The 130,729-nt window shown below is 43.5% G+C and overlaps 1 protein-coding gene across 1 annotated transcript; it reads right to left on the reverse strand.

Annotated features, from left to right (window-relative positions):
• Positions 1 to 57,245: 57,245 nt before the first annotated feature.
• Positions 57,246 to 116,063, reverse strand: LOC137370984 (ras-related protein Rab-38-like). Its single transcript, XM_068032886.1, has 3 exons — positions 115,862 to 116,063; positions 71,261 to 71,541; positions 57,246 to 57,779 (listed from the first exon to the last, which is right to left on the reverse strand). The coding sequence occupies exons 1-3, from the start codon at positions 116,061 to 116,063 to the stop codon at positions 57,624 to 57,626; spliced, it is 639 nt and encodes a 212-aa protein (XP_067888987.1). The 3' UTR covers positions 57,246 to 57,623.
• Between the last annotated feature and the right edge of the window lie 14,666 nt (positions 116,064 to 130,729).

The raw sequence follows: 130,729 nt of genomic DNA on the forward strand, positions 1-130,729 counted from the left end.
GTCTTAGTCTTAGTCTTAGTCTTAGTCTTAGTCTTAGTCTTAGTCTTAGTCTTAGTCTTAGTCTTAGTCTTAGTCTTAGTCTTAGTCTTAGTCTTAGTCTTAGTCTTAGTCTTAGTCTTAGTCTTAGTCTTAGTCTTAGTCTTAGTCTTAGTCTTAGTCTTAGTCTTAGTCTTAGTCTTAGTCTTAGTCTTAGTCTTAGTCTTAGTCTTAGTCTTAGTCTTAGTCTTAGTCTTAGTCTTAGTCTTAGTCTTAGTCTTAGTCTTAGTCTTAGTCTTAGTCTTAGTCTTAGTCTTAGTCTTAGTCTTAGTCTTAGTCTTAGTCTTAGTCTTAGTCTTAGTCTTAGTCTTAGTCTTAGTCTTAGTCTTAGTCTTAGTCTTAGTCTTAGTCTTAGTCTTAGTCTTAGTCTTAGTCTTAGTCTTAGTCTTAGTCTTAGTCTTAGTCTTAGTCTTAGTCTTAGTCTTAGTCTTAGTCTTAGTCTTAGTCTTAGTCTTAGTCTTAGTCTTAGTCTTAGTCTTAGTCTTAGTCTTAGTCTTAGTCTTAGTCTTAGTCTTAGTCTTAGTCTTAGTCTTAGTCTTAGTCTTAGTCTTAGTCTTAGTCTTAGTCTTAGTCTTAGTCTTAGTCTTAGTCTTAGTCTTAGTCTTAGTCTTAGTCTTAGTCTTAGTCTTAGTCTTAGTCTTAGTCTTAGTCTTAGTCTTAGTCTTAGTCTTAGTCTTAGTCTTAGTCTTAGTCTTAGTCTTAGTCTTAGTCTTAGTCTTAGTCTTAGTCTTAGTCTTAGTCTTAGTCTTAGTCTTAGTCTTAGTCTTAGTCTTAGTCTTAGTCTTAGTCTTAGTCTTAGTCTTAGTCTTAGTCTTAGTCTTAGTCTTAGTCTTAGTCTTAGTCTTAGTCTTAGTCTTAGTCTTAGTCTTAGTCTTAGTCTTAGTCTTAGTCTTAGTCTTAGTCTTAGTCTTAGTCTTAGTCTTAGTCTTAGTCTTAGTCTTAGTCTTAGTCTTAGTCTTAGTCTTAGTCTTAGTCTTAGTCTTAGTCTTAGTCTTAGTCTTAGTCTTAGTCTTAGTCTTAGTCTTAGTCTTAGTCTTAGTCTTAGTCTTAGTCTTAGTCTTAGTCTTAGTCTTAGTCTTAGTCTTAGTCTTAGTCTTAGTCTTAGTCTTAGTCTTAGTCTTAGTCTTAGTCTTAGTCTTAGTCTTAGTCTTAGTCTTAGTCTTAGTCTTAGTCTTAGTCTTAGTCTTAGTCTTAGTCTTAGTCTTAGTCTTAGTCTTAGTCTTAGTCTTAGTCTTAGTCTTAGTCTTAGTCTTAGTCTTAGTCTTAGTCTTAGTCTTAGTCTTAGTCTTAGTCTTAGTCTTAGTCTTAGTCTTAGTCTTAGTCTTAGTCTTAGTCTTAGTCTTAGTCTTAGTCTTAGTCTTAGTCTTAGTCTTAGTCTTAGTCTTAGTCTTAGTCTTAGTCTTAGTCTTAGTCTTAGTCTTAGTCTTAGTCTTAGTCTTAGTCTTAGTCTTAGTCTTAGTCTTAGTCTTAGTCTTAGTCTTAGTCTTAGTCTTAGTCTTAGTCTTAGTCTTAGTCTTAGTCTTAGTCTTAGTCTTAGTCTTAGTCTTAGTCTTAGTCTTAGTCTTAGTCTTAGTCTTAGTCTTAGTCTTAGTCTTAGTCTTAGTCTTAGTCTTAGTCTTAGTCTTAGTCTTAGTCTTAGTCTTAGTCTTAGTCTTAGTCTTAGTCTTAGTCTTAGTCTTAGTCTTAGTCTTAGTCTTAGTCTTAGTCTTAGTCTTAGTCTTAGTCTTAGTCTTAGTCTTAGTCTTAGTCTTAGTCTTAGTCTTAGTCTTAGTCTTAGTCTTAGTCTTAGTCTTAGTCTTAGTCTTAGTCTTAGTCTTAGTCTTAGTCTTAGTCTTAGTCTTAGTCTTAGTCTTAGTCTTAGTCTTAGTCTTAGTCTTAGTCTTAGTCTTAGTCTTAGTCTTAGTCTTAGTCTTAGTCTTAGTCTTAGTCTTAGTCTTAGTCTTAGTCTTAGTCTTAGTCTTAGTCTTAGTCTTAGTCTTAGTCTTAGTCTTAGTCTTAGTCTTAGTCTTAGTCTTAGTCTTAGTCTTAGTCTTAGTCTTAGTCTTAGTCTTAGTCTTAGTCTTAGTCTTAGTCTTAGTCTTAGTCTTAGTCTTAGTCTTAGTCTTAGTCTTAGTCTTAGTCTTAGTCTTAGTCTTAGTCTTAGTCTTAGTCTTAGTCTTAGTCTTAGTCTTAGTCTTAGTCTTAGTCTTAGTCTTAGTCTTAGTCTTAGTCTTAGTCTTAGTCTTAGTCTTAGTCTTAGTCTTAGTCTTAGTCTTAGTCTTAGTCTTAGTCTTAGTCTTAGTCTTAGTCTTAGTCTTAGTCTTAGTCTTAGTCTTAGTCTTAGTCTTAGTCTTAGTCTTAGTCTTAGTCTTAGTCTTAGTCTTAGTCTTAGTCTTAGTCTTAGTCTTAGTCTTAGTCTTAGTCTTAGTCTTAGTCTTAGTCTTAGTCTTAGTCTTAGTCTTAGTCTTAGTCTTAGTCTTAGTCTTAGTCTTAGTCTTAGTCTTAGTCTTAGTCTTAGTCTTAGTCTTAGTCTTAGTCTTAGTCTTAGTCTTAGTCTTAGTCTTAGTCTTAGTCTTAGTCTTAGTCTTAGTCTTAGTCTTAGTCTTAGTCTTAGTCTTAGTCTTAGTCTTAGTCTTAGTCTTAGTCTTAGTCTTAGTCTTAGTCTTAGTCTTAGTCTTAGTCTTAGTCTTAGTCTTAGTCTTAGTCTTAGTCTTAGTCTTAGTCTTAGTCTTAGTCTTAGTCTTAGTCTTAGTCTTAGTCTTAGTCTTAGTCTTAGTCTTAGTCTTAGTCTTAGTCTTAGTCTTAGTCTTAGTCTTAGTCTTAGTCTTAGTCTTAGTCTTAGTCTTAGTCTTAGTCTTAGTCTTAGTCTTAGTCTTAGTCTTAGTCTTAGTCTTAGTCTTAGTCTTAGTCTTAGTCTTAGTCTTAGTCTTAGTCTTAGTCTTAGTCTTAGTCTTAGTCTTAGTCTTAGTCTTAGTCTTAGTCTTAGTCTTAGTCTTAGTCTTAGTCTTAGTCTTAGTCTTAGTCTTAGTCTTAGTCTTAGTCTTAGTCTTAGTCTTAGTCTTAGTCTTAGTCTTAGTCTTAGTCTTAGTCTTAGTCTTAGTCTTAGTCTTAGTCTTAGTCTTAGTCTTAGTCTTAGTCTTAGTCTTAGTCTTAGTCTTAGTCTTAGTCTTAGTCTTAGTCTTAGTCTTAGTCTTAGTCTTAGTCTTAGTCTTAGTCTTAGTCTTAGTCTTAGTCTTAGTCTTAGTCTTAGTCTTAGTCTTAGTCTTAGTCTTAGTCTTAGTCTTAGTCTTAGTCTTAGTCTTAGTCTTAGTCTTAGTCTTAGTCTTAGTCTTAGTCTTAGTCTTAGTCTTAGTCTTAGTCTTAGTCTTAGTCTTAGTCTTAGTCTTAGTCTTAGTCTTAGTCTTAGTCTTAGTCTTAGTCTTAGTCTTAGTCTTAGTCTTAGTCTTAGTCTTAGTCTTAGTCTTAGTCTTAGTCTTAGTCTTAGTCTTAGTCTTAGTCTTAGTCTTAGTCTTAGTCTTAGTCTTAGTCTTAGTCTTAGTCTTAGTCTTAGTCTTAGTCTTAGTCTTAGTCTTAGTCTTAGTCTTAGTCTTAGTCTTAGTCTTAGTCTTAGTCTTAGTCTTAGTCTTAGTCTTAGTCTTAGTCTTAGTCTTAGTCTTAGTCTTAGTCTTAGTCTTAGTCTTAGTCTTAGTCTTAGTCTTAGTCTTAGTCTTAGTCTTAGTCTTAGTCTTAGTCTTAGTCTTAGTCTTAGTCTTAGTCTTAGTCTTAGTCTTAGTCTTAGTCTTAGTCTTAGTCTTAGTCTTAGTCTTAGTCTTAGTCTTAGTCTTAGTCTTAGTCTTAGTCTTAGTCTTAGTCTTAGTCTTAGTCTTAGTCTTAGTCTTAGTCTTAGTCTTAGTCTTAGTCTTAGTCTTAGTCTTAGTCTTAGTCTTAGTCTTAGTCTTAGTCTTAGTCTTAGTCTTAGTCTTAGTCTTAGTCTTAGTCTTAGTCTTAGTCTTAGTCTTAGTCTTAGTCTTAGTCTTAGTCTTAGTCTTAGTCTTAGTCTTAGTCTTAGTCTTAGTCTTAGTCTTAGTCTTAGTCTTAGTCTTAGTCTTAGTCTTAGTCTTAGTCTTAGTCTTAGTCTTAGTCTTAGTCTTAGTCTTAGTCTTAGTCTTAGTCTTAGTCTTAGTCTTAGTCTTAGTCTTAGTCTTAGTCTTAGTCTTAGTCTTAGTCTTAGTCTTAGTCTTAGTCTTAGTCTTAGTCTTAGTCTTAGTCTTAGTCTTAGTCTTAGTCTTAGTCTTAGTCTTAGTCTTAGTCTTAGTCTTAGTCTTAGTCTTAGTCTTAGTCTTAGTCTTAGTCTTAGTCTTAGTCTTAGTCTTAGTCTTAGTCTTAGTCTTAGTCTTAGTCTTAGTCTTAGTCTTAGTCTTAGTCTTAGTCTTAGTCTTAGTCTTAGTCTTAGTCTTAGTCTTAGTCTTAGTCTTAGTCTTAGTCTTAGTCTTAGTCTTAGTCTTAGTCTTAGTCTTAGTCTTAGTCTTAGTCTTAGTCTTAGTCTTAGTCTTAGTCTTAGTCTTAGTCTTAGTCTTAGTCTTAGTCTTAGTCTTAGTCTTAGTCTTAGTCTTAGTCTTAGTCTTAGTCTTAGTCTTAGTCTTAGTCTTAGTCTTAGTCTTAGTCTTAGTCTTAGTCTTAGTCTTAGTCTTAGTCTTAGTCTTAGTCTTAGTCTTAGTCTTAGTCTTAGTCTTAGTCTTAGTCTTAGTCTTAGTCTTAGTCTTAGTCTTAGTCTTAGTCTTAGTCTTAGTCTTAGTCTTAGTCTTAGTCTTAGTCTTAGTCTTAGTCTTAGTCTTAGTCTTAGTCTTAGTCTTAGTCTTAGTCTTAGTCTTAGTCTTAGTCTTAGTCTTAGTCTTAGTCTTAGTCTTAGTCTTAGTCTTAGTCTTAGTCTTAGTCTTAGTCTTAGTCTTAGTCTTAGTCTTAGTCTTAGTCTTAGTCTTAGTCTTAGTCTTAGTCTTAGTCTTAGTCTTAGTCTTAGTCTTAGTCTTAGTCTTAGTCTTAGTCTTAGTCTTAGTCTTAGTCTTAGTCTTAGTCTTAGTCTTAGTCTTAGTCTTAGTCTTAGTCTTAGTCTTAGTCTTAGTCTTAGTCTTAGTCTTAGTCTTAGTCTTAGTCTTAGTCTTAGTCTTAGTCTTAGTCTTAGTCTTAGTCTTAGTCTTAGTCTTAGTCTTAGTCTTAGTCTTAGTCTTAGTCTTAGTCTTAGTCTTAGTCTTAGTCTTAGTCTTAGTCTTAGTCTTAGTCTTAGTCTTAGTCTTAGTCTTAGTCTTAGTCTTAGTCTTAGTCTTAGTCTTAGTCTTAGTCTTAGTCTTAGTCTTAGTCTTAGTCTTAGTCTTAGTCTTAGTCTTAGTCTTAGTCTTAGTCTTAGTCTTAGTCTTAGTCTTAGTCTTAGTCTTAGTCTTAGTCTTAGTCTTAGTCTTAGTCTTAGTCTTAGTCTTAGTCTTAGTCTTAGTCTTAGTCTTAGTCTTAGTCTTAGTCTTAGTCTTAGTCTTAGTCTTAGTCTTAGTCTTAGTCTTAGTCTTAGTCTTAGTCTTAGTCTTAGTCTTAGTCTTAGTCTTAGTCTTAGTCTTAGTCTTAGTCTTAGTCTTAGTCTTAGTCTTAGTCTTAGTCTTAGTCTTAGTCTTAGTCTTAGTCTTAGTCTTAGTCTTAGTCTTAGTCTTAGTCTTAGTCTTAGTCTTAGTCTTAGTCTTAGTCTTAGTCTTAGTCTTAGTCTTAGTCTTAGTCTTAGTCTTAGTCTTAGTCTTAGTCTTAGTCTTAGTCTTAGTCTTAGTCTTAGTCTTAGTCTTAGTCTTAGTCTTAGTCTTAGTCTTAGTCTTAGTCTTAGTCTTAGTCTTAGTCTTAGTCTTAGTCTTAGTGGCCTTATTTACTAGTTCCCACTCATTTATTTCACTTGCTGTCCTACTGCTCTGGTTCCCACCCGCCAGCCTCACTAGTTTAAACACTCCCCAGTGACACTAGCAACCCTAGCAGCCAGGATATTTGTGCCCTCCAGTTTAGATGCAACCCGTCCTTGTACAGGTCCCATCTAACCCTGAAGAGATCCTAATGGTCCAAATATCTGAAACCCTCCCTTCTACACCAGCTGTTCAGCCACATGTTTAGCTGCACTATCTTCCTATTTCTAGCCTCACTGGCATGTGGCACAGGGAGCAATCCCAAGATTACAACCCTAGAGGTCCTGTCTTAACTTTCTACCCAACTCCCTAAACTCCCTCTGCAGGACCTCATCACTCTTCCTGCCTATGTCATTGGTACCAATATGTACCACAACCTCTGGCTGTTCACCCTCCCCCTTCAGAATGCCCCCTGTCCGTTCAGAGACATCCTTGACCCTGGCACCAGGGAGGCAACATATAGAGTCCCCTATAACTATTGCTCTTCTGCGCTTTGTCACTCCCTGCTGAACAACAGTGCCAGCTGTGGTGCCACTGCTCTGGCTGCTGCTGTTTTCCCCTGATAGGCCATCCCCCCCAACAGTATCCAAAACAGTATACTTGTTAGAGGGGGATAGCCACAGGGGATTCCTGCACTGACTGCCTGCCCCTTCTAGCAGTCACCCATCTATCTGCCTGCACCTTGGGTGTAACCACTTCTCTAAAACTCTTGTCTGTGACACTTTCTGCCACCTGCATGCTCCTAAGTGCATCCAGTTGCCACTCCAACCGATCCATGTGGTCTGTGAGGAGCTGCAACTGGGTACACTTCCTGCAGACATAGTCGTCCGGAACGCTGGAAGCGTCACAGACCTCTCACATCTCACAGGTGAAGCACTTCACCCCTCTAACTGACATTTCTACCACTAATTAGTTAATTAATATAAAATAAATACTTATTAAATCCTTACTAAATTGTTATAATTAACTATATGGTCCCTCATGCTAGATTCCTACTATAAATATTAAATGCTAACTAAATACAGTAATCTCCTCCCACTGGTTTAGTTACTCTACTTATTAATTAGTTAATTAGAGTTTTAATCAATTTTTATCAATGTTTTATTTTCAAATTCAGTAAAAGATTCTCTACCAGCCAATCAGGTCACAGCTTTCCTGTGACATCACTTTGTTTTTTTACCAGAGATAAGTTTTTTTATACTTATCAGTCCAGAACTCCGCCCTCCAAGTCTTCTCCCAGTCAGCTGTACTCTTTGGAAGAGCTCAGCTCCCCTCACTCTGAGGACAGGTAAGAAATGAAAGGAGCTCCTCACTGAATTTCCTCAGTTAGCAAACTCCCATTATAGCACTCAAATGCAACCCAAGGCAGCATTGTAAGATGGCTCACTTTTATACTGACTGACTCTAGCCCCCTGAAAACTGGTTTAAGCCAATTCTCTAATTAACAAGGTGCAGCTGCAAGCAGAGCCTGAGTGAACCCTGTTTAAAACTCACCTTATCCAACCCTAACAGCAACTGTTAAGTTAATCTGCTAAATAAGACAGATTAGAATTAAGATAAAATTAACCCTTAATTATCCTCAGTTACCAAACTTCCGCTATAGCATTCTAATGCAACACAAGTCAGCACTCCAGTGCTTCCTCCATTGAGAGGTTGGCAACCTGGCTTCCTCCATTGCGTCTGGCTTCCTCCATCGAGAGGTTGGCAACTATCGTAGAGAGCCAGATCCTACAGATCCGTGCTGACCTGCACACCGTCCCTTTGGCTTTGAGCTTGATGCAGCAGTGGCAAGATGTGAGAAGGAATAGGAGCCCAGATGATTCTGCAGCTCCTGGTTCTTCTCTGGTGAACAGGGAGGCTCAAGAGAAGAGGAGAGACTGACAGCCACATCTGGGGGCTCCCCTGAGGGCGCTCTGAGTGTGACACCCGACTCCTCAGCTCCTCCGCCAGTGAGCCCAGTTCCATCAGCCGTGATACCTGAGGAGAGTCCTGCACCAGTCTAGGGCCTTCCAGGCTTCAGGCAGCCAGCAGACACCTGCAGAAAGTCATCACAGGTCGGTTGCAAGATGCTAACACGCTTAGAGGAGCGAGGCCTAAAGCTCAAGAAAGAGAATTGCAAATTTATGTTCTTACTTCTTAGGGCACAGGATAGATGCACAAGGGGTACACAAGTCAGAAGAGAAGGTGCAGCAGGCTGAAAACATGCCTCGACCTACAGATGTGTTGCAGTTGAGGTCCTACCTGGTCATGCTTAATTATTATCATGAATATTTACTGAATCTAACACATAAAATTGCACCATTGACCACACAGCTGGAAAAGACTTGGAAATACGAGTGGTCACAAGAAACAGAGAATGCATTTGTGCGATCGAAGCAGTTACTTAGAGAGTTTTTGATGTATTTTCACCCAGAACTGCCGATAACAATTGCTACTGATGCAAGTCCTATTGGGGGAGGAGTGGTTCTTTCACATGTCTTTCCCAATAACAGATGAAAGGCCGATACAATTTGTGTCAAGAGCATTATCAAAGACTGAGCGGAAATACCCTCAGATAGAACTTGAAGCTTTAGCTGTCATGTTTGCACTGAAAAAGTTTTACAGGCATGTATATGGACGCAAATTCATGCTAATTACGGATAATAAACCGTTAACTGCTTTGCTGGGCCCACACAAAGAGTTACCAGTACTTGCAGCAGAGAGAATGCAAAGATGGACAATGTATCTAGCAGGATTTGATTATGACATTAAATACCACAGCTCAATGGAAAACGCCTATATGGATTGCTTGTCAAGGTTGCCTGATACTAATGCAGACCAGGTGATGCGCAAATCAGATGTGTCAGTATGCTATATTGATGTGCTGCCATACACTAGTGAAGTAATTCACAATCAAATGTGCAAGGACATCATCCTTTTCCAAGTTATGAGGTATACCTTAGATGGATGGCCGAATAAGCTCTCGGAAGAAGGGAATATGAAACCCTTTCACAATCGTAAGCCAGAGATCATGGGCTGAATCTTAATGGTCCCTTGACACCATGAGTCATAGCGTAGGGCTGGTAAAATTCTGCGGGGAGAGGCCCGCCTTGACCACGATGTTGAGAAGGACCCACCGCATATTACCAGCGCGGGAGGACTTCGGTGCAGCCCCTGCATCACCACCCCGCACCCCCCCCCACCACCCCGCTGTCCGGCAGTGGGCCCTGCCCTTTATCTCCATATTTAGATTGCCCATAAATGTATGCAAAATAACTTATCTGCCATTCCACACCGATTTTACGGCCTCCATTCAGCTTTTGCGTGCCTTCAGAACTCTGCATGGCGAGAACCTAGCGGGGAGGGGGAGGAATAAAATTTTCAGGGTGGGACAGCTGGGTTAGCGGGGAAATCAATTTCTATTGGATGTGGGGATGATAGGAAGGGATTGAAGGGCAAAAGATTGAAGGTTGGGGAGAAAGTTCAGGCATTTGAAAAATCAATTGATGGTCATTTCAGGCAACGAAAAGACCATTGGGGGGGAGGGGGTTGGGGAAGGGCCTCCATCACTTATTTTTGTATTTAATAAAAATCAATTATATTTTCCCTTTAAAAATTATAATTATTTGTAAGGGCTTAAAGCCCTTTAAAAATGGTACCAGCGTCAGTGCAGTGGCACCGGACGCCGTTGCTGGGGACGTGGCGGCTGCCCCCACATGTCATCGGGGGTGGGCGCTCTGCCCCCAAGATTTAAATGAGCCCCTGCGCGAAATATCACAGGGGCTCCTCAGCGGCCGCTGAATGCGGGCAGCCCGCTGAGTTTTAAGGGCACCGCCGCACAGCACTGCGCCCGAATATAATTCAGCTCCATGACTGAGCATGGACTTCTCATGGGGGGAAATGAGAATTATTATTTCACCAAGCTGCACAGTGCTGTGCTAACTGAGCTGCATGAAGGTCACCTGGGAGTTGTGACGATAGAATGCATCACACGAAGTTAGATTAGATTTTTTAGATTAGATTAGATTAGAGATACAGCACTGAAACAGGCCCTTCGGCCCACCGAGTCTGTGCCGACCATCAACCACCCATTTATACTAATCCTACACTAATCCCATATTCCTACCAAACATCCCCACCTGTCCCTATATTTCCCTACCACCTACCTATACTAGTGACAATTTATAATGGCCAATTTACCTACCAACCTGCAAGTCTTTTGGCTTGTGGGAGGAAACCGGAGCACCCGGAGAAAACCCACGCAGACACAGGGAGAACTTGCAAACTCCACACAGGCAGTACCCAGAATCGAACCCGTATGGTGGTCCCAGATTGATGACCAGATTGAACTTTGTACGAAAGTATGTGGATCATGTCAAGTAATACAGAACAATCCTACCTAGGAATCCTTGCCCCTTTGGATCCCTGCTTCCAAACCTTGGGAAAGCATCCATGTTGATTTTGCAGGCCCATGGTACAACTGGATTTTTATCGAAGTGGCCTGAAGTAATTATCATGCAGAGCTTGACATCAGAAAGTACCATTGCTACGATGCGTAGTCTGTTCAGTTGATATGGATTACCTCAGTTTTTAGTTTCTGACAATGGTAGTCAATTCATGTCGGAAGAATTTCAACAGTTCATGCACATGACTGGTATAAAGTACAAGTTCAGCGAGCCATTCCATCCAAGCACAAATGCACAAGCAGGGCGTTTTGTTCAGATATTGAAGCAGGCAATATGAGCAGCTAGTCAGGATAGAGGACCAATCCAGACCAGGCTTGCCAAGATTTTGTTAGCGTACAGAGACGTTACTCATTCTGTCACAGGGGAGTCTCAATCCACCTTGTCAGTGGGCAGATCCTTGCGCATATGTCTAGACAACATCCACCCAAACATTGATGTTCAATATGAAGAGAAATTGTGCAAACAGACATGCATTTGAGATAAACATAGCAGGGTTGGCAAACTGAGAGAGTTCTCAGAAGGAGAATTGGTTCATGTTAGAAATTACTTAGGCAAACAGAAGTAGATCCCAGGAAACATAGTAGGCAGAGAAGGTCCACTCAATTATAAAGCTAAAGTGTAAACAGGAATCTGGAAACTCCACGTAGAACAAATATGATACCTGAAATGTCAGAAAAGTCAAACCAACTAGTGAACCTGAAGTTTCACTTTCGCAGACTAATGATACCAATAGTGGGATGTTTGGTAGTGTAAGAGATACCCTGATTATTCCACACACACTTCCATTCCTCCTAAGAGTCTAGATGCTGATACTAGCGATTTAACTCAAGTGCCAGCCGAGGCAGAGTTGTTAGGAAATCCAGAGGAAGAGGATAGGTCAGAGATGAGACAGTGTTTACCCATCACTGGGTCTCCTAGGAGGGTCATAGAGTCATAGAGTTATACAGCAGAAACAGGCCCTTCAGCCCATCATGCCCGTGCCAGCCATCAAGCACCTATCTATTCTAATCCCATTTCCAGCACTTGGCCCATAGCCTTGTATGCTATGGTGTTTCAGGTGCTCATCTAAATACTTCTTAAATGTTGTGAGGGTTCCTGCCTCTGCCACCCCTTCAGGCAGTGTGTTCCAGATTCCAACCACCCTCTGGGTGAAAAAATGTTTCCTTAAATCCCCTCTAAACCTCGTGCCCCTTACCTTAAATCTATGCCCCCAGGTTTTGACACCTCTGCTAAGGGAAAAAAATTATTCCTATCTATGCCCCTCACAATTTTGTATAACTCGATTAGGTCCCCCCTCAGCCTTCTCTGCTCCAAGGAAAACAACCCTAGCCTATCCAGTCTCCCTTCATAGCTGAAATGCTCCAGCCCAGACAACATCCTGGTGAATCTCCTCTGCACCCTCTCCAGTGCAATCGCATCCTTCCTATAGTGTGGCAACCAGAACTGTACACAGTACTCCAGCTGTGGCCTAACCAGCGTTTTATACAGTTCCATCATAACCTCCCTGCTCTTATATTCTATGTCTCGGCTAATAAAGCTAAGTATCCCATATGCCGTCCTAATCACCTTATCTAGCTGTGCTGCTGCCTTCAGTGATCTATGGTCAAGTACACCAAGGTCCCTCTGACCCTCTGTACTTCCTAGGGTCCTACCATCCATTGTATATTCCCTTGCCTTGTTAGTCCTTCCAAAATGCATCACCTCACACTTTTCAGGATTAAATTCCATTTGCCACTGCTCTGCCCATCTTACCAGTCCATCTATATCATCCTGTAATCTAAGGCTTTCCTCCTCACTATTTACGACACCATCAATTTTCGTGTCATCTGCAAACTTATTGATCATACCTCCTATAATCACGTCTAAATCATTAATGTACACAACAAAAAGCAAGGGTCCCAGCACCGATCCCTGCGGTACATCACTGGCTTCCAATCGCAAAAACAACCCTCGACCATCACCCTCTGCCTCCTGCCACTAAGCCAATTTTGGATCCAATTTGCTAAATTGCCCTGGATCCCATGGGCTCTTACCTTCTTGACCAATCTCCCATGCAGGACCTTATCAAAAGCTTACTGAAGTTCATGTAGACTACATCAACTGCTTTACCCTCATCTACACATTTAGTCATCTCCTCGAAAAATTCAATCAAGTTTGTTCGACACCATCTCCCCTGACAAGATCTAACAGGAAAAGAAAACCTCCTGATAGACTTCCTTTGTAAACTATGGATGAGAGGCATAGACTGTTTTGTCATATAATTATATGTACAACTTCAACCTCATTGACGGAGATTGGTAGAATTGTTTCTATCTTTTTTTTGAAAGTTTTGAGTAATAGTGATTTTAAGGCAACCTATGTAATAAAGCAGAAAGGTATTTTCGTTAACTATAGTGATATACAAAACATAAAACAAAGTTATTTCAAGACTATACATCCTGTACTTTAAACTGATACAAAGTTAAAGGTTTTAAAGTAAACATATATTATCACAGAATCACAGATTCACAGAATTGTTACAGACGATGCGTCTGCATCGGCTCTCAGTGAGAAATTCACTTAGTGCCATTCCCCTGCCTTCTCCCCATAACCCTACACATTTTTTATTTTCAGATGACCATCTAATTCCCTTTTGAATGCCTCGATTGAACCTGCCTCCACCACGCTCTCTGGCAGTGCATTCCAGATCCTAACCACTTGCTGCGTCAAAAAGGCTTTACTCATATCACCATTGCTTCTTCTGCCAATTACCTTAAATCTGTGCCCTCTCGTTCCCATATACAGCCAGATTTAATGTAAAAATAATTTTAGATTTGGTAGGGGAGATATCACTTTAAGAATCTATGTCATATCGTTAAAAGTTCCCTAATTTGCAACAATGTATTTAATGGCCAGTTATGTTTTTAATTTTATGGCTCTCACAGTAAACTGCCCTGGAAGCTACCTACAACCAGTGTCCTGTGTCATTCATGATACGAACCCAACAACTGTGCTACTGGATCTGTGGGAAGCGCAAGAAAATGGTAATGAGAACCGGTCCGAATCAACAAGTGCCTGAGCACAACCATCCCTCACATGACAGCACTCTAAGATCCATAGCTCAAAATGGGCAGGGGTTTCCTCCATGCCCTTCACCTCAAGAAAGAGCTACGTAATGGCCCTGTTGCTCATGACCTCTCATCTCCCCATCCCCCACCAAATGCCATGATGGCAACCTGGCGATTTCCAGCACCGGCTCCTCCACAGCTGGGCCATTCCACCTCCTGTTCTGGCCATCTCCTGTGTATTACAGGTTCTCTTCTCCTGCGGGATAAGAGGAGAATGATTCATGAGTAGGCTGCCCTCGCTCATCTCTTCCAGCATGACACACACGTGGGCTGATGTTCCCCTCAGTGATGTCCCCATCTGAATGTCGCCCGATATGTGAGGGTGGCTGCGTCTCAATGTAGCAAGTGTTCACTTACTCTGACAATGTGAGGGAAAATTATGAACATTTTGTGAGGTCAGCTCGCGTGCATTTTGGTACTTAGAGAGTTGGTGCCCAATGAACTGGGTGTCACTGGCCACTCACCTTACCAGACTGCAAGAGGTATTTGAACCTTTTTCTGCACTGGATCCAGGTCCTTCTCATGAGTCTCAGCTGCTGACCTCCGTGGAGACCTCCATCCATGCCCTCCTGATCTTGCTAGGCAGATGTCTCCTTCCTGATGCTGGGAAGAAAAGCTCTCTCCTCTCGGATGCTGCATCAATAAGGACCTCCGGGGAGACATCAGATAAACAAGGTGCCACCCGGGGACATATGCCCATGCCCATAGAGGCCCTTTGATCTCCCTTTTTATGCATCACTGAAGGCAACGACAAGCCCAGTCATGGCTGCCGCTTACCTATTAAGGTTGCCCTCAGTGACCTATTCCCACCTCCAGGATGCTTCAGGCGCCTCCAATAGGCACCAGACTCAGTCTCAGACCTTATTTCCATTTAAAAATAGCATTGCGTCAGTGGGGTGGTGATGCGGAAATGTTCCAGGTGTTCAGGTTCCCGACCCCATTATAAAAATCCAGTCCAGCGTGTTCCTCAGACCTGCCAATTGAAAATTTGAGAATACTTCTCTGAGGCCTGTTGAGGAGCTCATTAATGAGCTCAACGAGCAATTAATTGGAGGCATGTGGGTTTCAGAACCCCCCCACCCTCTCTTTGAAGATCACATTGTGTTCTGAAGACAGCGGGATCCAGTGCTGCTCTCCGGGAACGGTATGTTCAAATTACACCCACACCCACTCTCACCCCCACTGGCATTTGAAAATCCAGCCCGTGTTGTCTCAGTCACAAAGATCACAGAGATAAGTACAGATGAGGAAAGACAATCAGTCCATCTAACTCATCATTCCAACAACTTGAATTTATATCATGATTTTCACATGCAGGAAGACATTCTCAAAATACTTAGCAATAGAGGAAAAAGATTTGTGGGCGTGGCAGTGTCGTGGTTATGTTACTGAACCAGTAATGCAGAGACCTAGACAAATAACGTGCAGTTCTGGTCACCGCATTATAGGAAGGATGTGGAAGCTTTGGAAAGGGTGCAGAGGAGATTTACTAGGATGTTGCCTGGTATGGAGGGAAGGTCTTACGAGGAAAGGCTGAGGGACTTGAGGTTGTTTTCGTTGGAGAGAAGGAGGAGGAGAGGTGACTTAATAGACACATATAAGATAATCAGAGGGTTAGATAGGGTGGATAGTGAGAGTCTTTTTCCTCGGATGGTGATGGCAAACACGAGGGGACATAGCTTTAAGTTGAGGGGTGATAGATATAGGACAGATGTTAGAGGTAGTTTCTTTACTCAGAGGCGTGGAACGCCCTGCCTGCAACAGTAGTAGACTCGCCAACTTTAAGGGCATTTAAGTGGTCATTGGATAGACATATGGATGAAAATGGAATAGTGTAGGTCAGATGGTTTCACAGGTCGGCGCAACATCGAGGGCCGAAGGGCCTGTACTGCGCTGTAATGTTCTAATTCTAATTCTAATACACAAATTCATTGTAATGCCAAACTCATTATGGTACCTTGAAAATTTGAATTCAGTTTCAAGAAACTGGAAATAAAATGCTGGTATTGGTGACCACAAATCTGTCACGTTCGCATAAAAAACCCAACTGGTTCATTAATGTTCTTTTGGGAAGAAAACCTGCTGTTCTTACCTCGTGTAGCCCATATGTGACTGCAGTGTTGCTGACTCTTAGCTGCCCTCTGAATTGGCCGTGCCAGCCACTGAGTTCAATCAAACTGTGAGAAAGTAGGCCTACTATCATTTTCTCAGGATAACGCTGGTGTTTGGTTGGCAAACATGGCAATAGGCTTGCTCACAGCAAAGTCCTACAAACAGCAAATATACAAAATGACTAATGAATCTGTTTTGGTAGTGGGATGAATGCTAGCCAGGACATCAGGAGAATTTTATGCACAAGCTTCCTGTGGAGGTGTGACAGGCACTGGCTGTTTGTGCATAATATTCTCAGTCGGGGTCCAAATTTTTAGTCCAATGACTGTTAAAATAGTCCACAGAGAAATTTCCATCCTTGGGAACTGTGCACTGTAATTTATTGCAAAGAGAAATATTTGTGTTAAGAACATACTCTCCTTTTGATTCCACAGAGTAACTGTCAAGTATATCTGCTTCATTCTTATATTAAAGTAGCTAATGTAATTTTGGCACAGGTGTATCTATAGTGATTGAATGATGCTGAGTAAAAATTCTCGTTAAGAAGTTCACTGACCTATTGTACATAAAAATGCACAGTCCATCGGTTCAAGCAAATAAATTCCTCTTTTCATAGAATACCTACATGGTTTTCAACAGTAGAATTTTGTGTAAATGTCATTCTAAAGGATAATGACAAATAAATGTGTTATTTTGCTGAACCTTTTGGGGAAAACATTCAAACAATCTGGAGAAGACAACTATTGCATCACAAAAAATATTGTCTTGTTTTGCTTTATATACACTAAAGGAAACTTCTCAGTGCAACATTTTGAGTCAAAATTATGAGGGATAATTTGAAGGTGGAACAGTACATTAGAAAATAGTTTTAGCAAATAGTTATTGGACTAACAACAGTTGAACTTGAATCCAAAACAGACAACTGGATTTTAGAGAACTTGTACTCACTTTTTCTTTGTAATAAATGTTGAGACAAATGAACTTTTGCATCCTAATCCATGGAACATCTTCACTGTGATTTTGCAATCACATTCTGAGACCACAAAGTTTAGGCCAGTGCTGAGGCTACGAGGAGAAGGCGCCTCAATGGCTGAGGCACCCTCGAAGAGCGGTGAGTGGAGTTAGGGGTAGCCAGGGCCTGGCAGGCAGGCCTTGTTGATTGGGGTGGGGGGGGGGGGGGGGGTAGGTGGTGGTCACTGAGTACAGGTGGCGCCGTTGCCTCGGGTCAGCATTGGTCATGGAGAGCTACCCCCCTACCCCCTCCCCTCCCCTCCCCACCGAAGCCTGCTGAGAGGCTGCCAGGTTTCACTAGGTGATCTCCCCACTCTCCCGTGGATGCAGGAAGAGCTCCATAATTGGCCACTTAAGTGACTCAATGCCAGCCTGACTGTCTCCTAACCCATTTCCAAAGGCCTGGTAAAATTCTGGCCAAAGTTTCAGGTCTGTGACCTTTCATCGAGCTAAACCATTAACTCTGTTTTTCTCTGTCCACCGATGCTGCCTGACCTGTTGAACATTTCCAGTATTTTCTGTTTTCATTTCAAATTTCCAGCATCCACAGTATTTTGCATTTGTTAAGGTGGTAAGGATACTGGGAGATGAAGTGTTGGAACAATGTGGACTGAAATCCATTTCAAGTGAGCTGCACTAAAACCTGATGTATGAATGCTAAACGCAGATAAGTTTTCTATTTATATGTACTAGCAACATTTGTCTCATTTTGTTGTCTATATTTAAAAAGATGTACTTGGTGAATAGGGCTATTATCATAAATTCTTTTAATCTCAATTCTGTGATTTGTTATGATATGTGAATATAATCACAGAAAATTGTAAAAAGGTACAGAACACTTTGAAATTTTGTACACTACGTATGATGGTTAATAATCTTCTCTATCATTTAACGTTACACATTTTTATCTTTGATTGAACACTTGCTTGGAAAAGTAAAATGAAAGGTTGAATCTGCACTTCAAAGTCTGAACAAAGCACAGTCTCCTGGGAAATAGAGGAAATCCTGCATGAGTATATATGATTAGTTTTGAATGGTTCTATGAGTAGACAGAAAAGGACGGAAATTAGTTTCAAATGGATTCTTACATATTCCTAATACAATTTAACTGCTAAATTCACAGAGCTTCATTTGTACATGAAAAGTTTTGTCTTTGAAAAGAATTAATCAGATTTTAATGATATAAAAGTTCAGCCTACGTAAAGTACTCTTGCATATTGACTACATATTTATTTTAAAATGTTACAGGAAACAACTAACTTTCAACATTGCAGCCTCTCTGTCCCCTATTAATCACTTGAATACCAAATATCCTTGCAGGATGTTGGATAACATATTGCAATCTGAGAATTTCATGTAAAAATGTGATCTGCACTATCTTTACTGTGCTGAATTCCAGTTGGTTTAAAGAACATTTTTCTCCCTTCCACTTCTGAAGGTAGGAGTGCCAGAAACAAAATAACGTTCATGGGGAAAACTTCCCCACAACAGAATGTTTCACTGCTTTGCCAGTAGTTACCAAGCAAGCCAAAGGCACATGTGGGTGCAACTGTTCAAATACCATTATTGGGAGGGAAAATGTCATATCTGCCCTAATGCTCCTAGTAATTTTGTGCTAAGGTATGTCTCTACGGACACTGGCAACCTTGTGGTGACTTGCCATTCTTTAGGCTTGACAGTGAGTTTGGGCAGGTTATTCAAAGATTGTGGGGGTGGGGGGTGGTGGTGGTGGCAGGGTGAGGGCCGGGGTTCAACATCAGTGCTGAGCCTTATTCTTTCCTTCCCAATGCCTGCCTACTGACACTTTCTAGCAAGAATCACTGGTTTATTATCAGAAACAATATATATAAGTTTTTAATAAGTCTTTAGTTACTTCTGTTAGGATTAGTTAGTCTAATAAATAGAGGCATGGCAGGGCATCTCAGTCTCGTGGAATGTACATCCTGTTCCATGTGGGAACTCCAAGATGCTTTTTGTGACCTGGACAACCACATTTGCAGGAAGTGTCGGCAGCTGGAGAAGCTTGAGCTCCAGGTTTTGGAGCTTGAGCAGCATCTGGCATCACTATGGTGCACCCCTAGGCTGAGAGTTTCATGGATAGCACATTTCTGGAAGTGGTCAGCCTGCAGCTTAAGGGTGTGCAGGCAGAGAGAAAATGGATGACTGCCAGGCAGTTTAAGGCGGACTGCGCAGGTATTGCAGGAGTCCACTGAATGCATCTCACTCTCCAACTGGTACTTGTGAGTGTGATGGTTTATCTGGTGAGTGTAGCCAGAGGCAAATCCATGGTACCTTGGGTAGATCAGCTGTGCAGGGTGTTATGATCTCTGTAGAGACCAATAACTTTAAGACAAGAGATATGAACTCCCCAGACCAATTAAAGAATTACATGACAAGATTTCACGTTTTAAGACTTTTACAGTAACAACTAAACTAAAAATCAACATTAACTAAACAGTACTTAGTAGGTGCCTAATACACTAAATTACAGAAAAATATATTTCCCATTAACTTATTAACATACTCCAAAACAACACACCACATTTATACATTACACAGTGTCCTCACTGAAACAGTACCCTGCAGTTAAGAGTTTCCAAAGCACCTTGTTGCTGTCGGTTATAAGCTGACAATTTGAGCTGCTTCACTCACAAATTACACATGACCTCTTGAAATACCTTTGACATGAAATTTGACCCCTGGTCTGACGGAACTTCTTGTGACAACACATATCGAGTGAAAAACTGAATCAACCCCTCACCACAACTTTCGCTGTGATCCTTTTCAAGAGTATTTTTAATATTGCTATGAATGCTTTGTAGTAAAAACTGTGATCTATAATGCAGTGTAAAATGGACATTAAAAGGAAACATGTAATCTCATACAAAATCTGCCCAGAGACAAGCTGGGGTCTTGGTTACCATGAGATTAGGGAACCCAGATTGAAGAACCTTTTGAAAGCAGGGTGCAAGGTTGTGACACTTAAAGGACAATGTGTTTCACTCTCCCAGACCAAAATACAGATTTGAGTTGCAATTTTTAACACAAAAGAAGACCCAGATGCCTTTGCTATGGTCAGACTTATGGTCTCTGAGAATTGTCAAAAGAAAAATGACAATTGATTTTTGTTCTGGATAAATTTGACAGATTTCCCTAGGTCTGGGAACTGAAAGGAAGAAATAAAGACCAGCAGTCAGTTGCACAGCCTAAAGAGAGAGTGAAAGAGACCAGTGGGCTGTTTCTGAGGGAACAGAACATTACAGCGCAGTACAGGCCCTTCAGCCCTCGATGATACAGCTTCTCTCAGATCACTGATACAGTAAAATGCTGCTAATAATGAGCCCAGTTCAAGGTAGAAAAGACCAATAGGGGCACCTTATTAACGGAAGTCCAGTCAAATGTGCTCAGAAGAAGTGTGTGAAGAGGACGTTGGCTTTGAAAAGGACACTGGAAGATTCAACCAATTGCAACTGGGAGTGCTTCCGTTGCCTTGACCGGTCAGGTGGTGCTCTCCAGTACGAGCCAGCCAGAGTGTCTCATGTTGTGGTCATCTGCTGCATCCTGTACAACATAACAATACAAAGAGGCCTGGAGATGGATGAGAAGGAGAACCTGGAATGCCACTCCAACTTGGAGGAGGCCTGGGAGGAGCAAGAAGAGGAGGAGGAAGGGATCACTCCAGAGGTGGCCAGCACCCAATGCATTGCAGGAGGTCTGCCGATGCTGTCCCAGACCTCAGGGTGAACAGCAGGCTGGCATGGCCACAAGGTCCATGCTGATTCAACAGCTTTTCATCTGATCGCCTCTCACTTTCCAGCAGAGAGAGCTATCATTCCACAAAGACCCATTGCAGCTATGACCATGGAGAATGAGGTTTCCACCACCCAACATTCTCCAATATCACAGAGCATGAAAATACAGCAATCCCAGGCCCCACCAGACCCACATCCCCATCCACTCAACGAAACTCCATCCCCCTTTTGACATGAAACGTCAGTAACATGCATATCAGTTTGAGCACATAATTGAGATTGAAATGAAAACAAAAGAGCAGACAAATATGGACAACAGCACCCAGGTGACTCATTGGGCTGAATTTTTTCAGCTTGCCACCGATCTCGGTGTCGAGCTTCAAAAACGGAGGTGCGCAGGCACGAGAAGTACCTCGCAGTGCTACTGCAATATTTAGTATGGCAGCTTAGTTACATGGACAGGGCGAAACCTCATAACGTGGAGGGGGTGGGCGCTCCATCTCTGGCAACGGCGCCCCGTGCCACTGCGCAGGCACTGGCAGAATTTTTAAAGGGCTTCAAGCTCTTAATTTAATTTACATTTTTTAGGGAGCAGCCATTAAAAATTTAATTAGAAAAATTTAATAAATGATTTAAGCCCCTCTCCCACCTCCCCCCCACCCATGACTAAACACTTTATTGATTGCCCTCTCCTCCGCAAAAAAACTGATCTTGCAATCCCGACCTTTCCCCCACCGAACTTTATTAACTTTCACCTTCAACCCCTTCCCACCAGCCCCTCCACCAATCGCAACAGTTTTCCCCACCCTGAAAACTTACCTCCTCCCCCTTCCCCACCAATGTCCCAAATAGGAACTCCGGTCAGAGATCCGAAGGCACGGGAGTCCTGGCAACCGACCGGAACATGGCAGCTGATTGGCCGACAGGAGCAGGGAGGTAATTAATTCATTAATTAACATATTTAAATCCTGCTTCCTTCGCTGAGCAATGGTGGGGACCGCCATGAGGCCTCGCCACAGCCAGTAATATGAGGTGGGGCCTTGCCAGCGTCGAGGTCCATGGGGGGCCTCTCCCGGAAGCATTTTCTGGGCCACCCCGCCACGATGTGGAATCTGTATGGGTAGAGCTGAGAAACACTAAGGGGCAAAAAACATTAGTGGGGGCTGTATATAGACCCCCAAACTGTAGTGGTGATGTTGGGAATGGCATTAAACAGGAAATTAGATAAAGGAACATCTGTAATTATGGGCGACTTTAATCTGCATATAGATTGGACAAATCAAATTAGTCACAATACTGTAGAGGAGGAATTCTTGGAGTGTATACGGGATGGTTTTCTGGACAAATACGTTGAGGAACCAACTAGAGAACAGGCCACAAACAAAAACAAGAAATGCCGGATTCACTCAGCAGGTCTGGCAGCATCTGTGGAAAGAGAAGCAGAGTTAACGTTTCGGGTCAGTGACCCTTCTTCGGAACAGGCCATCCTAGACTGGGTATTGTGTAATGAGAAAGGAATAATTGACAATCTAGTGGTGCGAGACCCTTTGGGGACGAGCGACCATAATATGATAGAATTCTTCATCAAGATGGAGAGTGAAGTAGTTGATTCTGAGACAAGGGTCCTGAATCTTAGTAAAGGAAACTACGAAGGTATGAGGCGCGAGTTGGCTATGAGGGATTGGGAAACATTACTTAAAGGGATGACGGTGGATAGGCAATGGCAAACATTTAAAGAGCACATGGATGAACTGCAACAATTGTTTATCCCTGTCTGGCGCAAAAGTAAAATGGGAAAGGTAGCCAAACCATGGCTTACAAGGGAAATTAGAGATAGCATTAGATCCAAGGAAGAGGCATATAAATTTGCCAGAAAAAACAACAGACCTGAGGATTGGGAGCAGTTTAGAATTCAGCAAAGGAGGACCAAGAGATTGATTAAGAAGTGGAAAATAGAGAACGAGAGCAAGCTCACGGGGTTTCTATAGGTACGTGAAGAGAAACATATGGGTGAAGACAAATGACAAATGTCCCCTTACAGTCAGAAACAGGGGAATTTATTATGGGGAATAAAGAAATTGCTGACCAACTAAATGCATACTTTGGTTCTGTCTTCACAAAGGAGGACACAAATATCATACCAGAAATGTTGGGGAACACAGGGCTTAGTGAAAGAGAGGAACTGAAAGAAATCAATATTAGTAGAGAAATGGTGTTGGGGAAATTGATGGGATTGAAGGCTGATAAATCCCCAGGGCCTGATGGTCTGCATCCTAGAGTACTTAAGGAAATGGCCCTAGAAATAGTGGATGCATTGGTGGTCATCTTCCAAGATTCTATAGACTCTGGAACAGTTCCTACAGATTGGAGGGTAGCTAATGTAACCCCACTATTTAAAAAGGGAGGTAGAGAGAAGGCAGGGAATTATAGACCAGTCAGCCTGACATCAGTAGTGGGGAAAATTCTAGAGTCCGTTATCAAAGATTTTATAGCAGAGCACTTGGAGAACAGTGGTAGAATCGGCAAGAGTCAGCATGGATTTACGAAAGGGAAATCATGCTTGACAAATCTACTAGAATTCTTCGAGGATGTAACTAGTGGAGTTGATGAGGGGGAGTCAATGGATGTGGTTTATTTGGACTTTCAGAAGGCTTTCGACAAAGTCCCACATAAGAGATTAGCATGTAAAATTAAAGCGCATGGGATTGGGGGTAGTGTATTGCGATGGATAGAAAATTGGTTTGCGGACAGGAAACAATGAGTAGGGATAAATGGATCTTTTTCCGAATGGCAGGCAGTGACTAGTGGGGTACCGCAGGGATCGGTGCTAGGACCCCAGCTATTCACAATATACATTAATGATTTATATGCGGGAACTACATGTAATATCTCCAAATTTGCAGATGACACAAAACTGGGTGGGAGGGTGAGTAGTGAGGAGGATGCAGAGAGGCTTCAGGATGATTTGGACAAGTTGAGTGAGTGGGCTAATACATGGCAGATGCAGTATAATGTGGATAAATGTGAGGTTATCCACTTTGGTAGCAAAAACAGGAAGGCAGATTATTATCTGAATGGTTATAAACTGAGAGAGGGGAATATGCAGCGAGACATGGGTGTTCTCCTACACCAGTCGCTGAAGGTAAGCATGCAGGTGCAACAGGTGGTAAAAAAGGCAAATGATATGTTGGCCTTCATAGCGAGAGGATTCGAGTACAGGAGCAGGGATTTCTTGCTGCAATTATACAGAGCCGTGGTGAGGCTACACCTGGAATATTTGGTCTCCTTATCTGAGGAAGGATGTTCTTGCTATAGAGGGAGTGCAGCGAAGGTTTACAAGACTGATTCCTGGGATGGCGGGACTGACGTATGAGGAGAGATTGAGTTGGTTAGGATTATATTCGCTGGAGTTCAGAAGAGTGAGGGGGATCTCATAGAAACTATAAAATTCTAAACAGACTTGACAGGATAGATGCAGGAAGGATGTTCCCGATGGTGGGGGAGTCCAGAACCAGGGGTCATAGCCTAAGGATACAGGGTAAACCTTTCAGGACTGAGATGAGGAGAAATCTCTTCACCCAGAGAGTGGTGAGCCTGTGGAATTCCCTACCACAGAAAGCAGCTGAGGCTAAAACATTGAATGTTTTCAAAAAGGAGTTAGATATAGCTCTTGGGTCTAAAGGGATCAAAGGGTATGGGGCGAAAGCCGGAACAGGCTACTGAGTTGGATGATCAGCCATGGTCATAACGAATGGCGGAGCAGGCTCGAAGGGCCAAATGGCCTACTCTTGCTCCTATTTTCTATGTTTCTATGACTCCCGACGTCGGGAGACTGGTAAAATCTAGCCCATTAAGTGAAATGAACAATGTGGTGCTTTTCCTTTCCGACTACTTCTACAGGGTGCTCTTCCTGTGGCAGAGAATGAGGTGGAAGCAACCTGCTCCCTACTCTCTGCCTCTTACTGAGATGTCCATGGCTTCTGTCCTCATCTTGCAGGTGCCCGTAGGGCCTCCCTGCAGTCTGCCTTGCCTGCATCATTGCAGGGGCAGCCTCTGTCACAAGGCCTTGCGACACAGAAGGGTCCTGAGTCAGAGGGGATGAGGGGCTGTAGAGTGATGCCGGTGCCCCCAAGGTATGGCCCCTTTATCTGCTTCTTCGACTGCCTCAGCCCTTTCCTGGTGCCCTTGGATGCTGGATACGACCACCAACTGGGATGCAGCTGGCATCCACTCTGAGCATCTCAGCGCCATCAGCGACACTGAGCAGTCAATACTACACAATGTCTCACTCTTTCTTTGCATATAAGCAGCCTGCATATGACTCTCCAGCAATTGCCCAATCTCTCAATGGAGTCATGATGGATCACATGCACTGCATGGACCCCTCCATTGCCTGCCCATGACCCCTCAAGACCTGAGGGACCTCCGATAAACAGGAACATACCTGCGTCTGGTTCTCAAGGAAGACCGCTCTTGTTTGTGACATCTGAGGTCCAGCATCTTTGCCTAGCGGAACATCACTGTGTCAGTCCTCTGTCCTCCAAGGGGTCTGCCCAAGCTACCTCTGCCTCAAGCTTGTCCTCCTGCTCATACGTGATGTGTGATTCACTCAGTACTCCCTGTTCTACTCTACTTTGGGGCCCAACCAAGGTGAGTGTGTCTGCTCTGGTGGAAGGCACGGAGGTTGGTATGACACCACTGGCTTCGTTAAGTATCTCCTACTGAGGAGGGTGGTGATGATTGTGCTTGTGTACTCTCCTGCCCCTCAGCAACTGGCCATGTGGGAAACACAAAAAGGTAGTGATGAGAACTCGGCTCACTCAACAAGTCCCCCAGCACAACCAACCCATTAGAAGGCAGAAATCAAAGATCCACAGCTTGCATTGGGCATGAGTCTCCTCCATGACCTTCCCCTCAGGATTGGGCTATCAAATGACCCTGCTGTTCATGGCCTCCCATCTCGCCATCGCCCACAGACTGACATGTTGGAACCTGGTGAACTCCAACATCACCTCCTCCATTGGGTAAGAGTTTGGAGCTCAGCCACATTGCTACCCTTTTGAGTCATTTCTCATGCGTTGTGGGCTCTCTTCTCCTACAAGTTAGGGAGAGAATGATTCATGAGTAGGCTGCCCTCCCTTACCTCTTCCAGCATGACATTCACATCAATTGCTGTGCCCCTTCTGAATAGTGCCCCATATGTGAGGGTGGCTGTCACCCTCAGTGATGCAACCGGACACTTGATCTGATGATGTTGGGGAGAACTATGGACATTTTGTGAGGACAGCTGATTCGCATGTTACTGTATATACATATACAGAATTGGTTTCCTGTCATCCGGGTACCGCTTGCCACTCACATTTCCAGAACTTATCAGGTCATTGAATCTGAGAATGGTTCCAGAAATGAGGAACTTCAATTAAGTAAATAGCTTGGAGAAGTTGGGACAGTTTTACTTGAAGGAGAGAAGGTTGAGAGGAGATTTGATGGAGGTATTCAAAATCATGAGGGATCGTGAGAGTAGATAGAGAGAAACTGTACCCATTGGTGGAAGGATCAAGATCCAGAGGGCACAGATTTAAGTTAATTGGCAAAAGAAGCAATGTTTACATGAAGAAAAATTTCTTCATGCAGCAAGTGGTTAGGATCTGGAACACACTGCCTGAGAGTGTGGTGGAGGCAGGTTCAATCGAGGCATTCAAGAGGGAATTGGATTGTTATCTGTAAAGGAAGAATGTGCAGAGCTATGGGGAGAAAGCCGTGGAGTGGCACTAGGTAAACTGCTCTTTCAGAGGGCTGGCACAGACACGATGGGCTGACTAGCCTCTTTCTGTGCTGTAACAATTCTGTGATTCTGTGAATTTTCTGGTCAGATGTTAGCACATGGTAGGTGCTAGGCTTCTTGTTTAAGGGGTATGCTTTTGGCTAAGAGGGGGATGGGCCAAAACTGAATCTCAGCTGAAAAGCCTCCTTCTGTGCTGTAACCATTCTACGATTCTATGAAACTGCAGCCACGTCATTCAGGTAACTGGTCGGCGACTGACCTCCGTTGCAGCCTCCCTCCAGGCCCTCTTTGCATCTCTCAGAGCATTCCTTTTCCAGATGCCAGGAAATATAAGTTGCCTGTCCCCAACTGCCTTGGTTAATCCATCAAGAGAAGCACCAGAGAAGTGCGGGACCATGCGTGGGCACCTGCCCATGACAGCGCTGGCTCTTTCAGTCCATTGCGGATCCCTCTCCAGCAAATGGCGAGCCGAGCCATGGCTGCTGTTAACCTTTTCAAAGGGCCCTCATTTTGCAAGTCTCGCCTCCATGCTGGTCCCAGTGCTACTAATTGGGCGCCACACTGGCCCACTGGCCAATTAGACACTTTGCATTTCAACATAGCATCGCGCCAGCGTTGCTGATGCAGCATGGGGTCAGGACCCGGAAATTATTCGGGCATCGGGTTCCCGATCCCAGAATGAAAATCTAGCCCCTCATCTCCCTGAATCCAGGTTCTGAGGTCAATTTTAGTAGCACCACCCTGGCTAATCCAGGGATCAAACCTAAGTACTGTTGGTCTGTCTTACTTAGCTACTTACTAAGCAGTGTACTTGGAGGAACTCTAGCTGGTTCTTAGATGAAGTTTGCAGTGGCTCTGCAGCAAATAGTAAATCAAAAAATGTGTTTAATTAGGTAAACAATAAACTTGTGCTTTTGACAACAATAACAAATTGTATTTATACTTCACCTTTAACATAGTAAAACATCCCAAAATGCTTCATGGGAGCCTTATCATCCAAAATTTGACACTGACTCACATAAAGAAATATAGGGACAGATAAGGTCAGTTTAAGGAGTGTCTTTATGGAGGATGAGAGGTAGAGAGGTGTAGAGGTTAAAAGAGAGAATTCCAGAGCTGAGGGCCACCAATGGCGGAGCAAATAAAACTGGGGATGTTCAAGAGGCCAGAATTAGAGGAGTGAAGATATCTCAGAGGGTTGTAGGGCTGGAGGAGGTTGCAGAAGTAGGGAGGGGTGAGGCATGGAGGAACTTGAAAACAAGGGTGAGAATTTTAAAATCGAGGCATTACCGAAGGCATTGTAGGTCAGAGAGCACAGCAATGATGGTTTAATGAGACTTGGTGCGAATTAGGACATGGGCAGCAGAGCTTTGGATGAGCTTATGTTTATGGAGGGTGGAAGATGAGAGGTCTACCTGGAGTGGGGAAGCACAGTGGCGCAGTGGTTAGCACCGCAGCCTCACAGCTCCAGCAACCTGGGTTCAGTTCTGGGTACTGCCTGTGCGGAGTTTGCAAGTTCTCCCTGTGACTGTGTGGGTTTCTGCCGGGTGCTTCGGTTTCCTCCCACAGCCAAAGATTTGCAGGTTGATAGGTAAATTGGCCGTGGTAAATTGCCCCGAGTGTAGGTAGGTGGTAGGAGAATTGAGGGAAGGTGGGGATGTGGTAGGGAATATGGGATTAATGTAGGATTAGTATAAATGGGTGGTTGTTGGTTGGCACAGACTTGGTGGGCTGAAGGGCCTGTTTCAGTGCTGTATCTCTCTATGAGTGTGTTGGAATAGTCAAGTCTACAGGTAAAAAATGCATGGATGAGGATTTCAGCAGCAGATGAGCTGAGGCATTAGCAGAATTCAGCAATGTTAGGGAGGTGGAATTAGGCAATCTTAGTGATGGTGTGGATATGTATTCAGAAGTTAATCTTGGGGTCAAATATGACACAACCTCAGACTGTTGCCAAGGAGAACAATGGAGTGGGTGGCTAGAAAACAGTTTGTGGCAGAGACCAAAGACGATGGCTTTTTGTTCCTCCCAATATTTAGTTGGAGGAAATTTCTGCTCATCCGGTATTGAATGCTAGACATGCATTCTGACAACTTAGAGACAGTGGAGCGGTCGAGATAAATAGTGCCTGAGAGAACTATAGATTGAAAGAAGGCGAAATTGGGCTTTGTAACAGCCATTTTTCTACACACTAATCCCCTGTACCCTCCCACTGCTCGAAAACGGCATCCAAGATGCATTTCCAATGAGAAGTGCAATGGACACAATCTTTGTTAAGGCACTTGTGTGCACTCACCTAACGACCGCTAGCAGAGCACACAGACTATGACATCAATAAGTGTGTAATGCTGATTTGATGCCAGTGCTGCCATTTTTGAATGCCATGCTCCAGCCTATGCCCTGTCTTAATCTCACACAGCTGATTGCAACATTAAACAGCAAAATGGACTGCCCCACCAGCACTACTTAAAGGGGTCATAAACTACTTACAGATTAGTTGCCGGATTATTTCTTCTGGCTGCTGGTGTAATTGTATGTGGTTCAGGAGCTTCCTATACATATCTAAAGTTTTAATAATTTACAGGGAGTGATCTGGCTGGTGCTTTTTCGTTCAGTTAAAGGCTAGTGTTGATATAATTTGCTTCCAGACATGGGTGGCCTAGTAGGCATTTCTCTTGGAATTGGGCATGACTGGGTGAAAGAACAGAGACCACGTAGAGCAGGACAAGCTGCCAGAAGAGGAAGGAGGAGGAGGAGGAGGAGGAGTAAAGCTTTCAGCAGGAGGCCTTTTCTGCAGTGGGTTTTACCCCAATTCTCTTACCTCAACTTCAGTGACAATCAATGCTTGCAATAGATTCACTTCACTAAGGACATTGTGACTGAAATATGCCAACTGCTGCAGCCACAACTGCAACCACAGAGCAGACTGCATTAGTTGTGGCTATCAAGGTGACCATGGTGCTTAACATTTATGCGTCTGGCTCCCTCCAGGCTGCTGCTAGAGATAGAAGCAACTTCTTGCAGCTTGCAGTACAATCTGCATAAGGAAGTTCACTGACTCTTGAAATACAAAGAGAGACAGCTTCATCTCATTCACCCCTGCTAGAGACAAGGGTTTGCTTGGATTGCAGGATTCTCCATAGTTCATGGTGACATTGACTGATGCACATTGCTTTGCATAAGCCTCATGTGAACTCTGGCATTTTCCTGAATTGAAAGGGATTCCACTCCCTTAATGTGCAGTTGTTGTGCGACCATTGGCAGCGCATCTTGCAAGTGAATGCCTGTTGTCCGGGCAATAGTTACGATTCCTTCATTCTGCTGCAGTGCTCTGTGCCAGCTGCATTTGACCCATCATGGCAAGCCAAAGGCTGACTACTCAGCAATAAGGGTTATCCATCCTCATGTGGCTCATAACTCCATTCTGGAAGAGCAGAGACCAGAGCAGCATGGGAGAGGACTGAAGATAGAAAACAGCACGGCAGCAGCAGGAGCAGAGACGACAGCATTGCGGGACTCAAAAGTGGACCATATATCAACAAAAAAGTCAAGGAGTGTGAGCAGGTAGGTGAAAGGTTGGTGGTGTTGCAGCTGTATATTTTCTCTTCAAGCTAGGGAGGTGTGTCAGACTCAGAGCTAGGAATCTGTAACTTACTAGTACTTCATTACATTAGCAAACTAGATAAACATTTTTCAAGGATATTGCTTCCAAAAACTGAGTGGAAAAATCCATGATGATTTGGAGAAACTTGTTGACTTAGTAGTGGGAAAGGGTCCGACACAATCCACAAGAACCCTCCAAACAGTTTGTCAAAAGCAGGTATGGGTATAAATGGAGCTGGCCTAATCGAAAGCTGTGGCTTCCCAATCATCTGACATGACCACGTCCCTGTAAAAATGCATCTTTACCCTAGCCTGTGTCATCCGAATAGTCAAATGACCTACAATTGAATCTCATGGGCAATTCTCAAAATTTCACTGCGGTTGCAAGGAAGGACAACAATTTGATGGATTACAGTTCAATCCTCATCAGCAGGCCTCTGGGCAGGTCTCCACTTTCACATTAGAATGTCATTTTTGACAAAATAGCACTCAGAGATTTTTTCAGCCTACATCTCTGAAGAAGGGTCACTGACCTGAAACGTTAACTCTGCTTCTCTCTCCACAGATGCTGCCAGACCTGCTGAGTATTTCCAACGTTTCTTGTTTTTATCTCAGAACATTCTGTCTGAGATATTTTCTTTAAATCAGGGTCTGCCTGTTGTGCCTCAATCAAAGACAATCTGCTAAACAATTCAGCCTCACTACTCAAATTCCTGAAAAAGCCACCCAAATTGTTTTCCACAACAAGTAAATCCTTCTCATGTTGTTTAATCCTTTGAGCCTGGGATCTAGTTACAACGCACTCTGAGAATATTCTTGGAAATTCCTCCTGCAAAATTTGAGTTTCAGAAACCTCAACCGCTCCCGGTGGCGCTGCTGGGACTAAGAGCTGACGACCCACTGATTGGCCAGCAGGTCTTGGAGGCAGGACTTCCTGCCTCAAGGAGGTGGGAGTCCTGGCCAAGTCCAATTAAGGGCCTAAGGAGCGTAAAATCCCGGCATGGCTCCCCAAGCCCGACAGAGGTGGGCTTGTCCTGACTTTTGCTGGTGGGCGGGGCCTCCCACCCAACATAAAATTCCGGCCTAAGCTTTTCTTTGTCCAGTGCAAATTTCCTGGCTTCTCTTTCTCTTTGTCTTTCTTGTCTCTCGTTTGCTTCTTTTTCAAGTTCCAGTTGCTTCATTTGTAACTGAATTCCAGTTAACTCAATCTGAGTGCTACCAACATCATTCTTTTCCTTCTCAAGGTTAAAATGCGGAGCCAACACTTCAACAATTTCTGCCTTTTTGGCTTTTTGGTTTTAAACTAACTCCCACTTGCTCTGTTACAGCCTTTAATGCATCCACTGTTAACTGTGTTGAGTCATTGAGAGTCAAATCTTCTCTCTCCACAAAGGCTTGAGCACTAAAAGTAGACATGATGACTTTTATTTATGAGTGCAGCAAAGGTAATTGTGAAATCTTGTTCGTTTAAACTCTGGAAAATTCCAGCAAACCCATGTTATAGCCGAATTATGAATGATTTAAAACCCGGATGAGCCCCCAATTTGTTATAACCTTAGTGGAGACTGTTAATTTTAAAACAAGAGGTATGAACTCCGCAGACTGATTAAAGAATTACACAAGATTTTGTGTTTTAAGACTTTTTTACTGCAACAACAAAACTAAAAACCACCATAAGGATGTAGCATTCGGAAAGATAAACAAGGTGTGCAAATGATTTGGAGAGACACATAGCATGAGAGTAAGAAATAGCAAGGTATTAGGTGATGTCAGACTAATAGGGAATACAGTACGGTTTATTATATAATAGAGGAAGGAATGGCAGAGCAGCTCTAAACTCTCAAGTGCACATCCTGTGATATGCAGGAACTCCAGGTTGCTTCCTGTGTCCTGAATAACCATATGTACAGAAGTGTCATCAGTTGCAGCAGTTCGAGCTCTGGCTTTCGGAGCTTGACCAGCAGCTGGTGTCACTGTGGTGCATCCGTGAGGTTGAGAGCTTCATAGATAGCACGTTTATAGATGTGGTCATCCCGCAACTTAAAAGTATGCAGGGAGAGAGGGAATGGGTGACCACCAGGCAGTCTAGAAGGAAACAGGCATGTAGTGCAGGAATCTTCCGAGTGCATCTCACTTTCCAACCAGTATTCAGTTCTGAATACTAAAGAAAGTGGATGGTTCATCCGGGGAGTGCAGCGAGAGCCAAGTCCATGGCATGGATGGCTCAGCTGTACAGGGGGGCACGAAGAAGACTGGAAGAGCACTAGTGATAGGAGATTCAATCGTTAGGGGAATAGACAGGCGTTTCTGCAGATGCAGATATGAATCCAGGATGGTGCCAGTGTCAAGCATGTCATTGAATGGCTGCAGAGCACCCTGACAGGGGATATTGAACAGCCTGCAGTCATTGTCTACATCAGTACCAATGACATATGTAAGAAGGGGGACATAATCCTGCAGTCAGAATTTAGGCAGCTAGGTAGGAAATTAGCAAGCAGGATCTCAAAAGTGGTAATCTCTGGATGACTGCCCATACCACACATAAGTGAGTACAGAAATAAGAGAATAGAGCAGATGAATGTGTGGCTGGAAAGATGGTGCAGGATTCCTGGGACATTGGGACCAGCTCTAGAGGAGATGGGTCTTGTACAGGCTGGACAGGTTGCACCTAAACAGAGCCAGGACCAATTTCCTTGTGGGGCGATTTGCTACTGCTATTGCGGAGGGTTTAAACTAACTTGGCAGGGGTATGGGGACCCGAAGGTAATACCAGAGAGGAATACCAAGGTGCACAGAATACTGGGAGAGGACAGATAGCACTTGAGTAGAGAATAGTAAGTTATTAGGAGGGTTCAGACTAAGGGGAAAGTAATAAAGTCTAAATTAGGTTTACTGTGCATGTATTTGAATGTACGGAGTGTGGTAAATAAGTTGCAGATGCCAATAAACATAGGATATTGTAGCTATAACAGCGACCTGGCTCAAAGAAGGGCAGGACTGGGTACTAAATATTCCTGGATACAAGGTGCTCAGAAAAAAAAAACAGGAAAGGAAGGAAAGGGGGAGGGGTGGCAGTATTGATTAAGGAGAACATTGTAGTGCTGGGGAGAGAGGATGCCCTGGAGGGGTCAAGGACAGAACCTATTCGGCTAGAGTTGAGGAACAAAAAAGGTGCAATTGTATTGCTCCCACTAACTATTGGGAAATAAGATGAAGAACATATTTGCAAGAAAATTACAGAGACTTGCAAGAATTATAGAGTAGTTATAATGGGGGACTTTAATTGTTGGAATACAGATTGGGATAGTAGTAATATAAAGAGCAGAGAGGGGCAAGAGTTCCTAGAATGTGTTCAGGAAACTTTTCTACAGCAGTATGCTTCCAGTCCAATGAGAAAGGAGGCACTGCTAGATCTGGTTCTTATGAATGAGGTGGGCCAAGTGGATCAAATGTCAATAGGGGAACATTTAGGAGACAGAGATCATTGTATCATAAGGACTAGATTAGCTATGGAAAAGGACAAGGAACAATCCAGAGTAAGAATAATTAACTGGGGGAAAGCCAATTTCAATGGGGTAAGAATGGGTCTGACCAGATAAATTGGAATCAAAGGTTGGCAGGCAAAATGGTAACTGAACAATGGGTTATCTTTACAGAAGAGATAGTTCAGACAAGATATATTCCCACAAAGGGGAAAGGTAGAGCAAATAAATTGAGTCCCTGGATGAAAAAATGAGTTAGATATTAAGATGAAGAAGAAAAAATGTGCTTATGACAGATGTCAGGTGAACAATACAACTGAGAACAAGGCTGAATATAGAAGGTTCAGAGGGGAATTGAAAAAGTAGATTTGAGAAGCAACAAGGCTGGCAATTAACATAAAAGCGAATCCAAAAAAAGTCTTTTATAGGCATATAAATAGTAAAACAGTGTTTGGAAGAGTAGGGTCCATTAGGGACCAAATCGAGGATTTACCAAGGAAGAAGATATTGTGCAAGTTATGGTGAAAGAGGAGGTAATTCAGACACTTGAAGGGTTTAAGATTGATAAGGAGGAGATATTGGATCGGCTGTCTGTACTTAAATTTGATAAGATACTAGGACCAGATGAGAGGCATCCAAGGATACTGAGGGAAGTGTGAGTGGAAATTGCAGAGCTACTGGCCAGAATTTTCCAATCTTCCTTCAGTGCCAGAGGACTAAGGAATTGCAAATGTTACACCCGTGTTCAAAAAGGGGTGTAAAGATATGCCCAGCAATTACAGGCCAGTCAGTTTATCCTCCATGCTGGGAAAGCTTCTGAAAACAATAACTCGGGACAAAATTAATAGTCACTTGGAAAAATGCAGGTTAATTAATGAAAGCCAGCACAAATTTGTTAAGGGCAAATCATGTTTAACTAACTTGTTTGAGTTTTTTGATGAGGTAACAGAGAGGGTTGATCAGGGCAATGCTGTTGATGTGGTGTACATGGACTTCCAAAAGGCATTTGATAAAGTGCCACATAACAGACTTGTGAAAAAAGTTAAAACTCATGGAATAAAAGGGACAGTAGCAACATGGATACAAAATTGGCTGAGTGACAGGAAACAGAGTGTTGGTGAATGGTTGTTTTTCAAACTGGAGGAAGGTTTATAGTGGCGTTCCCCAGGGGTCAGTGTTAGGACCCCTGCTCTTCCTTATATATATTAATAACCTAGACCTTGCTGTACATAGCACAATTTCAAAATTTGCAGATGATACAAAACTTGTGATGAGGATAGTGTAGAACTTCAAAAGGGCATAGACAGATTGGTGGAATGGGCAGCCAAGTGGCAGATGAAATTTAATGCAGAGAAGTGTGAAGTGATCCATTTTGGTAGAAAGAATGTGGAGTGACAATATAAAATAAAAGGTACAATTCTAAAGGAGGTGCAGGAGCAGAGGGACCTGGTTGTTTATGTGGCTAAATCATTGAAGGTGGCAGGACAAGTTGAGAGAGTGGTTAGTAAAGCATACAGCATCCGAGGCTTCATTAATAGGGGAATAAAGTACAAAAGCAAGGAAGTTTGTTAAACTTGGATGAGACACTGGTTGGGCCTCAACTAGAGTATTGCATCCAGTTCTGGGCACCACATTTTAGGAAGGATGCGTAGGCATTAGAGAGTGTGCAGTAGAGCTTCACGACAATGGTTCCAGGGATGAGGAACTTCAGTTACATTGATAGATTGGAGAAGTTGGGACTGTCTTCTTTGGAGAAGAGAAGGTTGAGAGAAGATTTGATTTGATGTTCAAAATCATGAGGGGTCTGGACAGAGTAGATAGGGAGAAACTCTTCCCATTGGTGGAAGGATTGAGAAACAGACGGCACAGATTTAAGTTAATTAGCAAAAGAAGCAATGGCGACATGAAGAAAAACTTTTTCACGCAGTAAGTTGTTAGGATCTGGAATGCACTGCCTGAGTGTGGTGGAGGCAGGTTCAACTGTGGCTAGGGGGAGAAGGCAGGGCGTGGCACTAGGTGAATTGCTCCTTCAGAGCCGAATGGCCCTCCGACTGTGCTGTAACCATTCTATGATTCTATGAATTCAGATTTACAGTGCATGTACATGAATACAAAGAGTGGTAAATAAGGTTGGTGTGCTGCAGGTGCAAATAACCACATGAAATATATTGTGGTGATAACAGAGACTTGGTTCAAAAAGGGGCAGTACTGGGTACTAAATATCCTTGGATGCAATATGTTCACGAAAGATATGGAAGGAGGAGGGGTGATCGTATTAAGAAGAATATTATTGTCTTGGACAGAGAGGATGCCCTGGAGCAGCCAAGGGCAGAATCTATTTGTTGAGAGTAAAGAAACAATACAGGTGCCAACACACTACTGAGTGTATTCTATAGAGCACCAACTAGTGGGAAAGATATAGAGGAGCAAATTTGCAAGAAACTTTGAGCGAGGTGCAAGAACTAAAGAGCAGTGATAATAGGGGGGACTTTAACTATTCTCATATATACTGGGATAGTGATACTGTATAGGGCAGAGAGGGAGAAGAGTTTCTGAAGCATGTTCAGGAGCATTTTCTCATTCAGTATATTTCCAACCCAATGCGAAAGGAGGCACTGTTGGATCTGATTCTGGGGAATGAGATGGGTCAACTGGATCAAGTGTCAGTAGTGGAACTGTTAGGGAACAGTGATCATTTAGACTAGCCACTGAAAAAGGCAAGGAGCAATCTAGAGGAGAAATACGTAATTGGAGGAGGTGAATTTCAGTGGGTTGAGAACAGACCTCTTCAGGGTAAATTGGAATGAAAGGTTGACAGGCAAAACTGTAACAGAACAATAGGTTTGTCTTTAAAGAGGAGTTAGTTCAGGTACAATTGAGGTATATTCTGATGAGGGGAAAAGGAGGGGCAACCAAAGCCAGAGCTCACTGGATGATGAAAGAAATAGAGAGTAAAATGAAGCAACAAAAGGGGGTGTATGACAGATGTCAGGTTGATAATAGAACTGAGAACCAAGCTGACTATAGAAAGTTTGGAGGGACAGTGAAAAAGAAAATAAGAGAGGCAAAGAGGGAGTATGAGAAGAGACTGGCAACTAACATAAAGGTGAATCCAAAAGTCCTCTATAGGTATATAAATAATAAAAAGTTAGTAAGAGGAGGGGTGGAGCTGATTAGGGTCTAAAAAGGTGATCTATGCATGGAAGCAGAGGGCATGGCTGAGGTACTAAATGAGTAGTTTGCACCTGTCTTTATCAAGAAAGAAAATATGCCAAAATCAAAGTGAAAGAGGAGGTAATTGAGATACTCGATGGGCTAAAAATTGATAAAGAGGTGTTAGAAAGATTGGCTGTACTTAAAGATGATGCATCTGACGATACTGAGGGAAGTAAGGGCGTAAATTGCAGAAGTACTGGTCATAATCTTCCAATCAACAACAACTTATATTTATATAGCACCTTTAACATAAAAAGAATCTAAGGTGCTTCACAGAGACATTATAAAACAAAATATGACATCGAGCCACATAAGGAGATATTAGGTCAAATGACTAAAAGCTTTGACAAAGTGTTTGTTTTAAGGAGTGTCTTAAAGGAGGAAAGCGAGGTAGAGAAGTAGAGAGGTGTTTGTAAGGTATTTCAGAGCTTAGGGCCTAGGCAACTGAAGGCGCAGCACCAATATTGGAGCAATTAAAATCAGGGATGCTCAAAGGCCAGAATTAGAAGAGTGCAGATATCTCAGAGGGCTGTGGGGTTGGAGCAGATTACAGAGATAGGGAGGGCCAAGGCCATGGAGGGATTTTAAAACAAGGGTGAGAATTTTAAAGTCAGGATGTTGTTTGACTGGGAGCCAATGTAGGTCAGCAAGCACAGAGGTGATAGGTGAACAGGATTTGGTGTGAGTTAAGGCACAGGCAGCAGAGTTTTGGATGACCTCAAGTTTATGGAAGGTAGAATGTGGGAGACCAGCCAGTAGTGTATTGGAATAGTCAAGTCTAGAGTTAGCAAAGGCATGAATGAGGGTTTTTGCAGCAGATGAGGTGAGACAGGGGTGAAGTCAGACAATGTTATGGAGGTGGAAATAGGCAATCTTAGTAATGGCACGAATATGAGGTCAGAAATTCATCTCAGGGTCAAATGTGACACTAAGGTTGCAAACAAACTGGCTTAATCTCAGATTGTTGCCAGGGAGATGGATGGAATCAGTAGCGAGGGAACAGACTTTACAGCGGAGACTGAAAGTGATGGCGTTAGTCTTCCTAATATTTAATTGGAGGAAATTTCTGCTCATCCAGTACTGGATGTCAGATAAGCAGTCTGATAGTTTAGCAACAGTGGAGGAATGGAGAGAGATAGTGGTTAGGTAGAGCTGATAGAGTGTATGTGAAAGTTAATGCTGTGCTTTCAGATTACGTCACTGAGGGGCAGCATGTAGATGAGAAATAGGAGAGGGCCAAGAATAGATCCTTGGGAGACACCAGAGTTAACAGTGCGGGAATAAAAAGAGACGCTTTCTTAGATACCGGGATGGTGCCAGAGAACTGGAGATGTTACACCCTTGTTCAAAAAAGGGTGTAAGGATAAACCCAACAACTACAGGCCAGTCAGTTGACCATCAATGGTGGGAAAGCTTTTAGAAATGATAATCCGGGACAAAATTAACAGTCACTTGGACAAGGGTGGATTAATTAAGGAAAGCCAGCATGAATTTGTTAAAGGTAAATTGTGTTTAACTAACTTGATTGAGTTTTTAAATGAGATAACAGAGAGGGTGGATGAGGGTAATGCAGTTGGTGTTACGTATATGGGCTTCCAAAGGGCATTTGACAAAATGCCACATAATAGGCTTGTCAAAAGAAGTGAGGCTCATGGAATAAAAGGGACAGTAGCAGTATGGATATGAAGTTGGCTGATTGACCAGAAACAGAGTAGTGGTAAACAGTTGTTTTTTGGTCTGGTGTCCCCAGGGGTCGGTATTAGGACCCCTGCTTTTCTTGATCTATATTAATGACTTAGACTTAGACATCAGAACACGATTTCAAAATTTGCAGATGACACAAAACTCAGAAGTACTGTGAACTGTGAGGAGGCTAGTGATAGACATCAAGAGGACATAGACAGATTGGTGGAATGGGTAGATTAAATTTAATGCAGAGAAATGTGAAGAGATACATTTTGGGAAGAGGAATGAGGAGATGTAATATAAAATAAAGGGTACAATTCTAAAGGTGCACAGGAACAGAGAGACCTGAGGTTATATGAGAACAAATCGTTGAAGGTGGCAATGCAGGTTGAGAAAGTGATTAAAAAGATATATGGGATCCTGGGCTTTATAAAGCGAGGCATAGAGTACAAGATCAAGGATAATATGATGAAGCTTTATAAAACACTGCTTTGAATACAGAGGTGTTCAAAGTCTTGAGGAGTCAAAATAGAGTAGATATAGAGAAACTGTTCCCGTTGGCGGAGGGGTCAAGAACCAGAGGATACGGTTTTAAGGTTATTAGCAAAAGAACCAAAGGTAACGAGTGGTTAAAATCTGGAATGCACTGCTTGAGAGTGTGGTGGAGGCCGATTCAATCGTGGCTTTCAAAAGGAAATTAGACAAGCACCTAACGATATGTGCAGGGTTAAGGGGAAAAGGCAGCGGAGAGGAACTAGCTGAGTTGCTCTTGCAGAGAGCCAGTGTGTACTATATGGGCTGAATGACCTCCATTTGTAACCATTCTATGATTCTATGCTCAATTTCCCATCCCCCACCAAAGCTAGACTCAGAGGGGAGACAACCACTTGACAGCAAGATTACGTATTTGGGTGATTTCTGTTTGTTTTTGGAGTGATTTCTAGTGAAGTTTGAATGCTCTGGATTCAGTTGTGTGATTGTCAGATGTTGTATTCTTGGTGCTTCCAACTGAATGTTAGCTAATGCTTTATAACAAACCTTTCCAGCACTTCCTCAGAATAGTATGAAAGTCTCTTATTGAAGTCATGTGCAACAAGCCATAAACTGGTCTTCCTGTGCTTGCTTTCACTTCTTCTTTTGGATATTTTGTGCTTAAGATAAAGACCATAATATTTCGATGGATCTTTTCTCACCTTCTGTCAGATTCACCTGGGGTTTAATGCAGGAAAAGTTCAGCACTCTCAAAATCTAGCCCTACCGTTTTTTTTAAATGAAACCACTTAGTAGAAAGAGATTGGCAATTTCTATACAATGAATGTCTGTAAGAGCAGACATTGGACGGAATTTTACGTTGGTCAAAAAGTCAGGGGTGAGCTCGCCTCTGCCAGGCCTGGGAGCCATGCTATGATTTTACGTGGCTAGGCTCTTAATTAGCCTCGGGCGGGACTTCTGCCCCTCTGAGGCAGGAAGTCCCGCCTCTAAAGCTGACAGCCAATCAGTGGGGCAGCAACTCTCAGTCCCAGAAACGCCACCGGGGAGCGGTGGCCACTGCTGAGACTGCAGCCAGGGAGAGGAATAAGAAGAACGCCGGCTCCAGAAAACAGGTAAGTGTGTGGTGCCTCGCCGGGGACAACTGGTCAGGCCCTGGTGATGCAAGGGGAGAGTTGGTTGGGAGAACGGGGTGGAATGTAGTTCAGTGGGGGTGGTTAGGCCGTGGCAGAGGGACCCTCCGTGGGACACAGGATGTCCGATCAGGAGGGTACACCCCCAGCCTGCTAGGAGGCCACCAGGTTTTACTGAGAGGCCTCCTCAGGGTCTTGAGCCACCCGTCCACCACTGGTAATATTCCAGCAGCGGCGGGAAGAGGCCATTAAGTGGCAATTAATTGGCCACTTAACGGTCTTGATTGGCCTGGGGTGGGCAGGCCATTTCTCGCTGCCACTGCCTCTTGTAAAATTGCAATGGAGGATGAAAGGCAACAGGAATGCGCCCCCTGCCTCACAGTCAATTTTATGAACCCCTACGCCCAGTCCACTCCTGCAGGAGGGTTGGCGGGGGGTAAAATTCCAGCCTTTGTTTCAATTTCAGTCCAAAGCCTTGGAGAGGAGACATTAATTTCCTCAAACTGGATGACTTACTGGTTCGGTTCTGGGTACTGCCTCGGGTTCGGTTCCGGGTACTGCCTCGGGTTTGGTTCTGGGTACTGCCTCGGGTTCGGTTCTGGCTACTGCCTTGGGTTCAGTTCTGGGTACTGCCTGTGTGGAGTTTGCAAGTTCTCCCTGTGACTGCGTGGGTTTCCGTCAGGAGAATTGAGGGAAGGTGGGGATATGGTAGGGGACATGGGATGAATGTAGGATTAGTATAAATGGGTGGTTGATGGTCAGCACAGACTCGGTGGGCCGAAGGGCCTGTTTCAGTACTGTATGACTCTCTGGGTGACTTGAAATGCAGCTGGCAGAGGTGTAACTGTTGTTCTGACCCACTTTGCCAGCCTGCTATTACAGAGACTTGGTTGAGGGAAGGACAGGATTGGCAGCTAAATGTTCCAGGATTTAGAAGATTCAGGCGGGATAGTGGGGGATGTAAAAGGGGTGGGGGAGTTGCATTACTGGTTAAGGAGAATATCACAGCTGTACTGCGGGAGGACACCTCGGAGGGGACGTGCAGCGAGGCAATATGGGTGGAGCTCAGGAATAGGAAGGGTGCAGTCACTATGTTGGGGGTTTAATACAGGCCTCCCAACAGCCAGCGGGAGGTAGAGGAGCAGATTTGTAGACAGATTTTGGAAAGATGTAAAGGTAACAGGGTTGTAGTGGTGGGTGATTTTAACTTCCCCTATATTGACTGGGACTCACTTAGTGCTAGGGGCTTGGATGGGGCAGAATTTGTAAGGAGCATCCAGGAGGGCTTCTTGAAACAATATGTAGATAGTCCAACTAGGGATGGGGCCGTACTGGACCTGGTATTGGGGAATGAGCCGGCCAGGTGGTCGAAGTTTCAGTAGGGGAGCATTTCGGGAACAGTGACCATAATTCCATAAGTTTTAAGGTACTAGTGGATAAGGATAAGAGTAGTCCTTGGGTGAAGGTGCTAAATTGGGGGAAGGCTAATTATAACAATATTAGGCAGGAACTGAAGAATTTCGATTGGGGGCGGCGGTTTGAGGGTAAATCAACATCCGACATGTGGGAGTCTTTCAAACGTCAGTTGATTAGAATCCAGGACCAGCATGTTCCTATGAGGAAGAAGGATAAGTTTGGCAAGTTTTGGGAACCTTGGATAACGCGGGATATTGTGAGCCTAGTCAAAAGGAAAAAGGAAGCATTCGTAAGGGCTGGAAGGCTAGGAACAGACGAAGCCCTTGAGGAATATAAAGACAGTAGGAAGGAACTTAAGCATGGAGTCAGGAGGGCTAAAAGTGGTCATAAAAAGTCATTGGCAAACAGGATTAAGGAAAATCCCAAGGCTTTTTATACGTATATAAAGAGCAAGAGGGTAGCCAGGGAAAGGGTTGGCCCACTCAAGGACAGAGGAGGGAATCTATGTGTGGAGCCAGAGGAAATGTGTGAGGTACTAAATGAGTACTTTGCTTCAGTATTCACCAAAGAGAAGGACAAGGTGGATGTTGAGCCTAGGGAAGGGAGTGTAGATAGTCTGGGTCATGTCGTTATCAAAAAGGAGGAGGTGTTGGGCGTCTTGCAAAGCATTAAGGTAGATAAGTCCCCAGGGCCTGATGGGATCTACCCCAGAATACTGAGGGAGGCAAGGGAAGAAATTGCTGGGGCCTTGACAGAAATCTTTGCATCCTCATTGGCTACAGGTGAAGTCCCAGAGGACTGGAGAATAGCCAATGTTGTTCCTTTGTTTAAGAAGGGTAGCAAGGATAATCCCGGAAATTATAGGCCGGTGAGCCTTACGTTAGTGGTAGGGAAATTATTGGAGAGGATTCTTCGGGACAGGAATTACTCTCATTTGGAAACAAACAAACTTATTAGCGAGAGGCAGCATGGTTTAGTGAAGGGGAGGTCGTGTCTCACTAACTTGATTGAGTTTTTTGAGGAAGTGACGAAGATGATTGATGAAGGAAGGGCAGTGGATGTTATCTATATGAACTTCAGTGAAGCCTTTGACAAAGTCCCTCATTGCTGATTGGTACAAAAGGTGAAGTCACACGGGATCAGAGGTGAGCTGGCAAGATATGTACAGAACAGGCTCGGTCATAGAAGACAGAGGGTAGCAGTGGAAGGGTGCTTTTCTGAATGGATGGCTGTGACTATTGGTGTTCTGCAGGGATCAGTGCTGGGATCTTTGCTGTTTGTAGTATATATAAATGATTTGGAGGAAAATGTAGCTGGTCTGATTAGTAAGTTTGCGGACGACACAAAGGTTGGTGGAGTTGCGGATAGTGATGAGGATTGTCAGAGGATACAGCAGGATATAGATCGGTTGGAGACTTGGGCGGAGAAATGGAAGACGGAGTTTAATCCGGACAAATGTCAGGTAATGCATTTTGGAAGGTCTAATGCAGATGGGAAGTATACAGTAAATGGCAGAACCCTTAGGAGTATTGACAGGCAGAGAGATCTGGGCGTACAGGTCCACTGAAAGTGGCAACACATGTGGATAAGGTAGTCAAGAAGGCATACGGCATGCTTGCCTTCATCGGTCGGGGCATAGAGTATAAAAATTGGCAAGTCATGCTGCAGCTTTACAGAACCTTAGTTAGGCCACACTTAGAATATTGCATGCAATTCTGGTCGCCACACTACCAGAAGGACGTGGAGGCTTTGGAGAGGATACAGAAGAGGTTTACCAGGATGTTGCCTGGTCTGGAGGACATTAGCTATGAGGAAAGGTTGGATAAACTCGGATTGTTTCCACTGGAACGACGGAGGTGGAGGGGCGACATGATAGAGGTTTACAAAGTTATGAGCAGCATGGACAGAGTGGATAGTCAGAAGCTTTTTCCCAGGGTGGAAGAGTCAGTTACTAGGGGACATAGGTTTAAGGTGAGAGGGGCAAAGTTTAGAGGGGATGTGCGAGGCAAGTTCTTTACACAGAGGGTGGTGAGTGCCTGGAACTTGCTGCCGGGGAAGGTGGTGGAAGCAGGTGCGATGGCGACGTTTAAGAGGCATCTTGACAAATGCATGAATAGGATGGGAATAGAGGGATACGGTCCCCGGAAGTGCAGAAGGTTTTAGTTTCGGCAGGCATCAAGATTGGCGCAGGCTTGGAGGGCTGAATGGCCTGTTCCTGTGCTGTACTATTCTTTGTTCTTTTGTCACACCTGTGTCTTGTAAGTAAGAAGGCAAATTGTGCTGTTATGGTCTTGTGACTGATATGTTGGAAATTTTATCATAATTCAAAACAGCATAAAATTCACCAAGTATTCCTGCTGCAGTAGATACAAAATTTGATGCATCGACCAACACAATTAACTCTGAGCAGCATTTGCACAGCAGGCTGCTTCTCGCATACAGACCGAGAAGGAGTGGTGCCAAAATTTGCAGATGATACCAAAATCAGAAGTAATTAGTTCTTTTGAAGACCAAAATAACTTTTTTTTTATTCATTCACAAGATGTGGGCACCACTGACAATGTCAGCCTTTATTCCCCATCCCTAACTGCTCTTGAGAAGGTGGTGATACGTTGCTTTCTTGAATACACTTGAGCAGCTTGCTAGATTATTTCAGAGGGTATTTAAGAGTCAACCACATTGCTGTGGGTCGGAGTCACATATAGTCCAGACCAGGTAAGAACAGCAGATTTCCTTCCCTAAAGGACATTCGTGAACCAAATAGGTTTTTATTACAATCTGATAAATTCATGGTCACCATTACTAGATTTTTGTTCCAGATTTATTTAATTAATTGAATTTAAATTTTCAGTTCTTATAGTGGGATTTGAAGTCTAGGCCACTGGATTACTAGTCCAGTAACATAACCATAAGCTATGGTACCTCAAAGCAGACTGCAACAGGCTGTTGATAAGATCAGGGAATAGGCTAAAAAGTGACAGATGGAAATCAATGTCAGGAAGTCTGAGGTGATGCATTTGTTAAAAATTAGCAACTGTAATTATACTCTGAATCTAGGTAGGCTCAGTGTTGTCGAAGAACAGAGGAATTTTATGGGTACAGGCTCACAGGCACCACCTCAGGTTGTGAAAAAAAATCTAATAGAATTATAAGTTTTACCCCAAGAGGTATAGAATGTAAGAGTAAAGAGATAATGGTGAGCCTATACACATTTTATTAATACATTACTTTGCAGCATTGAGTTCCACATTAAGGATATACAGGCTTTAGAGAGGGCACAACTAGGATTGCCAACCCATCTAGAATTTATCAGAGTCTCCAGGAATGAAAGATTACATTTCCAGGTACTATTGCCAGAAACTAGGAATTCACAGTTCACACCTGTGCTTTATGGGTGACCTACTGTTTCTCAGAATGTCTCGCAAACAGCTGTTGGTGAAAAACCATGTGCAAAGATCCTCTTCTATAGGGGGCCCAAACTTTATATGGTAAATGCAATAACTGTGGTTAAGCATCCTGTGATTAAATAGCATGAGGTCAAACCTCCAAGAATATCTCCAACTCTAGCTGCCAATCCTATAACACCTGTAACAACCAGTTAATTATTATTACTGCTTTTAGAGCATACTGGGATAACTACATTGTGCAGTTGTTAGCAGTTAGTGATAGGATATGGCCCATACTATGGGGTCGAAATTCCATCCTGTTATGCCCTTTTTACAGGCGTAAAATGGACAAAACAATGGCCAATTTTCAGGAAGAATGTCCTTGGGCCCAAGTCCGCATGGTAGATGTTTAACCGATATTGGATTTGGCTATTTGGCAGATGTCCTGGGTGACCACCTAAATCAGGTATTAGGACTCTTGTATATATTAATGAGGGTAATATGAATGTTAAAGAATGTTGACCCTTACCTTTCTGCTTATTTTACTCATTTATCTTATTGATATCATTTGCCTCCTCTACACGTTGCTTTTATGTCTCACTTTCTCAAATTATCTTTCTTTACCTTCTCTTCTGTTAATTTAATTTTCTTTTTTAAAACATTGGCTTATTTTATTCCACCAGCTTTATTAATCTTGTTCTCCTTCTCCACTCCTGAAACTAATCCTACTCTCTCTGTTTCCATACTGACACAAATCCATCCACACTGCTCTCATTAGCCTCTTTGCAAGGACATCAATACCATTTCAGTTGGGATGAGGTCGTCCCATAAGTGTAGCCTTCCCCTGTTCCAGAACATGTTCCAAGAATGTGAATCATTCCTTCCTGCAGCCACATGTAGACATCCCTAATTTTCCTGTCCTTAACCTCTTCAGCATCTGGCTCGGGAAGACAACAACAATAAAAAATTGTATTTATATAATTCCTTTAGCAAGAAAAAATCCCCAAGGTGTTTCATCAAGGCAGAAAATGTAAGGATGAAGAACCAAAGAAGGAGATATTAGGAGGGCTAATCAAAGCTTATTCAAAGAGGTGGATTTTCAAGAAGGTCTTAAGGAAAAGGAGGAAGGTGGCAGACAGAGGTGGTTAGGGAGGAAATTCCAGAGTGCAAAATCTAAGCATTGAAGGCACAGCTGTCAACGTTGGTACAAAAGTAGGAGCGAAATGCACAAGAAGCTGGTAAAAGATTTGGGAATGAGTTTATAATATGGTGGAGGTTATAGACATAGGAAAGGCCAAAGCCATAAGGCTAAAAATTTTAAATTTTCAACTTTAGGGGCCGGGAAACCAGTGTCAGTCATTCAGGACAGGGGTGGGGCCTGGTCCAGGTTATGATACAGGTAGCAGGGTTGTGATTGAATTGAAGTTTACAGAGGATGGCAGGCAGGCAGACAGGCCAGAAGAACACAGAATAGTCAAGTCAGGTGATAATAAAGGCATGGATAAAGGTTTCAGCCAATTTGGGCTGAAATAAGAGTGGGAGGCAGAGTATATTACGAAGGTGGAAGTGGGTGGTCTTTGTGATGGAAAGGATTTGGGATCAAAAGCTCAGCTCAGTGTTGAATAGAAACTGAGATTGAAATAATCTGGTACAGCATGAGACCATGTTCATGAAGGGAAATTGAATTGGCGGCAATATATGGAATTTGTGACGAGGACTGAAGACGGTGGCTCTGGTCTTCTTAATGCTTAGCTGTAGGAAATTGCAGCTCATCCAAGACTGGATGTCGGAAAAATAGTCTGACAATACAGCAGCAGTGGAAGGGTCAAGAGAAGGTGGAGAAGTAGAACTGTCTGCTATCTATTAGCTGGATTTGAACCCATGTTCAAGAGGTGAAAGATCACTTTCTAACCATCTTCAGCAGCCAATAGAAAAATATCTGAAACAGGAACTTCGAATTCAAAAAAAAAAATCTGCCATTGAAAATTTTGAAATGTCAGGCATCTCCCAAATAAGAAGACTCAGTCAGTGTTCAGATTCAAACTGCCACTAACACCGTTAACAATAAGTATTTGTTTCTGATAGGGAAACCATCTGATCTGGGTTTGATTGCTGTGCTCCAATCTGTCTGCTATTGATTTGAGGTGACACTAAAACAAGCAGTGTATGTCTGTTGATTCATCCAATTAAATGATGAACTACAGATTAATATTTTGTAAATATCATCGTAACTTTTTTCATTCTAACTCCAAGTATTACTAATGATCCTGTTAGAAATGTTCAAGATGTTTAATCACAGAAAATACATTAACACAATAGTTAGATTGAGAATAAAGCCAACAAGAAATCGAACAAGTGACATTTAATAGCACAAAGTGGTTTCTGAGCCAGAGTGTCCTTTATTCTTTTTAATATATCAAGAAACTACAAGGATTAAAGGACTAAAGTTCTCTTAAATAGGAACTGATCTTAAGAAGGCTCCACGACAGCACTGAATACATATTTTCCAAGTTTGTAGTTTACATGCACTTGTACTCCACAACTTAAATTGTAACATTTTAGTCAGTGATTTGTCAATGAAAGTAAACATTATATTGAAATTTGACCCTGCTGAAGTTTCAGAATAAAAATGAATTATCAAACAAAGATGCTTTAATTTTCCTTTACAGCAGTTTATGTTTAGATTGCGAGTATACACAATGGTACAGTACTATTTGAATTGTTCCATTTGTTTACATTGAAAGAATATATGATGTTTTATAACTCAGATAATAAAATCTGAAACTTTAAACCTGCATTATACATGGTGTTAACCTTTGGGCATCATTGCATGCCACACAGCACAAAATGTAAGGGTCAGCATTACTGAGCATTAATGATCAATTATTTGTATAGATTCATATAAATAACAGCATTCAAACACTGGCTAAATAGTGAAAAATAGAATTTGTGCGGTATTGTCTTGAAGACAACATTTGCCTGATCTGTTAACAATATTTCAACGCCTACTTCAATTGTCTTTTGAGTCTCTTAGATGATCAGGTCAGTTAAACAACCCTTGACAACATCTACAGTACCACCATTAGCAAAACACTTCGTTCCCACCCGTGGATCAATGCACAAACATAAAAATCAGTGTGCCTTTTTGCTGCATATCTGCGTGCTTGTTTTAACTTTACTACAAATCATAATCAAAAAGCACACAGCTGCAATAGGGCACTGTATTCTTCCCATTCCAATATTCGCTGCAAAACCTCTATATTTTCTCGTATAATTCTCCCAGTATTTGGGAGAATACTGCAGCAGCTTATTCAGGAGCAGAGAGTGCGAGCGAGTGATCAGCTGGGAAGGTCAGTTTCAAAGTAAACGTAATTTTCTTTTGTTTTCGGCGGAGACCAGGGGGCTGCTGGGTAAGTAAAACCCTATATATTTGGGCCGTTTCTGAACCCGAGACACTACACTTGTAGTGTCTCCCACCCGCCCTCCTCCTCGAACCAAAAAAAAAGGACTCGGTGGTGTGTAGATAAGGTAAGGCTTTTTCTATTTCTCTTTTTTTTTTATCTTGTGATTGGTAAAAACTTTTCATTCCTTTTTCATTTAACGAAGTTAAAAGCTTAAGATTAAAAATGGCAGGAGATCTCAGACCCGTGTCATGCTCCTCTTGCTCAATGTGGGAGCTCAGGGACACGGCTGATGTCCATGACTCGTTCACGTGCAGGAAGTGTGTCCAGCTGCAGCTCTTGTTAGACCGCATGACGGCTCTGGAGCTGCGGATGGACTCACTTTGGAGCATCCGCGATGCTGAGGAGGTCGTGGATAGCACGTTTAGCGAATTGGTCACACCGCAGATTAGGATTGCTGAGCAAAAAAGGGAATGGGTGACCAAAAGGCAGAGAAAGAGCAGGAAGGCAGCACAGGAGTCCCCTGTGGTCATCTCCCTCCAAAACAAGTATACCATTTTGGATACTGTTGAGGGAGATGGCTCACCAGGGGAAGGCAGCAGTAGCAAGGTTCATGGCACCGTGGCTGGCTCTGCTGTTCGGAAGGGCGGGAAAAAGAGTGGAAGGGCTATAGTCATCGGGGATTCGCTTGTAAGGGGAGTAGATAGGCGGTTCTGTGGTCGAAAACGAGACTCCCGAATGGTATGTTGCCTCCCAGGTGCACGGGTCAGGGATGTCTCCGATCGGCTGCAGAACATTCTGAAGGGGGAGGGTGAACAGCCAGTTGTCATTGTGCACATAGGCACCAATGATATAGGTAAAAAACGGGATGAGGTCCTACAAGCAGAATTTAGAGAGTTAGGAGCCGTTAAAAAGTAGGACCTCAGAGGTAGTAATCTCAGGATTGCTACCAGTGCCACGTGATAGTCAGAGTAGAAATGAAAGAATAGTCAGGATGAATGCGTGGCTTGAGAGATGGTGCAGGAAGGAGGGGTTCAGATTTTTGGGACATTGGGACCGGTTCTGGGGAGGTGGGACTATTACAAATTGGACGGTCTACACCTGGGCCGGACTGGAACCAATGTCCTTGGGGGTGCTTTTGCTAATGCTGTTGGGGAGGGTTTAAACTAATGTGGCAGGGGGATGGGAACCAAATGAGGAGATTAGTGGAGAGTAAGGAGGTAGTAACTAAAGCCTGTAAGGAACTAGATAATGAAGTCAGCGTGACTAAGGGGAAGAGTAGGCAGGGAGCAGATGATGAACGCAAAGGGACTGGTGGTCTGAGGTGCATTTGTTTTAATGCAAGAAGTGTAGTAGGTAAGGCAGATGAACTTAGGGCTTGGATTAGTACCTGGGAGTATGATGTTATTGCTATTACTGAGACTTGGTTGAGGGAAGGGCATGATTGGCAACTAAATATCCCAGGATATCAATGCTTCAGGCGGGATAGAGAGGGAGGTAAAAGGGGTGGAGGAGTTGCATTACTGGTCAAAGAGGATATCACAGCTGTGCTGAAGGAGGGCAATATGGAGGACTCGAGCAGTGAGGCAATATGGGCAGAACTCAGAAATAGGAAGGGTGCGGTAACAATGTTGGGGCTGTACTACAGGCCTCCCAACAGCGAGCGTGAGATAGAGGTACAAATATGTAAACAGATTATGGAAAGATGTAGGAGCAACAGGGTGGTGGTGATAGGAGATTTTAATTTTCCCAACATTGACTGGGATTCACTTAGTGTTAGAGGTCTAGATGGAGCAGAATTTGTAAGGAGCATCCAGGAGGGTTTTCTAGAGCAGTATGTAAATAGTCCAACTCAGGAAGGGGCCATACTGGACCTGGTGTTGGGGAATGAGCCCGGCCAGGTGGTTAAAGTTTCAGTAGGGGACTACTTTGGGAATAGTGATCACAATTCCGTAAGCTTTAAAATACTCATGGACAAAGTCGAGAGTGGTCTTAAAGGAAGAGTGCTAAATTGGGGGAAGGCCAACTATACCAAAATCCGGCAGGAGCTGGGGAATGTAGATTGGGAGCAGCTGTTTGAAGGTAAATCCACATTTGATATGTGGGAGGCTTTTAAAGAGAGGTTGATTAGCATGCAGGAGAGACATGTTCCTGTGAAAATGAGGGATAGAAAGGGCAAGATTCGGGAACCATGGATGACAGGTGAAATTGTGAGACTAGCTAAGAGGAAAAAGGAAGCATACATAAGGTCTAGGTGGCTGAAGAAAGACGAAGCTTTGAAAGAATATCGGGAATGTAGGACCAATCTGAAACGAGGAATTAAGAGGGCTAAAAGGGGTCATGAAATATCTTTAGCAAACAGGGTTAAGGAAAATCCCAAAGCCTTTTATTCATATATAAGGAGCAAGAGGGTAGCTAGAGAAAGGATTGGCCCACTCAAGGACAAAGGAGGAAAGTTATGCGTGGAGTCAGAGAAAATGGGTGAGATTCTAAATGATTACTTTGCATCGGTATTCACCGAGGAGAGGGACATGAAGGATGTTGAGGTTAGAAACAGATGTTTGATTACTCTCGGTCAAATCGGCATAAGGAGGGAGGAAGTGTTGGGTATTCTAAAAGGCATTAAGGTGGACAAGTCCCCAGGTCCGGATGGGATCTATCCCAGGTTACTGTGGGAAGCGAGAGAGGAAATAGCTGGGGCCTTAACAGATATCTTTGCAGCATCCTTAAACACGGGCGAGGTCCCGGAGGACTGGAGAATTGCTAATGTTGTCCCCTTGTTTAAGAAGGGTAGCAGGGATAATCCAGGTAATTATAGACCGGTGAGCCTGACGTCAGTGGTAGGAAAGCTGCTGGAGAAGATACTGAGGGATAGGATCTATTCCCATTTGGAAGAAAATGGGCTTATCAGTGACAGGCAACATGGTTTTGTGCAGGGAAGGTCATGTCTTACCAACTTCATAGAATTCTTTGAGGAAGTGACAAAGTTGATTGATGAGGGAAGGGCTGTAGATGTCATATACATGGACTTCAGTAAGGCGTTTGATAAGGTTCCCCATGGTAGGCTGATGGAGAAAGTGAAGGCGCATGGGGTCCAGGGTGTACTAGCTAGATGGATAAAGAACTGGCTGGGCAACAGCAGACAGAGAGTAGCAGTTGAAGGGAGTTTCTCAAAATGGAGACGTGTGACCAGTGGTGTTCCACAGGGATCCGTGCTGGGACCACTGTTGTTTGTGATATACATAAATGATTTGGAGGAAAGTATAGGTGGTCTGATTAGCAAATTTGCAGACGACACTAAGATTGGTGGAGTAGCAGATAGTGAAGGGGACTGTCAGAGAATACAGCAGAATATAGATAGATTGGAGAGTTGGGCAGAGAAATGGCAGATGGAGTTCAATCAGGGCAAATGCGAGGTGATGCATTTTGGAAGATCCAATTCAAGAGTGAACTATCCAGTAAATGGAAAAGTCCTGGGGAAAATTGATGGACAGAGAGATTTGGGTGTTCAGGTCCATTGTTCCCTGAAGGTGGCAACGCAGGTCAATAGAGTGGTCAAGAAGGCATACGGCATGCTTTCCTTCATCGGACGGGGTATTGAGTATAAGAGTTGGCAGGTCATGTTACAGTTGTATAGGACTTTGGTTCGGCCACATTTGGAATACTGCATGCAGTTCTGGTCGCCACATTACCAAAAGGATGTGGATGCTTTGGAGAGGGTGCAGAGGAGGATCACCAGGATGTTGCCTGGTATGGAGGGCGCTAGCTATGAAGAGAGGTTGAGTAGATTAGGATTATTTTCATTAGAAAGACGGAGGTTGAGGGGGGGACCTGATTGAGGTGTACAAAATCATGAGGTATAGACAGGTTGGATAGCAAGAAGCTTTTTCCCCAGAGTGGGGGATTCAATTACTAGGGGTCACAAGTTCAAAGTGAGAGGGGAAAAGTTTAGGGGTGATATGCGTGGAAAGTTCTTTACACAGAGGGTGGTGGGTGCCTGGAACGCGTTGCCAGCGGAGGTGGTAGATGCGGGCACGATAGCGTCTTTTAAGATGTATCTAGACAGATACATGAATGGGCAGGAAGTAAAGAGATACAGACCCTTAGAAAATAGGCGACATGTTTAGATAGAGGATCTGGATCGGCGCAGGCTTGGAGGGCCGAAGGGCCTGTTCCTGTGCTGTAATTTTCTTTGTTCTTTGTTATTTATAGGTTTAATTAGAAACCAACGACTGCACTGTTTTCTGATGTTGGTGATGTAACACAGGACTCATTTTAATTTCCTCTGCCCAGTGAAAATGCACTGGCAGCAGAGTTAAAACTACAGCATACCACTCCCCTGAGCTTGCATGTTTCCTGCTCACTGCCATATTCTCACCGGGAATTTTATGGGATGCCAAAGCATTTGCATCAGGCGGGAGTTTCCTGAATCTATTCAAATTGGGATCCTATGCTGTCCATCGGACCCCGGGGAAATTTTAAGGCCTACTAGACAGAGTGTGTGCTATGGACATTCTTCTCAGTAAAACTTGGTGAGCAAGAGGAAAAAGTCTGAAACTTCATTGTTACAATTATTGGTGTGGGCCCTGGAGGAGCAGGAATGCCCTCTCTGGGCTCCAGAAGAACCACTGAGGCTGCTCCTCCCTCTGTCTCCAATGATTGAAATCTGCCCAGACCTACCTTCTTCCCAGTTGGGACGGCCTCAGGGACACTCTCGCAAGATGCATATTAATGAGACCCAGCCCTCAAAATGGATCAGGCCTCCTCCCACAGGTATTAGGTGGTGTGCCATGTGCTTTGCCAGCTAACCACCTGGAAGTTAAAATACCCCTGATGTATCTCAATGTTCTATTCCTCCTTTTAGGGTTTTTGTTACTGTTACTCTGAAGTCAACAAGCAGGAGATTTGTCTGCACGAGCCCATTTAACTTGGTTGTCAATCTTCCTTCCTTCTCTCCCTCTGGATTAGTACCAACTCTAAACTTGACACTTCCAACCAATGACCAGCCAAGGTGGAAACTCATAACACCCTGGGCTGGATTTTCCTCTAAATTACCGCCCCGTTTGCGACAGATTTGGGAAGCAAAATAGGTTCTTAAAGGCTAATTTTTAAGCCCCACTGATCCACCTCATGCAAATTAAGTCAAGGATCCATAGCAAATACTGCTACTTACATCAGGAAAACAGCACTGTCTATCAAGGTCACCATTGCCTTGAATTTCCTTCTAACTGGACCTGTCCAGGCAGTGTCAGGTGACCTTTGCCACATTAGTCAAGCAGAAACACTACATCAAAAAAACATTGATGCTCTACTCACAAAAGTGAAACAATTCATTTTCCTTTGCAATGAAACCGTAGAAACAAAATGAGTGACAGTTATCCAGTTTTACAAACATTCTCACAGGTGAAACACAAGTAGCACTGACTCATATGATAACGTATTCAATTTTATGAATAGGAAAAACTTTCACTTTATTAATGTACAGCTACTGTGTGATGTCAATAACTATCTTCTGCACATCAATGCCAGATACCCAGGAAGCTGCCACGATGTAACAATCCATTAAACCACCCTTTGCAACACAGAGCCATATATCAGGGTAGTTAATCAAAGCTTTCCCTGCAGTTATGACTTATGCTTCCAATGAGGCATTTTTAAGTCTGGTTAAATCTGGTGAAGCTATGCAATACAGCCCAGCAAGTGTCTCGAGAATCATTTCAGCACACTGCCTACTGCACAACACTGCAATGAATAAAGACTTGCTGTTCCCAGAAGCTAAGTGATGATGAAAAAGAAAAGGTGAAAGGAGCCTCTTCCTCACAGCATGAGGAGAAGTTGCAGGAAGGACAGGATGCTGGCAGGACATCCAGCAGCCAGAGAAAGGAGGGGGTAATTGACAGTTGAGTGTCTTCAATAAAAGGTGACTCACCAAATAAAGTTGCTTCAGATCTAACTGTTCTCCCCTCACAAGGTTGCCTCTATCATCTGTCTCCATACAGCCTGAACCATCTGCTCTTCAGATCCAGTTACAAAGAAATTCACTCCCACCCCTCAGTGACCAACAGTCTTGCTTGCCTAACTCTTGTTTCTGCCAAAACAACTCACAGAGAATGTGCCAAAGAATTTGGAAGTTCTTCCAGCTGTTGACAACCTCAGGCTGCTGCACTTTCAGACAGTCTGGCCACTGCTATCTGCTACACTGTAGAAAGACCCGTGCCCCTTTAAATCGCAGCAGCATTTTACATGCTGTCATCTCAAAACTCAATGAATCGGAGTGGAAGCAAGTCATCCTCAATCCTCAGGGACTGCCTAAGGGCAGAAAATGAGGCCCCTGGAGAAAACTGCAGTGGGTTAGTAGAGGAACTACATGAATGGCCATTAGTCCTGCTAACCCACCAAATGGAGAAGAATTCATTCCACCAAATCAACACATTCCCCCCATTGTTAAAAGGGGTCATCTAATCAGTTACAGTCTTAGCCCCAAAAGCATCTTTTTAACATTGCTAATGTGCCACATTGGAAGACACTTTTCATAGTGTGGGGCAGTATACTCGGGTGTCAGTGCAGAGAGGCACACAGTCATGCAGCTTGGGGTTACATTCACAATTCCCCTTGTTGCTCAGCACATAAGGAGCAAAATACCTGGTACAGTTCCTATTGGCCTTTGGTGGTACTTGGGACTGGGCTGCTCCCACCTCCGACCATTCTTAAGTTGGGAATGCTTCCACTCACTGCTTTGGGGTTACCCGGGAATGCTGAGAAAATTTAATAAGTTTTACTCGTTCAGAAATAAGCTTCACATAACTACTGATAAAAATGTGTTTTTTTAAACAGTACATAATACATTAGCTGTGATTATTTTGTGTGCTTCCTAAAATTGTGTAATGCTAAATATTTTCCTTCTTATGTATAAATAAAACTCTTGTGTCCAATGTGCGTTCCAGATGCCACTGTTACAAAATGATTTTTAGGAAAAAAAGAAATTAACATGGAATCTGAGATTTATATCACCTGTGATTAATGTCACCAGTTTACAAGCAGTTACAATTACTTGGATTGACCTGTTTAGATAATTTTCCCACAAACAGCGACCTTAAAAGGACCAAGCAGGTTATTTACTGAACATTACTGTGCTTCAGGCCCAGATTGCTCATTTATATATTTAACTAACAATTCAAGATTGAAATCTTTTTGGCAAAAGGGATACTCCAGTCCGGAATCAAATTATAAACTGTTGAGAATTGAACCTCAATTTCCATATGGAACATCTATTTTTCCATTTTAATCTCTGGTAAAATAATGCAGATTTTGAATTATTCCATTACAGGCAGACATTTCCATGCCATAAGCCTTTCTTGCTACCACCTTAGGAAAATAAAACCAAAAAAAATGTTGTTCCGAAGTATAAAAACATAAGTAGTGCACCGTAGTCAGCAAATATTAAGTCAAAGCCCAAGCAGCACTCTTTAACTGGATCTCACAACAGTATCTGAAGATGTCAAGTCTCTGTCTTTAAATTGAACAGTTAACCAAATAGTTATGTTTGCAATATTTGCATTTTCTGTAACACAATTTTCTACTCCAAATTGCCATTCAAAAAAGCAAGGTTTCCTCTATCTAAATCAATTTGTCACACTAGAAGAAGGATAAGATTCAAATACAAGGTGCCAGGCATTTCCACCTTCTTCTCAAAGAAATGAATCACACCAATCATTCATCTCGCAAGTTAACATAGATATTAATACTTCACTCTTCAAACCATCCTGTGTATCCGAGGGTTAGAATGAGAGGTGAAACGTAAGCTGGAGGGAATACCCTCTGTGGTCAAAGCACCAGAGGTGAAAACACACCTCCAACGAGGCAACAATTTAACCTCGTTTGTACAATGAGAATATTTCACGCATTCAGTGTGGGTGAATCTCATCAAAGCTTCTTCTACTCCGCCTGTTACTTCAGCAGATGAGAAGCAGAAATATAATTTACAAGTGGAAACAGGGTTCCATCGCACATCCCTTGAAGTTATGGTGACAAAGCTGGGAAGCTCCAAGAAAACACACGCCCAAAGAATAATAGTGATCTGTACACTAGCGTACACAATAGCTTAAAGATAACTAACATCCATTTTTCCCGTGTGTGTGTGCGTTTTAGTCAAAATTTGCTGTTCATTGTTATTTTGATGAATGGTTAAAAATTGATCATCGTGGTGCTTGAGAGGCTAGGAAACTAAATTATATGCCTTGATCTACTGCTTGGCTGTAACATTAGTGGAAATGCCCACTCCATGGGGGTTGTGACCTAGGCTGATTTCCTGGCTCCAGGAATATTTGAAACATTTTAATGGGCTCCCTGGCCTGGTAGTAGGGGAATGATAGAATCTGTTATTAAGACCATGGCAAAAGACCATTTGGGAAATCACAATATGATTAGATAGTGTCAACACAGTTTTATGAAAGGGAAAACATGCTTAACAAATCTGTTAGAGTTTTTTTTGAGGGTATAACTAGCAGGGAAGATAAGGGAGAACCAGTGGAAGTAGTATATTTAAATTTTCAGAAGACATTCGATAAGGTTCCACACAAGAGGTTGTTACACAAGATTGGTGTTTATGGCTCTGGGGGTAATATATTAGCACAGACTGAGGATTGATTAATGGGAAGAAAACAGGGTGTAGGAATAAATGGTCATTTTCAGGATGGAAGGCATAACTAGTGGAATACCACCAGGATCAGAGCTTGGGCCTCAGCTATTTACAATGTATATCAATGATTAGATGATCCCTCACCACCACCTCCTCTCTCAATTGTCTTTAAACTGTCAAACTGCTTGTTTGACATCCAGGAGTGGATGTGCCTGGAGTGGGACTTGAACCACAACCTTCTAACGCAGAGTTGAGAGTGCTACAGAGCCACAAGAGGAGAAGAAATCAAACTGGCAACAAAATCAGCAGTGGGAATCAGCACGAATGAGTTAATGAATCTGTTTTAGCAACTGTATCAACCATGTACACAGTTAATTTCAGCTCCCATTTCAGCATCACGCTCAATAGCACCTTTCAGTCCTTCCCCTACAGATGGCACCAGCGCTCACGGTTTAAATAAAATTATTTTTCAAAAACCAAAATAACAAAAATGACAAGCAAAAAGGCAGTGTTATCACAAACAGTTTGGCAAACCCTCAAGAATCATGAAGTGCTGTCAAAACAAGTGATTTTATTGTGAACTCCACCCTTCCTGCTGGCAGATAAAAATGACACTTGGAGGGTGAAACACAACTTTATCAGGGGTACAATACGGGTAGTGGCATGTCAGCTGCCTGTTATACACCCTACCAACTTTCTGTTCCATTGAAACAACCAATCTGCTATCACCCACTTTGTGCCCCTGTCAAAGTTGAATTTTATCCATTTGTTTTGTTTCCCAAACATAAAGATGGTGTCTTTTTTTAATGCTAGTTGATATGGCAATGCTTGTTCTTTAATATCGTAAATGTTCCTTTTGTTTCTTACTCCTGTGAAGCACCTTGGGGTGCTTTTCTATATTAAACTGTTTTAATTGAAAGGAAGTTCCTCAAAATCCCACCTCCCTCCACATTCAGTGAACAACGTTCCTGCTGTAAATACAAACATTGCAACTTAGTATGGAAGCTGTAACATTACTGTTGATACAGCAAGATCCCAACCTAGGACTTAAAACAAGATGAGCAGTTGCCATTGCTTCTGAAGGAATTGAGTGTCGGCGTGACAATGTCAGACTCATCAGACTGTGCAAGATCATTCTCACTAGCGATGATGTGTTTCACCAAACATCGAACTGCTTCATCAATGTTGACATTTTCCTGTGGATGAAAAAAGAAGTTAAACATCCATCTGTTCACATAAGAAAAAATTAAAGCAAGTACACATATCTGGATTGTGAAATAAATGGCATTGTATTTGTACAGTGGATCATATCCATGAAATAATTTTAAAAGTTCATAGTATTACAGCTGGAATTAATTTCATTAATCCATCCCATTGGAATATATCTGCCTTTTTAACCATGTCTCGAATGCTGAGTTATCTCAACAAGCATCATCTCATTACTCAGGCTGTTGATAACAGTTCTCATTTTCCTTTGCTTCAATCTGCTGTGTCTGTTAGTTTGTCAGGATTGGGAGAAGGTAAAGAAACACAGGAACCCAGATGCAGGTGTGGGCAAAACTGGTGGTGAGATTTAAATAAGATGAATGGCACAGAGTGATGTCATAATACCATCTGTGTCATTTTGCTCCATTTATGCTGAGCATTTGAAAGCCTGTATATACTGGCTGTTTGGTAATTAAAGGGGGTAGAAATTTGTCTTAGATGGTAGAGCAAAACAGGTGATGTTCCATCGACCGCCCGTTTTCTGCACCACCCAATATTCAATTCCATTGACTTCAATGAGTGGCTGATACAATGTCACTCATTTAGCCCTACCATCCAAAATTAATTTCTACCCTATGGGATTTAAAGGGACGAGCAGCTGCTATCAGTTTTGCTGTACCCACTAATGTACATGTTAGTCAGCTGAAAAACTCATCTAGTGAAAGTTGAGCTGTACTGTTTGGGACATGATGATTTTGATGACTGCTCTGGGAGACCTATGTCCCAGAATCCACCATTCCTGTACTATAATTGGTGTCACCTTTCACAACCACCAGACATCTCAAAACACTTTACAGCCAATGAAGTACTTTGAATTGTAGGCATTGTTATAATCTAGGAAACATGTAAGCCAAATTATAGAGTCATAGAGAGATACAGCACCAAAACAGGCACTTCAGCCCACACTGACCATCAACCACCCATTTATACTAATCCTATTTTTCCCCTAAATTCTCCTACTTACACTCGGGGCAATTTTTTTTGCAATGGCCAATTTACCTATCAACCTGTGGAGCCACCTCCTCCAGTTAGTTGGTTCATTGTCCACCACCATTCACGGCTGGATGTGGCAGGACTACACAGCTTAGATCTGATCCGTTGGTTATGGGATTGCTTAGCTCTGTCTATCGCATGATGCTTACGCAGTTTGGCATGCAGACAGTCCTGTCTTGTAGCTTCACCAGGTTGACACCTCATTTAGAGGTATCCCTGGTGCTGCTCCCGGCATGCCCTGCTGCACTCTTCATTGAACCAGGGTGAGTCTCCTGGCGAGATGGTAAAGGTAGAGTGGGGGATGTGCCGGGCCATGAGGTTACAGATTGTGGTTGAGTACAATTCTGCTGCTGCTGATGGCCCACAGCACCTTATGGATGCCCAGTTTTGTATTGCTAGATCTGTTCGAAATCTATCCCATTTAGCACGGTGTTAGTGCCACACAACACGATGGACGGTATCCTCAATGTGAAGGCGGGACTTCGTCTCCACAAGGACTGTGCGGTGGTCACTCCTACCAATACTGTCATGGACAGAAGCATCTGCGGCAGGCAGATTGGTGAGGACAAGGTCAAGTATGTTTTTCCCTCGTGTTGGTTCCCCCACCACCTGCTGCAGACCCAGTCTAGCAGCTATGTCCTTTAGGACTCGGCCAGCAGTGGTGCTACCGAGCCACTCTTGGTGATGGACATTGAAGTCCCCCACCCAAAGTACATTTTGTGCCCTTGCCACCCTCAGTGCTTCCTCCAAGTGGTGTTCAACATCAGCTGAGGGAGGGCGGTAGGTGGTAATCAGTAGGAGGTTACTTTGCCCATGCTTGACCTGATGCCATGAGACTTCATGGGGTCCAGAGTCGATGTTGAGGACTACCAGGGCAACTCCCTCCCTACTGTATACCACTGTGCCACCACCTCTGCTGGGTCTGTCCTGCCGGTGGGACAAGACATACCTGGGAATAGTGATTGAAGCGTCTGGGATATTGTCTGTAAGGTATGATTCCGTGAGTATCACTATGTCAGGCTGTTGCTTGACTAGTCTGTGGGACAGCTCTCCCAATTTTGGCACAAGCCCCCAGATGTTAGTAAGGAGGACTTTGCAGGGTCGACAGGGCTCGGTTTGCCGTTGTTGTTTCCGGTGCCTAGGTCGATGCCGGGTGGTCCGTCCGGTTTCATTCCTTTTTATTGACTTTGTAGCGGTTAGATACAACTGAGTGGCTTGCTAGGCCATTTCAGAAGGCATGTAAGAGTTAACCACATTGCTGTGGGTCTGGAGTCACATGTAGACCAGACCAGGTAAGAACAGCAGATTTCCTTCCCTAAAGGACATTAGTGAACCAGATGAGTTTTTACAACAATCGACAATGGTTTCATGGCCATCATTAGACTAGTTTTTAATTCCAGATTTATTAATTAAATTCAAATTCCACCTTCTGCTGTGGTGGGATTCGTACCCATGTCCCCAGAGAAATACCCTGGGTCTCTGGGTTACTAGTCCAGTGATAATACCACTACGCCACCGCCTACCCTATGAGTGTCTGCAAGGCCTCTTATCAGGGTCTGGCATTGCATTCACCTTGTAAGAGCAAAGAAGTCACTGAACCTTTATGGCAGTGGATCCAACTCCTACAGAGCATACGTCTGGTTCTGATTGTCTCGGCCATCTACAGCTATGCCTGCTTTGTTTGGCTGTTTGGCCATCTCCTTCCACCTTCCAAAAAAAAATCACCCTCCTCTCCCTCACTGTCTCCAGGAGGACATCGGGGTCAGCAATCGAGAGGCAACCCTGCCCCAGGTGGCAGCCTCTGCCTCGCCTCCTGAATCCCTGGTAAATCCATTCTTTCCCAAACTGCCCTCTAGCAAAAATCGCAAGCTGTGACTACTTTCCACCAACTGCGGAGTCGGGATCCAGAAACGGTCCCAACATCGGTTTCCTGACCCTGGAGGGAAACTCTTGATCTAAGATAGAGAGCTAGAAGAGACAGAAAGTGATTTTTTTAAAGTTTCCGACAATTAAAATCTAAAGCAATGAGGCTCTAAACATTTAAAAGTTTGGCAGTAATTGAGACTTAACATACCATTAAGAATTCAAATGCACGAATGGACAAGTCCTAACATTTTCTGCCACATTTAGTGGGTATCACAGAATCTTTAAGGCACAGAAAGAGGCCACTTGGCCCATCGCGTCTGCGCCGGCTGAAAAATTAACCACCCATTCTAATCCCACTTTATAGCATTTGGTCCGTAGCCCTGCAGTTACAGCACTTGAGGTGCATATCCACACTCCTTTTGAATGAGGGTTTCTGCATCAACTATCCTTTCAGACATCGAGTTCCAGACTCCCACCACCCTCTAGGTGAAAAGGTATTTCCTCATTTCCCCTCTAATTTTTCTACCAATCACTTTTAATCTATGCCCACTAGTCACTGACCTCTCTGTTAGGGTGACTAGATCCTTCACCTCCACTCTATCCAGGCCCCTCAGCATTTTGTACATTTCAATCAGATCTCCCCTCAGCCTTCTCTGTTCCAAGGAGAACAACCTCAGCCTATCCAGTCTTTCCTCATAGCTACATTTTTCCAGTCCTGGCAACATCCTCCTAAATCTCTTCTGTACCCTCTCGAGTGCAATTACATCCTTTCTGTAATGAGGTGACTAGAACTGTACACAGGACTCAAGTTGTGGCCTCACCAATGATTTATACAGTTTCAGCATAACCTCCCTGCTCTTGTAATATCTCAGCTAATAAAGGAAAAGATTCCATATGCTTTCTTAACCATCTTATCGATCTCGCCTGCTAAGTTCAGGGATCTGTGGACATTCACTCCAAGGTGTCTCACTTCCCCTACACTTCTCAGTATTTTCCCAGTAATCGTGTGTTCCTTTGCCTTGTTTGACTTCCCCAAATGCACCACCTCACACTTCTCCAAGTTGAATTCCATTTGCCACTTGTCTGCCCATCTGACCAGACCATCAATATCTTCCTGCAGCCTACAGCTATCCTCCTCACTATCTACCGCATGGCCAATCTTTGTGTCATACAGTCATAGAGTCATAAGACTTATACAGCACAGAAATAGGCCCTTCGGCCCATCGTGTCTGTGCCGGCCATCAAGCACCTATCTATTCTAATCCCATCTTCCAGCACTTGGCCTGTAGCCTTGTATGCTGTGGCGTTTCAAGTGCTCATCTAAATACTTCTTAAATGTTGAGGGTTCCTGCCTCTAACACCTCTTCAGGCAGTGCATTCCAGATTCCAACCACCCACTGGGTGAAAAAATCTTTCCTCAAATCCCCTCCAAACCTCCTGCACCTCACCTTAAATCTATGCCCCTTGGTTATTGACCCATCCACTAAGGGAAAAAGTTTCTTCCTATCTAATCTATCAATGCCCCTCATAATTTTGTATACCTCAATCCTGTCCTCCCTCAGTCTTCTCTGCTCTCAGGAAAACAACCCTAGCCTTTTCAGTCTCTCTTCATAGCTGAAATGCTCCAGCCCAGGCAACATCCTGGTGAATCTCCTCTGTACCTTCTCCAGTGCAATCACATCCTTCCTATAGTGTGGTACCCAGAACTGTACACAGTACTCCAGCTGTGACCTAACTAGCGTTTTATACAGCTCCATCATAAACTCCTTATATTCTATGCCTCAGCTGATAAAAGCAAGTATCCCATTTGCCTTTGTAACCACCTTATCCACTTGTGTTGCTGCCTTCAGTGATCTATAGACAATTACACCAAGAACCCTCTGACCTTCTGTACTTCCTAGGGTCCTACCATCCATTGCATATTCCCTTGCCTTGTTAGTCCTCCCAAAATGCATCACTCACATTTCTCAGGATTAAATTCCATTTGCCACTGCTCTGTCCATCTTACCAGTCCATCTATATCGTCCTGTAATCTAAGGCTTTCCTCTTCACTATTTACGACACCATCAATTTTCGTGTCATCTGCAAACTTACCGATCATACCTCCTATATTCACGCCTAAATCATTAATGTACACTACAAACAGCAAGGGTCCCAGCACCGATCCCTGCGGTACACCACTGGTTACAGGCTTCCACTCGCAAAAACAACCCTCGACCATTACCCTCTGCCTCCTGCCACTGAGCCAATTTTGAATCCAATTTGCCAAATTGCCCTGGATCCCATGGGCTCTTAACTTCTTGACCAATCGCCCATGCAGGACCTTATCAAAAGCCTTACTGAAGTCCATGTAGATTACATCAACTACTTTACCCTCATCTACACATCTAGTCACCGCCTCAAAAAATTCAATCAAGTTAGTTAGACATGATCTCCCCCTGACAAAGTCATGCTGACTATCTCTGATTAATCCCTGCCTCTCCAAGTGGAGATTAATCCTGTCCCTCAGAATTTTTTCCAATAGTTTCCCAACCACTGATGTTAGACCTGCTGAGTATTTCCAGCACTTTCTGCTTTTATTTCAGATTTCCAGTATCTGCAGTATTTTGCTTTTACTTTAATGCTTCAAAATGTCTTTTACACTAACATGCTGGGCTCTGCCATCATTGAATCATAGAATCATGGAATAATACAGCACAGAAAAAGGCCATTCAACCCACTGAATCTGCACAAGCTCTTGCAAATCCATTGGTATCTACTGGGAAAGTACTGTAACTTCACCCCATTCCACCTGTGTCAATGCCGAGTCTCTCGCCAAGATAATATAGTGACCTTGATTTTAAAATTCACATTTTTGTTTCCAAATTCCTCCATAGCTTCACCCATCCCTAACTCTGTAACCTCTTCCAGCTCTACAACCCCCTGAGATCTCTGCATTCCTCCAATTGTGGTCTTTTGCACTTTCCCTATTTTTAACCAATCACAGTCGTGCCTTCAGCTGCCCAGGCCTTAAGCTCTGGGATTTCCTCCCTAAATCCCTCTGCCTCTCTACCTCTTAAAACCTACCTCGTTGACCAAGCTTTTGATCATCTGTCCTAAAATCAACTTATGAGGCTTGATGTCAAATTGTGTTTGATAACCCTCCAGTGAAGCACCTTGGGATGTTTTATCACATTAAAGGCGCTATATAAATACAAGTTATTGTTGATGTTGATTAGCTAACACTCGCGGCACACATTTTGCTGAAACCCATAGGTCAGGGTGTATCAAAAAGTATTGGGAAGGCAGAAACATCTGACATGCTGGTGCTAGACTTTAAAGGAATTGGTAGACATTTCTCCTGCACAAACTTCTACTGAAGGAGACAGTTGAGGCAAAGGAGTGCTGGGAAGTGATCATTGCTGTATAATGATCACCATAACGGAAAACCGCAGAGATGCCTGAGGAATACATGGGTGGAGCAGAGCAGTTCAATACAGTAATAGCTGCAGCACATGAATATGAAGCAGCAGGCCAGTTGCCAACAGCTGCCATGGTAGCAAGAGTCGGCGTCTGTAGGATAGAAGGGGGAGATTTGGAAGAAAACTGGAATAAAATGTAGTTTATGTGATCTAATAATACACAAGAATCCTCTGTATGATTCACTGTCTTTCAACCACATAGATGGAGGGTTATAAAAAAGGGCATGTCACTGACGGGCATTTTACATAATTTTTCTAACAATGCCACTGATAAAGATCGGTCCATTAATGCAACATCAAAAAATCAAACTATACTTTTATATCACTGACCCGACATAAGGAATCACTGACACCAGCCATTAAATACCATGCAATCACAACTAGATCAAAGTAACTGTCTCTCATCTGCTCATTTCTATTTTTAAGATATTCTAGATACTGTTTCAAAAAGGAGAAAAGTGTTTGAAAATAAAGTTTTAGTTTCTTTAAGGCTTGCTTGTCATACTGGGGGAAGTACTCATCTGATCTAAAATGAGAGATGATGGACTGGATTTTATGGGCTTGAGACGGGGTTGGAGACGAGGGGGCACAAAGAACTATGACAGGAGGTGGGGGCCACGTTGCCAAGTAATTTTGCCGGCGGCCGGATAGGCTGATGACGGCCTCTCAGCCAGAGGTCAATTGAGGTCCCTAAGTGGCCTATTAATAGCCACTTAAGGGCCTTTTCCCCCTGCCACTGGATTTAACCAGTGGCAGGAGGTGCCTCTGCCAGGTGGGGAGGGTGCCTTGCAATATGAGGTGCCCTTCCTGTAGTCTTGCTGGGTTGGGGGGTAGGGGTCCTTCCTCCGTGGACAATCTGTGGCCCAAGGAGGACCACCTCCATGGACACCCCCTCCCCCTGGATCTCACGCCCACCCCCCTGCCAGGGCCTTCCAGATTGGCCCTGGTGATCCTACCTAACCTACCTCTGGTCCAGGGTTCCAGCGCTGTCCTGGGTCCAAGGCCTCATGCAATACTGGCAGTGACCACCACTCCCAGTGGCACTGCCAATACCGTCGAGCTGCCCGCCAGGGATAGGCACCAACCTGTTGCACCACAGACATTTGACAAAATTTTTGACTCAGCCATGGATATGGAGGTAATTAATCTGTATATAAAGTTAGAGCCATCAAAACACACAGTCCAATTTAAAACACATTTCTTCCTATTTAGCAGCATAACTGGCATTGTTTTTGCTTGCACAAGTAGTGAATGTCTGCCCGCACACTTGATGTAGATAGAAGTCCATCTGTCAAGAGTAGTTCGATCTCTATCTCTCACCTCTCTTTCTTCCTCTCTCTCCCCCCCCCATGTCCATCTCTCTCCCTCATCTCTCTCCCCCCTTCGTGTCCATCACTCGCCACTCTCTGTTTCCATCTCTCTCCCCTCTCTCGCTCCTCTGCATGTATCCCTCTCTCTCCCCTCTTTCTGTCCCCTCTCTGTGTCCCTTTCGCTCTCCCCTTTCTCTCTCTCTCCCTCAGTGTCTATCTCCCCCCACCCCGTGTCTATCTCTCTCCCTCTCTCTCGCTCCTCCCCTTTCCGTGCCTATCTCTCTCTCCTCTCTGTGTCTATCATTCTCCCTCTGCTCCCCAGGCCGATGCTTGTTTAAAGGGCTGCCTGACTCTCCGCGTGCTCCCTCAGTGCCACATCGCACCTCTGGTTGTGTGCTGGCCCACTTCCTGCTCGCTCTCCCTCTCCCCCCGCAGCAGCCATTCCTGCTCACTCCCTCAACCATGCGAAAACTGCAGCGGCAGCCAATCCCAGCACGCCTGCGCTGTGAACCGCCAATCAGCGCTCATTTCACTCGGGCAGCCCGCTGTCAGTCACAGACAGTGACCAATCACAGAAAGGCAGCCGCCATCCGTCAGACGCAGGTGCCGCGTACCCCTCCACCTGACGTACAGTTTAATAGGAGAGCTATCGATCAAAGCTGAGCCACGAGCAGCCGCTGTCAATCACAGAGGATTGGCAGGTTGGGTGGAAATCTTCGAGGGCCGGATTCTGGCCCACGGGCCATACGCTGGATAACCCAGTTTTAAAATAACCGAGCTGCTAGATTACTTTAAAACACAAGTTTAAAAGCTTGGAGCAAGGCATTTAACATTACCACAAACTTCAACATTTTTACCACAGCACTGGTGTCCATGTACTGCCATGTTGCTAATCCCTGCTGCTGACCTTGTGATTGGCCGACAGCTCTTGGGGGGCATGATCCCCGTCTTTAAAGGGCCAAAGATCCTGGTGCTGGAAGCCTCACTTCCAGAACAATGGAGGATTGTGCCCGTGAGGCTCGAAAAGGTCGAGGTGGGGATTCCTCCCCACCTTTTCGGCCAAGCGCCAGGAGTTCCATCGGCTGCACAAAATCCAACCCGACATCTCTCCATTGATTATTGAGGATGCCATCCTTGGATATAGAACAAAGCTTTTATGGTTTTATATGTAATGTTGTAGAATTGTAAAATGTTCAGTTCAGTCAATGTATTTGAGCAAAATCCACTCTGTTGCTCTAGATGGAGTACAGTCACATTATTGTGTTGGACCTTTATTTAACTTTCTAAATTCCTTGTCTCAAAAAACATGCCTTTTAATATTGTGCCAAGATGTACCTTGTATCTCTCATATGTGTCTACAGTAACAGAAATCATCACTGCAATGCACATTCAATCTGAGTTTATGGGATTAGACTTCAAATTATCAAGAACCTACTGCAATCTAAACACAGTACATCCTCTTGTCAGCCTGCAGGAACCCTGTGGACTAAATGGCACTGGATTTCTTCACTAAAGCCAAAGGATAAATGTTGTGCTCTGCTAACTGCACAGAGCAAGCACTTATGCCATTTTTGAGTCCTCCCATTAAATTTAAATATTTAAAGTGCAAGAACATAAACATTAATAAAGAAATTTCTTCTGCTCCTCTCTCACCCCCCAATAACAGTTAAATTAATCACTTGCCCTCTCCCCTCCCCCCCCCACAAAACACTGACTTTCCCCACCAACAACGTGCATAAAATTTAACCTAAAACCCTTCCCAACATCCCCTACACCAATGATGTTACTTTCACCCGGTTCCCCCCTTCCACTCACACTGAGAAACTTACCTCCACCCCCCTCCCCACAAGTGTTCTGCCTCGTTTCCCTGGATGGGGATCCAAAGGCGTGGGAGTGCCAGCCAGTGGCAGGAAGATCGCAGCGGGACAGAAGGCAGTGGCGTAAGTATGATTAATTAATTAATTAACATATGGTTAAATATATAAATAGAGGTCCCGCCGCCGAACGGCCAGGGGGGTGGGGGGGGGTGGTGGAGGTGGGGGGGGTGGGCAGAGGGGGCCCCGGTGAGGCCTCGTCGCCGCCGGCAACAATATCGGGCCGGGCCCTCCTGGCATTGGGGTGCATGGTGGCCCTCTCCCGGAAGCATTTTCTGGCTTCCCCACCCCCTGTCCCCTGCCATGATGCCCACATCAGGGGTCTGTAAAGTCCAGCCCGTTGTAGAACTGCCAGAGGTAGAAGAGGCTCGAATATAACCAGAGTATTAAAGCAGACATAGCAAAGATGACATACATCCCTGAAATTTGTGGAGGGTATGAGAAATATGAGATGCACTGCTTCAATCTATTTACAAGAGATCAACGGATTATTGCCATCTTAACAAAGATAGCATGGGCACCAACAGCAAATAAATAATCACACTTTGCAAGGAAACAAGCCGAGTAGAACAATTTATCAGTTAAAAGCGTTGCTGACCTTTGGGTTTCCATATCACATGTTTTTTTATCATGTTACTGAGAAATTCTGCATATACTTGGGATGTCATTTTAAAGTAACTTTGAAATGTAATTAAAATAGCAGCAAAAGCAGGATAGCATTGGAATGCTGTGTTTACATTACAGCACCAGAACTGGTAGCACTCCTGATTTGGGCACACGTGGTGCAAAGTTTCTCCCTGTACTTTTGGGTGCACATCAACAGCAACCACAAAATGTGTTATCCAACTACAACATGTGTTATTGTCAATATTGGATATCACGGGGTGGGTCCATGGGCAGAAAATAAAATACCGTTTATCCTGTTTTGCCACTATTGCTTGCAGTCTGCTCTACAATGGAAATGTACAAGATCACTGGCAGCTAAGACAAATGGTACCTCTTTGATTTGAAATAATGGTGCATAATCTAAATCAGCCAAAGTATCTCTTCCTTAAGGTGTGTTAGATATCCTATAAATGATTACAGGACATTATAATAGTTATACAGGTGTCTAAAATAAACCTATGGGATTCCAACAGGACAAACTGTCACTTAACTAGGATGTTTGATGGATCTCCTAAGACTCTCCATACTGTAAGTGGCAGATAAAGAATAAGAAGCTAAATTAAGTGCATTTTGAATAATATTCACCTCCCCTGAGAATGATGGCAGCACTTGTAATGAAATGTCAATATTAAATACTAATAATACCATCAGAATTCCACACAGTGGCTGCCTTCTCCAGAATAAAAGGCATCTTGAGAATTGTGCTGAAGATCCTGATTGCAAAAGATGAATTATTTGTAATTAACTGAAGAAAAAAACTACTGATAAATTTGAAATGCAAATGGTATCATTTAGAGTTGCAACCATTTCCAAAGTTTTGCTATTTTTATGAAAACATTAGAAGATATCAGTCATATCTGAAGAATGAAGGAGTGCAAACTTGGATTTTTCACATGTATTGCCTTATTCCCATGCACAAAATTCTACTGGTGTGAAACCAGGGTAGCGGCAATACAACAATGATGACTTGTATTTATATAGAACTGTTAATGTAATAAAATGTCCCAAGGCACTTCACAGGGCCATTATAAAACAAGATGTGATACCAAACCACATCAGATGATATTAGGGCAGATGATTAAAAGCTTGGTCAAAGAGGTAGGTTTTAACGAGTGTCCTATGTTCCTATATCTTAAAGAAAGAAAGCAAGGAAGAGAGGTGGAAAAGTTTAAGGTGGAAATTCCAGAGCTTAGGGCCTAGTAGCTGGAGGCATGGCCACCAATTGTGCACCGAGTAATTGGGAGCCAAAGTTTACGGAGGGTAGAACGTGGGAGGCTGGCCAAGAGTGCATAAGAATAGTCAAGTCTAGAGGTAAAAAAAGCATGGCTAAAAGTTTCAGTGCAATGCTACAAATGCAATCATCAACAAACCTTCAATCCAACTTACCAATCACCTTCATGAACAGTTACATCAAAGAAGGTAAAATGACAGTATTAAGGTATTCAAAAATTAATGCAAAAATATCATATAATCCTATCTTAATGTTCAATTGTCAGGCAGCTGTCCTGTGTATTCTGACTGCACAACTTACTCCCATTCCCATACTCATTTTTTGAATGCAATATTTAGCATTTCTATCTTTAGTACTGAAGACACAATGGAGGAAAACTGAAGAAATCTGCACACAATGGGCAGAATGTTTGATCCACGTGCCTGATCACGTGGGCAAGAGGCACAAGCCATATTGTTATTCATGCCTCATTGTTTAAAAATAATGGGTTCCCAGTGCTCACACTGTTCAATGGCAGCTCACCTAACAGGGAGGAGCAGGAAATTGGGTATCCTTGAACCTGGAAAATTCCCTCTTCTTATTGACTGTAAGGTCTAGAATTTCCTTGAGATGAGTTACATCACTGTTGTCCCTTGCCTGGAGAGGTAGTTCCATGCAGGTTTCCTGTGTCTATTCATTTGCATTCCTATTGATGGGTCACTGATTTCAACCCATGGAAAACACCTGGAAACTTATGGGTAGCCTTTCAGAACGTTAACCTTGCACTCTTACTTGCAGACAGGTATGATGATCAGTACTTGGCCCTTTCACTTTGTACTCTAATAACTTCACTGCATGTCTTAGCAATATTTTTATGTGTACACAATTATGACTATGGAAACACCATCTGGACTCGGAGGGCAGCAGTACATGGCACCAAGCCAGAGAAGAACACAAAATTTTGTTGCTTCAAATCTCCAAACCCTTCTCAAGGAAGTCGAAGGCAGGAGGCACAGACCCTTGGGTGCATCAACCAGGCACCCCAAAAATGTAACTCATGCAGCCTGGAGGTTGGTGGTTCTGGCACTGAGTGTCAATTCCTTCACCCCAGGCGGGCAGAACAGTGCACCAAAAAGTTGAACAACCTGACTAGAGCTGCCAAGCTAACACATTGGACACTGTCTCCTATTTTTCTTGACAACTTTGGGCACTCACACAATCTTCACCCTTTTAAAGTAACACTTCCACACTAACCCTTCATAATATACTCTGGTTATCGATGGCTCTAACTCAACATCTTGCACTTTGCTGTCCAGCTTCCCTCACAGCAATTATACACATGCACAATGCTGAAACCCCTTCCTCCACTTCAACAACCTCCTTTCCCAAGTCCCTTACTTCACCTCTCCCACGTCACCTGGCAATCACTTCAACTGGCAGCCGTACCTTCATTCACTCAACTCCTTTCAGGAAAAAACTGGCACGCAACACTTGCAAATGGGGACACCCCACCTTTAAACTATTCATCCTCTTTAAGGACGAGGTCATGCAGCTTGTAGGAACTCACTCGGCTCTTGGCAAGGGAGATGAGATTGGTGGCATCTTGCCAGCACCAGGTTAGTAATTGAGTACCTGCACTATTGCCCAGTCATCCCTGTGAAGCATCACACATTCAAGAGCTTCCACCCCCTGTTCTGTCCCTTTCATCCCAAAGGGTCTCTACCATATCTGTCCTTCTAGTCTTTCCTGTCCAGTCCCACCACTCAGCTCTGGTCTTCCATAAGGTCTCTTCCCAACTGGGACCTACATCAAGGGAAGTAAAGGTCTGTTTCCATATTCCCTCTTTCAGCATCGATTTCATTTGAAATTGTTAAGCAACTTTGGTAAATATAATTCTCCTATAAGCACTGTTAAGTTCAATGAATAATAAATAATGAAGATTGCTGCTTTGCATTTCCATGTACTTTGTTAGAATTATAATTTCCTTGATTTATTGCAATTACCATTTGGCAAGTTGGGAATTCATTTTACCTTTGCTGATGTTTCAAAGCAGCTGACAAATCCATGATCCTTGCAGAACTGTTCCATTTTTCCAGGATTGGCTGCTAAGAACTCGCTCCCTTGATCGCATTTGTTTGCCAGTAGGACAACTGAGACAGGTTTGCCATTAGGTAGAGTCAATTTTGAGTCTAAATCATCCTTCCATTTAGACACTGCTTCAAATGTTGTAGCTCGTGTAACATCAAAGACAATAAATGCTCCAAAGGCCTCTCTGTAATATACTCTTGTCATGTTCCCAAATCGTTCTTGACCTAGAAAAATAAGAGACACCAAGATGTATTTGAAAGTTTTTGTCACTCAACATTATTACACAGTCCCAAATTGATTATAGCTGTTAGCCATGACTCATGCCATGACAGTGGATAGTAAGAAGCTTTTTCCCAGGGTGGAAGAGTCAGTTACTAGGGGACATAGGTTTAAGGTGCGAGGGGCAAAGTTTAGAGGGGATGTGCGAGGCAAGTTCTTTACACAGAGGGTGATGAGTGCCTGGATTTTGCTGCCGGGGGAGGTGGTGGAAGCAGGTACGAAAGCGACGTTTAAGAGGCATCTTGACAAATACATGAATAGGATGGGAATAGATGGATATGGTTCCCGGAAGTGCAGAAGGTTTTAATTTAGACAGGCATCAAGATCGGCGCAGGCTTGGAGGGCCGAATGGCCTGTTCCTGTGCTGTACTGTTCTTTGTTGTTTTGTTCAATAGTCACACACTGAGTCAGAAGGTTGTGAGTTCAAATCCCACTTCATAGATTTGAGCACAAACAATGACTTAGATTTATAAAATGCCTTTAATGTCATGAAACATCCAAAGATGCTTTATAGAAATGTTATCAAACAAAATTTAACACCGAGTTGCTTAAGCAGATATTAGGGCAGATGAAGAGGTCAGTTTTAAGCGGGTCTTAAAGGATGAAAGAAAGATGGAGATGTTTAGGGAGGGAATTCTAGAGCTTAGGGCATCAACAGCTGAAGATATGGCCGCCAATAGTGAAGCAATTAAAATCAGGGTGCTCAAGAGGCCAGAATTGAAGAAGCGCAGATATCTCAGAGGGTTGTAGGACTGGAGGGATAGGGAGAGGTGAGGTTGTGGAGGAATTTGAAAACAAGTATGAGAATTTTAAAATCAAGGCATTGTTCAATTGACCACAGAGGTGATGAGTGAATTGGGACGTTTTGCAGGTTAGGATACAGACAGCAGAGTTTGTATGGAGAGTAGAATGTGGCAGACCAGCCAAAAGTGTGTTGGAACAATCAAGCCTAGAGGTAACAAAGGTATTGATGAGGGTTTCAGCAGTAGATGAGCTGAAGCAGGGGCAGAGTCAGGTGATGTTACAGAGGTGAAAATATGCAGTCTTAGTGATGGAGTGGATATGTGGTCGGATGTTCATCTTGGAGTCAAATATAACACCAAGATTGCAAACAGTCCGATACAGCGTCAGACAGAAGAGGGATGGAGTCAGTAGCTCAAGAATGGGTACTGAAGACAGTGGTCTTCCCATTATTTAGTTGGAGGAAATTTTTACTCATCCAGTACTGGATGTTGGGCATGCAGTCTTATAATTTAGAGAGTGAAGAGGTTGGGAGAGGTGGTGGTCAGTTACTGCAGGTATCGTTAGTGTGCATGTGGAAACTGATCTTATGCTATCGGATTATATCATCGAGGGGCAGCATGTAGATGAGAAATTGGAGGGGCCATGGATAGATTCTTGGGGCATACCAGTGATAACGATATGGGAGCAGGAAAAAAAGCCTGTTGTACTTCTGATAGCTACTATATCACTTACTTTAACATGTCACTGTATTTATTAAATATCTATTACAATTTACGTTTTCAAACTGATATCCTTGGACACTTGGGATTCTGTAATCTCAGGAGGTTTGCAAGATTATTGGAATGTCTGTCTGTCCTTAAATTTCTTGGGTTTTTTGCATTTTACTAGCACATTATTTCTGTTGTTTTTTATTAATAAAGCAATATTTTATGCACTAGTTCTTTGGGTTTTTTGTCTTTTTGAAGTTAGAACAAGAGGTCCCCAGGAGTACGCCAATGGTTGCAGGGAGGGCACCAAAGGAAGATTTAAAAACCACGATTACACAAAACCATCTTAACTCATCAGAGTATAAAGGATAATCAAAGTATATCCTAATATTGCTATGTTATGAAATGATTGTAAAGACCAATCAGACTTTAGAGCAATTATTGTAGTTCATGAATATTCAGCTCCATGACCTCTTCATTTAATTAAATAATTAGAGATCATGTCCGATATGTAACCAGATTTCTGACCTGTGGCCCTGTTGGAATAGCAGTCAAATAAATTTCTTACTAACATTATAATTGTTACGACAGGTGAGAATGGTGTCTAGGGATCCCTTTTAGCCTTCACCTGGTTTTATTGCAACAGGCAGCCATAAAGGCGGGGCTAAAGTGTGGTGACTCGAAGAGACTTAGCAGTTGGCAGGAAAAAAAGACAGAAGCGCAAGGGGAGAGCCAACTGTGTAACAGCCCCGACAAACAAATTTTTCTGCAGCACCTGTGGAAGAGCCTGTCACTCTAGAATTGGCCTTTATAGCCACTCCAGGCGCTGCTCCACACACCACTGACCACCTCCAGGAGCTTACCCATTGTCTCTTGAGATAAGGAGACCAAAGAAGAAGATTTAATTTTAAACACACTGTTTTGAGCTCTCCCTTGGTGAATCCTTGTTCACCATTTTCCAATTATAAGGCAAAGAAATTAGCATAAACAGGCTTTCTTAGGTTTAAAGAAGAAAAGTGAAATTTATTAAAACTTAAACTCTAATTCAGTTAATGCCTACGAATACACACCGTGCCCCATGCTAGCATGCATACGCGATACACATATGCAAATCGAGACAGAAAAGAGAAGAAAAATAAAATAGAGAGGTTTGAGGCAATATCAGAAGAGATCTTGTGACTGTGCTTCGAGCTTGCTATAGTCCTTGATTGTAGGTAGATCTTGCTTTTCGTTGGAGCCCAGTATTCTTCTTAAACCTTGTCCACTGTAGGAGACTTTTCTTTCTTGGGGTTCATATGTCTTCAATGGTTTTGAAGCTGGTGAGAACGAGATAAGAGCAGACAGGAGAGAAGTCTTTTCAGTCACAAGAGCAACTGGCTTTCTGAGTTTTAAAACTCTGTGGCAAGTTCAAATTCAAAAACCTTACCTGCCAGTTAGTCATGTGACTAAACTGGTCTGACCAGGTCTTCTGTGTATTGGGGAAGAAGGGACTGGGTCCTTTCTTCCAACACTGTCTGCTAGTATGCAAAAAAGGTCTTTCTGGCGAGGGGCCTGGCAATTTCTTGTCATAGATCATCATCCCAGCAGCAATTTTATGTTTTAATGTTCATGTGGCTAAATAATGTGCGCCTCAGTCTTGGCAGGTGGGGGCCTGCATGACAACAATATTTGCTAATTAATAACTACATGAAGCACTTCTAGAGTATACTTTGTAATAGATATCAAAAAATCAAAAGTCTGAACACTAATTTACTGAATAAATGATGAATGGAGTTAGCATGCTCTATGTGTATTATATAAAATAAAGCAACTATTTGAATAAAAAGAGATCAGCAATCATTTATTACAAAGTTTAATCAAAGTAATGCCACTGTAACCAATAGCAAGATGCAAACGTTATAAAACAGGACCCTTACTCTATACACCAGCTACTGGAGTACCTCATGTGCCACCATGTGATCCTCTACTCTTTGAAGAATGAAACATAGGAACAGGAGTAGGCCATTCATCACCTTGAATTTGTGGCTGATCTGTATCTTAACTCCTGCTTGGCTCCATATCCTTTTTTACCTCTGTTTAGTAAAATCTAGTGATCGCAGATTTAAAATTATTAATTGAGCTGGCAACTGTTGTTTTTTTGGGAGAGAGTTTCATACTTCCACCAACCTTTGCATGAAGAGGTGTTTCCTAACTTTTCTTCTGAATGGCTCAGATTTTAAAGTTATGCGTCCTGGTCTTGGGCTCGCCGAACTAGTGGAAAAAGTTTTGGGAGTATTTGTTTTTGCATAACACTGCTAGAAGCAATCTGCTACCTGCGCAGTCCACGCGGAGTTCTTCATTGATATCATTGAAGAATGCCATGTGACTGCAGGTACTGACCCGCAGTGTTGCCTACCCTCAGTGAATCGACATAAGTCTGCACAGGACCACTAGAAGGGGCACTATGTGAACAAATTTCTCCCTCTTTATCTCTATCTACTCTACCCTATCAATTCCTTTTCAAATCCTGAAAACTGCAAACAAATCACCCCTTAACCATCTCTATCATATGTAAATTCTCCTCATAATCTAACCCATAGAGCCCTGGTAACATTCTGGTGAATCTACGCTGCACTCCTTCCAAGACCAATATATCCTTTTTGAGGTGCAATGCCCAGAACTGTACACAGCACTCCAACTGTGCGCTAAGCAGGGCTTTGTATATCTGTAGCAGAACTTCCTCTTTATATTCTAACCCTCTAGTTATAAAGATTAACATTCCATTATCCTTTTTGATTTATTTTTTTACCTGACTACTGCATTTTAATGATCTGTGTACATAGACCCCTAAATCTCTTTGGACCACCGCTGTTCCTGGGCTTCCACTATTTAGATAATACTTGGATCTATCCTTTTTTGGTCCAAAATGGATGACCTCACACTTACTAGTGTTGAATTCCAGCTGCCATAGTTTTGTCCACTCATGTAGTCTAACAAAATGTCTCTTTGTAATTTAAGGCTCCAGTCTGCACTGCTGATTATGGCACCAATCTTTGTGTTAGCACAATATATCCAAGTTTGTCAGTATCTAAGCTATTAACAAATATAGCAAATGGTTGAGGTCCTAGCACAAGTCCTTGTGGCGCACCATGAGTCACTTCCTTCCAATTCAAATACATAACCATTATTTCTATTCTGTCTCCTACCATCTAACCAAACTACTATACTGGAACCTTATGAAATGCCTTCTGGAAGTCAATTTAAGCTACATTCTTCTCTCTACTACTTTAATTACTTCCTTTAAAAAATTAATTAGTTTCATTAGACCTGATCTACCCTTTACAAATCCATGTTGGCTCTCTTGAATCAGCTCAAATTTCTCTAAGTGCTCAGTCACTCTGTTGTTAATTTCATATTCCAATAACTTCCCCACAACAGATGTTAGACTAATACTCTTGAATGAATATACACTCTTACCAGACCAAGACTCTGATTCTAAACTAACAAATAGCGTTATTTAAATACGACAGGGAAACAAACAGTAAATAATATAAAGCAATGAAACAGTGAATAATTTCACTGTTCACTTTGATGCATAAAATGACAAAAAATGCAACTCACTTCATCCCTATGGATTGAGACAGATTTTCATCAACATCACCAGAGCAGTAATCTGCTAGATGGTACAACACAAACATGAAATATTTCTGCTGTCATCGAGAAACTTGGAACTGATTGCCCCTGGTAAAGCAAACTTGAATTTATGCTAAAACATAAAGGTAATGGACAACTGCATGTCTCCCAATTACATTAAATCAACAGCCTATCACAAATGGCTGTTATCAATATTAAATGGATCACCAACCTTTGACAAAGGCAGGGTTGTTTGCCTTGGCTTGATTTGTGATAACTAGAACTGAATGTTTCTCCCAGCAAACAATGGCTACCTCTTGTAACCTAATTATCTGTAACCAATATGTCAAGCTAAGCACATAAGTAGTATAAAATTTCACAGCAGGATGTCACAAAGTGCTTCTAAGGAACAAAGCAAAAGAAGTTGGTTTGCACACACATCAAACAGACACAGTTGCTCGGGATAGTAATGCTTGTAATCTACATATGAAGCAAAGGCATTCACTTGTCACCACCTCCTGTAAGACCGGGAAAGAGGGGCAAGAGCAGAAATTCTCGGAGTCATTTACGGCACAGAAGGCGGCCATTCGGTCCATCGGGTCCATGCCGGATTTATGTCTGAGTTCCAGGAGGGTCGGATATCCATCCATCCCTTCGTATACACTGCAGCATTGACCCATTCTCCTGGTTCAGGGGCTCATTAAATAGCTAAGGCAGGGTCCTGGTAGGATTCTTGATGTCAAGAAAGAGCCTGTCAGTGAAAAGGAAGAGAATCCTATCACTGCAAGTATCAGATCTGGCAAAGGACCTTAAATGATCAAAAGTAACCTGAGGATTGAAACACTAGTAATCCTCTAAAGGCCTTTCATCAGCTAAGTGTTGGGGCAGACACCGGAAAAAACACATTAAAGATGTCAAACTACTTACATTACATATATCTTGCAGTCTGATTCTTTTGTGTGCAGGGAAGAAAGCACCAGTTGTATAAAAATACAAAAGTATACTCTTGTACTGCCTTTTAAGGTTCCCATGACATTAAAGCTAAGGGCAATAATTATGTTACACTGCATCAATGGTCTACGGTAGACAGCTAACTGACCGTGCATGTCACTGCAGATAACACATCATGGCCTGATCATCATCAGCCTCTTCATGCACTGCTGCTCTGCGTGACTGAGGTAACTAACCGGTACAACCACTGCCAAGGACTTCTCCACTGTGAGACTTTTGTCATTTGCACTCCTGAGTTGTCCTCTCTCCTCCTGTTCCAGTTACATGCCTACCAATAACACCTATACTGATGTTCTGACCGAAAAAATTTATTGTGTACTATTCATTCTGTCTTTGATGTGATGTTACCTTAAAACCTTTGCTTTTGCTAAGCTCACTAACTCTGATATGACCTGAAATAAAATATTGACTTTTCACTTTAGAAAAGACGTCAAGGTCTTTCAGATGGTGCACAGGAAATTTATTGGAATAATACCAGGGTTGACCTACTTCACTTATGTGGAAAGACTAAAGAAGCTCAGATTGTTTTCCTTGGAGCAAAGAAGTTTAAGGGCAGATTTAGTAGAGGCTTTCAAAATTGTGAGGGGTTTTGATTGAGCAAACGGGAAGAAACTTTTTCCACTAGCAAGAGGGTTGGTAAACAGAAAGATAATTTGGCAAAAGAGCCGGTTGGGAGATGAGGAGATTTTTTTTTACTTAGTGAGCTGTTATGATTTGGAATGCACTGCCTGAAAGGGTGGTGGAAGAGGATCCAATAGTAACTTTCAAAAAGAACATAGATATATACTTAAACAAGGAAAACTTCACCGGGCTATGAGGAAAGAGCAGGCAAGTGCGATTAACTAGATAGCTCTTTCAAAGAGTCATCACTGGCACGATGGGCCGAATGCCTCTTTCTGTACTGTATGATTCTGTTATTCTATGATTCAATTTTACTGCATGGTTGCAAAATGCTTCATGAATTCATTGATAAAGACCTCAATGAGCAAAAACCATAAATTGGAACTCACTTCCTGCTAATGTTAATTTGTCTACTTTGGAACACTAGTAATCCTCTAAGTAGCGGCAAACAGTGATGAATAATTTTAGTAATGTCTACTTTTTTGCAAAGAATTGTGGTCAGAAATTTTAGCCTCTGAATCATCAGATTCAAAGTTCACAATTTAATAACCTTTGACAAAAATAAAGCAAACAGCTGCCTTTCTGAATTAATGCACTTTTACAAACATACAAAACAGCAATGAACCTGAAGTTACCTTGAATCTTTCTGACTGATTTAAGAAAAACTAACATTCCTAACCTTCTGGTTGTTCTTTGCATTCTCTTTGGGTCCCACAATTTGGTAGTGGAGTTTATCAGCTGAGTGGCTCTATCACATGCTAATCGATAATCCCTTTGTTTCCAGCCTAAAATGGGATAATATCTTAATTTGATGTCAGACAACTATTAAACACTGAGTTAAAGGTCAACAAGAGTGTAAACTTATTACATCTCAAGGACAGAAAGTTTGACAACAAAGTATCACTGTTAAAAATTCAAAAGTTGTGATCATACCAGCTGACTGTAATTAAGAGAAACAAACAATTCTTTGCATTCTCAGAATGATTGAATTCAGAGCCTATCAAGTAACTTGCAAGGCTGTGCACACAGCACTCCACACATCCTTAAGGCTATACACACACCATCCCACTTACCATCAAGTCTGTGCACACATTAGGCCACATAAGAATTGCCAACTCTACTTAGGTGTTTTCCTGGAGGTTTGACTTTGTGACATTTTGACCACATGACACCTGATCACATCATTCAATCACGTAACATCTGATCATATGACTACTACCAATATTATTGCATTTACTGTATAAAGTTTGGGTCCTCTGTGGTTGAATATTTTTCGCTCCAGCAGCTATTGCGCGGCACGTTCCAGGAAGGCCACACATCAGCAGACAAAAACAGGAAATACAAGATTAGGGAACAGAGGAAACAGAGGGACCTCCCAATTTGGCGATCCCACCACTTCAGATGACCACTGCCAATTTCAGAGCCCTCCTGAATGAGGAAGCTCCAAATGCTGAAACCTATGATTCCTGAGCCCTCCTGACTCTCCAGCCTTCTCCACATGGCCGCAGCTCTCTGTGAGTGACATCACAAATCGGAGGCTGGGGGTGGAGGGGCAGGATCATTACAACAGGAAATTTAAATAACTGGATCTTCCAGTTCAGGGAGGAAACCCAGTTCCAGGAAATTCCCTGTCATTCGGGAGGGTTCGAACCCTACCCCACGCATCCTCAAGGCTGTGCACACATCATCACTCCACATATCCCCGTGCTGTGCACACAGACCAACATGCTTCATAAACAGGGATGGCTTTAGGACTGGGCAATTTTTATTTATTCATTCACAGGATGTTTGCGGCACTGGCAAGGTCAGCATTTATTGCCATCCCAAACTGCCCTTGAGAAGGTGGTGGTGAACCACCTCTTGAACCACTACATTCCATGTGGTATAGGTACACCCACTTCTGTTATGAAAATAGTTCCAGGATTTTGACCCAGCAACAATGATGGATGGATGGTGTGTGACTTGGATGGTATGTGACTTGGAGGGGAACTTACAGATGGTGGTGTTCCCATGCACTTGCTGCCCTTGTCTTTTTAGATGGTAGAGATAGGAGGTTTAGAAAGTGCTGTTAAAGAAGCCTTGGTGAGTTGCTGCGGTGTATTTATGTATATGGTACACACTGCAGGATGGAGGGAGTGAATGCTAAAGGTGGCGGATGGGGTGCCAATCAAACGGAATGCTTCGTTCTGGATGGTGTCAGGCTTATTGAGTGCTGTTGGAGCTGCACCCATCCAGACAAGTTGAGAGAATTCCATCATACTCCTGACTTGTGACTTGTACACAATGGAAAGATTTTGGGGAGTTAGGAGGTGAGTTACTCACTGGAGAATACTCAACCTCTGACCTGCTCTTGTAGCCACAATATTTATATGTCTGGTCCAGTTAAGTTTCTGGTCAATGGTGCCCCCTCTTCCCCCACTGAATGTTGATGGTTTGGGATTGTATGATGGTAATGCCTGTGAATGTCGAGGGGAGGTGTTTAGATTCTCTCTTGCTGGAGATGGTCATTGCCTGGCATTTGTGTGGCGTGAATGTTACTTGCCACTTATCATCCAAGCCTGAAATGTTGTCCAGGTCTTGCGACATGCAGGCAAGGACTGCTTCATTATCTGAGGAATTGTGAATTGAATTGTCACTGTAATCAGCAGCGAACAATCCAACTCCTGACCTTACAATGTAGGGAAGATCATTGATAAAGCAGCTAAAGGTGGTTGGGCCTACAACACTACCCTGAGGACCTCCTGCAGCCATGTTCTGGGGTTGAGATGATTGGTCTCCAACAATTGCAATATCTTCCTTTGTGCTAGGCATGACTCTAACCAGTGATTCCCACTGACTTCAATTTTCCTCGGGCTCCTTGATGCCACACTCAGTTAAATGCTGCCTTGATATCAAGGGCAGTCACTCTCACTTCACTTTTAGAATTCAGCTCTTTTGTCCATGATTGGACCAAAACTGTAATAAGGTCTGAAGCCAAGAAATCCTGACCGAATCCAAACTGAGCACCAGTAAGCAGGTTATTGCTGAGTAAGTGCCACTTGATAACACTGTCAATGACACCTCCATCACTTTGCTGATGATTGAGATTAGACTGATGGGCAATAATTGGCCAGATTGGATTTGTCCTGATGTTTTGTGAACAGGACATATCTGGGCAATTTTCCACATTTTCAGGTAGGTGCCAGTGTTTTAACTATATTGGAACAGCTTGGCTAAGGGCGCAGCTAGTTCTGGAGCACAATCCTCAGCACTACAGCCGGGATATTGTTTGGGCTCACAGCCTTAGCTGTATCCAGTGGGCCCAGCAATTTCTTGATATCATGTGGAATAAATTGAATTGGCTGAAGCCTGGCATCTGTAATGATGGAGACCTTAGCAGGAGGACGAGATGGATCATCCACTCAGCACTTCTGGTGAAAGATGGCTGCAAGCAATTTCGCCATGTCATTTGCACTCATGTATTGAGATCCAGCATCACTAATGATGGGGATATTCCGAGAGCCTCCTCCTCCTGTCAGTTGTTTAATTGTCTACCACCATTCATGACTGGATGTGGCAGGACGGCAGAGCTTTGATCTGATTCATTGTTTGTGGGATCACTTAACTCTCTCTATATCATGATGCTTCTGCTGTTTGGCATGCATATAGTTCAATTTTATAGATTCACTAGGTTGCTACCTCATTTTTAGGTATGCCTGGTACTGTTCTTGGCATGCTCTCCTGCACTATTCATTGAACCAGGGTTGGTCCCCTGACTTGGTGGTAATGGCGGATTGAGAGATATGCCGGGCCATGAAGTTACAGATTGTAACGGAATACAATCCTGCTGCTGATGATGACCCACAGCACCTCTTGAATTCCCAGTTATGAGCTGCTAGATCTGTTCTGAGTCTATCCCACTTAGCACAACACAATGGAGGGTCTACTCAGTGTGAAGACAGGACTTTGTCTCCATAAGGACTGTGCGATGGTCACTCCTACCAATACTGTCATGGCCAGATGCATCAATGACAGGTAGATTGGTGAGGGCGTGGCCAAGTAGGTTTTCCTTTGTGTTGATTCCCTTACCACCTGCTGCAAGCTAGTCTGGCAGCTACGTCTTTCAGGACTCGGCCAGCTCGGTCAGCAGCGGTGCTACTGAGCCACTCTTTTTGATTTTGAAATCCCCCACCCAAACCACATTCTGTGCACAGGGTCCTGACTAAAGCCAATAAAAGGACAACACAATAGTTTTAACTGATTCCTGATCATTTTGTCAGTTGTTTTATGTTAAATATAGCAAACATGCCCTTTCACAATCGCATGTGTGTGGATTTACCACCAGATTAAGTAGGTAGTATCACTCTCTAGTAAAATGCAGAGAAACCTGCAAATCAAATGCTGCTCCTGTCTGTAAGATTGTATATGCAGTGCCCCATGTTTGCCGATGACACAAAGACAAGCAGCATTGCCAGCAGTGTAGATGACAGCATAAAATTACAGCGATATTAACAGAATAAGTGAATGGGCAAAATTGTGGCAAACAGATTTCAATACATGCAAGTGTGCGACCATCCACTTAAGACCTGAAAAGGATAAATCAGAGCACTTCCTAAATGGTGTTACGACCAGGTGAGAAAGAGGTCTAGGGTTCCCGTTCAGCCTTCACCTGGCCTTACTGTAACAGAGTTTAATTTTTAAACACACCATGTTTTCAGCTCCCCCTTGGTGAATCCTTGTTCACTGCTTTCCAATTATAAGGCAAACAAACCAGCACAAACAGGCTTTCTTAGGTTTAAAGAAGAAAAGTTGAAATTTATTAAACTTAAACTCTCATTTGGTTAACGCCTATGGAAACACGACGCGCCCACGACGTGGGTTTGAGACAATATCTGAAGAGTTTTTGTTACAGTTCTTTGAGCTCACTGTAGAGTCCTTGATTGTAGGTAGATCTTGCTTTTCGTTGGGGCCCAGTATTCTTCTTAAACCTTGTTCACTGTAGGAGACTTTTCCCTCTTGGGGCTCATATGTCTTCAGTGGATTCAGAGGCTTGTGAGAAAGAGATAGGAACAGACAGGAGAGAGATCTTCTCAGTCCAGGAGCAAACAGCTTTCTGCCCAAACTGTTTGTAGAAATTCAAAAAGTTCAGGTTGTCCAGCAGGTTAGTCATGTGACTAGCTGGTTTGACCCTGTCCATTTGTGTATTCGGCCATCTTAGCAGTCAACGGCACAGTGGAGCAGTGGTTAGCACCGCAGCCTCACAGCTCCAGCGACCCGGGTTCAATTCTGGGTACTGCCTGTGTGGAGTTTGCAAGTTCTCCCTGTGTCTGCGTGGGTTTCCTCCGGGTGTTCCGGTTTCCTCCCACATGCCAAAGACTTGCAGGTTGATAGGTTAATTGGCCATTATAAATTGCTCCTAGTATAGGTAGGTGGTAGGGAAATATAGGGACAGGTGGGGATGTGATAGGGATATGGGATTAGTGTAGGATTAGTATAAATGGGTGGTTGATGCTCGGCACAGACTCAGTGGGCCGAAGGGCCTGTTTCAGTGCTGTATCTCGAAACTAAACCTGGAATGCAAGCTCCCCTACCTTCAACATCTGGTGATCAAAAGTCCATCGTGGGTTGAATGTCAGGGAATGACTCCTTTGTCCTTCCAAACACCATCTGTTGATATGCAAATGTCTTTTCCAGCCACGGCTGATCTGTTCAACAAGTCCTCCCCTCACTTCAGTAACAATTTAAAATCAACGTTCATGACAAAATTAATGTGCCTCATTCTTGGCAGGTGGAGGCCCAGCATGACAATGGGAAAAAGCTAGAAACAGTCGAGTCCAAAGAGACTTAGGTGTCCATGTACATAGACTGTTAAAATGTCATGTACAAGTATAGAAAATAAACAAATGGAATGCTAGCCTTTATATACATAGGATTATAATACAGGACAGTAGAAGTTATGGTAGTGGTTCCCAAACTTCTGTAGTTAAACGAACGCTTTTCAAATGGATCAGTAATCATGGGCATCCCATCTAAATTCTAATACTATATAATACTCATAATACATGGCAAACCTGTATTATGGCAACCTTTCTTTGTGTTTAAATAGTACTTAAATATTTAAAAGAACTCCCCTCTCTTGAACATGCCTGAACTCACCTGACATCCACCACTAAACTTGATAATTCCAGGTCTAACTGGCCATCAACCTGTCACTGTCACTTTTTAACATGTCATGCCCAGAATTGGACGCAGTGGTCCATCTGGGGCCTAACCAGTGACTTATAAAGGTTTAGTGTAACTTCCTTTCTTTTGCACTTTGTGCCTCTGTTTATAAAGCAAAGGATCCTCTGTTTTTTGTAACAGCCTTCTCCACTTGTCCTGCCACCTTCAAAGATTTCTGTGCATACACCTCCACATCTCTCGCTTCCCGCACATCCTTTAAAATTGTCCCATTTAGTTTATATTACCTCTCCTCATTTTTCCTACCAAAATGCATCACCTCACACTTCTCTGAATTAAATTGAATCTCCACAGTGTCTACACATTTCACCAATCTATGTTCCCCTAAAGTCTCTTACTATTGTCCCTATTGCTTACTACATTTCCAAGTTTTGTGTCATCTGCAAGCTTTGAAATTATACCCTGTATACCCAAGTCCAGGTCATTAATATGCATCAGAAAGTGCAGTGATCCTAATATCAACCACTGGGGACAGCACTGTATGCCTTAAATGTCTTAATTTTTCCTAACCTGTCTCTTCATTCTTTTGGTGATGATCTTAAATTATATACCCTCTGCTTACTGACTCACCAACTAACGAAAATAAATCCCTCCTTATCTCATCAAGATCCTGTATAAGTTTGAACACCTCTATTAATCTCTCTTAACCTTCCATGTTTGAGAGAAAAAAGGCCCAATTTCTCTATTTTCTCTTCATAACTAAGGTCCCTCTTCCCTGGTATTGATTTTGTGGGCTGGATTTTTACTCGAGGTGGAGAGGGAGCAGAGTGATGGATTGAATGGGTTTTCTTCAGGTCCTGCTGATTTTAAACAGCAGGACACGATTAACATTTTCTTTCACCGATTCCCGGTCACAGCCAGTCAGATGGAAAGGTTGGCTGACTGTCAGGCTAGTAGGCTGTAGCACGAGGTCGCAGCCAGTGAGCAGAGGATGGAGGGAGGGAGGGATCGGAGATCACAGGCCTGGAAATCAGGGTTGTTTGGGGGTGGTCTAAACTTGCAGACTTAATGGGGCAGGTCGATTGGATCCAGCAGATAAGTGGAAAGGCACTTAACTCTTGGATCCAGCAGTCGCTCATTTTCCTTTAGCTGCCAGGTTTCCCATCGCTTGGGAAATGCAGCCAGCTAAAGTTAAATTTAAAATTGTGGATTGACATGAGGCATGCAGCCTCATTATAATATTTAAATTGACAACCCACCATCTGGGAGTGGATTGGTCACCCACCCCTGTCCTACCTTTGGTATAACCAGAAGTGGGTGGGTTGGGGTCAGGATTCAGATTTTTAACATTTTAACCTCCCACCCCACTCAAGCCCACCTATGTTTTGGAGATAATATTCCTCCAACTGGGCACAGTTTCAGGATAAGTGGTCAACAGTTCTGATGAAAGGTCACTGACCTCAAACATTAACTCTGCTTCTCTCTCCACAGATGCTGCCAGAACTGCTGAGTATTTCCAGCATTTCTTGTTTTTATTTCAGATTTCCAGCATCCGCAGTATTTTGCTTTTATTCTTATTCATATTGCCATATTTCCTTTAATATGATTGTTCTTAATTTTATCACAAGTCTCTTGCATAACACCTTAACAAACAGCACATGATCTAGTTTTGAAAATATGCTTGACAAATACAAAGTACAACTATGTCATTGTGAAGGAGAATACACAATTGAACTTGGTTTCATCGAGAACTGTGATCCAGGTTTTTTAAAATGCTGCCATTAAGTAATTTTTGAAATGCTGCAGTTTCTGAGTAGTGGGATCCTGGAGTTATAAATTACACTTGAACCAGGAATAAACCGTTGAAAAAGATGCTGAACAGGAAGAAGGACAGCTATCTCTTAGAATCATAGAAGGTTTAAGGCACAGAAAGAAGCCACTTGGCCCTTCGTGTCTGTGCCGGCCAAAAAACAATCCACCTATTCTAATCCCACCTTCCAGCATTTGGTCCATAGCCCTGCAGATTACGGCAGTTGAGGTGCATATCCAGACTCCTTTTGAATGAGTTGAATGTCTCTGCCTCAACTACCCCTTCAGGTAGTGAGTTCCAGACCATCATCACCCACTGGGTGATAAAGTTTTTCCTCATCTCCCCTCTAATTTTTCGACCAATCACTTTAAATCTATGTCCCCTCATCATTGACCTCTCTGCTAAGATGAATAGACCCTTCACCTCCACTCTACCCAGGCCCCTCAAACCTGTACATTTCAATCAGATCTCCCCTCAGCCTTCTCTGTTCCAAGGAGAACAACCCCAGTCTATCCAATTTTTCCTCATAGCTGCATTTTTCTGGTCCTGGCAACACCCTCGTAAATTTCCTCTGTACTCTCTCTAGTGCAATTACACAGTATTCAAGTTGTGGCCTAACCAATGAGTTATACAGTTCCAGCATAACCTCCCTGCTCTTATATTCTATACCTTGGCTAATAAAGGAAAGGATTCCGTATGCCTTCTTAACCAGCTTATCAACCTGTCCTGCTACCTTCAGGGATCTGTGGACATTCACTCCAAGGTCCCATACTTCCTCTACACTTCTCAGTATTTTTCCAGTAAATGTGTATTCCTTTGCCTTGTTTGACCTCCCCAAATGCATCACCTCACACTTCTCCAAGTTGAATTTCATTTGCCACTTTTCTACCCATCTGACCAGACCATCAACATTTTCCTGCAGCCTACAGCTATCCTCCTCGCTATCTACCACATGACCAATCTTTGTGTCATCCGCAAACTTCTTGATTATGCCCCCTACATTTACATCCAAGTCATTAATATACACCACAAAAAGCAGTGGACCCAGTTCTGAGCCCTACGGAACGCCACTGGAAACAGCCTTCCAGTCGCTAAAACAGCTGTCAACAATTACCCTTTGTTTCCTGCCACTGAGCCAATTTTGTATCCACCTTGCTGCATTTCCCTGGATTTTATTTGTTTAACCAGTCTGCCATGTGGGACCTTATCAAAAGCCTTGCTAAAAATCCATGTAGACCACATCAACTGCACTACCCTCATCTATCTTCCTTGTTACTTCTTCAAAAAATTCGATCAAGTTGGTCAAACAAGATCTTCCCTTAACAAATCCATGCTGACTATCCTTGATTAACCTGTGCCTTTCTAAGTCACAATTTATCCTGTCTCTCAGAATAGATTCCAATAATTTGCCCACTACTGAGGTTAGACTGACTTGCCTGTAATTATTCGGTCTATCCTTCGCTCTCTTTTTAAACAAAGGTACATTGTTAGCAATTCTCCAATCCTCTGGCACCACACCTGTATTCAGTGAGCACTGGAAAACGATGGTCAGACCCTCTGCTATTTCCTCTCTTGCTTCTTTTAACAGCCTAGGATACATTTCATCTGGCCCTGGTGATTTATCAACTTTCGAGTTTGCTAATCCCATTAATACTTCCTCTCTCCCTATGTTTATCACATCCAATAATTCATAGTCTTCCTCCTTAACTACAATATCTGCATCATCCCCTTCTTTTATGAAGACAGACGCAATGTATTCATGAAGAACCATTCCAATATCTTCTGCTCCTACACATAGGTTACCTTTTTGGTCTTTTATGGGCCCTACTCTCTCCTTAGTTATCCTCTTACTCTTAATATATTGATAAGACACCTTTGGGTTCACCTTGATTTTGCTTGCCAATATTCTTTCATGTCCTCTCTGCTTTTCTAATTTCCTTTTTGATTTCACCCCTCCACTTTCTATACTCCTCTCGGCTTTCTGTAGTATTGAGTTCTTGGTGTCGGACATAAGCTTTCCTTTTCTGCCTTATCTTACTCTGTAGGCTCCTTGACATCCATGGGGCTCTAGATTTGGCCGCCTCACCCTTTTTCTTTGTGGGAACATATTTACCCTGAACCCCTTGAATCTCCCCTTTGAATGCGTCCCACTGCTCTGACACTGATTTACCTTCAAGTAGCTGTTTCCAGTCCATTTTCGCTAAATGACTCCACAGTTTAGTAAAATTGGCCTTGCCCCAATTGAGAACTCCATCTCCTGTTCTAACTCTGTCCTTTTCCATAATTATGTTAAAACTGACTGAATTATGATCACTACCACCAAAATGCTCTTCCACTGCCACTCCTTCCACCTGCCCATCTTCATTTCCTAAAATTAAGTCTATAACTTCGCCCTCTCTTGTTGGACTTGCTACACACTGGGCAAAAAAGTTCTCCTGAATGCACCTCAAGAATTCTGCTCCCTCAATTCCTTTCACACTAAAACTATCCCAGTTAATATTGGGGTAATTAAAATCCCCTACTATTACTGCACTATTGTTCTTGCACTTGTCAGAGATTTGTCTACTTATCTGCTCTTCTATCTGCCTCTGATTGTTTGGGGGTCGATAGTACACTCTCAGCAGTGTGATTGCCTCTTTTTTGTTCCTTAGCTCAATCCATATGGCCTCATTTGATGAACCTTCCAACATATCATCACTCCTCACAGCTGTAATAGTTTCCTTGACCAAAATTGCCACTCCCCCTCCTTTCTTATCCCCCTCCCTATCGTGTCTGAAAACCCTGTAATCAGGAATGTTGAACTGCCATTCCTGTCCCTCCTTAAGCCATGTTTCTGTAATAGCTATGATATCATACTGCCACTGTCTATCCGTGCCCTCAGCTCATCTGCTTTATTTGCTATACTCCCTGCATTGAAATAGATACCCTTGAGCACTGCCAAACTCTTTTTTTTATTTTCTAATCCTCGTTTCCTCTGTCTTCCAGACTCATCCATTAATTTTCCACCTTCCATTCTAATTTCTGATTTTGTCCCAGCTGAGTCTATCTTCAGATCCCCATCCCCCTGCCAAACTAGTTTAAACCCTCCCCAACAGCACTTGCAAAACGTCCCACAGGGAACTCAGTCCTGGCTCTGTTCAAGTGCAACCCTGTCAGCCTGTGCAGGTCCCATCTCCCCCAGAGCTGGTCCCAATGTCCCAGGAATCTGAAGCCCTCCTGCACCATCTTTCCAGCTATGCTTTCATCTGTCTTATCCTTCTATTTCTTTACTCACTTGCACGTGGCACTGGAAGTAATCCGGAGATTACTACTTTTGAGGTCCTGTTTGCTAATTTCTTACCTAGCTCCCTAAATTCTAACTGCAAGACCACATTCCTCTTTCTACCTATGTCGTTAGTTCTGATGTGGACCACGACTGCTGGTTGTTCACCCTTCCCCTTCAGGATGCTCTGCAGCCGCTCAGTGACATCCTTGACCCTGCCGCCAAGAAGGCAACACACCATCCTGGATTCATGTCTGCGGCCACAGAAATGCCTGTCTGTTCCCCTGACTATTGAATCACCTATCAATATGGCTCTTCCAGTCATCACTGTACCCACCTGTGCAGATGAGCCACCCGTGGTGCCATGGACTTGGCTCTGGCTACACTCCCCAGGTGCAGCATCACTTTCCTCAGTATTCAGAACTGAATACCTGTTGGAGAGTGAGATGTACTCATGGGTCTCCTGCACTACCTGTCTGATTATTTTTGACTGTCTGGTGTTCACCCATTCCCTCTCTCCCTGCATACTCTTAAGCTGTGGGGTGACCACATCTATAAACATGCTTTGCATGTAGCTCTCATCCTCACGAATGCACTGCAGTGTCGGAGCTGCCGCTCAAGTTCCAAAACCCGGAGTTCAAGCTGCTTCAATTAGATTAGATTAGAGATACAGCACTGAAACAGGCCCTTCAACCCACTGAGTCTGTGCCGACCATCAACCACTCATTTATACTAATCCTACACTAATTCCATATTCCTACCACATCCCCACCTGTCCCTATATTTCCCTACCACCTACCTATACTAGGGGCAATTTATAATGGCCAATTTACCTATCAACCTGCAAGTCTTTGGCATGTGGGAGGAAACCGGAGCACCCGGAGGGAATCCACACAGACACAGGGAGAACTTGCAAACTCCACACAGGCAGCACCCAGAATTGAACCCAGGTCGCTGGAGCTGTGAGGCTGCGGTGCTAACCACTGCGCCGCTGTGCCGCCCAATTGATGACACTTGCTGCACAAATGATTCTCCAGGATACGGGAGCTCCCACATAGCACAGGAGGTGCACTCTCAAGGTTGAAGCAACCCTGCCATTCCTTTATTTATTTGTTGACCCTTTGCTACCGCTAAAAAAAAACCTTACCAATACTACAACAGCTTAGAATTATTAGTAAAACCTTACTAGTACTGATAAACCCTACTAAAAATCAATACAGTTCACGAGTTAAAATAAACTTTACTCAAAAAAAAATACCAGCTACTCACTTGTTCCTTATTATTAAGCTATTTACACACACACCCTAACAGTAGTGTACTAACCCAGCTATGTGACCGCGTGGGCTTTCTCCGGTTGCTCCGGTTTCCTCCCACATGCCAAAGACTTGCGGGTTGATAGGTAAATTGGCCATTGTAAAAATAAAATTGACCCTAGTGTGGGTAGGTGGTAGGAGAATTGAGGGAAGCTGGGGATGTGAGAGGGGAAAAATGGGATTAATGCAGGATTGGTGTAAATGGGTGGTTGATGGTCGGCATGGACTTGGTGGGCCGAAGGGCCTGTTTCGGTGCTGTATCTCTCTATGACTCTATGACTCTATTTAGAGTTATTCCCTAACAGCAGTTACTCACCAACCAATCACCTTGCAGTTTCCTGTGACGTCACTGCTCATTTGTTTTTAAACTCCGGTATGCCTGGACTCCTCTCCGCTGCTCTCCCGGAAGGTAAGTGCTCTAGGCCACAATCCTCGGGCTCTATTTATCTGCTCCACGCTCCGTGTTCTTCCTGCAGGTCTGCTCCTCTCCCAGAAGGTAAGTGCTCTGGGCCACGATCCTCGGGATCTATTTATCCACTCCTCACTCCTTGTTCTTCCCACAGGTCCGCTCCTCTCCACTGCTCTCCCAGAAGGTAAGTGCCAACAATGGCCATTGCTCAGTTTAGTTAGGAATACAATGAAAAGGACCGTACTAGGGCATACAAGAAAGCATGCTAGAAGAGATATTTCCCTCGGGAGAGATAAATCCAGTTACTGTTGAATTAAAGGCAATATATTGTTGATCAAAAAGAATATATGTGCCTGAAAATCTATACATCTTCTCATTTAAATACTTGTATTTCTTACTCAGTATCCTACTTAACCTTAAAATAAAAGCAAAATACTGCGGATGCTGGAAATCTGAAACAAAAACAAGAAATGCTGGAATCACTCAGCAGGTCTGGCAGCATCTGTGGAAAGAGAAGCAGAGTTAACGTTTCGGGTCAGTGACCCTTCTTCGGAACTGCCAGTTCCGAAGAAGGGTCACTGACCCGAAACGTTAACTCTGCTTCTCTTTCCACAGATGCTGCCAGACCTGCTGAGTGATTCCAGCATTTCTTGTTTTTGTCCCTACTTAACCTTATTGCTTGTGCCCTCCTAGTAGTAGCAGTAACACCAGATGAAGGTATTTCATCCAAATGAGCAATTACATTTTGGAGTTGAAGATTAGGGGAAGGTCAGCATCACTTTTTGACATTGATAAATCATGGCATGAAACATCTTGCACATGCACAAAAAAAGGTTTAATTTTTCTTTCTGTTCTGGCAACAGGTTACTGACCTGAAATGCTGGGGGGAAGTTTTAACCCAAAAAAAGGGTGGGTTTGGGTCAGTTGGAAGGTAAAGGTTTAAAAGTCTGAATCCTGACCCTAAGCCTGGATTTTAACGAAGAGGCAGGGATGGGTGACCACCCCACTCCAAGGAGGTGGACTAGCACTTTAAATATTATAATGAGGCACACATTTTTGTTAACCATCTAAAATTTAAACCAAGCCGACTGGGTTTCCCAGGCCTCGGGAAACCCGCCAGCTGAACCAAAGCAAGGGGCTGCTGGATGAGGAGGTAAATGCCGTTCCACTCATCCTTGGATCCAGTGTGTCTGCCTGGCCAATCCCCTGCGATCAGACTCCCTCCAACCCTTCCAATCTCTCTGCCCCACCCGAGGCCTCCAACCACCTCCCGCCCCGGAATTGAACCCCTTGCACCAAAGCCTATACACCCTAAGCTGGGGTGTGGACCAGTCTGATCCTGTGGCCTACTCTAGACTGCTCCCCACCTGACTGGAAGTCAAGCCTGTCAAGTAGGTTAGTCTCCAGGTGGGGAATCTGTCACTAACATCACACACATGCTGTGGAGTTAACACTCCAGTGTGCGGGGGAACCCCGACTTTCGGGTTCCCTGCACTCTACTGGCAATCCCCTGTCCCCAACCACCACACCTGCCAGCGTTTAGGTAAGTTAAAATTCCCCGGTTAACAATGTTTCCCTCTCCACAGATGCTGCCTGCCATGCCGAGTATTTCCAGCATTTTCAGCTCATACTTAATTTTTCTCTGTTTATTCTTAGGATTTGAGATTTTTTTTATTCATTCATGGGATGTGGGCATCGCTGGCTAGGCCAGCATTTATTGCCCATCCCTAATTGCCCTTAAGAAGGTGGTGGTGAACTGCCTTCTTGAACCACTGCAGTCTACGTGGGGTAGGTACACTCACTGTTCTGTTAGGAAGGGAGTTCCAGGATTTTGACCCAGTGACAGCGAAGGAATGGTGATTTAGTTCCAAGTCAGGATGGTGTGAGGCTTGGAGGGGAACTAGCAGCTGATAGTGTTCCCATGCATCTGCTGCCCTTTCCTTCTAGGTGGTGGAGGTTGCGGGTTTAGAAGGTGCTGTCTAAGGAGCCTTGGTGTGTAGCTGCACTGTATCTTGTAGATGGTACACACTGCTGCCATTGTGCATCGGTGGTAAAGGGAGTGAATGTTTGTGGTTGTTGCTGTGCTTACATTTATTGCCCATCCCTAGTCACCTTGAGAAGGTGATGGTAGGCCTTCTTCTTGAACTGCAACAGTCCTTGTGCTGATGTTACTTCCACAATGATATTAAGCAGGGAATTTCAGGTTACTGACCCAGCGATGATGAAGGAATGACATTATGGGCTGAATTTTACCAGCCCCCAGTGAATCATGGCGGGGAGGCCCATAAAATGCTAGCGGGAGCAGCCTGCCATGACCCATGACGCTGACGAGGATTCGGTGCGCCGCCCTCCCCCACCCCACCACCACTGCCAAGCGATGGGGCCTTCATTAAAATGAAGATAATTAAAATGCAGATGAACTTACTGCCAACGGTGGCCTTCCCATGCCAATTTTATGGCCAGCCGGCCGTAACTTGCGCGCCTTTGGAACTCATTGGAGTTCCGAGGTGAGACACTGGTGGGGAGGGGAAGGAATAAAATTATCAAGGTGGGAGGGATTGGGAGTGGGTATAACTAATCCTATTGGGAATGGGGATGGTGGGAAGGGGTTGCAGGTCAAAGATACTGAAGTTCGGGGGTGGTAAAAGGTCATAATTTTACAAACTGGTTTGTTGAGGAGATGGGTTATCTTATTCATTGATAATTCAGTGTGGGGTGGGGAGGGGGGTTGGAAAAGGGATGGAAAGTTTATATGACATTTCATTTGTCATTTCTGGCAGCCAGCACCTTTAAAAGTTTTATAGTACTTGAAAGGCTTGAAGCCCTTTAAAAATGGCATCGGCGCCTGCGCAGTGGCGCTGGACACCGTTGCCTGGGACACGGCGGGCACCCCTCTATGTCATCAGGGGTGGCCCCTGTGCCCCCTCCATTTAAATACGGCAGCAGTTCCATGTCAGAAGGTCACTGACTTCACAGCGCGCCGCCATGGAGCTCGGCGCGCTGATAAAATTCAGCCCATTATGTTCAGGTCACGATGGTAAAAATCCAACCACACTCCAGGGCTAAGCATTGAAGATGGTGGAGAGGCTTTCAGGAGTCATTTGGTGAGCCACTTGTCACAAAGTACTCAATCGATGCCCTGTTGTTGTAATCCTGTGTCGAAATAGTTAGTCCAGTTAAGTTTCTACTCACTCGTGACCCCAAGATATTAATAGTGAGACAGTTGACAATGATACTGCTGTTGAAGGTCATGGGGAGTTGGCTAGGCTCTTTCTTGTTTGAGATGGTTGTAACATGGTACTTATGCGGAGTGAATGTTATCTGACACTAGTCAGCCCAAGCCTGGATATTTCCAAGTCGGTTAAAGCTATTTCACTATCGAGTTGAATATTGTGGAATCAGACGGACGGAATGTCAATGATTAAGCAACAGAAGATAGTTGGGCCAAGGACGCTGTCCTGAAAAACTCCTACAGGATATACTGGTACTGCAATAATTAACCTCGAACAATCAAATGATTTTCCTTCGTGTTAGGTAGGACTTCAGCCAATGGAGGATTTTCCCTTCAACCCCATTTGACCTATGTTTTGCTAGGGTGTGAAACTCTGTCAAACGCTGGCTTCAAATCAAGGACAAATCTAGTCCGGCATTCAGCTCTTGTCTGGATCAAGGCTGTGATAAGATCTTGAGCTGAGTGGTTTGGTCTAGTCCTTGGCTTAGTGTTAGTTAGCAGGTTATTGGTGAGTAGATATTGTTTAGTGACAGTATTGATGACTATTTCCATCACTTGACATGATTTGGAAGAAGCTCATGAAGCTATTGGATGGGATAGACATAAGTTTTTTTTTGTGGAACATAGGAAAATAGAAGCAGGAGTAGGCCATTCAGCCCTTCAAGCCTGCTCCACCATTCTAGATCATGGCTGATCGTCTACCTCAGTGTCATATTCCTGCACTATCCCCATATCCCTTGAATCCATTAGCAACTAGAAATCTATCGATCTCTGTCTTGAACTTACTCAGTGACTGAGCTTCCACTACCCTCTGGGGCAGAGAATTCCAAAGATCCACCACCCGCTGAGTGAAGAAGTTCCTCCTCATCTCAGTCCTAAACAGCTTGCCCTTTATTCTGAAATTGTGTCCCCTGGCTCTAATCCAACAGCCAGGGGAAACATCCTTTCTACATCTACCCTGTCTATCCCTTTAAGAATTTTCTAAGTTTCTATAAGATTGTCTCTCATTATTCTAAACTCTGGTGAATACAGGCCCAGTCTCCTCAATCTGTCCTCATAGGACAATCCCACCATCCCAGGAATCAGTCTGGTGAACCTCTGCTGCACTCCCTCTATGGCAAGTATGTCCTTCCTTAGGCAAGGGGACCAAAACTGCAAATAACATTCCAGGTGCGGCCTCACCAATGCTCTATACAATTGAAGCAAAACTTCTTTGCTCTTGTACTCAAATCTTCTTGTGATAAAGGCTAACATACCATTTGCCTTTCTAATTGCTTTCTGCACCTGCATGCTAGCTTTCAGTGATTTAGGAACAAGAACACCTAGGTCTCTTTGGACTTCAACACTTTTCAATCTTTAACCATTTTAGAAATACTCTGCACCTCCATTCCTCCTATCAAAGTGGATAACCTCACACTTATCCACATTATATTCCATCTGCTATGTTCTTTCCCACTCACTCAGTCTGTCCAAATCTCCTTGAAGCCTCTTTGCATCCTCCTCACAACTCACATTCCCACCAAGCTTTGTGTCATCTGAAAACTTGGAAATATTGCAATTGGTCCCCACATCCAAATCATTGCTCTAGTTTGTGAACAGTTGGGGCCCAAGCATTGATACTTATCGTACCTCATTGGTCACAGCCTGCCAACCTGAGAATGACCCATTTATTCCTACTCTCTTTTCTGCTTGTTTCCCAATCCTTAATCCATGCTAGTGTATTACCCCCAATCCCATGCGCTTTAATTTTGCTTAGTAACCTCCTATGTGGGGCTTTATCAAAAGCCTTCTGCAAGTCCAAATACACCACATGCACTGGTTCACCCTTATCCACTCTGCTAGTAACATCCCCAAAAAACTCTAACAAGCTTGTCAAACACGATTTTCCCTTCATAAATCCATGTTGACTCTGCCCAATCAGACCATTATTTTCTAAGTGTCCAGTAATCACATCCTTTATAATAGATTCTAACATTTCCCTACTACCGATGTCAGGCTAATAGGTCTGTAGTTCCCCATTTTCTTTCTCCCTCCTTTCTTAAGCAGTGGGGTTACATTTGCAACCTTCCAATCTGCAGGCACCATTGCAGAATTTATAGAATTTTGAAAGATGATCACCTCTGCATCAACAATATCTCTGCAGCCATCTCTTTCAACACTCTAGGGTGAAGATCATTGGGTCCTGAGGATTTGTTAATTTTCAGTCCCATTAATTTCTCCAATACTACTTTTTTACTAATCCTAATTTTGTTCAGTTCCTCATTCTCACTAGGATCTCAATTATTTCAGGGAGACTTCTTGTATCTTCCTCCATGAAGACAGACATAAGGTAATTATTTACCTTCTCTGCCATTTCTCTATTTCCCATTATAAATTCTCCTGTCTCTGCCTATACTGGACCCACATTTGTCTTTGCCAATTTTTTCCTTTTTACATACCCATAGAAGCTTTTACAATCCATATTTATATTTATTACTAGTTTACATTCATATTCTATTCTCTCTTTCTTTATCAATTTCTTGAACCTCCTTTGCTGGATTCTAAAATTCTCCCATGACTTTTTTTGGCAACTTTATAAGATTCCCCCTTTGATCTAATACTATCTTTAACTTCCTCTGTTAGTCATGGCTGACTCGCTTTCCCTAATGGGTTCTTTTGCCTTAAAGGAATGTATGTTTTTTGAAAACCATGCATTAATTCTTTAAATACTAGCCATTGCCTATCTACTGTCAAACCTTTTAATATATTTTTCCAATCCACCACAGCCAACTTGCTCCTCATACCTTTATAATTGCCCTAGTTTCAGATTGAACTACATCTTTTTCAAACTTAATGGAAAATTCTATCATACTATGGTCACTTTTCCCTAAAGGTTCTTTTATCACCAATTTTCATTCATACCACCTTTCTCATTGCATAATACTAGATCCAAGATAGCCTGTTCCCTAGTTGGTTCCTCAACATATTGCTCCAGAAAGCCATCTCTGACACATTCCAGGAATTCTTCTTCCACAGCATTGGTGCTCATTAGATTTGCCCAGTCTATATGTAGATTGAAGACACCCATGATTACTGCATTGCCCTTGCTACATTCACTTCTAATTTCCTGATTTATACCATCCCCTACATTACCACTGCTGTTTGGTGGCCTGTAAACCATGCCTACCAATTAATTATTGCCCCTTGCTGTTTCTTAGTTCCAAACAGATTCTACACCCTGTTGCTCTGATCAAAGATCCTCTCTCACTAAAGCACTGATCCCATCCCTTATAATCAGCACTACCCCACCTCCTTTTCCTTTTTGTCTGTCCTTCCTAAATGTCGAATATCTTTTAATATTCAGTTCCCAGTCTTGGTCATCTGCAGCCACATCTCCGAATTGTAAATTAAATCATACCCGTTTACTTCTACTTGTGCCATCAACTCACATACCTTGTTGCAAATACTGCGTATATTCAGATAGAGTGCCGTTAATTCTGCCTTTTTAACACTATTCTGTACTTTGACTCTGGTTGGTTCTAGCATTTGTTTCTGCTGCTTTCCACTTTAATTCACAGCTTTTTTACTTCCCATAACCAGCTTTGTTTTTCTTCTATATGAATTCCCTCGCACGTTCCCAACCCCCTGACAAGCTAGTTTAAACCCTCCCCAACAGCACTAGTAAATCTCCCCACGAGGAAATTAGTCCCAGTCCTGTTAATGTGTAACCTGTCCATCTTATACAGGTCCCACCTGTCCCAGATCCAGTCCCAATGCCCCAGGAATCTAAAGCCCTCCCTCCTACACCATTTTTCCAGCCATGCGTTCATTTGCTCAACCTTCCTATTTCTATACTCACTAGCACGTGGTACTGGGAGTAATCCTGAGATTGCTGCCTTAGATGTCGTGTTCTTCAATCTCCTTCCTAGCTCCCTAAATTCTGCTTTCAGGATCTCATCCCTCTTTCTACCTATGTCATTGGTGCCAATGTGGACCACGATTTCTGGCTGTTCACCCTCCCAGTAAGAATGTCCTGTGGTCGTGACATCCTTGACCCTGGCACCAGGGAGGCAACATCCCATCCTGGAGTCACATCAATAGCCACAGAAATGCCTGTCTGTTCCCCTATCGAATCATCTACCACTATTGCCCTTCCACTCTTGTTCCCCCCCCCCCACCTGTGCAGCTGACCAATTTGTGGTGCCACAAACTTGCCTGTTACTACATTCCTCTGACGGACCATTGCCCTGACCAGCATTCAAAATGAAAAACTGGTTAGTGACTGAGATAGACACAGAGGACTCCTGGACTACCGGCCTGATCTTTCCAGACTGCCTACAGCTCACCCATTCCCTCTCTGCCTGCATGCTCTTAACCTGTGGTGTGATCACTTCGTTAAACATGCTATGCATCTAGTTTTCAGCTTTGTGGATGCACCACAGTGACTCCAACCTCTGCTCGAGTACCAAAATGCAGAGCTCAAGTTTTTGCAGCTGCCAACACTTTCTGCACATGTGATCGTCTAGGCCACGTGAAGCGTCCACAACTCCCCACATGTCACAGGATGGGCATTCCATGCAGCCTTAAACTTGCTTTCAGATTATTTACTTTAAACTGGAGAATGGAAAGTAAAAGGTAGAATTACTCACCAATCAGCTCCTTCTATGCGTATAAGGTACGAACTTAAGAGTTCAAGAAAAAAAAAACTTTTACCTTTCTTCCACCCTTTTTCTATAATCTAATTATTAACCCACCTTTCCTAAAAGTATTGAATGTGTCAAGCTCTTTATAAACAGACACTTACACTAGATACTCACCAACCAATCAGCTTACAACTTTGCTGTGACATCACAGATTTGTTTCAAATTCAGCATGAGCTGATTCCACGGAGCTCCGGATGTGACTCCCAGGTAAGTGTGGGCCTCAAGCCTCGGTCCCGATTTATAGTCTCCCACTCCGGGCTGTTTCCTCGCAGGTCCAATGCCACTGGATGGAATATATCTGGGCAATCTTCCCCATTGTTGTATAGATGCCAGTGCCAAAGCTGTACTGGAACAGCTTGGCTAGGAGAGCAACTAGCTGTTGTGCAAACATCTTCAGCACTACAGCTTCAAAGTGGAGCTGCTGCAGAATAATAACAATGATGCTCAGGTTCCTGTCTTGAGACCCAGCATCATGTTCATGATGTGCCAATCCTTCATTTATAGAGGTTCTGTTCAAGGATGCTAGCAGTCTGGCTGAGGATAAACTGCTCTTCATCCATGAGCTCAGCAAAGCTTTTACTAACGCTATATACTGTCATTATATTCCAAGATCTAGCAATCTCTGACCACAAAGGGTGTTTGCCTGAATCTTTGTAGGATTCACAAAAAAAATCTGCTTAATTGGGCTTGATTTTTAACCCCTATGGGATGGGCATGGAGGCAGGCAGGCGCAGGATTCGTGCTGCCGGCCAGCGTGCCGGTTTCCGGGCTCCATCCCTTTCGTGGGGCAATTTGGCAGGTAGCCAATTGAGGCAGTTAGTAGCCTGTTGAGGCCACATGTCAGAGACCAACTGGGATTTTCCATTTGGCCTCCAGGTCCCCACAGGTGGCAGGGCTAGTCCTGCTGCCTGGAGGTGGCTTCCTGGCAGCAGACCAGGGGCCAGTACTGCAGGAAGGCCTAGAGGCCCTCTCTGCCTGCCTAAGTTCAGCTTCAGCTGTAGGCCAACCTGTGAAGATTCCCCCTTCACAGTGGTGGCCCGAAGGCAAAGGCCTTATTTTTATTTTAGATTTACAAAAAGTTGGAGGGCATCTCCATCTTGAGGCACCCTCTCCTTCACTTACCTGCCATGGCATCTTGCTGCTGCTTCCAAGCTGGAGGGCCTCCAACTGGCTCTCCCGCTTCAAAAGCCCACCCACTGTCCTTACTTGGATGTCAAGCCTGCCCTCTGGCCATTAATTGGCCAATTTGGGGAAAATCACAGGTGAGTGGCTGATTCCCACACAATGTGGGCTTCTGACCCCCCCCCCCCGTTTGAGCCTGACGGCAGGGTCCTGAAGTCTGCAGGGAAAATCCTGTCCATAATTTTGATTTAGGAAGCTAATAAGCCAAAAGAGATACATGTCATTTAACATAACAGTGTCATCATCAGTAAAATATACAATCATGACTTTGCAATTCAATATCCTTGAAGTGGAGCTTTGAGCGCCCCACTGGTCATCTGGCCCCAGCTACCTCATCATACAGAAGATCCTTGGGTATACAACTGTCTTCCATCCTGCAGACGTGTCCAGTCCAGTGAAGACGCCTCTGTTTGATTGGTGCCAACACACATGGGAACTCTGCCTTTTAGAGGACTACCATATTTGTGATTTTGTCCTGCCAGGATGTACCAATAATGCACTACAGACAGCAAAGATTGAAATTATTGAGCTGCTTATCCTGGTAGCTGTAAGTTGCCCATGTTTCATATGAGTTACCAAAACAATGACAAGTTTAGTGTGCATGCTACTATCAAGGTGTCAACGTCTGGCAACTTGTGGTGATGCAGATACCCTGTGAATTGCAAATTGTCACAAGTTGCTGGAAGGTTTGCTTTGCTGTACCTTTAGCCTCACGTAAATGGCGACTCTCCCTCAACCTCCCAGTTTTAGGAAATTGCTGCATTTGCACAGTATTTGCCAACTAAACTCATCATAGAATGTTTGGGCTAGTACTTAAGAGTGTAAACACCTTTTTAATTATAATTTTTATTTTTCTGCAGTGTGTCATGAACATGTGCGATGCCAAATGATGATTTTTTTAATCCATCAGTTGGAAGCCTGAATTAAACTTTAAAAAGAAAACAGGAGACTAAGAACTTAGAAAAGGATCATTGCTAGCAGCTAAAATGGACACCACAATTTGTATCTAAATATCTGACATACCAATGTATTGAGGTGGAGACGTAAGTCTGGAAAAGTCTCCCAGCAGAACAATGGCTTGTGAATTTTCAATGAGCTAGCTGCCTTGTCTTCATCAATAAGACATTCAAAGCATTTTGGAACATTAACACTGGTGCACATGAGCCACTCAAAGAGTAACACTAAAACAATGGGACCCGAGAGAGATTGGAAATCTTGGACTTGATCTAATTAAAGTGCAAAAGAGAGAATACACTGGGACATTATGTGACAGACCCTCCATCTGAGTTTCTTCTCTCTGCGGGACGCAAGCACCTGAGTTCCACCAGTGCAGGACCCAAGTGGGGTCTGTCTATCTGTCTCTCTCTCTCTCTCCAGGCCACTCTGTAAGTTTGAACCCCGCCTGCTAGCTGCAAAACATCCAAGTCTATCATTACTCAGACAGAGACCCCAGGAAGAAAACCATCTGCATCATTGTCTCCAAGAAAACCCTGAACCAGGGGAGGCGGTGGCGTAGTGGTATTGTCACCAGACTAGTAACCCAGAGACCCAGGATATTGTTCTGGGGACATGGGTTCAAATCCCACTACAGCAGAAAGGGGAATTTGAATTCAATTAATAAATCTGGAATTAAAAAGCTAGTCAAATGATGACCATTGTCAATTGTTGTAAAAACCCATCTGGTTCACTAACGTCCTTTAGGGAAGGAAATCTGCTGTCCTTAAATGGTCTGGCCTATATGTGACTCCAGACCCACAGCAATGTGGTTGACTCTTACATGCCCTCTGAAATGGCCGAGCAAGCCACTCAGTTGTATCTAACTGCTATGAAGTCGATAAGAAAGAATGAAACCGGACGGACCACCCGGCATCGACCTCGGCACCGGAAACGACAACGACAAACCGAGCCCTGTTGACCCTGCAAAGTCATCCTTACTAACATCTGGGGGCTTGTGTCAAAGTTGGGAGAGCTGTCCCACAGACTAGTCAAGGGACAGCCTGACATAGTCACTCTCACGGAATCATACCTTACAGACTATGTCCAAGACACTGCCATCACCATCCCCGGGTATGTCCTGCCCCACCAGCAGGACAGAACGAGCAGAGGTGGCAGCACAATGGTATACAGTGGGGAGGGAGTTGCTCTGGGAGTCCTCAACATTGACTCCGGACCCCATGAAGTCTCATGGCATCAGGTCAAACATGGACAAGGAAACCTCCTGCTGATTACCACCTCCTGCTGATTACCACCTCCTGCTGATTACCACCTCCCTCAGCTGATGAGTCAATACCCCTCCATGTTAAACAACACTTGGAAGAAGCACTGAGAGTGGCAAAGGCACAGAATGTACTCTGGGTGGGGGACTTCACTGTCCATCACCAAGAGTGGCTCGGTAGCACCACTACTGACCGAGCTGGCTGAGTCCGAAAGGACATATCTGCTAGACTGGGTCTGCGGCAGGTGGTGAGGGAATGAACAAGGGGGAAAAACATACTTAACTTCATCCTCACCAATCTGCCTGCCGCAGATGCATCTGTCCATGACAGTATTGGTAGGAGTGACCACCACACAGTCCTTGTGGAGACGAAGTCCTGCCTTCACATTGAGGATATCCTCCATTGTGTTGTGCGGCACACCCACTATGCTAAATCGGATAGATTTCGAACAGATCTAGCAATGCAAAACTGGGCATTCATGAGGTGCTATGGGCCATCAGCAGCAGCAGAATTGTATTCAACCACAATCTGTAACAATCATGGCCCAGCATATCCCCCACTCTACCATTACCATTAAGCCAGGAGACCAACCCTGGTTCACTGAAGTGTGCAGGAGGGCATGCCAGAAGTGGCATGAGGCATACCTCAAAATGAGATGTCAACCTGGTGAAGCTACAGCACAGGACTATCTGTATGCGAAACTGCATAAGCAGTATGCGATAGACAGAGCTAAGCGATCCCACAACCAACGGATCAGATCTAAGCTCTGCAGTCCTGCCACATCCAGCCGTGAATGGTGGTAGATAATTAAACAACTAACTGGAGGAGGTGGCTCCATAAATATCCCCATCCTCAATGATGGGGCAGCCCAGCACATCCAGTGCGAAAGATAAGGCTGAAGCATTTGCAACAATCTTCAGCCAGAAGTGCTGAGTTGATGATCCATCTCGGCCTCTTCCTGAAGTTCCCAGCATCACAGATGCCAGTCTTCAGCCAATTCGATTCACTCTGCGTGATATCAAGAAACGACTGAAGGCACTGGATACTGCAAAGGCTCTGTGCCCGGACAATATTCCGGCAACAGTACTGAAGACCTGTGCTCCTTGCTGTGCCCCTAGCCAAGCTGTTCCAGTACAGCTACAACACTGGCATCTACACTGCAACGTGAAAAATTGCCCAAGTATGTCCTGTACACAAAAAGTAGGACAAGTCCAACCCGCCCAATTACCGCCCCATCAGCCTGCTCTTAATCATCAGTAAAGTGATGGAAGGTGTCATCAACAGTGTCATCAAGCAGCACTTGCTTAACAATAAACTGCTCAGTGATGCTCAGTTTGAGTTCCGCCAGGGTCACTCAGCTCCTGACCTCATTACAGCCTTGGTTCAAGCATCAACAAAAGAGCTGAACTCAAGAGGTGAGGTAAGAGTGACTGCCCTTGACATCAAGGCAGCATTTGACCGAGTATGCAATCAAGGAGCCCTAGAAAAACTAGAGTCAATGGGAATCAGGGGGAAAACTCTCTGCCAGTTGGAGTCATAGCTAGCGGAAAGGAAAATGGTTGTGGTTGTTGGAGGTCAATCACCTGAGCTCCAGGACATCACTGCAGGAGTTCCTCATGGTAGTGTCCAAGGCCCATCCATCTTTAGCTGCTTCATCAATGACCTTCCTTCAATCATAAGGTCAGAAGTGGGGATGTTTGCTGATGATTGCACAATGTTCAGCACTATTAGTAACTCCTCAGATACTGAAGCAGTCTGTGTAGAAATGCAGCAAGACTTGGACAATATCCAGGCTTGGGCTGATAAGTGGCAAGTAACATTCGCGCCACACAAGTGCCAGGCAATGACCATCTCCAACAAGGGAAAACCTAACCATCTCCCCTTGACATTCAATGGCATTACCATCGCTGAATCCCCCACTATCAACATCCTCGGGGCTACCATTGACCAGAAACTGAACTGGAGTAGCCATATAAATACCGTGGCTAAAAGAGCAGGTCAGAGGCTAGGAATCCTGCAGGTTGTAACTCACCTCCTGACTCCCCAGAGCCTGTCCACCATCGACAAGGCACAAGTCAGGAGTGTGATGGAATACTGTCCACTTTCCTGGATGAGTGCAGCTCCAACAACACTCAAGAAGCTCGACACCATTCAGGACAAAGCAGCCTGCTTGATTAGCACCCCAGCCACAGACATTCACTCCCGGCACCACCAACACACAGTAGCAGTAGTATGTACCATCTACAAGATGCACTGCAGCAATGCACCAAAGCTGCCTAGACAGCACCTTCCAAACCCGCGACCTCTACCAACTAGCAGGACAAGGGCAGCAAATGCATGGGAACACCACCACCTGCAAGTTCCCCTCCAAGTCACACACCATCCTGACTTGGAACTATATCACCGTTCCTTCACTGTGATTTGGTCAACATCCTGGAACTCCCTTCCTAATAGAACTGTGGGTGTACCTACCCCAAATGGACTGCAGCGATTCAAGAAGGCAGCTCACCACCACCTTCTCAAGGGCAATTAGGGATGGGCAATAAATGCTGGCCTGACCAGTGACATCCACATCCCATGAATGAATAAAAAAAAAATCGGCCCCCACCACCTGCCAGGAAATTCAGCAGCAGTAATTCATCCAGAAGACAACTGAATTACCAGACACCACGGACTGTATATTCTTTCTTATTGATCTGGACTCTAATCCAATCAATCTATTCTTCTCCACTCTGTAACCTATTTGTGTGTGTGTGATTCTCGTGTGTTTGTGTTAGAGTGTTAGAAAGTTAGAGTGTAGGTTATTATTTATTTTGATTGGGTATTGTTTTTTAAGTACAATAAACAAACCTCTTTCTCATTTAAACTCGTGGAAACCTGTCCGATTGGTTCTTTTATGATTAATTTTTATGATTTCTATGATTAATCATAAAGGATTAAACACTCATCGAATTGGTAACTACATCCACTGTTTAAAAGAAATAAACCCTGTTGTGGTCAAGCAAGGAGAGGGAAAAGAGGGGAGCCTTTTGACCCCTCCTCACCTGATCGTAACAAGTGCCACTCAACCTCTCCTCCCCAAAAAGGGAACAGTTGAATCCGTGGAGGATCATTCCTACAGATAGCAAATTGTACCTGAGGTTTTTAAAATTTTAATTTTTTTCTTACTTTTAGAATTAGAATTAGAACATTACAGCGCAGTACAGGCCCTTCGGCCCTCGATGTTGTGCCGACCTGTGAAACCATCTGACCTACACTATTCCATTTTCATCCATATGTCTATCCAATGACCACTTAAATGCCCTTACAGTTGGCGAGTCTACTACTGTTGCAGGCAGGGCGTTCCACGCCCCTACTACTCTCTGAGTAAAGAAACTACCTCTCACATCTGTCCTATATCTATCACCCCTCAACTTGAAGCTATGTCCCCTCATGTTTGCCATCACCATCCGAGGAAAAAGACTCTCACTATCCACCCTATTAAGTCACCTCTCCTCCTCCTTCTCTCCAACGAAAACAACCTCAAGTCCCTCAGCCTTTCCTCGTAAGACCTTCCCTCCATACCAGGCAACATCCTAGTAAATCTCCTCTGCACCCTTTCCAAAGCTTCCACATCCTTCCTATAATGCGGTGACCAGAACTGCACACAATACTCCAGGTGCGGCCTCACCACAGTTTTGTACAGCTGCAGCATGACCTCATGGCTCCGAAACTCGATCCCCCTTCTAATAAAAGCTAACACACCATATGCCTTCTTAACAGCCCTATTAACCTGGGTAGCAACTTTCAGGGATTTATGTACCTGGACACCAAGATCTCTCTGTTCATCTACACTACCAAGAATCTTCCCATTAGCCCAGTACTCTGCATTCCTGTTACTCCTTCCAAAGTGAATCACCTCACACTTTTCCGCATTAAACTCCATTTGCCATCTCTCAGCCCAGCTCTGCAGCCTATCTATGTCGCTCTGTACCCTACAACATCCTTCGGCACTATCCACAACTCCACTGACCTTCGTGTCATCCGCAAATTTACTAACCCACCCTTCTACACCCTCTTCCAGGTCATTTATAAAAATGACAAACAGCAGTGGCCCCAAAACAGATCCTTGCGGTACACCACTAGTAACTAAACTCCAGGATGAACATTTGCCATCAACCACCACCTTCTTCTTTCAGCGAGCCAATTTCTGATCCAAAGCTCTAAATCACCTTCAACCCCATACTTCCGTATTTTCTGCAATAGCCTACAGTGGGGAACCTTATCAAACGCCTTACTGAAATCCATATACACCACATCCACTGCTTTACCCTCATCCACCTGTTTGGTCACCTTCTCGAAAAACTCAATAAGGTTTGTGAGGCACGACCGACCCTTCACAAAACCGTGCTGACTATCGCTAATGAACTTATTCTTTTCAAGATGATTATAAATCCTGTCTCTTATAACCTTTTCCAACATTTTACCCATAACCGAAGTAAGGCTCACAGGTCTATAATTACCAGGGCTGTCTCTACTCCCCTTCTTGAACAAGGGGACAACATTTGCTATCCTCCAGTCTTCCGGCACTATTCCTGTCGACAATGACGACATAAAGATCAAGGACAAAGGCTCTGCAATCTCCTCCCTGGCTTCCCAGAGAATCCTAGGATAAATCCCATCTGGCCCAGGGGACTTATCTATTTTCACACTTTCCAAAATTGATAACACCTCCTCCTTGTGAACCTCAATCCCATCTAGCCTAGTAGTCTGAATCTCAGTATTCTCCTCGACAACATTTTCTTTCTCTACTGTAAATACTGACGAAAAATATTCATTTAACGCTTCCCCTATCTCCTCTGATTCCACACACAACTTCCCACTACTATCCTTGATTGGCCCTAATTTAACTCTAGTCATTCTTTTATTCCTGATATACCTATAGAAAGCCTTAGGGTTTTCCTTGATCCTATCTGCCAATGACTTCTCGTGTCCTCTCCTTGCTCTTCTTAGCTCTCCCTTCAGATCCTTCCTGGCTAGCTTGTAACTCTCATGTGCCCTAACTGAGCCTTCACGTCTCATCCTAACATAAGCCTTCTTCTTCCTCTTGACAAGCGCTTCAACTTCTTTAGTAAACCACGGCTCCCTCGCTCGACAACTTCCTCCCTGCCTGACAGGTACATACTTATCAAGGACACGCAGTAGCTGCTCCTTGAATAAGCTCCACATTTCGATTGTGCCCATCCCCTGCAGTTTCCTTCCCCATCCTACGCATCCTAAATCTTGCCTAATCGCATCATAATTTCCTTTCCCCCAGCTATAATTCTTGCCCTGCGGTATATACCTGTCCCTGCCCATTGCTAAGGTAAACCTAACCGAATTGTGATCACTATCACCAAAGTGCTCACCTACATCTAAATCTAACACCTGGCCGGGTTCATTACCCAGTACCAAATCCAATGTGGCATCGCCCCTGGTTGGCCTGTCTACATACTGTGTCAGAAAACCCTCCTGCACACACTGGACAAAAACTGACCCATCTAAAGTACTCGAACTATAGTATTTCCAGTCAATATTTGGAAAGTTAAAGTCCCCCATAACAACTACCCTGTTACTCTCGCTCCTGTCGAGAATCATCTTCGCTATCCTTTCCTCTACATGTCTGGAACTATTCGGAGGTCTATAGAAGACTCCCAACAGGGTGACCTCTCCTCTCCTGTTTCTAACCTCGGCCCATACTACCTCAGTAGACGAGTCCTCAAACGTCCTTTCTGACGCTGTAATACTCTCCTTGATTAACAATGCCACACCCCCCCCCCCCCTCCCTCTTTTACCATCTTCTCTGTTCTTACTGAAACATCTAAATCCCGGAACCTGCAACATCCATTCCTGCCCCTGCTCTATCCATGTCTCCGAAATGGCCACAACATCGAGATCCCAGATACCAACCCATTCTGCAAGCTCACCCACCTTATTCCGGATGCTCCTGGCGTTGAAGTAGACACACTTTAAACCAAGTTCTTGCTTGCCAGTGCCCTCTTGCGTCCTTGTAGCCTTATCCCTGACCTCACTACTCTCAACATCCTGTACACTGGAACTACAATTTAGGTTCTCATTCCTCTGCTGAATTAGTTTAAACCCCCCCGAAGAGCACTAGCAAATCTCCCCCCCAGGATATTGGTACCCCTCTGGTTCAGATGAAGACCATCCTGTTTGTAGAGGTCCCACCTACCCCAGAAAGAGCCCCAATTATCCAGGAAACCAAAACCCTCCCTCCTACACCATCCCTGCATCCTTTGTCTTTTTTCTCCCTCTCCCTTAATTCAATCTTTCCTTCCCTCTCTTTACATCACCTTGTGTACTTGATTTGACTATTTCCTTCTCCAACGTTTCTGTTTCTTTCTCAATCCTTACATCATATTGATTAAGGAGATAGACTGGTGGTTCTGTCATTTCCCAAGGTCCCAGATGCAGTCTTGCCCTTGCTGCATTGCTATCAGCTCGCACTTCCAGTAACTTATAAGGCAAAACATTTTTGAGCTGAAGGGTACAGGAAAAGTCTAACTAACCAGGCAAATTGCAAAATGCCCTGCTCCAGTAAATTTTGGTCCACTAGTTTTGCTCTTTCCAGTTGCTGCAGAAGTATTAATCAGTTGTGTCACATCTGAGTCACCCCTAAGCTCCTCCTGCATATTTGAATTATTTTTCCAGCAGATTGTGGTGTGAAATCACCACTGGAGGATTAAGGAGCACAGCAATTTAATTGATGGTGTTTGCCATCAATATCACCATTGAAGCAAATTCCAGGCCTATGTTTTCCAATGGGAATTACATCATAATACCTGCATACTGATGAACACAATGAATTTCTTACTGGCGGGGTAGACGTGCATATAACTCTTGAGTTTTTAAAGTGCTGAGTGAATTTGATGTACATTTTTCAATGCACAGGCCTGACAAAGCCCAAACCTTATTCATTTCTCAAAATAAACATACCTACTATATTCATTCATGGGATATGGGCATCACTGGCAAGGCCAGCATTTATTGCCCATCCCTAATTGCCCTCGAGAAGGTAGTGGTTCACCTTGTACCGCTGCAGTCTGTATGATGGAGTTACTCCCACAGTACGGTTAGGTAAAGAGTGCCAGGATTTTGACCCAGCGACGATGATGAAACAGTGATATATTTCCAAGTCTGGATGATATGTGACTCGGAGGGGAGCTTGGAGGTTGTGCTGTTCCCATATGGTCCTAGGTTGCCGATTTAGGAGGTGATGTCGAAGAAGCCTTGGCAGGGTGCTGCATGCATCTGGTAGGTAGAACACACTGCTGCTATATTGCACTGGTGGTGGATGGCATGAATGTTTAAGGAGGTGAATGGTCTGCCAAAGCAGACTGCTTTGTTCTGGATGGTGTCAAGCTTCTTGTATGTTTGTGCTGAACTCATCCAGGCAAGAAGGGTATATTTGCTCACACTCCTGACTTGTGTCATGAAGATGGTGGAAAGGCTCTGCAGAGTTGGCAGAAAAGTCAATCATCACAGATCACCCAGCCTCTGCTGACCTGCTCCTGTGGCCACAGTCTTCATCAAGAAGAAGGGTGGCAAATCGGATCATTATGGGAAAACCAAGTCTTAAAACTGGCTGTTAAATGAAGCAGATCACCTTTGATTTTTACATCAACATGCTCATACATTCTAATATGTGCAATATTAACCACAAATAACAATGTTCATTTAATCATAATGTTTGCTGTCTTCACAGAACTAGAGGAACCCAGTGATCTAAATGACGCAGCCAAATTGCCCCACAGCACCAACTGTCATAACCCACACTTGAACCAAGTACTCGCACAGATGCACACACTTAAGTAATAAGATCATACTGGTGTTGAGAAGGAAGCAAATGCACTGAACACATGTACCACTTACATGGAATCAATTAAATAAAATTTTATGTCTTGTGGTCTGTGACCCTTTCATTTTGCCAAAAAAATGTCATTTGTACAAAATGAAAAATAAAGGGCTGACTCCTTTGATATCCCCTGTGGTTATGCAGATGCTACAAGAAAGCTGAAGGCAATGGGATAATGCATGGAAGATGGCTGACTGTCTTTACAAGCCTTTGTTAACTCAAGCATCACACCAGAGTCTCAACCTCCACTCGTGAGCATCAGCATCTTTATGGACTTTCATTCAACTGTTTAGTGAATAACTCTCAAGGGAATAATTGTGTGAGGATTTAACAAATTGGGCTGAAATTTATACTCCCGCTGCCGAAATCGACGGTGGGCGAAAACAACGTCGCGAAGTGGCAGCGATCCTAAGTGCAGCAGCTCATTTAAATAGCCAAGGAAGCCTGCCCCCCGGATCACGTAGATCTGCCAGGCTGGCCGTCCCCAGCAATGGCGTCAGCTGCCTGTGCATAAAGGCCTGCTACCCGACCCGAACCAACGGGACCCGACGACATGTGTCGGGTTCGGGTCGGGGCGGGTTGTACTTCCAGGTCCGGCATTCAGGTTCGGGTCGGACCAGGTCGGACACGCTCTATCACAGGTAAGTGGCTCCAATGTTAATTTAATTTTTGGATTAGAAAGATTGTTTTGTTACAGTTATTTTAAACTTGTGCAGATTATCAACAAAGTGAAAAAAGGAAGGTAAGTTAACTGATGGTCGGGTCGGGTTGGGTGCGGGAAAAAATGGAAGGACTTGGGCCGGGTTGGTCTCGGGTCGGATGTAGTTCTGTCAGGCTTGGGTCGGGTTTTTTTTTGCAAACCCGAGCAGGCCTTTACCTGTGCACAGGCGCTGATGCCATTTATAAAGGGCTTTGAGCCCAACCATTACACTTAAATATTTAAAGAAACAGTGAGTAAAAAAAAATCTATTTTGCCTCTCTCCCATCTCCCCTATAACCATAAAATTAATTATTTGCCCTCTCCCCCTGCAAAACACTTATCTTGTCCACCTGACCTTCCCCCCCCCCCCCCACAAAGTGCTTAAACTTTAACCTAAAATCCTTCCCACCATCCCCTATAACAATGTCACTTATACCCCGTTGCTCCTCCTCTTGCACTGAGAAACTTACCTCCCCCCCGCCCCACCCCTACCAGTGTTCCGCCTCATTTCCCCGGACAGGGATCCGAAGGTGTAGGAGTGCCGGCCAGCGACAGGAAGATTGCACCTTGGTGTCCATGTACACAGATCTTTAAAAGTTCACAGGGCAAGCTGATAAGGTAGTTAAAAAGGATATGTATTATGTGGGTTGATAAATAGAGGCATAGAAAATAAAAGCAAAGAAATCATGCTAGAACGAGGCCTCAGCTTCAGTATTATGGATAATTCTGGGCACTACACATCAGGAAAGATGTAATGGCCTTAGAAAGGATATGGAGGAGATTTACCAGGATGTTACCAAAGATGAGGAACTTCAATTATGAGGAGAGGCTGGAAAAGTTAGGACTGCTCCCCTCGGAACAGAGAAGGTTAAGAGGTTTTTTCAAGATGATGAGATGTTCTCATAGAGTAGGCAGAGATAAAACTATTTCCTTTGGCACTACTGAATGTATTTTACAGGTCACCAACTAGTGGGAAAAATACAGAGCTGCAAAATTTGCAGGGAAATTTGCAGAGAAATGAGAGAACTACAGAGTAGTGATAATGGGAGATTTCAATTCTCATAATATAGACTGGGATAGAAGGAGAAGAGTTTCTGAAGTGTGTAGTGAGGGGGAAAGTGGGGGGGTGGAGAGTGATGTGGGGAGTGGGGTGGGAGTGGTTCCAGAGAACTGGAAAATTGCAAATGTTACAGCCTTGTTCAAAAAAGTGTGTGAGGATAAACCCAGCAACTACAGGTGGTGGGAAAGCTATTATAAATGATAATATGATACAAAATTAACAGTCATTTCAACAAGTGTAGATTAATTAGGGGAAACTAGCACAAGCTGGTTAAAGGCAAATCATTTTTAGATGAGGTAACATAAAGGGTTGATGAAGGTTAGGCAACTGATGTGGTGTACAGGGACGTCCAAAAGGCATTTGATAAACTGCCACATAACAGGCTTGTCAGCAAAGTTGAAGCCCATGGAATAATACGGAAAGTGGCAGCTTGGATACAAAATTGACTGAGTGACAGGAAACAGAGCAAATGGTGAACAGTTGTTTTTCGGACTGGAGGAAAGAATACAGTGGGGTACCCCAGGGGTCAGTACTAGGACCGCTACTTTTCTTGATCTATATTAATGACTTAGACTTGGGTGTAAGGGGCACAATTTTGAAATCTGCAGATGACACAAAACTTGGAACTATATGCACTGTGGGGAGGATAGTAATATACTTCAAGAAGAATGAGCGGACATGTGGTGTATGCAGTTTAATGCAGAGAAGTATGAAGTGATACATTTTGGTAGGAAGAATGAGGTGAGGCAATATAAACTAAAAGGTACAATTATAAAAAGGGCGCAGGAACAGGGGGTGTAGGTGCACAAATTGTTGAAGGTGGCAGGGCAGGTGGATAAAGGGGTTAAAAAGTCATACAGGATCCTAAGCTTTACAAATAAAGGCATCAAGTACAAAAGCAAGGAAGTTATGATGAACCGTTATAATACTCTGGTTTGGCCTCAACTGGAGTATTGTGTCCAGTTCTGCGCGCCACACTTTAGGAAGGATGTAAAGGCTTTAGAGAGGGTACAGAAAAGATTTATGAGAACAGTGCAGGGATGAGGGATTTCAGTTACATGGATAGGTTGGAGAAGCTGGCTTAGACAAGAGAAAGTTGTGACCACATTTGATGGAAGTGTTCAAAATCACGAGGGGTCTAGCCATGGTAGATACAGAGGAACTGTTCCCATTGGCAGAAGGGTCAAGAACCAGAAGACACAGATTTAAAGTGATTGGCAAAAGAACCAAACGCGACATGGGGAAAAACATTTTAACACAGCGAGTGATTATCATCTGGAATGCACTGCCTGAAACTCTTGCAATAGCTCATGCCCCTCATGGCAAATCCTGTGCTCCAATTTCCCTTGCACTACCAAGCCCTTCACACTCAAAAAGCAGAGACAAAAATTAGCCCTCATTCTGTTTTGTAGTGAAATAACAGATGTTGGTGTAGAATGGAATATTGTGTAATTTTTCTGACCATTTTCTATCAAAATTTAAAATTGAACAGAATATAAAAGTTTTCTAACATACTCCAAGCATGGATCTATATTTTTCACTGCATTAGCTTCACACATCCAGCATAAAAAATCCACAGATAAAAGAATACTGCAAATTTTAAAAAAATGCAGAAAATGCTAAAAAAAAACATAGCAGGTCAAGCAACAGCGAAAAGACATAAATTGACTAAAGTTTTGAGTGGGGCATTTACGAGAACTAAATAAAAATTGCATTCAGTAAATGGATATTGTGTGAATCAATGTGCTTCAGAAACTGTAAAAGCGTTTTGGGGCAGAAATTTGTTAGGGCCTGTTTTTGTGCCACACATTGGCAGTGCATGCCAGAAGCTGAAAGGCTGAGTTTTGTCTGAAACTGGGATCTCAACTGGATTCCGGAGAGCTGCAGGTCCCTATCACACCTCCTGAGGCAAGTCATTAGTTTCCACTGGGCCAATCTGAGCCTGTTGCAGTATCTGTCCTGCGAGTGTTTGATGGGGACAGTGTCGATGGAGCTTTACTCTGGGGTTAGATACAGAGTAAACTCCATCTGCACTGTCCCCAGCAAACACTCCCAGGACAGGTACAGCACGGGGGTTAGATACAGAGTAAAAAAAAGAAAAAAAAAACTGGCAACAGCCCTCAGTGTGGCCTAAGGAAGTGGGAGGTGAATGGGGGGAGAAGGTGATGTCAGCTTAGGTTGACATAGCAGAAGTAGTGCACTGGAGCTGGGGGAGAACTCCTGCTCCTCCTGAGATCTGGATTAGGATAAGTTAAAAAGAAACAAACAATTTACCTTTATGTTTCCTGCCTCCAGCAATACCTTTATAGGCCATTGGTTAAGCTACAGAAAGAACTGTAAACACTGAGCAGAGCACGCCTGGTGCCTGCTGCACTTAGTTTCTGACAATTTCAGACAGTAGTCTTTATTTGGTTCATTAGCATATGCAAGGAGCTGAATGCTTGTTTATGGCAGCACAGAAATACTTGCTTATCACAGGAGTCAATATGTATTCAAGCACCAATGGGGAGTGGGATACAGCTTCCAAACTTGTACCTTTTCCCCAAGTATCATACCTGAGAAGCAGGCTAAACTAGGTCTACTTTCACCTTCATGGCTCAAATGGTTAAAGCTCTCCTGCTTATCAGGAAGGAAAACACTCAAACTTAACACACTTGAACTTACTCTAAAAAAATTTGGGGAGCACAGTGAGATGAAATTTCCACAATCTTAAACCATTTCCTCAAATTCTGGAAATGGATAAATAATTACATTTTTCTGAACAGCAAAAAGAAGGCACAGTTCTCCAAATTATCCGTAATTAGAACTGTGCATAATTCAGACAAAGTAACTTGGAAAGACAGAATCCAGATCTGGATCATATGATGCAGCAACTCATGACTTGTGCTGATCATTCCTTGCCAGCAGGATAACTGTATCTTTCTGTAGTATTAGACAACCAACAGAGATAATGAAACTATTAACGTGATAGTATCCATTGCATGTGCTTGACATCTTAGCACATACAACTAAAAAGATCACGAAAACGTCGTTGCTGGAGCCTATCCTTCATACACCAGACCAAGTATAAACCTTCGAATCTAAATGATCACTTCACATGCACCTCCTCTAAATTCCGATCTGCAGAATGATTACCTGTCGATAATTTCAGTGAGGCGTTCAGATGATCTCACAATGCTTTATTATCCTAATCTTAAATCCACAGTAAGATTATTGTTCCTTTGTATCCATTATTATCTACAACAAAAGTTGCAGAGTTGGTGGGGCAGGTTTATTTAATTTATTGTGCTTTCTCTTGGAAGAATGAATGCCTCTACGGATATATCTTCAAACACTTGAGATATATTGACTTTTAACTAAATAGTTAATGACTGCATTGTAATTACTGTTAGTTTATAAAGCGACAATATACAGGTGATTAACCGGAATTCATTACTATCCATGTATAAATGTCGGTCAAACAATAATACTAAATATTAAATTGCCGGATACTATCTGCACGTATTAAAATGTGGAACAGATGTTTATCCAGCTGCAAAAACATTGTGCAAGCATACACAGTGCAATATGTTGCTTCTCAGCAAACTGTTGCTCTCTCGAGTTTCTTTACCATAAACAATAGTGGAATGAGAAAGACGGGCAAAATCTTACCCGCTATGTCCCATAACTGCAGTCGAATCACAGTCTCCGAGTCCCAATTGAGAACTTTGAGAGCGAAATCCACGCCTATCGTAGCTCGATAATGTTGGGAAAAGTTTTGATGCACATAACGTTTGATAATACTGGTTTTTCCTACCCCCAGGTCGCCGATGACTAAGATTTTATAGAGATGCTCGATCTGGCTTTTCTGCATTTTCGAAGTTGCAGGCTCATAACCCGTCTTGCACTATCCTTTAAATGCGACGACCAGCAGCAACTAAGCTGCAACGCCCTTCGCCCTGACTGACAGCAGACTGGGGACCGCTCTGCCAATGTGTAAATGCGCGCAGTCCCACTGCCAGCTCTCACCATGGACAACCCAGGCCGCATCACTTACCACTCAGACATGTAACTGTGCTGACAGTATCATAAAAGTACTCTGGTGGTATGAGCTGATTTTGAACTGCAGTTGGGTCTTTTCCTCTTACAGTTGGACTCTCCAAGTTTGAATTTCTTCCAACAGCCAGCCAATCTATTGGTTAGGGACAAAACATGTGACTTAATAAATCTGGCTTTAAATTGGCGCATCAAGCAACAGAATCAATGCTAGAAATTGGGTAGAGTCATCATGTGTTTAAGCTATAGGAGCATAAAGTATGGATTGGGAAAGACTCTGCAGTCTATCTGGCAGATCTCAAGAATCCTTGCGCACCTACTGCCCACTTCAAACATCTGTCCAAATCTCCCTTAAATACTTTTCCACAATTTCTGCCTTCATTGCCTCTCAAGCCAGTCTATTTGACAAGGCCACCACTCTCTGCATAGATATAAGAATTTACAGTGCAGAAATGGACCATTCAGCCACACTGGTCCAAATTGGTGTTTATACTGCACACGAGCCTTCTCCCACCTTGCTTCATCTAATCCCATCAAGATATCCTTCTATTCCTTGTTCCCTTACGTACTTATCTAGCTTCCCTTTAAGTGCAATAATGCCATTCCTTCAACTACTCATTGTGGTAGCAAATTCCACATTCGAATCACTCACCGGGTAAAGAAGTTTCTCCTAAATTACCTCTTGGGTTTATTGTGACTACCTTCTCTTTATGTCCCCTAGTTTTGGACTCCCCCCCCACCCCACCACCACCCCCCCCCCCCCACCCCACCACCACCACCCCCCCCCCCCCCCCCACATAGAACATTTACATTTAAACTGTCAATGTGGTGTCCCCATTTCAAGTATCAGACAGTGCCTTCTGGTTCTGGAATGCGTGGCAATCTTCAAATTATTGGTCTTGAATTTTCTTACGAGCTGGATGGACCGTTAGATCAATCAGGGGTAGGGATTAATGGAAACAGCAAGTGCAGCAGGATCTGGTAACACTGGGTCTCTGCGCTGAAGGAATTGACACTGGGATCCCTGTGGGTGGTGATTGCATACACACAGAGCATCCTGACATAAATTTCTTCAGTGCAGAGACAAGCATAGAGTACCAGTCCCAGTCAGATGTGGGACCCACAAGACTGTTTCAGGCTGGCTTTATGGCCTGGAAAACTGACAGAGATTTTCTGGTCCTAGATAAATTTGCCTTCGTGTGAAGGGAATGATATAAACTTTTTCCAAATTGTCCAGCCAGACCAGCAGTTAGCCATTCTCTCAACCCCTTAGCTAATGGGCATCTAAGATGCACTGTTACCGTTATGCAATAAGTCCAACCCCAGAAACCAATTGGTCAGGCATTGAGGTCACAAGTGGGGAACCATACTTAGAACATAGAACATAGAACATTACAGCGCAGTACAGGCCCTTCGGCCCTCGATGTTGCGCCGACCTGTGACTTACGGTAGCAGAATGGGATATTAGTGTTTGGATCCATAATTGGTTTTTAGCTCATCCCATTAAGGATCTTGAACACCAGAATAGTATCTCCATGCACCTTTCACTACTCTAGAGCAAACAATCTCAGGCTCTTCAACTTTTCCTCTGGCTTAAGTGCCTTAAGATTGGTATTAATTTGCTTACCTTTCTTCTGCAATGCCTCCAATGCTTGTATATTCTTTTTGTATATCAATCAGAATTGTACACAGCACTCTACATATGACTATTTTAGTGCCTTGAACAGAGTATTATCATATCCTGGGATTTGTGCTTTTTCCCTACAGTTATACATGATTGTTACAACCAAGTGAGAAAGGGGTCTAAGGTTCCCTTTCAGCCTTCACCTGGTCTTACCGTAACAGGGTTTAATTTTAAACACACCATGTTTTTAGCTGCCCCTTGGTGAATCCTTGTTCACCATTTTCCAATTTTAAGGCAACGAAACCAGCACAAACAGGCTTTCTTAGGTTTAAAGAAGAAAAGTTGAAATTTATTAAACTTAAACACTTATTCAGTTAATGCCTGTAGATACATGCTGAGCCCCACGCTAGCATGCATATGCGATACACACATGCAAATAGAGACATAAAATGAAGAATAAAAGTAAAGTGGAAAGGTTTGAGGTAATATCTGAAGAGTTGTTGTTAGGGTTCTTCTAGCTCACTGTAGTGTCCTTGAATGTAGATAGATCTTGCTTTTCATTGGGGCCCAGTATTCTTCTTAAACCTTGTTCACTGTAGGAGACCTTTCTCTCTTGGGGTTCATGTGTCTTCAGTGGATTCAGACGCTTGTGAGAAAGAGAAATGGAAGGAGACAGGAGAGAGATCTTCTCAGTCCAGGAGCAAACAGACTCTCTGTCCAAGCTGTTAGTACAAATTCAAAAAACTCAGGTTGCCCAGCAGATTAGTCATGTGACTAGCTGGTATGACCATGTCCGTTTATGCATTCAGCTATCTTAGCAGCCAACCTGGAATGCGAGCTCCCCCACCTTCGATGTGTTAGTATGTAAATATATTTTTCCAGCCACAGCTGATCTGTTTATCAAGTCATTTCCTCACTCCAACAATAGTTAAAAATCAATGTTCATGACAAAATTGATGTGCCTCATTCTTGGCAGTTGGAGGCCTAACATGACACCTCCACACCCAGCAGAATGAAATGCGATTCAAGAAAAGCACATTTCATTAAAAGGGTCGCGAGAAAAAATAAGACACAGAAAAAACCCATGCATTTCTCTCATTCATTCACAAATCCTAAAACTTATTAAAATCGCCCCTTTTTTGGCATCCCAATAAACATGTCGTTCTTTTTTGGGCAAGTTTCTCTTCCATTTGCCCATTTCCATGGCTGCTTAGGGTCTTTGTTCCTGCTGAGGTAATTATTTTCCCCAGGAGCGTCAGTAGTGGGCAGGTTAATCCTAAACTCTCTTTCACTGCTTTGTTGAGTCATGCAAAGGCTTTTGACTTGAGGGGGATGGGTGGATTTCTTTTTTCTGACAGTGGGGGAGAATTCTTTGCTAATCTCTCCTTTGTCCTCTGGGACATTCCTGCCTGCAGGTATTTTGCAGACTCTACTGCACTCCACTGTGGTACTTTGACCAGGTGAGGCATCACCCTCACGGTTTCTGTGCCACCTAGAGGTTTCTCTTTGTCTCCGCAGGTTCCTGTACATGACGTTAGAAACTCTGGTTGGGTGCTTCCAGTGTAGTGTCTGCATTACATAGGAGGATGGGGGGATCTACCATTTCAAATTTTTCAGGGTTGATTGACTGGACAGTAGGGGTTTTCATCTGGGATTCCTCCTGGACTTCTTTTAACCTGCCCTCTTGGTCGCTTTTTCCCCTCTCTTTCTAAACTTTTGCCAGCCATGTGCCTGCCTGTCCCCTTTTGTTCTCGGCAGGGGTCCCTTACAGTTCACCAGCTCTCTGCTGGAGGATCCTCCTAACACAGGTATAGGACTTAGGGGTGCAGGTTTCACTGTCGGTTGGGGTTTCCCCTCAACCTGGCACATGTGGCAATTCCTGCAGCACTCTACCACATCTTTGTGGGGTTTTGGCCAGTCAAACTGTTGTCTTATGTAGGCTTTGGTCTTTTGTATACCAGCATGTACAGTCACTGTAGTCTCGTGGGCCCTCTTAATATTTCTCTCCGGTACCTCTGTGCCACCACTAACTGCTGAACTACTGTACACTCCTTGTTCTCAGGTCTGTGAGGAGAACTCAATTTCCTCATCAGTACCCATCAGTACTCATCAGATTATTTTCATTAGAAAGACGGAGGTTGAGGGGGGACCTGATTGAGGTGTAAAAATCATGAGAGGTATAGACAGGGTGGATATCAAGAAGCTTTTTCCCAGAGTGGGGGATTCAATTACTAGGGGTCACGAGTTCAAAGTGAGAGGGGAAAAGTTTAGGGGGGATATGCGTGGAAAGTTCTTTACGCAGAGGGTGGTGGGTGCCTGGAACGCGTTGCCAGCGGAGGTGGTAGACGCGGGCACGATAGCGTCTTTTAAGATGTATCTAGACAGATACATGAATGGGCAGGAAGCAAAGAGATACAGACCCTTAGAAAATAGGCGATATGTTTAGATAGAGGATCTGGATCGCCGCAGGCTTGGAGGGCCAAAGGGTCTGTTCCTGTGCTGTAATTTTCTTTGTTCTTTTTTCTACCCCATTCTTTAAATAGTAGCAATCAGGGACTCCCTCTGCTTCACTTTCAGACTGAGCAGCCGGTGCTAACTCTCGCAATACTGGGTCGGCTTGCTGAGCCTCAGCTAGGGGAAATCCATTTAATTAATTCCCTGGCTCGCCTAACTTTACAAAGAAAGACTCAAACAGACAGACCTGGTCATCTGCCTGCAGTGCCAATTCAGCAGCCTCTGGGGAGCTGGTTTGATCATGGCCTGATCTACTACACATTCAGGGAAACTGCAGGGGTCAGTCTCCTGCCACTGCTCTGTCTCTCTGACCTCCTGCGGTCTTTCTTTCACTACTGGGGGTCTACTACCTTCATCCCCGCCAGATCAATACCTAGGAGCAGGTCAACCCTGTCCAAATGCAAACTAGGGACAATCCCTACGGTCACCGGTCCCGAAACTAGGTCGCACCCTAGGTGTACCCGGTGTACAGGTACAGGCATACAATGTCCTCCAATACCATTCACCACCTTTCTGGTGTTTACTGCACTCTCTGGGGGAAAGGTCAGGCCTTTTCCCAGTAAAAGGGATCTAGTGGCCCCTGCATCCCTGAGAATTACTATGGGCTTGCTTGCCCCACTCGAGGGTTATGGGGTTACTTTCCCTTCAGACACAAAACCCTGATAGCCTTCAGGAATCCTATTAAATTTTCCTGCACTTACAGCTGTAAGCTTCCTGGGTCTCACTCTTACTGCAGTTAAAGCCGCAGATTGTTCTGCCGAGCTTTCCATCAGGTTCACTTCTTCACTGAGCAGGTGTGACCTGATTAACTCTACAGGTATTCCCTTTAGTTTTCAGCAGTTAGCTTTTAAATGCCCTGTTTTATTACAATGGAAGCACACAGGTCTCTGGGTCTCACTCTTGCTCACAGCACCTTCCTTTTTGGCTAGAGGAGGGCCCCCTGTGTCTCCTGCTTTCCTTTCTCTCCAAGGACTGCTTGGGCTCCTATCACCTTCCCACCCTTTGTCCTTTTTCGGATATGTGCATGGTGACTAGGAAAGGTTCTCCCCTGGGAAACCGACTTATAATTTAAAGAAAATTCATCGTCCAGAGCGGCCCCTTACCTGGCTCTCTGAACCCACTTCTCCTCTACATGGGTCTTTATGGAGAGTGGGAGAGAGTGTTTAGATTCCTCTAACAGAATTACTTCTCTGAAATTCTCATAGCTGAGCTGTACTTTAAGAGCCCTCAGCCACTGGTCAAAAACCAGCTGCTTACTTCTTTCAAACTCCATATAAGTTTGATTAGCTTGCTTCTTGAGAGTTCTAAACTTTTGGCTATAGGCTTCGGGTACTAATTCATATGCCCCGAGGATAGCATTTTTGGTCAGTTCATAATTTGATGAACTTGCACCTGGCAACAGGGAATAAACCTCATGGGCTTTTCCAGTTAGCTTGCTTTGGAATAAAAGAGGCCATGTCTCAGCTGGCCATTTTAGCTGCCTTGCCAGTTTCTCATAGGGCACAAAACATCTTCTACATCCTCCTCATTGAATTTTGGAATTAGTTGAGCTAGTTTTAACAATTTTGTACCCAGCCCTGAATTACGCTCCTCCATATTGGCTATGCTTTCACTGGGGTTACTCTGTCGCCCCCCACCCCCCACCTAGTTGACTCAAGCTGCATCAGCTCTCTTTGCATTCTTTCTGGAATATTCTTTCTCTCTCTCTCCTCTCTGTCTCTCTCGTCCCTTTTCCTATCTTTCTGTCTCTTTCTCCTCTCTTTCTCTCTCTTCATGTTCCTTCTGGAAGGCTCTCTCTTTCTCCTTCTCTCTTTCCTCAAATTTAGGTTTCCTCTGTTCCACTTGTATCTTTGTCAACAATACCCTGTCGGAGTCTGCTTCTAACCCTGTTTCTGCTTCTTCAGATCCAAGGGAAAAATGGTTGGTCACTAGTCTTAGGAGTTCAGACATCCTAGCTTTGCCACAGACAGTGATCCCACACTGCTCAGCCATTTTCCTCAACTCCTCCATAGACAGTGCTTTTAACTTATTCCAAGTTACTTCACCCTGGCTTGAAGAGCTACTAGCTTCGGTTGCAGACATGTTCGTATTCAAGTACACACAACCACAAGATAACCTGTATTGAAATCTTGCTCTTTTTTGATTGGGAGCAATTTAGCTTCCCACTTCCAATTTCTCTCGTTTGTCTGTAGGTAAAATTCCAGATGCTTACACCCAAATTTCTGGTACGATCAGATGAGAAAGGTCTAGGGCTCCCTTTCAGCCTTCACCTGATCTTACTGTAACAGGATTTAATTTTAAACACACTGTGTTTTAAGCTCCCCCTTGGTGAATCCTTGTTCACTGCTTTCCAATTATAAGGCAAAGAAACACGCATAAACAGGCTTTAGGTTTAAAGAAGAAAAGTTGAAATTTATTGAACTGAAACTAAAACTCTAATTTGGTTAAGCCTATGGATACACGCTATGCCCCATGCTAGCATGCATACGTGATACACACATGCAAATAGAGACAGAAAAGAGCAGAAAAAAATAAAATGGAAAGGTTTGAGGCAATATCTGAAGAATTGCTGTTACGGTTTTTGAGCTCACTGTAGAGTCCTTGATTGAAGGTAGATCTTGCTTTTCATTGGGGTCCAGTATTCTTCTTAAACCTTGTTCGCTGTAGGAGACTTTTCTATCTTGAGGTTCATGTGTCTTCAGTGGATTCAGAGGCTTGTGAGAAAGAGAGATGGGAGGAGACAGGAGAGAGATCTTCTCAGTCCAGGTTCAAACAGACTTTCTGCACAAACTGTTTGTACAAATTCAAAAAACTCAGGTTGTCCAGCAGGTTAGTCATGTGACTAGCTGGTTTGACCATGTCCATTCGTGTATTCGGCCATCTTCGCAGCCAACCTGGAATGTGAGCTCTCCCACCTTCGATGTCTGTTATTATGTAAATGTTTTTTTCCAGCCACAGCTGATCTGTTTAACAAGTCATTTCTTCACTCCAACAACAGTTAAAGATCAATGTTCATGACAAAATTGATGTGCCTCATTCTTGGTAGGTGGGGCCCTAGCATGTCAATGATAAAATATGGTTAGCTTTTCTTACTGCTCCACATTATACTAGTGGTTTTAATAAGCCCCAGATCCCTGTTTTGCCACACAATTTAATTTATATTTCCAATCTTTACAAAAAACATATTTATTTCCACCTTCCCAATCTGGTGTTTGTTAAGGTGTCTGTTTCGTCTTTATGCTGTTTTCTGGTTCCCAGATGTTGGAAAGAATCACACTTTAAAACTTGGAAAAGGCTGGAGTCAGTCTTGTTTATTCAGCACCATGCTCTGGCTATAGACCTGATTCAGCTAGTTCTTGTATTACATATAACATGACTCCCCAGTGCAGCCATGAATGTGGCCTCCCCACTGGAACACTTACACATAACAACTAGTTCCTAGCTAATTAGTTCCTGACACTTTACAGATAGTACAACAATATATACATATATAACATCCCTCTTTCTTTAAAACATAATGCCCCTATATCAATATAACTGCCAATATAAATAAAAAAGATTATCATCCAACTTGTGGAAATAATCTGAACCCCTTTTCCCCTTTTTAGAGTCTTTTATAGCATGTATTCTTTTTTTTATTATTCATGGTATTGCTTGGGTGGTAAGATGTTGTGCCTCGATCTTGTAGATTTGGCATTTGTTGCTCTCAGTGGTGAATTGGCACACTGTACAGGCGACGTTGTGTCACTTGCTGGTGATGTTGTTAATGTTACCTCGCTGGATAGTGATGTTTCTGGTGTTGTTGATGGTCTTCTCTGTTATTCCAGCTCAGGTGCAGGTCGAATATGAATTCTGTTCCTTCTCATTTCGTTACCGGTTTCATTCTCAATGATATATGACCTTGGAGTTTCAGCTTCACTAACAACATTTGCTGGGCTCCAGGTTTTCATGATTGGATCCTGTACATGTACAGTTTGTCCTTTCAACAGCTCGGGTAGGGATTTAACAAATTTGTCGACGTGTTGCTCTCCGCTTACCTGTGCTTCAGTGAGTTGTTGTCTCGCTTCCTCCTGGTAATTTGAAGGATGTATTTTGCTTGGCAGAGTTGTCTTATATTTTCTTCCGTTTAACAGCTCTGCAAGTGATTTCACCTTGAGAGGTGTGGATCGGAGTGACAGTAAGGCCAGGTTTGGGTCTTCCTTCCTGTCTCGGCATTTCACAAGTGTTCTTTTGACCATCTGAATGTGACTTTCTATAAATCCGTGTCCCCGTGGGTAGTGTGGTGATGATGTGATGGTGTTGCACCCATACTGGTCAGTGAATTCCCTAAATTCTCTGGATGTAAATTGGGTGCCATTGTCACATATTAACCTTTCAGGAATCCCTTGCTCAGCGAACAGAACTCGTACTACTGAGAGGATTGTTGTGGCTTTCAAGTCTTTCATTTTCTGGATAAAAGGCAATTTTGAGTAGTAGTCTGCGATTATGAGATACCATTCTTGATTATGTGTGAATAAATCGACTCCTACAGTATGCCATGGTCTGGGTGGTATTTAAGTAACTATCATCTCCTCTTTCTGTTGTGAGTTTCTGCACTTCTGGCAGACATTGCATGTAGACGCCATATTTTCGATATCTTTGTATATGCCTATCCAGTCCACAGCTGATTTGGCTCTGAGTTTACACTTCTCCATTCTCATATGGCCTTCATCTATATTTTGGAGAAGTTCGTCCTGTATTGTTTAGGGTATGATGATTCTGGATCCGGCCAGCAAAACACAATCTTCTAGTGAGATGTCATCTCTGATAGACCAGTACTGCCGTATTGCTGGCTGTGTGTGCTGTATCTTATCAGGTCATTCCTGGATTACTTGCTGAGACAGCATCTGTAACTCCTCGTCTTTGCTGGTCTCATCTTTCATTTCACTCTGTTTCGGTGGTGTTACGTTCATTAGTGATGAATCTTTATGCCTAGATCTTCTATCTCATGTTTCACCTGTGGTGACAACCGAGATAGGGGTGTCTGCCAGCACCATTTCTCTTCCTGGCTCATATTTCAGAGTCAAATCATAACTCTGAAGCCTCAAGAGTAACCTCTACATCAATTTTTCTTGTAGATCTGCTCCAGTGGATGATGATCATTCTCCACTGTGAACTTTCTCCCATAGAGATGTGTGTGGAGCTTCTCACATCCATGCACAACTGCCAAAAGCTCTCTCTGTATGTGGGCATATCTTGTCTTGTCTGATGTCAGAGCTTTGGACGCAAATGCTCTTGCCTTTCCCTCTTGTACCAGGGCTACTCCCAGTCCTTTTGTGGAAGCATCTACTTGCAGAGCGACAGGTTTCTTTCTGTCATAGTATGACAGACTTGTCTCCTTGCATACTACCCTTTTGAGTTTGTTGAAACTCGTCATGTGACTCTAACCACTGGTACTCAACATCTTCTTTCGTCAGCTCCCACAGGTTTGCTGTGTGTTCCAGAATGTGCAGAATAAAGGAGCTCATGTATTGTATTAAACCAAGGAAACTTCTTAACTCTCTCTTTATCTCTTGGAGCTTCCATCCCCGAGATGGCTGAGATTCTTTCAGGGCTCGGCTTAAGTCCGTCAGGTGTATAAACCATTCCAAAGAACTGGCATTCTGTCACTTTCACAATGCATTTGTCTGCATTTAGTTTAATCCCAGCTTTCCTGGTTCTCTCAATGGCTTCATGTAGATGGTTGTCATGATCTTTTCTATCTACACCATATATCTGGATATCATCTGCTCCGCTGACTGCTCCTTTTCATCCCCTGTCTGTCTCGTCTACTTTCTGCTGGAACACATCCCAGCTCACTTTGAGGCCAAAGGGTAAACTTAGGAATTTGTACCGTCAAAAAGGTCAACAGTGAAGATTCTGCATCTAGCTTCACATTCCAGTAGCCATTTGTGTCATCAAGCTTGCTGAAAACTTTTGCCCCTGCCAGTGCTGGTGTGGTTTCTTCCAATGTTGGGATAGGGTAGTGATCCCTCTTTATTGCTTGGTTAAGATCTTTGGGATCTAGGCAAATTCTTAGCCATCCATTTGGCTTCTCTCTCACCACAATGGAATTTACCCAATCTATAGGCTGTGTGACTTCTTTTCTTCCATTTCTTGGAGCTCTCTTTCAAACTTTCCTTTTAGTTCTACTGGTACTTTACATGGGGGATGAATTACTGGTTTCATCACTGGGTCATTAGTGATGTGATACTCAAAATCTTGGAAGCATCCAATTGTCTTATCAAAACATTTTGGGTACATTTGCACCAGATCTTCATTGCTTCTGATTGGAGGGTGCTTTTCAATGGGTATACTATCTTCAACCCTCAGTGTTGCCTCCTTCACCTCATGGCTTACTGAGATAATCTACAGTTCTTCACAACTGCTCAACCCCAGGAAAGCTGGATCATCTGTTTCTATGATGTAGAACATACAGTTAATATCTTTTCTTTTGTGTGTGCCTCTGATTTGGGTGTTCCTAGCTGTCGAATCTCAGTTCCCCCATATGCTGTTAGTATGACATTGGTTTCAGAGCACCTTCCCTTGGATAACCATTTTTCTCCAAATTTTCAGGAACGATCTGCTGGTATAGTCTGAGCGAGATGATGTTACTCTGTGCTCCTGTATCAATTTTCACCTTCCGATTTATCGCTGTGGGCTTATTTCTCAGCCTCTTCCTGATCTGAATGGTTGTGTGAATTTCTTTTCTCTCAGAACTGTCATATCCAGACATTTCATGCAATTCTATGGTTCCTATGTTCATCATGTTCTCAAACCCATCGCCATCTTCCAGGGTATGGATGTTTTGGTTTCTTTTACTATTCTTTTGCCCTGTTACTCTGACTCTGATGACTCATCTACTACCTTCTTGCCTTGTTCTGCACATCTTTTCCCAGTGATTGGTCTTTCCGCAAGCTCTGCAGATTGATCCATATGCGGGACATTTCCTTCTATCTGTCAATTCATGTGGTCGTCCATAGCTCCTGCACGTTTTTCGCTCTGTTTAGTGTACATTCTTTAGTTGTTGTTTCACTGCATCAACCCTGCCGCCTGTCTCTTGGCTTAACTGAAGGCTAGCTATTTGGGATGTCAGAGTCTTCATCTATCTGCTCGTAGCTTCATGTGCTCTGGCAGTGTCTACAGCCTGCAATATTGTGAGCTTGTCCTGTCCGATTAGAGCTTTCTGTACTACAGGATGTGCAGAACCACAAATGAGCTGATCTATCAGCTGTTCATCTGTGTCCTTAAATTCACATTTTCTGGCTGCATTTTTCAATCTTGCTACAAAATTGTCAATAGGCTCACCTAGTTCCTGTCTGAGGCCTTGAAATTCATATCGGTATATCCACTGATTTGATTTTGGCTGGAGATGGGTGCTGAATATTTTTTAAAAAGTTGTCTGGGTTTCTGCTGTCCTATTCGCTTAGGTCCCAGCTGTTAAATAAATTTAATCCTTTATCTCCAGCCCACAGAAGGATATAGCTGACCCTCTCCTCTTCATTAGTACCTTTTAGGAAACTAGTGAATGCCAAATTGCACTTTTGTTTAAACTTTTCAAATGCCTCTATGACATCATCAGCTTCCCAATTCATCATGGGCTGTGGCAGTGCATTCATTCCAGTCCCGGCTGACATTTTTTTAGAGTTTTCGCACGAGTCACTCAGTTTTTCTTTCTCTCTCTCTGGCACTAATTTGGGTCACTTTTCTGATTCTGATGCTTTTAAAAATGTTCTAGGTTTACTCACAAACACTCGCTGACACCATGTTTCGTCTTTATGTTGTTTTCTGGTTCCCAGATGTTGGAAAGAATCACACGTTAAAACTTAGAAAAGGCTGGAATCAGTCTTGTTTATTTCAGCACCATGCTCTGACTATAGGCCTGATTCAACTGGTTCTTATGTTACGTATAACATGACTCCCCAGTGCAGCCGTGAATGTGGCCCCCCCCCCCCCCCCCCCACTGGAACACTTAGACATAACAACTAGTTCCTAGCTAATTAGTTCCTAACACTTTACAGATAGTATTACAATATATACATACATAACAGTGTCTACCAAAACTCATTTTCACAGCCACATCTCCTCCCTCAGTGACTGTCTCCGGCTCTGACTTACTCCACGTGGATTCCAATTGAAGTTCCTTCCTTCATGTTTTGAATTACAGTTATCTCTGAGAAATACAACATTCCTCAAACTGCTGCGCTCGCTGCATCCTGAGATCCACACTCAGTGCCATGTGCCACCACATGTACACACTTGTCCTCTCTCTCCAGAAAAACCACTTCACCTTATGTCAAAGCTGTTCTGCTCCACAGTTTCATTTCATCCATTGTCTTATCCGATGCATTAACAAAAAACTTTTTCTCTTCAGTTCAGGTGTTAAGGAACGGAAGATCCAGCAGCTCATGTGTACCAACGCTCCTCCAGGTCCTTATTCCCTTTCACTTCCTTTTGACCCCATCCCTTCTCCTAATATGACCCCTTGCCGTTTATTCACAATACCCTCTGACCTTCCCAAAGGACGCTGAACGACTTAACAAAGGACTCAGTTTTATCCCCTTATGCCCCCACCTCAATGAATTTCATGCACGGCATGTCATTGAACTCTTCTTCCATCATCTTCACCTCCGGGCTCACTTCTTTGACCAGGAGTCCTCCCCCCAACCAGCGGACCCTTTCACCTGCCTCCAGTATTCTCCCTCCACCTGGACCCCTCCTTCTGGCCTGTTACTCACTCTTGATCTTTTCATTGAGAACTGCCAACATGACATCAGCTGTCGCAATTTGTCTGCTCCCCTCACTCACTCTAACCTATCTCCCTCCAAACTTGCCGTACTCCTTCTCTCAAGTCTAGCCGCAACATTGTAATCAAACCTGCAGACAAGGGTGCGGCTATTGTTGTTTGGCGTACCGACCTTACTTTGCAGAGGCTGAGCGCCAACTCTTAGACACTTCTTCCTACCTCCCCCTGAACCATGACCCCACCAGCAAACATCAAGCCACTGTCTCCAGGACTGTCACTGACCTCATCTCCTCCGGATATCTTCACTCCACAGATTCCAACCTCATAGTCTCGCAACCCCAGACAGCCGCTTTTACCTCCTTCTCCAAATCCACAAACAGGACTATCCTGGTACATCCATCGTTTCAGCCTGTTCCTGCCCCACTGAACTTATATTTCCTATCTTGACTCTAACTTTTCTCCCTCCTGGTCCAGTCTCTTCCCACCTATATCCGTGACTCTTCTGATGCCCTACGTCATTTCGACAATTCCCAGTTTCATGGCCCTAACCGCCTCCTCTTCACTGCGGACATCCAATCTCTCTACACTTCCATCCCCCACAAGGAAGGTCTGAGGGCTCTCCGCTTCTTCCTTGAAAAGAGGCCCAACCAGTCCCCATACACCACGATCCTCCGCTGCCTGGCTGAACTTGTTCTTACATTGAACAACTTCTCCTTCAACTCCACTCACTTCCTTCAAATAAAAGGTGTTGCTATGGGTACTCGCATGGGTCCTTGTTATGCCTGTCTTTTAGTGGGATATGTCACACATTCCTTGTTCCAGTCCTACTCAGGCCACCTCCCTCAACTGTTTTTCTGGTACATTGATGACTGTGTCAGTGCCACTTCCTGTTCTCGCCCCGAACTGGAAAACATCATCAACTTTGCATCCAATTTCCACCCTTCTCTAACCTTCACATGGTCTATTTCCGACACTGCCCTTTTTTACCTCAACTTCTCTGTCTCCATCTCTGGGGATAGGCTGTCCACTAATATTCATTATAAGCCCACTGACTCCCATGGCTACCTTAACTACACTTCCTCACACTCTGCATCCTGTAAGGATTCCATCCCATTCTCCCAGTTTCTCCATCTCCAACGCATGATGATGCAAACTTCCACAACAATGCTTCAGACATGTCTTCCTTTCTCCTCAACTGAGGATTCTCCCCCACTGTGGTTGACAGGGCCCTCAACCATGTCCGACCCATTTCCCGCACTCCTGCCTTCACCCCTTCCCCTCCTTCCCAGAACCACGACAGGGTTCCCCTTGTCCTCACTTTCCACCCCACCAGCCTCCACATCCAAAGGAACATCCTCCGCCATTTCCGCTACCTCCAGTGTGATGCCACCACCAAACACATCTTCCCTTCTCCTCCCCTGTCGGCATTCTGAAGGGATTGTTCACTCCGTGACACCCTGGTCCACTCCTCCATCACCCCCGACACCTCGTCCCCTTGCCACGGCATCTTCCTATGCAATCACGGGTGGTGTAATACCTGCCCTTTTACCTCCTCTCTCCTCACCATCCAAGGCCCCTAATA

The sequence above is a fragment of the Heterodontus francisci genome, chromosome 6 (assembly GCF_036365525.1).
Source record: "Heterodontus francisci isolate sHetFra1 chromosome 6, sHetFra1.hap1, whole genome shotgun sequence".
NCBI classification, from domain to species: Eukaryota; Metazoa; Chordata; class Chondrichthyes; order Heterodontiformes; family Heterodontidae; genus Heterodontus; species Heterodontus francisci.

Excerpts from the sequence above, each read along its gene's own strand:
- LOC137370984 (XM_068032886.1), bottom strand. The coding sequence starts at position 116,063 with ATGCAGAAAAGCCAGATCGAGCATCTCTATAAAATCTTAGTCATCGGC. Across the intron at positions 71,542-115,861 it reads GCAGTTATGGGACATAGCGG|GTCAAGAACGATTTGGGAAC; the intron begins GTAAGATTTTGC and ends TTATTTTTCTAG. Across the intron at positions 57,780-71,260 it reads GCTTTGAAACATCAGCAAAG|GAAAATGTCAACATTGATGA; the intron begins GTAAAATGAATT and ends TTTCATCCACAG.